This window comes from Danio rerio, chromosome 19 (genome assembly GCF_049306965.1).
Source record: "Danio rerio strain Tuebingen ecotype United States chromosome 19, GRCz12tu, whole genome shotgun sequence".
In the NCBI taxonomy this organism is placed as follows: Eukaryota; Metazoa; Chordata; class Actinopteri; order Cypriniformes; family Danionidae; genus Danio; species Danio rerio.
This window is the reverse complement of record NC_133194.1, coordinates 50531029-50675207: the sequence shown is the minus strand read 5'-3', so window position 1 is coordinate 50675207 and position 144179 is coordinate 50531029. Positions and strand designations below refer to the sequence as shown.

Genomic DNA, 144179 nt, shown 5'->3' with positions numbered 1-144179 from the left:
GCACCTCTACAGCGGAGGCGAGCCGACAGATATTAAACATACAGCAGCCATTAATAGGGTAATAACAGCAGGGCTTTTGTTTGAAGTGGTCATTACTGAATCACAAAGAAGGACAGAACAGAGGATAAACACCTGGGAACACACACACACACACACACACGTAAACACATCATATTGACGCAGAGACACTTTGCCCACAACTCTCATTAAAAACGCATTAAGATCCGTCTCAGGAGCCGGAAAAGATCCTCTCATAAGCCAATGCTGGGAAAAGTTACTTTTAAAAGTAATGCATTACACGACTGGATTACTTCTTTAAAAATATCTGATGTGTTACTTTGGGAGATTTTTAAGGACATAATGCAGTACAATATAGAGGTCTTATCATCCAGGTTAAAATAGTTTGGGATTTTTCACTATTTTTAGTTTCTATTTCGTTGTGACTTTTTGTTTTCAAATTCAGTCAGTTTTAATTAGTTTCTAGAGGCAGATTTACTAGAGTTTATTAGTTTATATATTTTTAGTTTAATTATTTAGTGCAGTGGGTAGTGCTGTCGCCTCACAGCAAGAAGGTCGCTGGTTCGAACCTCGGCTCAGTTGACGTTTCTGTGTGGTGTTTGCATGTTCTCCCTGCCTTCGCATGGGTTTCCTCCGGGTGCTTTGGTTTCCCCCACAGACCAGAGACATGCGGTACAGGTGAATTGGGTAGGCTAAATTGTTCGTAGTGTATGAGTGTGTGTGTGAATGTGTGTGTGAATGTTTCCCAGAGATGGGTTGTGGCTGTAAGGGCATCCACTGTGTAAAAAATTGCTGGATAAGTTGGCGGTTCATTCCACTGTAGCGACCCCGGATCAATAAAGGGACTAAGCCGACAAGAAAATAAATGAATGAGTTTTAGTTTAGCAGGTTTAACGCTAAGGATTTTTTCCACTGGGCCAATCAGGATTTTGAGATTTTTATTTGCCCTGCCAAAATTTTCTCTGGCCACACCAAAAAAAAAAAAAAAAAAAAAAGAGAATAGCTATTTCTTAGCCACATATTTTAAATAATGTCTGAGAATCTAGAATTTAAACATTTTAAAAGTGTTAATAAATGTAAAATGAGCACAATTCAAGATTTTATGCAAACGAAAGAGCAGTCTGGAAAATGTGCTGCTATTTCATTGCAATTCTAAATTATTTTTATAAAAACGGCTTGCCAAACTGACGACTCTTTATTTATTTATTTATTTTTTTTTTTTTCAGTTTCTTAATCTTGTATGCATGTAATTGTCTGCTTCCAAAACTTTAGAAACAGACATTTGCTTTTAGCCTCATAGTTTGATGTTGCCAGCATATTGCCATCTTTTCGCTGTACCAGTTGTTACCAGGTCATGAAAAAAATAATGTGCTCATCGTTACTGGCCGATAGGGGCCAGTAACAATCCTGTCTACTGTCTCGAGCGTCTTTCACGCTGGCCCCGAGCCACCAGCAGTCCTTATTGTTGAGCCCGGTTTAGTTTTTGTTAGTTTCAGTATTAGATTATTTTTTTTTTTACATAAGGACAGATAAACAACATCAGAGGAAACACAGAGGAGAAAAGTGGTCAGTCGCCACATTTTCCTCCCACCAGACCTGAGATCTCTCTCGTACCCACACATTCCTCTGAATGCTGGAGGACATCATACAGCATATAAACCATAAGCGCAAGCTGCGATGACGGCCCTTTCCCTCCTCAATATAATTTTAAAGTTGGGGGAACTTCGTGTTGTAACTTTTGCTTTTTGTCGCTATTAACACACGCCCTGCGGGCGACACATAGAATAACGTTATTCTCTCCAACACCAGTGCGCACACAGGCAAAGGCTACAACTTCTAATACACACACACACATCAGGGCCATACCATTACATAAACTACGTGGGGCTAAATCCGGACTAAACCATTCACTGCTTATAATACACTTCGCATATTTCACAGAGCTAAAAACAAGACAGTTTCTTGCATCGTGGCTAGTGTGGTACAGATGCTAGAAGCCGCCTTTATGTATGCGCGACATCGTAAATAGTATGGCAAGTGTAAATGCATAAATTGGATAGGGGTCACAATTAAAACAACGTGTAAACAAACAGGCAAACAAATCAGATATAGGCAATAAATCAGAAGTGGACATCAAGACCTGACAGCCCAGCTGAAAAAAATAAATAATTAAATGCAATTAAAATACACTTAAATACCCGCAAATACATTTTAAATACATTGTTATTTTTTTGTGTTAAATAAAAGTTTGATGGTTTTACACTATAAATATACTAATTAAAAGCATGTTTATACTTCAGTGGGGCTTTATTACACTTGACAAAAGTATACTGAATACCAGTAATATTTCAATAAATTTTTAGTGTACAATAAAGTACACTACAGAAAAACATCCAAAAGTGTGCTTTAAATGCTTTAAACATTAGCTGATTTTTAGTACACTGTTTACCAGGCCCGGATTGGCTAATCGGGAGGACCGGGAGAATTCCCGGTGGGCCGGTCCGTTTTTTGGCCGCGAGGGCCGGTGTCCCTAGTTCCAGAATCGGTTGCTCTCAGCAGTCACACTTTTTAAAAATAATTAAATTATTTACTTGACCACAGCCTTCCTATTCATTATTTTACCGCAGCTCTGCTCTTTTTATCTATTTTCTCGTAGCCTCGTGAGCAGGTTGCAGGTTAATGATGATATAACTAGATAAGTCACCATTCAACGTACAGCTGTTGTGGTACAGTGGTTAGAACGTTAGATTATGACGCGGCCAACCTGGGTTCGGTCCTTGTCTGAGTAACAATTTTTTTTTTTCATTTTTATTGTTAAGACATATAATACTGTAAGGGTTGTTGAACATTTGAAGTTCTAAAAGAGCTGTTCTCTCAAAAGAAGACGTGATAGTGTCATTAGAAACTGAATTGGAAATAACCTTATTTTAATATAGTCAGTGGTGAACTGAGGTGGGCCGGTCTGAGGCTTGAAACTCCAGGGCTGAAAAAGAGTCCCACTCCGGCCCTGCTGTTTACATACTAATCCTAAGTTTAAAATAAGTTAATATATAAAAAATCTATTAGTAATGTATTGTAGTAGAAGGACAATTTCCCAAAAGTTGTACTTAAGTTCACTTAACATGAATGAAATTGAATTTGAGTGTGGTAATTTTAAGTTTACATTAAATTGACTTTATTAAAAATCTATTAGTAATGTATTGTAGCAGAAGTACATTTTCCCAAAATACTTTTAATACAGTATTTAGCACACTTTTTTTTTACAATTTGTATGTTCTTTTAATATATTACTATTGTACTTTAAATTAGTCATAAATATATTTAAATGTGTAAAAGTAGTGTTCAAGTGTATTTCGAGTTGTAACTAAACATATATTTTTAAAATACAGATTTAGTATGTTAAAAGCACATTTTAGTTCAATTTCAGGGTGTCTCAAAATAGCACAGTTGAGTACACTTAAATCAGGGGTGCTCAACCCTGTTCCTGGAGATCGACCTTCCTGCAGATTTCAGTTGCAACCCATATCAAACACACCTGCCTGTAATTAACAAGTGGAGTTCAGGTCCTAATTAACAGGTTCAGGTGTGTTTGATATGGGTAGCACCTAAAATCTGCAGGAAGGTCGATCTCCAGGAACAGGGTTGAGCACCCCTGATTTAAGTGTACTCAACTGTGCTATTTTGAGACACCCTGAAATTGAACTAAAATGTGCTTTTAACATACTAAATCTGACTTAGATGGTGTTGAGTTCATCTTAACAAATACTTAATACTATCTTTTAGTACATTAAGTACAAAATTAGTGTGTGAAAATAGAGCACTTTTAGTACATTACTGAAAAGTGTACCAAGTATACTTAAATAAAGTGCATTTTAGTGCACTTTTTTTACCTGACAGTGTAAACGGGGCCTAAAACCTTGCATTGTTATATTAAATAAAAAATACAAAACTGCAAATATGTTTTCCTTTATTGTGTTTTGCATCTAATCACGACGCTACATATTTCATAAAGCAAAAGCAAGGAGCGATCTTCAATGCAAACAGCGCATTAGGAACAGTCTCCTGCCATTTATTAGCAGATTCAATCTTAAATGTCGATTCATTTGAAAAATGTGAATATATAATATTGATTCGGCAGCGAGTGCTCTCCGGGTATTAGACCTGGCCGCTCTCTCCAGCCTTCCTGATGAGTTTTTGCATGAGCTGTTGGTCTTTTTACCGAGCGTTTGTCATCTCCACACCGGGGTTATTTAGATTTCTCCGAGAGTCCCACCGGCTCCTGTTCGTCCTCATATCGGCTTTTCTCTTCTTCTCCGCGGTCTAATGATGCAGAGTAAATGCTTACTCTTCTGTTTCTCTCGGTGTCTCTCCTCTCGGACCCCCCAAGGTTAAACGAGCTGCTTTAATTGCCTGTCATCAATTAGCTGTAGACTCATGAGCTCCGGGGGGTTCAGGGCAGATCTGGATATTCGGCTGAAGATTGAAGACCCTCCTCGGACCCCATTTTAGTGCGTCAAATGAAGCCGTTTGGTTTGAGGATTTGTAACACATATGCTGTGAAACTGAAGAGGATCTTGTCTTAATTTGCTGATGTTTACTGTAATTGTGTGTGTTTTCTTAAATTGCAGCACGTTCAGCTCTCTCGGCCAGTGTCAGTGTCAGTATTAATATCAGTACAGTCCCTGAGTGAATGAGTGAAACAGAGCTGACAGACACTCAAGTAGAGGCAGAGCGAGGCCTTATAACTCTCTCAGCAGTTGTTCAGTGTGTGTGTGTGTGTGTGTGTGTGTGTGTGTGTGTGTGTGTGTGTGTGTGTGTGTTTGTGTGTGTGTTTATCTAATTTGAAGCCTCTGGAGCCCCAGAACCTCCACTTCAGCACTAATGAAAACCTAGATCAGCCCTACACACACACACACACACACACAGGGAGAAAACACACACATCATCCAGAGAAAACATACACCATCAGTGACCATCAGCACATACACACACACACACTCCATCAGCAAAACACACACGCCCCATAATAAAAGACACACATACACACACGCCATCAGCAAACACACACAATCGCACACAGCATCGCGCACACACACTACATCAGCAAACAGGCACTCGTCAGCACACACACACAATAATCCACACACACACCATCATCAGCACACACAGAATCAGCAAACACACACACACACCATCAGCAAACAAACACATAACATCACACACCACACACACACACACACACACCATCAGCAAACAAACACATAACATCATACACCACACACACACACACACCATCAGCAAACAAACACATAACATCACACACCACACACACACACACACCATCAGCAAACACACAGAATAAGCAAACACACACTCACCATCACACACACACACACACCATCAGCAAACACACACACACACACACACACTCGTACACACTTTATCAGCAAACATTCGGACAATCAGCAAAACACACCATCAGCAAACAAACATACATACCATCACACACACACACACACACACACACACACCATCAGCAAACACACCATAAGCAAACACACACACCATCAGCAAACAAACACATACTATCACATACACACACACCATCAGCAAACACACCATCAGCAAACACACACATACCATCACACGTTACCCACTGCTGTCATATAGGCCAAGTCATATCTCTCTGTCCCAGAATCCTCAGTCCCAAATGAGAGGGTTTATTTCTGTTGCAGGGGACATTGTAAATGCCCAGAGATACCAGCTTTTACCAGATTATATTTATATGATAATTTTCCTTTAAACCCATCTCTATCTAAGTGAGTGAGTGATTAAATGTTGAATGTGATGAGTTTTCAAAAATACTAAATTGAAACTTTATTTTTTTACATGGTTTAATAATTTTGGTTATTAAAATTGAAGTTCCTGTTTCAAAGCTTACAGATAGATGGCTAATTTGTATGTCATTGACACTTTTGGCACTTTTTTGGAGTATTTTCATAAGTTTTGTTTTTTCCTGTAAATGATTCAATAAATACCGTACCGTGACATTCATACCGAGGTATTACCGAACCGTGAAATTCTGATACCGTTACATCCCTAGTAATCAGCAATCAATACCTTTTTATTTTGAAGAAACTTGCCTAAACTTGCCTACACCACAGATGTGTGTTTACGCCGCTGACAGAAATGTATACAGTAGCATCACTGATACCGCAAACACACACACACACACACACACACACACACACACACACACACACACACACACACACACACACACACACACACACTACTCTAAGCATATTCAGCTCTCCATGCAGGCAAATATTAGCCTGGGTTAAATGATAAATACATACACAAACACTGGGAACACTGTCTCCTAATGAGGCTGAACTGCTGAGTAGGCAAATGTGTTTATGTCCCAAAGAAATGCAGAAACAATAAAGCTCAATGGTTCGTGTTACGATACACACTGCACTGTATGATGAACACTCACAGTGTGAAAATATGAAGCAATATTATCAGCGCTGCCTCAGCCAAAACCTGCTTTGGTTAAGTATATAATGGAAGCGTGTTCATAACATTTGAAGTTGACTTTTTAAATATGTATCGGTCAGTTCTGAATTCTGAGATGTCGCTGTCTAGACCCTTCCAGCTGGATTTGCAAACTCACAATTAGAAATGTATACGCGATCCTAAAGGGTTACAGAAAACCCTATGAACAATTTCACAACATGAACTCCAAAATTAAGAGGAAAAATATGAATTGCGGGCGACACTGTGGCACAGTGGTTAGCACTCACAGCAAGAAGGTCGCTGGTTCGAGTACCTGCTTGGTCCGTTTGCATTTCTGTGTGGAGTTTGCATGTTCTCCCCCTGTTGGTGTGGGTTTCCTCCTGGTGCTGCGGTTTCCCCCACAGTCCAAACACATGCGCTATAGGGGAATGGATTATCTAAATTGGCCGTAGTGTATGAGTGTGAATGAGTGTGTTTCCCAGTACTAGGTTGCAGCTGAAATGGCCTCCGCTGTGTAAAACATATACTAGAATAGTTGGTGGTTCATTCCACTGTGGTGACACTTGATGAATAAAGCCGAAGGAAAGTTAATAAATACATATAAGAACCTTGTTCACATTTAAACTTAGTTACTACAATTCTGTGTGGAGTTTGCATGTTCTCCCCGTGTTGGCAAGGGTTTCCTCCGGGTGCTCCGGTTTCCCCCACAGTCCAAACACATGCGCTATAGGGGAACTGATCAACTATATTGGCCGTAGTGTATAAGTGTGAATGAGTGTGAATGAGTGTCTATGGATGTTTCCCAGTACTGGGTTGCAGCTTGAAGGGCCTCCGCTGTGTAAAACATATGCTGGAATAGTTGGCGGTTCATACCGCTGTGGTAACCCTTGATGAATAAAGGGACTAAGCCGAAGGAAAGTTAATGAATACATATATGAACCTTGTTCACATTTAAACTCAGTCAGTACAGTTCTGTGTGGAGTTTGCATGTTCTCCCCGTGTTGGCGTGGGTTTCCCCCACAGTCCAAACAAATGCGCTTTAGGGGAACTGTTCAACTAAACTGGTCGTAGTGTATGAGTGTGTGAATGGGTGAGCATGGGTGTTTCCCAGTACTGGGTTGCAGCTGGAAGAACATATGCTGGAGTAGTTGGCGGTTCATTCTACTTTAATATATAATTTCATCTTAAATTTGGTGAAATATGGATAAACCTAAATGATGGGTTAAATTTGGAACCATTTCATTTACTAAATAAACAAACCCAGTTGGTTTTACCCAAAATGTAAGGTCAAATAACCCAGCAATTTGTAGTGTGTGTGTGTGTGTAAACAGATTTTTGACTTTTTGATTCTCTGGATTGTGACTTTGTATCTCCGCTTATGTAAATTATTACCATATCATAGTAAAAATGTAGTATTGTTATTGTCTTAATGGTGGTGGTTGGTACCAATCATACTTTAAAAGGACGTTGTGCTGTTTTAACGCAACCTTGGGTCAAATATGGATAGACAAAGCCAAAATTAAGCTAGATTTTTCAATATAATATAGATTATTCCTTTTATTGCATCAGTTTGGTTTGTCTATATTTAGCCCAACATTGGACTACACAACCCAGCTTTTAGAGGTCATTTGTATACTTCCTTTTCACACTTTTACTACAAACAACATTGGTAGTGTCTAAACCGTGTCTAATTTATTAATGGGCGCATTTCTAATTAGTTAATCGTGATTCGTGAGTTTATTTAGGCTAATTAGCTTATCGCAATTATAAAGACAACGTTAAAACCTAAATATATAAACTCAAGTTTAACATGAAACAAGCAACTACTGTGAGATATAACGGACAATATCCATATCTCTGTATTTTGCTTCCGAAACAGGATTCATAATGTTTTGAATCTCTTATGTGTTTAGGCCTTACCTGTAAATAACACAGTCCTTCAGCTTCACGTGTCGGTCAGTAAAGTCCTTCTTCGTCGCTGGAAACTGCAGGACGCGTTTTAAGGTTTTATTTTTCATTTTTCTGAAGGTAAATCCACTTTAGCCGATGATCTGGATGTGATTTGGCAGAGTGAGAACGCCCTCCGTCCGAACGAATCAACTGTTCATTTGAATCAACTGAATCGCGATTTGGTTCGTTTGAGCGAAAACAGGTCATTCCGATTCAAAACAGTCAACATAAAGACAGAAAAGACTTGATTTCAGCAAGATTTTTTTAATTTTCTTTTTTACTTGTTTTATTTTCATTTTGTTCTGCTTTTAATATTGTTTTTGATATTTATTTATTATTTTGTTGGTTTGTTTTGCATTTACTTTTGCTATTGTTATTAACATTGTCACATTATTTATTTATCATTATTCTGTTATTTATTCTTTTTGACTATTTAGCCTTTCCTTGTTTTTGTTACAACTTTTAAATTTAAAGAAAAAGTGAAAAGTCTTTCACTGTGTCTGTCATTTCAAGCATCTATACTTTTCAATCAACCTATATATATAATTCTTCAAAATTTTAGACAGTATTAAAATTTACACTAATTTACAGTAAGATTTGGTGAATATATTGAACTTTCAGGTGAATAGAAATTTCGCTCATCAAAAAAAAGTCATTTATTGTAATAAATACTATAGTAAAGTACTTGAATGATCTGTTGTAATGATTCTACAGTTGCTATGGTAACACAACAACCATAGTAATTAATCTGTTGCGGTGATTCTACAGTTGCTATGGTAACACAACAACTATAGTAATTAATCTTTTGCAGTGATTCTACAGTTGCTATAGTAGCTCAACACTATAGTAATTAATCTGTTGTGGTGATTCTACAGTTGCTATGGTAACACAACTACAGATGTTGATCTGTCTCTGTGATTCTAGAGTTTCTATAGTAATACAACAACGATACCAATTAATTTGTTGCAGTGATTCTACAGTAGCTATGGTAACAACAACTACAGTAATTGATCTGTTGTGGTGATTCTACAGTTGCTATGGTAACACGACAACTAAGAATTAATCGGTTGTGGTGATTTTACAGTTGCTATGGTAACACAACAACTATACTAATTAATCCGTTGTGGTGATTCTACAGTTGCTATAGTAACAACAACTACAGTAATTAATCTGTTGAGGTAATTCTACAGTTGCTATGGTAACACGACAACTAAGAAATTAATCGGTTGTGGTGATTTTACAGTTGCTATGGTAACACAACAACTATAGTAACTGATCTGTTGTGGTGATTCTTTTTACAACCAATATAAACGAATGACTCAATGCTGTAGTTTTCCGCAACTGTAGGGTATATTAGATTACTGCACTAAAAATTGAAGTATACTACAGTATTTATTGCAGTTTTTCAGTTTACTATAGTATGCTGCAGCATTCATTAACAAAGAGTTATAAATATTATAATATAATACACTTTACTATCGTATTTAAAGTACACATTGATGTGGGTTAAAAGGTTTTTTGTTTTGTTTTGTATGAATATTTAAAATAACTCCACAATGAATGCCTGCACACATTTTACATTTCAAAGACTTAAAAATCAGCCAAAACATCTTGTTCTCCGCAGGCGAAGCCACACAACAGGACACAAGTCTGCATAATTTCTCTTCATCATGTGCTCTGACAGAAGTGTTTTCAGTTTCACACCTCAGACCGAGCGCAGCGTTGACCTTTCTCATCCTCAAATGTCTGCGTTTCTTCATTTGCTGGTTGTATTTCAGGTGCACAAACAGCATCTCCGCATCCATCAGCATCCCAGAGAACACGTGCTGAGGCGAGAATCCAGATCCAGCTCCATTTATTTATCTGCCGCAGCTCTGCCAAAACAAACAAAGTCACCTCACATCACCCCAATTTGCCAACATTTCCAATTCCAAATCTCCACACGCATGTCAGAACGGCGAGCGCAGAGCATCTCTCACCGCAAGCTTTAATATTCGTAACGAGCAGGATGCTTGGGTCGTTTTCAGGTCTCTTAATTTTGAGATGCCCGGCCTATCTATAAAACCAGCCAGCCCTATTATTAAAACCCCAGCAGAAAACGGCAACATTACCTCGGCATCCTGACTGATTTAAATGGGCCATTCTAGAAAATAGACCTGCGTGTGCTCACACACACACAGCTGAGGGCAGAGCTGTCAGATACTATTCCTCAGTCATTTTCCTTCGGCTTAGTCCCTTATTTATTAGGGGTCGCCACAGCGGAATGAACCGCCAACAATTCCAGCATGTGTTTTACACAGCGGATGCTTTTTCAGCTGCAACCCAGTACTGGGAAACACCCATAGACACTCATTCACACTTACACACAACAGCCAGTTTAGTTCATCAATTATAGCACATGTGTTTGGACTGTGGGTGAAACTGGAGCACCCAAAGGAAACCCAAGCCAACACGGGGAGAACATGCAAACTCCACACAGAAACGTTAAGTGACCCAAGCCGGGACTCAAACTAGGAACCTTCTTGCTGTGAGGCCGCAGTATTTTTAAACATAGTAGTTGTACTAACTATAGTAGATAACTAATAGGAACTGATTTCTTTTGTCTTCGCCATGATGAGAGTATCATATTCAGTGGTGGATTTAGGCATGAGCAATACTGGCGATCGCCCATCTTTACTGCATGGGGGGACAGTGCAAAATAAATATGCAAACGTATAAATTTAGAGTGGTAATCCCAGATAAGAGACGTTTAGGGCTAGTCACATTTGGCGTCTTTTGCTCGCGCAATTTTGTTTATCTCTGTGTGCAACCGAAACAACGCTGGTGAAAGCAAACCGATGCATGCTCTTGTTTGCACGCCAATATAATCTGTGCCGTTTATGCGCTGTGAAATCAGAAAAGGATTTTTCTGTTACTTTTTGTGACAGGAGGTGTCGACACGCTGCGAGTTTTGCAAGTTGACATAACTGAAGCTCATAATATGACGATGATCTTATTTTGACTGAGCATGGCTATGAAGCGGAGACGCAGTGGCGCAGTAGGTAGTGCTGTCGCCTCACAGCAAGAAGATCACTGGGTCGCTGGTTCGATCCCCTCAGTTGGTGTTTCTGTGTGGAGTTTGCATGTTTTCCCTGCGTACGTGTGGGTTTTCTTCCAGGTGCTCCGGTTTTCCCCACAGTCCAAAGACATGCGGTACAGGTGAATTGGGTAGGCTAAATTGTCCGTAGTGTATGAGTGTGTGTGGATGTTTCCCAGAAATGGGTTGTGGCTGGAAGGGCATCCGCTGCGTAAAAATGTGCTGGATTGGCGGTTCATTCTGCTGTGGCAACCCCGGATTAATAAAGGTACTACGCTGACAAATGAATGAATGAATGGCTATGAAGGCTATGAGGGAGTCAGGGAGGTAAGACTTAATAAGATTAATTCTCGGCCTTGAGTCAGGTGTAAGATGAACAAATAATTCTATAAAACATATATTTTTGTATTTTAGAGAATTGCCAAAATTAATATTCATGCAAAATCTTTCTTAAGTCAGCATATCACTCCAGTTTTGTCTTTACATTGTTAAAATATTTGTTATAAATAAATAATAATTTTATTTATAATAAATATACATTTCCCAGAGATGGGTTGCGGCTGGACGGGCATCCGCTGTGTAAAAACGTGCTGGATAAGTTGGCGGTTCATTCCACTGTGGCGACCCCAGATTAATAAAGGGACTAAGCCGACAAGAAAATGAATGAATGAATATACATTGAATATACTATATACATTAGGCAGCATGGTGGCACAGTGGGTAGCACAATCATCGCACAGCAAGAAGGCCGCTGGTTCGAGCCTCAGCTAGGTCAGTTGGTGTTTCTGTGTGGAGTTTGCATGTTCTCCCCGTGTTGGCGTGGGTTTCCTCCGGTTTCCCCCTCAAGTCCAGAGACACTTGGTAGTGAATTGGGTGGGCTAAATTGTCCGTAGTGTATGTTTGAGTGTGTGTGAATGAGATTATATAGGTGTTTCCCAGTGATGGGTTGCAGCTGGAGGGGCATCCACTGTTTAAAACATATGCTGAATAAGTTGGCGGTTCATTCTGCTGTGGTGACCCCTGATTAATAAAGGGACTAAGCTGAAAAGAAAATAAATGAATGAATGAATGACCTTTTTTATCTTAGCAAACTAAATGAAATAAAACTTTCTCCGGAAGAAATAAAATATATACATATATATCCACAGAATGATTTTAAATACCAGACCCAGTACTATTTAAAACCCCTATAAATCTCAACACACAGACAGAAGAAATTAAACTCTCAATTAATAACCTTTATTATAATCTTTAATACCTTTTAATACATTGTAATAACAAACATAACATCTTTAAAAGCAGAATAACAGAAGTAATAACGAGGATACATGATATGAAGACTTAAAAAAATTCATGCACAAATACAAATATACAATGAATCACACACAATGAATCTTACAAAGTTCTTACAAAATTCAAGCACACAAACAGCGGACAAGACACAGTCAGACGTTTAGCTTTGCACTGTTATTGCACGCATATGTGACAGGAGACAGGTTAATCTCCACTGCTGTATGGATCTGTTAGTGTACAAAACAAACCTGATTTAATGTCCACAAACCAGGATTGAAGCGTCTTCTTTTACAATTGCTCTTACACGCGGCTGTGCTGAGGAAGTAAAGCTGAAGTAAATCACTGTAATTCATTACACACGTGCACTGTTTTAAAAACATGTTAAAACTTGTGAAACTCATTCTTGCCTCACAGTAAGAAGACCACTGGTTTGAGTCCCGGCTGGGTCAGTTGGTGTTTCTGTGTGGAGTTTGCATGTTCTCCCCGTGTTGGTGTGGGTTTTCCTCCCGGTGCTTCGGTTTCCCCCACAGTCCAAACACATGCGCTATAGGGGAACTGATCAACTAAACTGGCCATAGTGTTTGAGTGTGTGTGAATTAAGGTGTATGGGTGTTTCCCAGTATTGGGTTGCAGCTGGAAGCACATCCACTGTGTAAAACATATGCTGGAATAGTTGGCGGTTCATTTCGCTGTGGCGACCCTTGATGAATAAAGGGTCTAAGCTGAAGAAAAATGAATGAATGAATGATCTCTTACAGTTTGTTTACAGTTTATAAGGCAAGTACATCAGACGTAATCGTCATTAAATGACCTACAAGTGAACAGCAATGCCTTTCAGTGCATAATTACAGTAACTAGTAACTCTGCCGCTCATCTTTACACATATGCATCATAATTGTCTAAAATGTGTTGAATCACACAATGAACTTCTCATCCCACATGCCTCATTATGCCAGTTTCCCTGGTTACTGTAACCGAGTGATGCTGGATCTGTTATCTTCCAGCATGTCTGGTACGAGTAAAGAGTTTGGATGCGTGTGAAGTGTGTTTGCAGGAAAAGCGGACTGATGTAAAGCCAGTTTATTGCTTTGATCAGTGGATAAGGCCATCAGAGATTTGAAGAGGGAACATGAAGGGAAGTGTGAGGCAATAGACCTTTAACACTCTTCCGCGCTGGAGAAACGGAAAGCTCCGGCAGCAGACGTCCACTTTATCCTTTATCACCCGCAAAACACACAGCAGAACTGAGACACTTTACAACAACGATACAAAAGTGTTTTGTTTTTGTTATTTTATTGGATGAAAGCATGCCGTTCATAGTTTCAAGGATGAGCAGAGTCTCAAAAGAGTTAATTACGAGAGCATATCCTCATAATAGAGACTTTCTAGTCTTTTTGACAAACAAAACGTTTTCATTCGCGTCAGTATATGGCACGACGCTTGCACTTTACAACTGAAATCTCCATTCATGCTCTTAAAACCCATATAAATACACACTTTAATCATAAACACTGCCATACTATAGTGAAATACTTCAGCTGTTGAGGTGGTTCTACAGTTGCTATGGTAACACAACAACTATTGTAATTAATCGGTTCTAGTCGCTCTATAGTTGCTAATAGAATGACTATAGTCATAGATTCGCTGTGGTGATTCTACAGTTGCTATGGTAACACCACAAATATAGTAGTTGATCTGTTGTGGTGATTCTACAGTTGCTATGGTAACGCAACTATAGTAACTGATCTGTTGTGGTGATTCCACAGTTGCTATGGTAACAACAATTATAGTAACAGATTTGTTGTAGTAATTCTATAGTTGCTATGGTATTTTGACAACTATAGTAATTGATCTGTTGTGGTGATTCTACAGTTGCTATGGTAACACAACAACAAAAGTAATTGATTTGTTGTGTTAATTCTACAGTCGCCATGATAACACAACAACTATAGTAATTGATCCGTTGTGGTGATTCTACAGTTGCTATGGTAACACAACAACTTTAGTAACTGATCCGTTGTGGTGATTCTACAGTTGCTATGGTAACACAACAACTATAGTAATTGATCCGTTGTAGTGATTCTACAGTTGCTATGGTAACACAACAACTATAGTAATTGATCTGTTGTGTTGATTCTACAGTCGCTATGGTAACACAGCTATAGTAATTAATCTATTATGATGATTCTACAGTCGCTATGGTAACACAACTATAGTAATTGATCTGTTGTGTTGATTCTACAGTCGCTATGGTAACACAGCTATAGTAATTAATCTGTTGTGGTGATTCTACAGTCGCTATGGTAACACAACTATAGTAATTGATCTGTTGTGATTCTACAGTTGCTATGGTAACACAACAACTACAAAAACTGATTTGTTGTAGTAATTCTATAGTTGCTATGGTATTTTGACAACTATAGTAATTGATCTGTTCTGGTGATTCTACAGTTGCTATGGTAACACAACAACTATAGTTATTGTTCTGTTGTGGTGATTCTACAGTTGGTAACACCACTGCTTAATTTGTGAATTGCGAGGTCCTGGAACAGATCGGGGTAATTGATCCGGCATGTTAGCTGAGGATGTAGAGGTGTCAAGCACGAAAATTGATGCCGGGGTTGGGGGGGTGTTGTCAATAATGAAAGTGTGTATGTGTATGTGTGTGTGTGTGTGTGCAGGGGTGGTATGGTCGCGGCAGGGCATTGAATGGCAGAGATGTGTCGTCGAAGAATGTGAAGAGGGTTTTGGAGTCGCGGAACAAAGTGAAAGTGAACAGCGAATGGGGAGGAGGGTGTTTGAAGAGAGGGATTGGTAAAATGAGGTGCCAGATCAGATTTCAGAGGTGCCGGATCCAGGCGTGTTCCGGCACAAATTAAGCCCTGGGTAACGTAACAACTCTTGTTGTGGTAATTCTACAGTTGCTATGGTAACACAACAAATATAGTAACTAATCTGTTGTGGTGATTCTACAGTTGCTATGGTAACACAACAAATATAGTAACTAATCTGTTATGGTGGTTCTACAGTTGCTATGGTAATTTAGCAACTATAGTAATCAATTTGTTGTGTTGATTTTATAGTTGCTATGGTAACACAAAAACTATTGTAATCAATCGATTATTAAATGTTATTTTTCACAGCTCTTTGTGATACTATTTATCATCATATTGTGCTATAATTTCATGAAAATCTTCACTGTAAAAAATTAACTTGTTTTAATACGTTAATCAGGATTCAGCTAAAATGTATACAACAAAAGTTATACGAAGTTTAACGTAACATGTTTCATCAGTTAGTTTGATGTAAGTTGAGATGACTCGAAAAGTTCATTTGATTCAACTAATAAATTTAAGACAGCGAGAGTTTTACCCAGTGTTGAGAGGCAGAGCAACATAACGATCAATTATTTTGACAGATTAAACCAAAAAGGTGATCGAGTACGGTGTGTTTCTGCAGCGGCAGCATGGGAGATCCACCCTGACTGGTGTTTTCTTACTGATTGGACTGGTTTCCCTGGTGTGGGGACGGGGAACAGGTTGACAGATGGTGTGAGAGGAGCCGGCTCTCCAGCAAAACCCTTGGGGCCCATTTTAGCGGTCAGAAAGCTCAGGCCAGGGACCTGCAACTCTCTGGACTCCCACTGACCGTCCGTCTGTGTGCTGTAAATGCTGAATATGAGCGCAGGAACTGACCTGCAGCTCGTCTGAAGGTGTGACAGAGAATAATCAGCGGCTCTTCACTTGTCTGCTCTACAGTGGCTCACCGGAGAAACTTAGCACTTTACAATAACAGCACATGAATAATGATCATTCGTTTTAAATAACACCTATCAAAAGCGCTTTACAACAGTTAGAAACGAACAGAACAAAAAAACAGAATAAACAGAAAACAACATCTACAAACCTCAATGATCATAACATTCAGAAAATAAGAAAGTTTTAAGAAAAGACTGAAAATTAGATCACAATGAAGCAATGTTTACTTTAGGTGTTACTGCATCATTACTTTGTGAGAGAGAGTAATGATGTGATAATATGTAAAGTAAACATTGCTTCATTTTGATTAAATTATTGTATTAAATACACTTTCAAGAGTTCTCACTTAGATATGCTTGGCATTTAAGCAGGTTTGGCATGCTGTCCCGGGAGAGAACCCTGAGCTCGGAGATATTTGAGCCCAGGGCTCCCGCCCGGTCGATAAGCATATCAGGAGATCTGAGATCAGGAGGGTCTCGAGAGCTTCCCCTTGTGAAGAAGGGGGAAAGGAGGAGTTAGGGGTGGAAGAGGGGATTCTTCTAAAACGAAGATAGAGCTGTAGGAGAAAAATTATCTATTTATGGAAAACTAAGATCGCTCTGATTGGATTATTACTGATTACGGATGAGCGGCCAGTCGTGCTCAATCATATCACGTGTTTCTCTCAAAATTAGTTTATGAAACTTCACTTAGTTAAATGTAACTTAAAATCAATAATGTTCATGTCTGGTGACTGGGCTGGCCAATCCTGGAGCAGCTTGACCTTCTCTGTTTTCAGGAGTTTTGATGTGGAGGCTGAAGTATGAGCAGGAGCGCTATCCTGCTGGAGAATTGTCCCTCTCCTGTGGTTTGTAATGTAATGGGCAGCACAGATGTCTTGATACCTCAGGCTGTTGATGTTGATCATCCACTCTGCAGATCTCTTACACACCCCCATACTAAATGTACTGAACTGTAGTATTGTTCAAAACACTACAGTATTTAGTAAAGATTAGTATTAGTGTAGTATTTTTATTATGTTAGAATGAATCTAAATAAACCATATAATAACAGCACAAACAATCTAAATAAAAACTGGCACAATGTTTAAAATGTTTATAACGGCAGGCGGAAAAACATCAACATTAAAATAATAATTTGGTGGCTTGACTAGTGGAGGTAATGTGTCTGAATGAAAGTGCACGTTCAGAATAAATGCTTGCTTTGACCATTTTTTGTAGCTTTGGTTTGAGCGACTAACAGTCAAAAACATCCAGCAATAATTGTGCATAATTGGTGTCGGCGCCGCTCTCTTTACCACAGGTGTGCTGCTGAAAATGCCTTTGCTTTGAGCTTTGATTGAAAGGTTTGGTTTGAAGGCAGGTCTTTACTGGCGTTTGCTGTTTTCAGTATGGCAGCTCCACAAAGTCACATGACGGAGCTGTTATTATGAGCGCTTTCATTATCAGCATCATAAACACAGAGCGCAGCAGGACTCAAACACTCAACGGCAAAACACTGACCTGTACTTCAGGACCTCAAAGTTCACAGAAGTATTAACGTAAAGCACATACTTGTGTTGTGTCCCCTTCACTTCTACAGTGCAGCAACCTAAATGCTACAATGCATGTATTTTGTATAGTTTAATGAAAATTCCATTTTATTTATTGCACATTTCAGATTACAAACACACTAGAGGGCGCTGTTTACATTTATGCAAGTATTAATTACATTAATTATATTGCCCTGGGTACGTTTTTTTGCAAGTTTCAAATGACAAATCCACTAGAGTGCGCTGTTTATATTTTTGCTAATCTGACATACAATACTTAGGGTATATTTTGTTTTACGTTTCAGATTACAAATCCACTAGAGGGCGGTATGTATATATTTTTGCAAGTATTAATTACATTAATTAGGGTATGTTTTGTAGTACATTTTAGATTACAAAAAACTGCCACATACATTTTTGCAAAATGTAAAATACAACGCCTGGGGTACGTTTCATTGCACATTTCAGATGAGAAATCCACTGGAGGGCGCTGTCTACATTTTTACAAATCTGAAATGCATTACAAAGAGTAGGTTTTTCAGATTACAAGAACAGTGGAGGGCTCTCTCTGCATTTTTGCAAAACGTAAGATACTTTGCCCTGGGTACGTTTGGTTGCAAGTTTTAGATGACAAATCCAGCAGAGGGCGCTGTCTACATTTTTCCAAATCAGAAATACAATACTTAGGTATATTTTGTTGGACGATTCAGATTACAAACACACTAGAGGGTGCTGTTTACATTTATGCAAGTATTAATTACGTTAATTACATTGCCCTGGGTATGTTTGGTTGCAAGTTTCAAATGACAAATCCACTAGAGGGCGCTGTCTATATTTTTGCAAATCTGACATACAATACTTAGGGTATATTTTGTTGTACGTTTCAGATTACAAATCCACTAGAGGGCGTTATGTATATATTTTTGCAAGTATTAATTACATTAATTAGGGTAGGTTTTGTAGAACATTTTAGATTACAAAAACTGCCTCATACATTTGTGCAAAAAGTAAAATGCATCGCCTTGGGTACGATTGATTGCAGATTTCAGATGACAAATCCACTGGAGGGCGCTGTCTACATTTTTAGAAATCTGAAATGCATTACTAAGAGTAGGTTTTGCAGTACATTTCTGATTACAAAAAAAGTAGAGGGCTCTCTGCATTTTTGCAAAACGTAAGATACATTGCCCTGGGTACATTTGGTTGCAAGTTTCAGATGACAAATCCACTAGAGGGCGATGTCTACATTTTTCCAAATCTGAAATACAATACTTAGGGGATATTTTGTTGGACGATTCAGATTACAAACACACAAGAAGGCGCTGTTTACATTTATGCAAGTATCAATTACGTTAATTACATTGCCCTGGGTACGTTTGGCTGCAAGTTTCAAATGACAAATCCACTAGAGGGCGCTGTCTATATTTTTGCTAATCTGACATACAATACTTAGGGTATATTTTGTTGTACGTTTCAGATTACAAATCCACTAGAGGGCGTTATGTATATATTTTTGCGAGTATTAATTACATTAATTAGTGTATGTTTTGTAGAACATTTTAGATTACAAAAACTGCCACATGCATTTGTGCAAAATGTAATATACATCGCCTTGGGTATGTTTCACTGCAAATTTCAGATGACAAATCCACTAGAGGTTGCTGTCTACATTTTTACAAATCTGAAATACAATACTTAAGGTATATTTTGTTGGATGATTCAGATTACAAACACACTAGAGGGCGCTGTTTACATTTATGCAAGTATCAATTACGTTAATTACATTGCCCTGGGTACATTTGGTTGCAAGTTTCAGATGACAAACACACTAGAGGGCGCTGTTTACATTTATGCAAGTATCAATTACGTTAATTACATTGCCCTGGGTACATTTGGTTGCAAGTTTCAGATGACAAATCCACTGGAGGGCGCTGTCTACATTTTTGCAAATCTGACATTTGTCATTTATGGTACTTTTTTGGACATTTCAGATTCAAGTTGTTGTCGTCACACTGCCACCTTGTGTTTATTTTACCAAGAAACTGCAGTCAATCTTATGTTGAGGTATTTTTTTTCCTGCGGCTTCTCAAAAATGCAAGCAGAAGTATATTCAATTGGTCTGAGTTAATTAGAATAAATGCATTATGTTAAATTTATAATAATGTATGAAAATTATTAGACAATAAAAGTGTGTTTTGACTGTGCATTTATTTTTTTTGGACTCCCAAAACCAAAATATGAACTGTACACAATCTATAAAACTTTAATGTGGCTTTCCTTCCCAGTGTTAACACACCTTCATTTGAGGCAGATATATGACCTGTGGAGGATTTCAGAGATAAGCCTGCAATGTTTTTTATGGACGACGGTGTCTGTGGCTATTTTTCTCCCTGCTCTCCTAATAAATTGGTTTTACCCTGTTTGCTTGCAAATTACCCTTCCCTCCTCTCCTAATTTTCCAATTTGCTGTGTCATTTATATGTAATTTGGGATCGCACTGGGCCATATTACTTTCGCAAATAAGGTGATAGACTTTATTGAGGCACTTTAGAGAAAGAAGGCTGTGAAGCAAAGCGCAATTGCAGACTTACAAGGAGACTCTGCGTTTTCAAAGACAGCCAGCACTTTTTCTTCAAGCTAATTTCATTCTCGGAGTCAAGGTAAGGATACTTGTCTTCCAAAGCCGAGACAGAAGATAAAACCAGCATTAATTTTCTCTCATGCAGCTCACATTTGTCAAATAACAGACAGAGGCTTCAGCTCTGCTGTACGCTGTAAAACCTGATTAGCAAAGGCAACTCAAAACATCTACTAGTGTTTCTGATATATACTATGTAGTTAATCTGTTGTGGCAATTCAATTGCTGCCATGACAACACAACAACTACAGTAATATCAGAGATATATATACACTAGATATCACATACGGACAATGAGAATGTGTCAATATCGCCGCCATATTTGTACAGGACTCCCAGGGCACATGTCATTCAATCGCACTGGTCAAGACAGTGTGCCAACGTGAAGATGCTGGACTCCAGCGCTGTGTACAGGTGTAGTAATGTGCAAAGAAAACGAAGCGCAAAGGCAGGTAAGATTTGGTTTTTTATGTTTTTGTATGTTATGAACTTTCATGCTTAACAAGTATTGATGATAATACAGTCTCTTACTGCACTGACCATAAGGCAAAGCAGCACCAAAATACTAGACTTAAGCTAGTTTTGTTGAATAAAATAAACAATGTAAATTAAATTTGACAACAAGATGCTGCACTGCTTTCCCAGAGATGGGTTGCAGCTGGAAGGGCATCCACTGCGTAAAACATATGCTGGATAAGTTGGTGGTTCATTCCACTGTGGCGACCCCAGATTAATAAAGGGACTAAGCCCACAAGAAAATGAATGAATGAATGAATGAATGAATGAATGAATGAATGATGCTGCACTGCCAGAAACTTGTATTATTGTCGGCTTAGTGAAGGAGTCGTTCATGTCGGAGATTCATTCACAAACGAATCCCTCAGTTAGAATGAGAAGTGAAATCAGGGGGGGGGGGGTGTTTCAGGACACGAATTACACCAAATTAAACAGGGAGCGAGGATAATACATCTCCATGCTCACAAACACACACTCTTTGTCAGGAATACCCGTGCGGTCACTCATCCAACAATATAGAAAAGTATCATAATTTAAATAAATATTTGCATACTGACCAGTGGGGAAACTCCCAATCATAGATATATGTGTATATTTCTCCAGATAGTCAGTCCTCCAATGCACCTTGGTCCCACATTCATTTCAAAGGAGCGCTACCCTGTACTAAAATGGCGGCTATTGACGCATTCCTTCCATATAGACAACATAGGCGACATCTAATGTATATATCAATGCAGTAATATAAACAAATGACCAAATACTGCCGTTTTCTACAACTACATATATATTATACTACAATACACAACAGTTTACTGTAGTAAAAGCTTTAGTATATTACAGTATTTACTGACGTTTATCACATAATGATTAGCACTGTTCTTTACAAGGTCAATACAAATGAGAAGTAAAATGTGTGGTTTTAATGGCAAAAACTAGCTAAATATCAGGCCCGGATGGGTTAATCGGGAGGACTGAGAGAATTCCCGGTGGGCCTGTCTGATTTTTATATATTTTATATATAAACATATATATTTACATATATATATATATATATATATATATATATATATATATAYAYATATATATATATATATATATATATATATATATATATATATATATATATATATATATATATATATATATATGTTAGATGTATGTGCGTGTGTACACTGGGTGGTCAACATCCATTCCTTAAACCCGGTCAGAGGTGAACAGGCAACATTGACGACAGTATGGTCTGCACATTGATTTATTCAATCCCATCTTCAAACAGTTTACACATTTAGGAGTGCATTTAGATTTGCGTATTTGGGTGCATTTGTGTGTGTGTGGTTTCTGAAATAAAACAATACCAGTAGATTAAACAAAGCTCTTAAACAAATATTCTTGAATGACAATAAATAAACATTACTGAATGGGGAATAATCCAAGGTAATTCCGCTAATGGCCACTAGGCACCAGTTATAACAAACAGCAGCCATGTAAACTCGCTACATGTTGTATAATCTAATAATACAATTTGCTATACTTCACATAAACTGATTTCAGTATCTTTGAATACTAATTATAAATGTATAAACACCTTATAGTTTCAATTAGCATTATTTGTATAAGTATATGCTGTAAACATTGATTTTAACAGTCTATTTATACAGATCTGTCAAGCAAACTCTTTTAGCTAAGGCATCTTAAAATACTGAGGTAGAACAAAACAGTATATATTAGAAAGTATACATATACACATTTTTAGCTAACAATAAATAGTAATTTGAACTTACAATCTCATGAACGCACACACATCAACAAACTACCGTCTGTCCCATTGCAGTACTGGAATATTCTGAGAACCGAACATGTCTGGGCACGTCTGTAACTCCACCCACATGTGACGTCACACAGTTATCAAAACGAGAGATCAACAGGGATTTTATACAATATATATATATATATTTATTTATTTATTTATTTATTTATTTATATAGACAGAAAAGTGTGTGTGTAAGAAGAGAGAGAGATGTAAATGGACCTAAAGTTCTTATTTGCCAAACTTTTCTTTGTGTGACACTGATTTAGTGTAATTTTCTGCAGAGCATCATGGGTAATGTAGTTTTCTGTATGAATTGTGCAATTATTCACAGATATGAATTATATTTCTACAAACAGCTTGAATTAATGTGAACAGATGGATTCAGCACACACACATACAGCTGATTTACATTTTACAAGTCTACTAATTAGCCTGCTGATAAAAATCAATTCCCCAATAGAGAAAATCAATGTGTTTTGCACTATATAAAATGAGATGTGGCGTGATGTGTACATATTCACTGGTAAAACTTAAAAACAAGCAAGAGTGGAAAAAATTGTCCAGTTCTGAATCTCTCCCTACACATCTGGTTGTGGGATCCACCCCATCCTCGCTGCACCACAGAGAGAAGCAGTGCTTTAATTATATGCCGGCCCTTTGATGACCCTGTTAATTAGATAATAGATTCTGACGTTCCCATAAAGCTGGAGATGCTGCCAAACGCCTGAGTTTTAATGTTGTCCTGACGAACCCGAGGTGCTGAACAGACCAGGACAGCTGCTGAGAGCGAAAGCAGACTCTGTGGAGCCGTTCTGCGCTCTCGGCACATCCAGAATGTTGTTTTATCTGTCAGCAGCCCTGAATAAACAACACAACATCAAAGAAGCAGAGGAAAACCTCCCGGCGTCTCACACCGTAGCACACAATTTCAACTTTTATATGCAGCGCTGCTCATCAATGTCAGTTCCAAAGCAGTCGACCAATCAGAAGAACGTGGGGGAGGAGCCAGCATTCCGAGCTTCTGTTTACATGTTTATTTCAAGTACACACGTCTGCAGCCTGCAGATCGGGGCGGGGCTGAATATGGGGCGTGGCTGATTGTGCAGCCCTGTCCATAAGTGGGCGGGACTGAACATGTCGCTCCGCCTACAAGTCTTTCATTGGTTTACGGAAACATATTGACGTTGATGTAATGTATGCTTTCCGGTTATCATTTCTGCATGGTGAGTACACATCTTCTGTCATGTAAAAGGTTGAATTATAGTGCAGTAAACTCCGCAAGCTACGTATTATGTGTAATGTATTTAATTAAAGGCCTTTAAGGAGATATGAAGTTTTAAAGCCTTTAAAAAAATGTTTTCTGTGTTAGGGTTGGCGTTTTTCAGGTTGATCGTACAGTTGGTGGTCTTATTCACTTAGAAGAATAATGTAAACTTTAAAGAGTATTGAGCAACACAGTCCATCACATAAAGCTTATTGATATCAAAGATAACACAATATGTTTTCTTTGTGGCATGTTCTCTAATTTATATACTGTGGTAATGTTAATGCTAAATATGTACCATATAAAACTTGATTCTTAACTTACTGATCTACACTACATATAGTGTATACATATAACGGATAATATACATTTATATTCATTGCAACATCAAAGTAAAAATAAATCCATTATATGATGAAATGATCTGATTTAATAAGTGAAAAGGTTACAAGCATATACTTCACTTAATAAATAATAGCTTATCCCTGCTCTTAATAAAACTCAAAGCAGTGCAGTATTGAAAGAGAAACAATTGCACACATGCCCAATATTTTTAATAGCCTTGAATCAAAGTATAATTTTAATATTATCAATAGTACATTTTCCAGAGAACTCTCCTATTCAGAGGGAAGATGTTAAACTGAACTAAAAACACTGCATTTTTATTTATTTATTTTTTCAGACTCCATCTTTATTTGTTGTAAATATGCAATATGCATTTGCATTTTGAAGCAACATAATAAACCATTAAAATATCACTCTAAAGATCAGATAAAGAAAAGATCAGAACTAAAATCACTGCATTTCTGAAGTGACACCATTGTCAAAAAGAGTCTTTTGAGTTTATTGTAATATTTTTTAGCGGGAGAAATACCATTACGAAATTCACATAACTGTTGACATAATTAACATATAAAACACTCAGCAAGAATGTCCACTTCTGTGTATTTTTGTGTTTATTAACAATAAAAACAATATTTAAGAAGTTGTAAATGCATTTCCTGTTTACTGACACCACGTAGTGGGCATTCACGCTATTACGTTTCCACTAACCAATGAAATTACAGGTGGGCGCGGCTGAATGTGCAGCCCCGCCCCACATTCATCCCCGCCCAGATCTGCAGGCTGCAGACAGGGGCTTCTCGTTTATTTGACAACAATACAGACTGAAAATATGATTCATTGATAAATATGTTTAAGGTAAATGGTTGCAAACGATTTATACAGGCTGAATTTAATAAATTAAATGCGGTAATATTCAATGTCAATTGTTGGTTTAAGTTCAGCCCCTAAATTTGCATAAGTTTGTAACCACTCACCTTAAAAATATTAAGTAAATCCATTGAATCATTTTTTCAGTGTGGACGTGGCTTGAGCTGACATCAGATTGTCCGCATGTGTCTGTGTGTGTGTGTGTGATCTGCAGCTGCAGTAAGTGAGAGGGAAGTGCCAGTGTGTGAGACTGAGACGCTGTGAATGAATCGATTAGAGGACTCGGCTGACGGATGGTCTCGTAAGGGGAACAGGGCAGACAGAGGAATTCATTTGGCCACTGAGAGCGAAAGCAAACCCATCCATCTCTACACTAATGTGCCAGTTTCCTCCAAACGCTGCGTAATTAGGCCTCGTCTGGCTCTTAAAGCGACAGAACACTCAAATCTGAAAACTCATTTACTCATCATCAGTCACAAAGCTGCTTGAGTTTCTTTCCTCTGTCGAACACCAATGAATATATTCTGACTAATTCTGCTAAATCTGCACCCACTGACCGCAGTATTGCTTATTTCTACTATGGAAGTCAATGGTTTGTAATAGGTTTTTCAAAATAACTTCAACAGAGGAAAGAAAAGTCAAACAGGTTTGGAGCCACTTGAGGGTGAGTAAATAAATGGTGAGAACATGTTCATTGTTGAGATGAACTATCCCTTTAAAGGGCATCTTCTGAAAGCTGTTTGGACAGAGCTGTGCGTAGTATAGTGTGTCCACAGTCATATTGGGCTGATATAAAGACTTACAAATCCCTCCCATATTGAGGCTGACCACAGCATGATGTAGGAGTGCGGTTTACCCACCCACCGAATTGACTGACAGCCGCGTAGTAAAGCGTTTAGCTTGCTCTTGAAGGGTTCGGTACGCCTTATGGAAACAGCCATTAAAGAGCACTAAACCGTATCGTACCGGGCCATTAGCCTACCCAATTCACCTGTACCGCATGTGTTTGGACTGTGGGGGTAACCGGAGCACCCGGAGGAAACCCACACGAACGCAGGGAGAACATCCAAACTCCACACAGAAACGCCAACTGAGCCAGCCAAACCAGTGACCTTCTTGCTGGGAAGCGACAGCACTACCTACTGCGCCACCGTGTCGCCCACACTCTTAAGGTAAATTATTCATCCATGCCAGTTAATCCACTGGACAATTTGTTTGCTTTAGTGATCCTCAATCAAAGTCTGAGCATTCGCTTCTGCCTGTTGACAAACTTGAGGGCTTAGCAACTGCATATGTGTTTAACCACGCCCATCTTACTGTTACAATAGGTGCGTTCGACATGAAGCTCAGCTGCAGCCGGTGATCAACGAGATTAGCCGAGCGCAGGCGGGGGCGGAGTTAAAAACGGAGCCGTCAAGACGGACAGCTTCGGGACTCAAAGCTGCTGCAGTCATGATGACCGATCACATGGCGTCATCATAATTTTTTTGTTATTTTTATTTATAACAACAAAACATTTACAAATAAAAACGAATACAGTCTCTACAAACTATACAATACGGGAGAATTATGAATAAAATATATAACAAATGCATGAGAGAAATAAGAGGAAATGAGAAGTTAATATAACCATAAAAACGAACAGGTCTATTAAATACAAAGCAATAAGCATAAATTCTAGGAGTTAAACATCAACCTTTGGGCTAATACTTCTTGTTTGAATGTGCTAAAAAAGGGTTTACATATATGTACATTTATAGATATAAAAATTTCCAATGTAAAAAGCAAAACAAGGTGTTTTGATGAGGTCTTAATAAATGAGATTATTTTGGATAATGAATGAATTTTCAAAAAAGCATTTTAATCCAAAAAGATTGTGTTAAAAAGAACAAAAGGTAAAATGAGTGAGCTATGTAGAAGTTTCCCAGAAAGAGCAGGTAGCCTTTAAACTGCTAGACAGGAAATAAAATATATATTTATATTATAATAATAAAACCATTTTATAATTATTTAATAAAATAGTTCTTTAACTTAATTTGTTAAGAGAGCTTTAGGGTGGCAGGATCAATGAGGATGATTATTTGTAAGACTTATTTGAGTTCATATTTAGGTTATTCACTAAAATATTCACTAAAATATATCATTTTAATCGTTCGTGGAGCTGGATGCAGTAAATAGTCTGTTTAAAAAAGTTAAAAATAAACCTGTGCAAACAAGCTAACCTTTATAACCAGATTATTTAACAAAAGATGATACTGCAGTAAAATATTGGTAGTCTTTTAATAAGCAAGATGTGTACAGGATGGAGAGGGTGTGAAAAGTGAATTGTTTGTTTTGAAAGTTTTGAATCGGAGTTTGTCCAATTATAAACCCGAAATACACGTGTTTGTTGTCATGTGGTGAACTCGGCCAATCGTGTAATATCGGTGTCGTCATCAAAGCTCCTGCAGTCGCTCTTCAGAAGCTGCACGGTCTGAGTTTGCCGTCTGATGTGACAGTCACGTGGCGTCGGCGCAGCATCAATCCGGACAAGATTTCTAACCAGCATGCACCGCTTTAAGACAGATTTCGATCGATCTGCGCAGCGCTGCATGAAGTCGAACGCACCTTTTGTTATAAGGACATCACGTGCAAAAAGAACGCCCCGCCCACTACTCAATATTCAGTTACAGTTGGAAGCACATTCATTTTTCTTTGGCTTAGTCTCTACTTCAGAGGTCGCCACAGCGGAATGAACCACCAACTATTCCAGCATATGTTTTAAACAGCGGAAGCCCTTTTAGCTGCAACCCAATACTAGGAAACATCCATACACACTCATTCCCTCATCCACTACAGCCAATTTAGATCATCAGTTCTCCTATAGCGCATGTGTTTGGACTGTGGGGGAAACACCCGGAGGAAACCCACACCAACACAGGGAGAACATGCAAACTCCACACAGAAACACCAACTGACCCAGCCGATGCTTGATCTAGCGATCTTCTTGCTGTGAGGTGATAGTGCTACCCACTGAGCCGCCCATATCTACTCATAATACCTAAAAACACCAGCTGTCCTCCTCATACCGGCTCCTACAACACTTTTTAAACATAACCCCCACAGAGAAAATAACTTCACAATCAGCTCTCCACAAAGAAACGTGTGCAGCAGTAACAGAGCCGATTTATCCAGTGCATTATGTGCCGTATTACTCTGCAAATCACGCCGTGTATCTGGGGAGAGGAATATTTTCCAGCTCAATAAGTGAAGCATAACAGAGGTGTGGATGTGATTCATAAAGCAGGTGTGCTAGTGTGCGTTCCTCCGCTAACAGGGGATCTGAACTCAACGCCTCACTGAACACAGCATCTGTTCGGGCCCCGAAAACATCCAAGTTCTCCATCTGAAAGGCGGTTCTGTGGAGGAACTGAGGAAGTGTGGAGCTCGGGTTGACCTGTAATCTCTCCTGTAATGAGGACGGAGCATTAACGAGCACTAATTAGATGCATTTCCCAATGCTGAAGGTCAGAGAGCGAAGGATGAGGAGATATAGGGGTCAAAAACACACAGAGAGAGAGAGAGAGATAGGGTGCATCTCAATCAGCACTCTGGTTGACTAGTTAGTGCACTGATCAGGGTGTCAGCTGTCTCTTTTTCTACAATATTTTACTTATGAACTCTTTTTATTTTAACTAAAGGTTTTATTTTTGATTTTTAAGTGCACTTGCTTTAGAAGCACTGAGATGTATTAGAAATTCATGGAAGTATATACGAGATGAAATAATGTGAAGCTTTTTGTGTTTGATTTATACAGCGCTTAAATGTGTGTTTTTAACAAAACAAAGAGTGCATCTCAATCAGTAGCCATGATCACTAGTTAGTGCACTGATCAGGGTTTTAGTGCTGTTTTTGTTTTTACAACTGAAGGTTTTATTTTTGCTTCACACACTTAAGAAACAATGACATGTATGAAATATGGTGTCATTACTGTGAAACGTTTTGTGTTTTGATGCATTAAAATGATGCATTTGAGCACTTAAAACTAAACAAAACTAAGGGTGCATCTCAATCGGCACCCTTGTTCACTAGTTAGTGCACTGATCAGGGCGTCAGCTGTTTTTAGTGCTATATCTTTTTCTATGTATTGCATATTAACTCTTTTTCTATGGTTTTCTACACTATTTTGGATATTAATTCATATTTTTTAACTAAAGGTTTTAGTTTTTCTGGCACCTGTAAATGCTTAAGAAACAATGAAATGCAGTGCCATTAATAATGTGAAACGTTTTGTGTTTTGATAGCTTTTAAAATCCAAGTGTTTTTTTTTTCAGCACAGAGCATCAGAAATTCATGCCCAAAAGTATATATGAGATGTGTTAAACTTTTTTTGTTTTGATGCATATAGTGGTTAAAATGTAAGTGTTTTTAAGCAACAGTAAGGGTGCATCTCAATCAACATCCTTGATCACTAGTTAGTGCACTGATTAGGGCATCAGCGGTTTTAGTGCTGTCTCTTTTTGTAGGATATTTTTTATATTAACTTATTTTTTTCAAGTAAATGTTTTATTTTTCACACAACTGCACATGCTTAAACTATGAAATATATTAGAAATGCATGTGTCTATATATATAACATGCGGTGGGAGTATAATACTATGGGGATGTTTCAGTGCATTTGGAACTGGGAATCTTATCAGGATTGAAGGAAACATGAAAAAGGAAGACTACCAGAAGATTTTGAAAAATAACCTCAAACAGTCTGCAACAAAACTTGGTTTGGGTCGATGTTTTGTATTCCAGCATGATAATGACCCAAAGCATACCTCACTTCTGGTAAAGAACTACCTCCAACAGAACAAAGTGAAAGTCTTTGACTGGCCTGCACAAAGCCCAGACTTGAATCCAATAGAAAATCTCTGGGGGACACTGAAGTCTAGAGTTCATGCCAAAAGACCAACAAATCTGGAAGAGCTTGAGAGATTTGCTAAGAAAGAATGGGCTAACACTCCTCAGGAGACATGCTTGAAACTTGAGAGCTACAATAAACGACTGATGGCTGTTATCAAGCAAGAGGGTTACACTATTGACTATTAACATCAGAGGGCTAATAATTTTGACCTCCAAGCTTTTTTTATTTTTGATTATAATTGTGTTTCTGTTTGTATTACAAACACTCGAAGCTTCCTGAATAAACTGTTGTTTAAAAATGATGTGTTAAAAAAATCTTTAATCCATTAAACAGCACTTGGGAGATATTTAAAAAATAATTAAATATTTTATAGGGGGCTAATAATTTTGTCTTCAACTATATATAAATATATATATATATATATATATATATATATATATATATATATATATATATATATATATATATATATATATATATATATATATATATATATATAGTTAAAGTCAGAATTATTAGCCCCCCTTTAAATTTTTAAATCTGGCAACACTGTTAGCAGGTCTGCCTCGCCTTCGAAAAGCACGCACTCTCATGAACAAATAAGAAGCAGGCTCCTTTCATAGGATAAGAAAACTCAGCTATGAATAATAATGAGAAACCAACACGTCATCCCTCCATTAGCAGATTGGCGATACGTCACTGGCTTTGATCCCTCCCCAATAATGAAATTTAATTAAAATTTAATAATAAAAATTTAATTAAAATTTTATATAAATTTTATATAAATAAATTTTTTATTATAATTAAAATTTTAAACCCGAAAGATGAAATTTGCAGACAAAAACTCAAAATGATCCAGTTTCCCCCACAATAACAGCTGACAGGAGCTAACGGTGTCTTAGCTGATGCTCAAAACACACACACACACACACACATCTGATAACATCTCAAAAAAAGTACTTGAGGGTGTCTCGAGGGTGTCTTAAACCTTTAAAAAACAATGTAATATGTTGTCTATAAAGTGAAGTTTTTTGTGTTCTAATGCATATAGTGCTGAAATAATTTCTCTTTTAAAAGTAAGGGTGCGTTTCAATCAGCATCCTTGTACACTAGTTAGTACACTGATCAAGGCATGATTTAGTGCTGTCTCTTGTCCTAAATTTTCTGTGAAAATTCGATACGCACTACTATATGCACACACTTAATAGAGGCGTAAAATATTAAACATGTGACCCAAATCATTAAATAATTATAACTAACAAGAGACACGTCTTTAAATCTGATATATATTTATAACATGAATGAAGGTAGCTGAGGAAAAATTAGCAAACATTCATAACAGTTTAATGATTGAAATGTTGCTGGCTTTCGAAAAATCTAAATATTGAGCTATGAATAATAAAAACGCAGTAAAATAAATATAATAAAATCGTTAGTTCTGCTTTTGCTTATAAACAGTTTTCATGATGTACAATGTGAACCAAGCTTATTAGTGCCCTTAGTAGTGCTCAACTACTGATGAATACCCTCGGGAGCTGATTGAGACGCAGAAATAATGTTGCTTCTTCATTATTCAGGATACTTTTCCCCTCTTGAACTCTACTAATGACTGAAGTGACCATCATCTGTGGAGCCGGGCTGCTGTCAGCTGTTCTTTGTCCTTGAACACTTTTGAGGGAGTTTACTGTAGTGCTGGTTGGATATGAGCACACCGCCCTCTAGTGTCACAATAATACTCGCATCAAAGCATCCAGTGCTCAGCAGAAATGAGCACACCTCCAGCTTTAGTGAATCAATATTTGTCCAGTGTGTTCTCAGTGAATATAGACAAACTATTTTGGTGCATTTGAACAAAACTGTTTTATTAAACAGATATATTTACTAAAATAAGAGTTTGGTCAATGAACATCTTTAGGAATATTTATTGCAACAACAAATAATTATATATATATATATATATATATATATATATATATATATATATATATATATATATATATATATATATATATATGTGTGTGTGTGTTTATATTTCTCTTAAGTTTTCCTGTTTATTAAATTTTTTAAACAAATTTCCCCCCAACTTATTTAGGTGCATTAATTTCTGTATAGAGTGATCTTCAGTGTTTTTGTTAGATTAGTTCATCAGCTTTGCCACCGACTAATCTAATGTATCCGCACAGATATATTACTGTACAGCATTCAGGAGAAAACATTACTGTAAAAGATCTGTGAGGGCTCAACTCGTTTGGGCTGAACACACTTTATTATAACTAATACAAACAAATACACACACACACACACACCTAAAATATGAGTAACTTGCTAAATTGAATATATAAGATTTTAACAGAAATATGAGCAATTGCCGCGTTATGGATGTGACATTTGCAGTAAAAACAAATTCACAGAGAAAGTATACGCTTACATTATATTGAATCATGTGTTTATATTTTATTGTTATACAACAAACCTTAGATTTATAGGAGAGGAAAATAAACATGCGTTATGGATGTGACCAAAAAAGTATGCAAGTTTACAGCATACAACATGCTTTGTAGAAATTCTGTGTAACAAACTGCACAACCCTCCAAAATCTGAGAGTTGGCTCTCTGTAGAACACACATGATTGATTTTATTTTATTTGATACTTGCTTTGTTATGGATGTGACCGATGTGAAATTGCCACTTGTGTGACTTTGTTAAATGAAATATAATAGTAAAAAAACATTGACAAACATTGAGTATTTCTAAAGTACTGTAAAATATTTGCTTACACAAAGAACGGAGAAAACTTAATTTGTTTAATTGCAAGGTTGACATTTGCATGGAATTGCTCATATGTATGTGTATAATTTTAGAATCTTTTATATTGTAATGTTTAATTTTAATAATCCTGATTTGATTAATCATAAGTAGGCCCACATGGAATCTGCACACGCAGATTTCTAGCTCATCTATGAAAATATCTATTAACTTGAGTAAATGTGTGTAAATTCATATTTATTTAGTTTTTAAATTACTTTCAGTAATATTATTGACTAATATGAAACTATTCATGATTTATTGACAATACAGTGTGTAAAGTAATACTTTGTCTTTTAGTGGATATATTATGACACTTGCTTTATTTTGTATTGTAAACAAAGTATTATTTTTTATTCATTATATTAAGTTTAATTTAGCTATGATACTTCAAAAATCATTCCACATAAATCTGCAGATTTTTAACAAAATTCTCCACAGAATCATAAGACAGGGCCAGTCTCAATTACACATCAACATGATCAACACATTTATAATACAATAAATCAATCATTCTAAATGTGTTTAAAATGCTGATAAAGGTGTGAATCCTGTTTTGAAGGATGATGGTGGAAACAATATTTTAATGACAAACATTGAGTGATTCACGGACTGACTGTGATGCTTAAATTTAGATTTTTTCTTTTTAAATGACATGATTTCTGTTCTGAATATAGCTGAAAATATATGTATATTTTTTATTTAAATGCTTATGTACCTGTACTATTGTCATTTAGTGTCTGTATTCTGATAATCATGCATGATACAAACGGATTAACTTTTTCAGAGCTCGATGACTCTGCATTTGGCATGAAGAATTCTCTAAACTTCAGATATCTGCAATAATTCAGTAGATTTTCTGTCCAACTGGCCTCAAACAGCAGCCAGAAGAACTGGCAGCTTCTCCTTTTCATAATATTAAAGCCAACTTCATTTTCATCTTGACATCCGTCCACATTTAACAGCAGCAGCAGCAGCAGCAGAGCCACCAGAGGGCAAACAACACTGCAGAACAGAACAGAACAGAACAGGTGCTGTCTGGCTCTGTAAGCTCATAACCACAGGAAAAATAATGCATTTTTATGCAATAAAATTGTTCCCAGAAAAAAACATTTGCATGTGTATTTTTATGGTTTCAGCAAGTTTCACCAAGTCAAAATTATTTTAAACTATTTAAAACAATTTGAAGACGATTATGAATAAAACTTCACACTTATGTCAAGACAAATGCTAAAGACTTCTGCCATTTGGCACAAATCACGGATATTCCAGGACAAATGAACTAAAATACCTAAAGTCAATTTCCTGACTTTTACCTGAAACACACTTTAAAATTGCCTGATGTTCCAGAAATGACATGAACAGCAGGAAAACAGCAGCTCATACTGATGTTCTTAGATGAGAAGAAACAGGCGAGAGAAAGCGGAGATGTGGAAATTGTCTATTTACATGAAGGCAGTAAAACACAGATCACGAAGAGGAGCTAAACGTATTTACATGTTCTCCTTTGTAAAAGCTCATGAGCATAAAAATGATAAAAGCCACAGACGGTTACAGCACAAGAATAAAAATGGGATTAACACAATGACTACTGGAAGAGAAAAGACATCGCAGGCCGCTGTACAAAACTGGAGAGAGTTCATTTTGAGCTTCCACAAAGCGTCGTCAGGCGATTCTGCATTAGAAATAAAAATAATTAATTTATGCTAATAATAGACAACATCACAGAAGCTATTCATCATTTAAAATGCAAGTTTATGCAACAATTAAAAATGCAAGTTTATCATATCAATTGAGCTGAAAGTTAAACAGAATAAAGAATTTTTAAAAATTAATAAATATTTAGTATTTATTAATATTTACTAATTTAATAAATAAAATAAATAAAAATGTAAAATACATAAATCTCTTAATTTTAAAAAAAGTTGCACCGAGTGATTTTCTCCAAGTGATCTTGATATTTGAACAGATCAAAACAAACACGCCCCTAACCCAATACTCCGCCCCTTTTTGGTAACCACCACTATCATAACTAGACACGCCCCGTACTGCTGATTGGCTGCATGCTTGTTTTAAGTATCAGCCCAACACCGGTGTCTGTTTCATTTGTCCGACAATAGCACTGTCTATTTATTTGCACCAGATATTTAATACGTACAGTATTTCTAGAAAACCTTTTAATAATCAGGGTACGCAGATAGATGAGCATAATTACAAATTTATAAACTTACCGGCCAATTTATTAGGTACACCTTCATAGATTTAACAAGGGAAATATTCCTCAGAGATTTTGCTCCATATTGTCATGATAGCATCACACAGTTGCTGCAGATTTGTCGGCTGCACATCCATGATGCCAATCTCCCGTTCCACCACATCCCAAAGCTGCTCTATTGGATTGAGCTCTGGGGACTGTGGAGGCCGTTTGAGTACAGTGAACTCATCGTCATGTTCAAGAAAGCAGTCTGAGATGATTGAGCTTTATGACATGCTGCGTTATCCTGCTGGAAGTAGCATTAGAAGATGGAGACACTGTGCTCATAAAGGGATGGACATGGTCAGCAGCAATACTCAGGTAGGCTGTGGCGTTGATGCTCAATTGGTACTAATGGACCCAAAGAAAATCTCCCCCACACCATTACACCACCACCACCAGCCTGAACCGCTGATACAAGGCAGGATGATCCATGCTTTCATGTTGTTAAGGCCAAATTCCGAATGTGTCAGCAGAAATGGAGACTCATCAGAGCAGCAACGTTTCTCCAATCTTCTATTGTCCAGTTTTGGTGAGCCTGTGTGAATTGTAGCCTCAGTTTCCTGTTCTTAGCTGACAGGAGCGGCACCCGGTGTGCTCTTCTGCTGCTGTAGCCCATCCGCCTCAAGGTTGGACGTGTTGTGTGTTCAGAGATGCTCTTCTGCAGAGCTCGGTTGTAGCGAGTGCTTATTTGAGTTACTGTTGCCTTTCTATCAGCTGGAACCAGTCTGGCCATTCTCCTCTGACCTCTGGCATCAACACCCACAGAACTGCCACTCACTGGATATTTCCTCTTTGTCGGAGCATTCTCTGTAAACCCTAGAGATGGTTGTGCGTGAAAATCCCAGTAGATCAGCAGTTTCTGAAATACTCAGAGCAGCCCGTCTGGCAGCAACAACCATGCCACATTTGACAGGTGTACCCAATAAATTGGCCAGTGAGTATGTACAATTCAAGATGAATTTGTGCAATATACTGCAACGGATATGCGCAATTTAAATTGTGCAAATATAAAATAATAAATATCCTCTTTTTTGTGTTCAACAGAAGAACTACTCAGTCAACTGAACGGTGAATAAATGACAATATTGAATATTTGTAAGGGAACGGTCTCTGAGAATGAAGACAGAAACTCATACCTGCAGGTTTCTGATACTGCGAAGAGCTTTCTCGTCCAGCTGACTCAGATCCACAGAGTCCATCTCACTGGCCAGCAGCTGAATACACTGAAAATAACAAAGAAAACACGTCACACACTCGAACACACAAACACTGAGCTGTGCTTAATGAGCATCAGGATCACCATCTACCTCTCCGTTTCCGATCGGGACACTGATGACGATGTCTTCTCCACCGGCAGACAGAGGAGATCCATTCACTGACATGCTGTAAACCTTCTCTCTGTGAAGAGCTGATCTCAATGCTGGAGTCTTGGGCAATCTGACACACACAAACACACAATGTCAAGACCTATAGCAGTTGTTCTCAAACTTATTTCCATCAAGTACCACCTCAGAAATATAAATAGTCTCTCCAAGTACCACCATAATGAGCAGTATTGAAATACAATAGCGCAGTAGGCCCAGTTCAGCAGCTACACCTCAGTTAAAAAAAACGGGGCAGATTACCTCAGAAATATAGGCTATTTTTCCATATATGGCATATTATATAGATCATTTTTGATAAATTTTTAAATGTCTAGCATGTACATTACATATTTAATTTCTCCGCATACCACTAGAAGGAAGCCTGCGTACTAATAGTGGTACACGTACCACAGTTTGAGAACCACTTAGACTATTTTACAACAGTAAACAAGTTCTCTTGATCACTGATGATTTGCTTAGTTTTGCCACATCAGAAATTTACGGATATTTTATGCAATAAAATAACATTACATGATGATAACAACACATCCCCTTCTAGTATTACAAACACATCCCCTTCTAGTATTACAAACACATCCCCTTCTAGTGGCTTCCAATTACAGTAAAAGTTCATTGATAAGCATGTGCAATATTTATACTGTGTGTGTGTGTGTGTGTGTGTGTGTGTGTGTGTGTGTGCCGATACTGCTCTTCTATGCACACAATGAATAAATAAGCAATTGAGTCCAAAAGCATTGTGTTGTGACTGTGTGATACAGCCTACTAGAATTAAGTTTATATTGATGGAGTAACATTTTAGACCAGGGGTCACTAATCTCTGTCCCGGAGGGCCGGTGTCCCTGTAGGGTTTAACTTCAACTTGCCTCAACACACCTGCCTGGGTGTTTCAAGTACACCCAGTAAGAGCTTGATTAGCTTGTTCAGGTGTGTTTAATTAGGGTTGGAGCTAAAATCTGCAGGACACCGGCTCTCCAGGAACGAGATTGGTGACCCCTGCTTTAGAAAATATACTTTTTTCCCCACATTTCACTGATAATAAACAAAGCTGGAACAGAACATATGATTTAGAGCAGGGGTTACCAAACTTGCTCCTGGAGGGCCGGTGTCCTGCAGATTTTAACTCCAACCCAAATCAAACACACCTGAACAAGCTAATCAAGGTCTTACTGGGTATACTTGAATCATCCAGGCAGGTGTGTTGAGGCAAGCTGGAGCTAAACCCTGCAGGGCACTGGACCTCCAGGACCGAGATTGGTGACCCCTGCTTTAGAGCAACAGTGACTTCATTTACATGGACATCAGTAATTGAATTATTTGCTTTAATCTAATTAAGAGAATAATAGGACTAAGGCGTGTACATGAGTTGCTTTTTAAATGTTACTTTCGTGATGGTGTTTTACATATTATAGCACATAATTCGATTAACGTCATTGCGTCACTGTACTATCCGCTTTTCCTCCGAAGTTTCATGTAATTTTGAGTGTTTCATTTGTAATTTGTGCATTTTACCTGCAGTTTGGCACTTTCACTTTCATTCACAAACATTTCCTGCAATGTCTTGTGTCACGGAAGGCATTGATGCAATAATAAACTGCTGGAAGTGTTATTTTAATGAAAGTTCATACCACATGCTGAATGGAAGAAAAAACTAAAGTAAAATTCTGCATTACACGATGCAGGTGTCTGTGGTCTGCACTGACTGGGTTAGGTGCAAAGAGTGTCAAACAGCCGTGTGTGTGTGTGTGTGTGCGTGTGTGTGTGTGTGTACTATCCTGTCGCAAAACGCGGCGAAAAGTCCTACATGACGGTAATAGTTTGATTAAGGTGTTTTCATGTCTGTACTGCACTTCAATAATGGAACTAAAATCAGCATTCTCCACACATCTTAATTCAATTTCTCTTTAGATCGATTATGACCTTAATCTGATTAGATTCATTAGGAGAAATAAGAAAAAAAAACGCTGTTTACATGGTCAACTCCTAATTAGAGCATTGTCTTAATCGCATTAAAATCGAATAACTGGTGTCCATGCAAACCTAGTCACTACGTAGAGGCTTTTCCTTCCTGAATTAATCAGTTTCAGGATTAATCAATTGACTTGCTAATTTTTTAATCAAACAGTTTTCCTGAATGAACAATTCAGTGAATCTCTCTTTAAGACTCGCATGTCTACTGGTGGTTTGTCTAATATGTTTCTATTACAGCCCTTAAAAAGAAAGAAGCACAAAAACATGCAATCAAAAGTTCAATATTGTTATAAAAATAAAATAAGATGACTTGGATTTTCTCAAAAGTGACGAGTGCCTTATTCATTGTAGGAACTTAAACTTTGATTGGTATTAGTGTAGTGCTACACTGAAATATGACCTTGTAATTTAATTAGTTTTTTAATATTCTCAATTCTAATCCAACAATTTACTTGTATAAGTGTGCAGATTTAATCAACAGTGTCATGAAAATGCAGTGTTGTGAATTCACCTGGGGTCAAAGCGCGGCGTGATGAGCGGTGTGGCACCGATGATTGAAGAGTCCAGGAAACTTCTAGCAGGAGTGATCAGAGGCTTCCTTGTAGTCCTGTGGACAAAAGCAGACCTGAACTGACACTTCTGACCACCATCAAGACAGAAACAATGATAATCTTATTAAACAGGGGAGACTGCAGATTCTCTTCACCTTTGGATGGTGCCGCCCTGTTTGCTGATGGACAGAGCTCTGGGCTTCTTGGACGTTGAAGGAGCTTTCTTTGAGGCTTTCTTCTGCACCACAGAAACAGTAAAAAATAAAAGCCTCCCATGACATACAATCACTAAAACAGGAGTTTAATTTCCAACATAGACCTATCAAAATAGACTTGGATGAGCAAAACAATCAGAGCAGAGTTAAAATTTTAAAATGTGTGTGTGTGTGTATATATTTATTATTATATTTATATATACATCTTTATTTATATATCTTTATTTATATCTTTATTTATATCTTTATATATATATATATATATATATATATATATATATATATATATTATTTTCTAAAATTAGATACATATTCTGTAAAAATGACTATGTTTTCTGACTTCTATAACAGGTTAAATGCATATGAAGACTCTGACGGAAAATTAGGACACTTTTAAATTCAATATGACCTGTCCCTTAAATGTAACTGGTCAAAGCACAAAGAAAACGTCTCTAAAAGCATGCATAAACCATCAGTTTGGGATATTGGGAACGCATAAAATAAAACATACTTATCCATTGCATTGCATTTCCAGTGTTTCACAAACACAAATGTCAGCGGAAATTTAGTTCTTACTGAGTTCTAACTGGGACGTTTTGAAAGTCTCAGCTCAGATGCAACATCCATTTACAGATGCAATCTTAAGGAGCTGCATAGGTTACGGTCACTTATTAGGGCTCAAAGTCTTTACGCATACTACTGCATGTTCCTCTAAACAGTCAAAAGCAAATGTTCTACATGAGATGGAAACAGTTTTTTGCTAAATATTTATCCAATTACTCTATTAGTAATAATAATAATAACATTATTATTAATAAAACTTTTGTTGTTTGTTAAATTCAAATTTAGGTGAGAAACTAAGCTTGACATTAAGCAGCTCATACACTCCCACAAACCTTCTTCATTGTAGACTTCAGCGGTGCCATGTTTTCATCTTCTGAGTATGCGCTGCTCTTGGCTTCTGTAAATGAAGTTAAAGAGGAAAACAAATCAGCTGAAAACACCAACCAAAAGCCTTTATACACATTGACAGAGGATGCAAAAATGTACCTTTTGCAGCAACTTTAGGAATAGTATGATTCCCAGCAATCGCAAGCTCTACCTGGGCAGCTTCCTCCCTCACCTGAACAAACAACAACATTGAAATACAATCTCTTCCAACAGTGAGTGATTGGACACACAAAATATTTAAGTTAAATAAACCATATGACCAAAGTAATCCAAGTACCTTTGAATCATCCACCGGTGACTTTGGCTTCTCTAGATCTAAAAAAAGAAATAATAAATTGAGGGAAATAATCAAAATGTTCACGCTACACTACACAGTGCTATTTTGTCTGGTTTTATTTACAGTAAATAAGCAGGATTTAATATCCAACCACATTTTAAGACAAATTGAATTCTATCTTGACAGAAGTGATGAGAATAAATTCTGCATTAAAAAGGAATTTTTTTTATTATTATTTTTATTTTATTAATTCCAATCCACTTTTCCACCCAGATTATTAAAGATATTATATGGAAGGACCACCTTCAGCTGTCAAAATACATCTAGCAAAGGTAAACTATATAATTTCATTACTCAACTTCTGTAAAACTTATCTTCCTTTTGTGCATATTTACGATACATATGAGCCTGGTTTTGTTCATAGATGTAAATATAATCATACAATCTATAGCAGAAATAAAGACTGATTACACAGTTCATTTAAATGTACAGTCATGCAATTAATACATTTTGTTTGTAAAATTTGTGCTAAAAAAACAACTGCAATGTGTGTTTTTCTGGTCTCAGTTTGAATATTTTGTTTGCACAATATCTTTAAACATTTCTAATATTGAAAGACATTGCATCACATGACTTGTGCAATTTCATTCAGTTATTTTCTTTTCGGCTCAGTTTCTTTATCAATCTGCGGTCGCCACAGCGGAATGAACCACCAACTTGTGCAATTTAATATGTAAAATAGTTTCTTACTTTTAGCTAATATAAAAGAGGTTAAACCCGATGAGAACATTCAAATTATTATTAGTTTCTTATTATGAGAGGATGCTGGCAAGATGATTTATGATTTTATGAAAAATGCTGAATTATGACAGTTTTACAAACACAATACAAGAGCTAGTATTGACATATATAACAATAATGATGACTGAAAACCCAGTCTTATTTTATACAGATAATGAATCTCCTAATAACTTTTGTTTGTATAATATGGGCTATATAGTCTCAGTTTGCATGTTTCTATAAACTGTACACAATATCTTTAAACATTTCTAATATCATAAGACATTGGATCACATCACTTGTGCAACGTAATATATAAAAGAATCTCCCCTTTTATCTAATATAAAGGGGTTAAATCCAATAAGAGCATTCAAATATTATTTTCACATTATAAGAAGTTGCTGACATGAGGATTTTATGAAAAATACTGAATTATGACAGTATTAGAGCCTAAGAAAGTGCCAGTATTGACATATACAACAATGAAGATGATGATGACCCATGATCTTATTTTAAACAGACAGATGAAGAATCTCCTTACTGCAGTACTCGATCCAGTTCATCTTCCTCACCGCCATGGGCAGTTTAATGAGAGCAGTTTTATAAAGATTATCTGCATCTTTCAGCAGATTATTAGTCTTCTCCTTCAGCCTTTCCACAATGGTGTGAACTGCAAACAACCAGCAGGCACACAAACACAACACAAACAGGTAAAGACAACACAAACGACATGCTTTCATGCTATAAAGAGTTATAATTAAGGTGAAGTTGGTTTTATATTTGCACATTCTGACTTTCTCCTTATAATAACATCAGTATTCTTTCAGAATACTAAACAGTGAAATCATATTAGCCGTCAATGAATATCAAAGTTCAGCATTGTACACAGTCAGTTAAACAGTGCTAATGTTGTTGAAGTCATACTTAGATGCTATTTCAGACCGATTATAAAGTACATTATAGGCACGGTGTCACGGTTTAAATAATGAACGAATGTGCAAATGCAAAACCAACTTCATCTCAATAGATTTACACGTTAAAGCTTTATAAAGACAAACTCAAGTGACCTTCATCATCAAAATCCAGCAGAAAAGCCTCAAGTTTGGGCGCTTTGGGATTCTTCTTGCTTTTAGCATTCTGAGTGCGCTTTCTGGGAGCCATAATCAACCTGGAAAACAAACACGACACGGTTTATTGACAAAATCTGACATAAATGTCTGAGATTTAAAGAGATTTTAGCATTAATTTAGACACTGTTAGCTTTTATCGTAGCAAACAACAAGCTAATTTTGAGCTTTTACTTTCCTATTTCATCTTACTTTCGTCATATGTCATTACCATTAGCACATTCTAGTACCAGATAATAATATAAATAAATTCAATTTACTAATATAATACAAAATTAACTTACTTTACTCACTCTTTCCACGTCTGAACCGTGTCTCTCAGTCAGCGGTTAGAAGGAAAACCCTTTTCAAATTGAACCCTTCGCATCAGCGAACCAATCAGCATGCAGCATCCGTGAACATGCGCCATGCTCTGACCAATGAAACATCGTCTCTCTTCAAATAAAGAATCTGACCAATGGTTGAGTGCTTTACTGTTCCAGCCAAAGAAACAAACACGCGGATTGGTGTATGACCATAATGTTTACATTTACCCGGAAGAAAAGTCGATCGCTGTGGTCACACGTGCTTTTACTCTATAATGAAAACATGATTGTATTCACTCTCGCTAAACTTAACAATGATTGGTCAGTGTAATAATGAGATCGCAGAGTGTGATTAATGTAATCGCTGTGTTTCCGTCAGTAATGTCCGAATCAGCGTTGTTATCGCTGCAGCAGGAGCTCCGGCGGGGATTCGAGGCTCTAAAGGCCGCCAAAGATGCGTTTGATGGCGGTCATGCGGAGTGTCAGGAGCTCGTCTCCTCTCTGGGGAACCTGGCGCTCCAGCTGAAGGCTCTCAAACAGGTCCAGATATCCGAAACTCCTCTCTCCGGATTCCCATGTTTACAGCAGCGACTCCATTACAAGCTCTCGCTGGCGGTGGACGCACTTCTGGCTAAACTAGCCGAGAAAATGTGAGTTTCATATGAAAGTCATTACTGTTATACTTAATATACTCCAATGGACATGTATTATACAGATGTACAGCATAGGAGCTAACGTTATTATGCAAAAAACACCTTATAAGGGGTTTAATCACAGCTGTGTGGCAACAGTCTGTGAATATATCCAGCATCTAATAGTAAAAATGTATTTATTGTGTTTGTTCTAATCAGATTTGATCAAAACAGTCTGCAAAAACACTTTGATTGACATTCTCCTTTCGTAAGCGTCATCAGAGAGTTAAAGCTCCGCCCACTAGTGCCCATTTTTCCCTCATTAGCATAAACAACAGCCCTGAGTGAGAAGCAGCCGTCTGTCTATTAGCCATTAGAGTGTTTGAAGATAATGTCAGACTAAGAGGATTGTAGATGCAGAGTTTTAGATGAACACAAATGAACAGAGACAGGAGTCTCCATAGACTCACAGAAACATAAAGCACATTTTCAGACAGATAACATTAGTCCTGGTGTGAATTTGTAGCTCCGCCCTCATCTAAAATCAGCACAATCTCATTTGAAGTGTTGTGCATCTGATGCATGAGCGGTAATGCACACATGATCAGTGCATGATCTGACAGTGTGTTGTTGTGCAGGGCTGCTCTTCAGAAGGTGCGATATGCCTTCGCTCAGCAGGTGTTTACTGTCGTGCAGCTCTATGAGAAAAACACAGACGCTCTGGACATCAGCGTGTGCGTCTCCAGATCAGCCGTCTGTCCTTCAGTCTCAGACATGCTGGAGTGGCTTCAGGACGCCGACCGATATTACCGCCTGCAGTATCCTTCACTTCTCCTTCAGCCAAGTGCTGGATAAAGATATTGTCCCTCAAATGAAGGATTGCATTAAAAGGGCATTATGTTTTGAAATCTTTGGTCTTACTTTATATTAGATGGCCTTAACTATGATGTACTTGCATCAAATAAATAAATATAGTGTATTTAGTGTGATGGTAAGCTATCACAGGACATTTGTGGTGCTCTTGAGGTGGGATACAGGTCTGGTTTGGGACAGATTGGGTGGTATTGGTGGGTGTAAGGGTGGGTTAAGGTGTAAAGTATGGTCAACAGTGTATTTTAAATGTAATTACATGCAGCTATTTAATCGTAATGTCAAAAAAACAACATTCAGTGTAAGTGCATATTAGTTAAGGTCACCTAATAGAAGTTTAACCTGCTACTGGTCTACAATAACACAATCAAAACAAGTAATTTGCATAATCCCCGCCTCTTTAATTAATCACCTGTTTTGTGATCAATCCTATATTTTGTATTGGAGGCTCATCTCTGTTCGTGTGTGTGTGTATTCCTGAACTGATGTGTCAGATTAATGCAAAGCCGGCTCCTCCTTCAGACGCTGACCCCCACTGACCTTACATCAATGGAAACAGCACCAAATAGATGGAGATCTCTGCGTTCTGCCCGTCAGGAGGAGAGAATTGCAGGTATATCCCTGTATTACAGCAGCAGATATGGTTACACACTGGCCCCGCGTTCAGCTGGTGTTGAGTTAACGTCTGTGATGGGGATCAAGTTACAAGCATAGGACATTCTGTAATGCCGTCAGTCCCTCTCTCCACAAATGCTCATTTAACCCTTTAACGTTTTGACCACAGACATGAAAAGAACTTAAATGATCGTCAGTGTTCAATGCTTGTAGATTTAGGCTTGGTTTCATTTTTAAAATAGATGTCCATGGAAGCCCATTCCCACCACTGAAAAAAAATTTACTAAAAAAAAATTATAAAGTCAGAATTCTGAGTTATTACAGCAGAATTCAGTTATTAAGTCAGAATTCAGTTATTAAGTCAGAATTCAGTTATTAAGTCAGAATTCAGTTATTAAGTTAGAATTCCGAGTTATTAAGTCAGAATTCAGTTATAAAGTCAGAATTCCGAGTTAAGTCAGAATTTAGCTCTAAAGTAAGAATTACGAGTTAAGTCAGAATTCCAAATTATATATAGTCAGAATTGCGTTATAAAGTCAGAATTTCGAGTTATTAAGTCAGAATTCCAAGTTAAGTCAGAATTCAGTTATAGTCAGATTTCTGAGTTATTAAGTCAGAATTGCGTCAAAGTTAGAATTGCGAGTTATAAAGTCAGAATTGCGTCATAAAGTTAGAATTGCGAGTTATAAAGTCAGAATTGCGTCATAAAGTTAGAATTGCGAGTTATAAAGTCAGAATTCCGAGTTAAGTCAGAATTTAGTTTTAAAGTAAGAATTATGAGTTAAGTCAGAATTTAGTTTTAAAGTCAGAATTTAGTTATAAAGTCAGAATTCCGAGTTATTAAGTCAGAATTTAGTTTTAAAGTCAGAATTGCGAGTTATAAAGTCAGAATTGCGTTATAAAGTCAGAATTTCGAGTTATTAGGTCAGAATTCCAAGTTAAGTCAGAATTCAGTTATAGTCAGAATTCTGAGTTATCAAGTCAGAATTGCGTCATAAAGTTAGAATTGCGAGTTATAAAGTCAGAATTCCGAGTTAAGTCAGAATTTAGTTTTAAAGTAAGAATTATGAGTTAAGTCAGAATTTAGTTTTAAAGTCAGAATTTAGTTATAAAGTCAGAATTCCGAGTTATTAAGTCAGAATTTAGTTATAAAGTCAGAATTCCGAGTTATTAAGTCAGAATTTAGTTTTAAAGTCAGAATTGCGAGTTATAAAGTCAGAATTGCGTTATAAAGTCAGAATTTCGAGTTATTAGGTCAGAATTCCAAGTTAAGTCAGAATTCAGTTATAGTCAGAATTCTGAGTTATCAAGTCAGAATTGCGTCATAAAGTTAGAATTGCGAGTTATAAAGTCAGAATTCCGAGTTAAGTCAGAATTTAGTTTTAAAGTAAGAATTATGAGTTAAGTCAGAATTTAGTTTTAAAGTCAGAATTTAGTTATAAAGTCAGAATTCCGAGTTATTAAGTCAGAATTTAGTTATAAAGTCAGAATTCCGAGTTATTAAGTCAGAATTTAGTTATAAAGTCAGAATTCCGAGTTATTAAGTCAGAATTTAGTTTTAAAGTCAGAATTCCGAGTTATTAAGTCAGAATTTAGTTTTAAAGTCAGAATTTCGAGTTAAGTCAGAATTTAGTTTTAAAGTCAGAATTCCGAGTTAGTAAGTCAGAATTTAGTTATAAAGTCAGAATTTAGTTATAGTCAGAATTCAGAGTTAAGTAAGAATTTAGTTATAAAGTCAGAATTTGATTATAAAGTCAGAATTTCGAGTTAAGTCAGAATTTAGTTTTAAAGTCAGAATTCCGAGTTAGTAAGTCAGAATTTAGTTATAAAGTCAGAATTTAGTTATAGTCAGAATTCGAGTTAAGTCAAAATTCCGAGTTATAAAGTCAGAATTCAGTTATAGTCAGAATTCAGAGTTAAGTAAGAATTTAGTTATAAAGTCAGAATTTGATTATAAAGTCAGAATTGCGAGTTAAGTCAGAATTCCAAGTTAAGTCAGAATTGCGAGTTATAAAGTTAATAAAAACAAAAGTTATTTGCCTTTGTTTATGAAAATAGGAAAACAATAAATGTGTATTACACAAATATGTACTTTACATATCTTGTTTTATCTTAATAGTGGCACAAAAAAAAAATCAAAGGTACATCTCTGAACAGATTCTATACTACATTTGAAGTTGGTTATCTTAAAAACTGAGCTTTCAGAAAGATTAGGTTTGGCCGCAGTACCAGACATGACCACCAGGTGAGATACAGTTTCCATCGGTGACCGTATTTAATCGGGGGTTTTTTTCTTACAAATATTAGTTATAAATTGTTAAGGTATTATGAGAATTTGCTTGTATTTGTTTTGAATTTAGCCTCTGAAAGCATCTTAAACATGTTTACATGTGGATTGCTGTAGCAAAGTAATGCTTAACGAATCTGATGAATATCCTTGTCACAAATTAATAACTAATTGTTGTTCTGTAATGGTATGTTTCTGTGTTTTAGATGCATTGTGTCAAGTGTCGATCTTCTTGGAGACTGAATGAATGAAGGATCCTTAAAAAGAGACAGACTGAACTCTGTCTCCTGGATTAATGTAGTTTTATGGTGCGAGTTAGCATTATAAGGACTGTGCATCAGCATCATTGTAAGAGCAATGCTCTACTGTAATAAATGCAATTCATGCTTTTTATATTTATAAAGACTCCACTGTTGTTGCTCAATGTGAAGGCACACATCTTTTACATTTATTCTTCCCATAAATGGTTCAAATACACACATTTCCAATAAATAAATAAATACAGATTAATCACAATGAACACGGCAATCAGATATATACTGAGTGTAAGTGTACTGTGTCTAAGGCAAGGGTGTCCAAACTCAGTCGTGGAGGGCCGGTGTCCTGCAACTTCATTCAACACACCTGCCTGGAGGTTTCTAGTACACCCAGTAAGAGCTTGATCAGCTGGTTCAGGTGTGGTTAATTGGGGTTGGAACTAAAATTTGCAGGACACCGGCCCTCCACGACCAAGTTTGGACACCCCTGGTCTAAGGACAACAGCGCGGCTACAAAAAAATACCAATTACAAAACAAAACACTGCAAAAGGGGAACTAGTGGTCAAAGTTAATACTATTAGAATAAAAAACTAAATCAAACATGATGAAACTAATCAGCATTCATAAATATTAAAGTACCTCGCATAAGAATGTACAGTAATACAGAGGAAAACATGACAATGAAGAAAAGAAATGTTTCAGTAAATCTTGGACTCTTTCCATTCAAGCATTGTTAGCCTAGCTGCTAAACTGGCTTTAAAAGTGCACTTTTTTTTTCTTGCGTTAAATAAATAACATTGCTAATAATTAACAAATACTTTCTAATGAAACTAGTGATGCAGAAAATATACTCAATACAAATGTACACAATGAAAAGCAAATCAAACTACATAAGAATAAATGCAATATACATATTAAAGACAACAAGACAGAACAGCAGCACAGACATGGGTCAAAGAGGAAATCATGCATCAAAACAAAGTAAAAGTACAATAAATAAAATAAAAGCCCTCCTGGGTTAAACAGCATGTGGGAAATTGATGAAAAAATAGTCATTTTTCCAAGATGTATTCAGTTTAAAGTGCATTTTAAAGCTGTATTTGGGTTAAAAAGGCATGTCATTGGACAACAGTGGTTGTGTAGACAATTGAAAAAATGCTATTATTTTATTATTATTCCAGCTAAACTCTTTCCAGAGAAAAATAACAGGAAATACTGTACAAAATGTGCTTGCTTTGGGAAAAATTGGAAAATATGCTAATAATTTTGTCTTCAACTGTATGTGTATACACAGTATAGAGTCTGTTTTGATGCTGACAACAAAATAAAACCTCTCGTCTTTGACCCACATGAATGCGATCTACCAATCCAAACACAAGCAGCACGAATACAAACACAACCAAACAGATTAGGACTTCAAATAGCAAATATGGGCATGATCTCAACACTGACCACACCACACAGTGCCTCAGTCCACTGACACACAAAACTACCATGTGCACCTTTAAAAGTCCCGTGAAGTGCTTTGAAATGTGTGGGTTTTTTTTTATTTGATGTTTGAGGTCATCTGAAACTGATATTAGAATTGAGGGTGGGGCATCATATTAGCCCCTCCCCTTTTTTGGAAAAACAGCCAATAGTGTTTTGTTTTTATCACAGCTCTGCCAGTGAGAGTGATTGAGCTGAAGCTTAAAGCAAATGAGAAGGGGCGGAGCATGTCACATACTAGAGAGCATTTGATTGGTCAGAAGATTTGATGAGAAACTGAAGTATGACGTGAAATAAAAAAGGTCTTCTAATCCACTGTTTCTCAACCATGTTACTGGAGAAGCACCAACACTGCACATTTTCCAGGTCTCAACCAAACACACCTGATTCAGATCGACAGCTCATTAGCAGAGATTGAGAAGACCTGTATGGGAGTAACAGACAAAGGAGACATCCAAAACAAGCCAGTCCTCCAGAAACGTGGTTGAGAAACACTGCTGTAAATGCAAATATTTGGTACACACTAGTTTATAGGCATCCTTGAAACTAACATACTGATTCGAACAACTAAAAAAACTTCACAGGACCTTTAAATATGATCTCAAGCTGGTTTTTAATCATACATACTCCTTAAGAGGCAAGGTGCTGTTGGTAATCGGCTTGGGAGGATCAGGAGCAGAAGGCCTGGAGTTAGCAAAACTGCGGCCTATGTACCCGCGCCTGTACCCGCCGCGCTCTATATGTGGGCAGGTGCTGCTTAAAACGGCACCACTGATCATGAGGATCACCGCCGCCGCCCAGCCCAGGTAAATAGCCTGTCCGAGCTCCCGTTTATGCTGGAGCGGGACATTGGGGTTGTAGAAGTCCTGCACCACAGTGTTTGCTGTCCAGGAAACTGGCACCAGGACGCAAAGTCCCGTCAGGATGAAAAGCACCCCGCCGGATAACGCTATGCCAGCCTTAGCATGGCGATCATCCCCGGCACAGGTGGTGCACTTCATTCCACAGCAAGAAACTGTGCAGGACAACCAGCCCAAGAAAATTGCAATGCACATCAGCGCCCGTGCAGCTTGTATATCAGGCGGTAGAGCCAACATGGAGTCGTAGGTTTTACATTGCATGTGCCCGGTGGTCTGGTAGATGCAGTTCATCCAGATCCCCTGCCAGACGATCTCCGAGGTTAGGATATTGCTGCCGATGAAAGCAGTGACCTTCCATTGGGGTAACGCGGTCACCGCTATAGCCATAATCCAGCCAGTTACAGCACAGGTGAAGCTGATCAACTGCATGCCCGTGTTTACCATCTCGCCTCCCTCTGAGTACCACGCCTCCTCGGGCCACAACCTCGAAGACACCTTTACGTTTGCAACAGGTCCAGTCGGGGATAATCGGATCAGATGGTTTTGCCCACAGAGATCGGAGGGCCAATGCTCTGCAGGACGACACTTGAAGGATCCTTGGTGTTGAATTTGTTTTCTGGTCGACACCTTTGTCAATTCTCAGAGTTTAGTTGGGTTATGCAAGTGGTTCAGTTGTGGATTATTGAATCAGATGGTTTTGCCCACAGAGATCGGAGGGCCAATGCTCGAACGTCACTCAAAAGATTCTTGATTTCTTGAATTTGTTTGTTGTCAGCACGTTAGCCAATCCTCCAGGAAAAGTTTCTTGAAAATTCCTTGCAAGACCAAGGTGTTCAATTTAAAATGCCTTTGAGGAGAGCTTTGTCAAGGTTTAATCTTCTGGTCGGCACATTTGCCAATTCTCATGAACAGATCTTGGTCTGTACTTGAAGATAACTTTTGTTTGCTTTAAATTGTATTGTCTGTCCTTCGGTCTCGGCACGTTAGCCAATTCTCAGAAGGAAGTTTATTGAAAGTTACTTGCAAGATCTTGAATTTCAAATGTAGGAGAGTTTTTAGTCGTGTTTTTCACTCGCTTGCCAATTCTCAGGAAGAGTTCTTGGTCAGTCCTTGAAAATGCCTCTTGATCAGTTAAATTTTCTGTTCTTTGGTCTCGGCATGTTAGCCAATTCTCTGCAAGACGTTTCTTCAAAGTTTCTTACAAGATCTTGAATTTCAAATGTCTTGGAGGAGAGTTTTGTTTAGTTCTTCTGTTAGACACATATGCCAATCCTCCACAAGAAGGTTCAGTCACTCAAAGATTCCTTGCAAGATTTTGATGAATTTAAAATTTTAGGGAAAGTTGTTAGTCGTATTTTTATGATTGACACGTTTGCCAATTATTAGAAAGTGTTCTTGTTTGTCCTTTGGTGTCAGCACATTAGCCAATCCTCCACATGAAGTTTCTTAAAAATTCCCTGCAAGACCTTGGTGTTCAATTTAAAATGTCTTTGAGGGCCGCTTTGTCCAGGTATAATCGTTTAGTTGACACGTTTGCCAATTCTCAGGAAGAGTACTTGGTCAGACCTTGAAAATCCCTCTTGCTTGCTTTAAATGTACTTGTCTGTCCTTCGGTCACGTTAGCCAGTTCTCTGCAAGAAGTTAATTGCGTAGAAGAAGAGTTCTTGGTCAGTCTTTATGAGTTACTCTTGATTAGTTTAAAAGTTCTTGTATTTTGTCTTGGCACGTTCACAAACCCTCCACATGAAGTCGCTTGAAAGTTCCTTGTCAGACCTTGGTGTTGAATTTCTAATGTCTTGAAGGAGTGTTTTGTTTAGTTGTATTGTTCTTGTCGACACATTTGCCAGTCCTCTGTAGGTAGTCTCGGTCAGCCCTTCTTAAAAGATGCTCACAAGACCTTGCGTTGGTCTGTGAATAATCCCAGTGCAAAGTTTTGCTCAAGTCTGTCTAGTTTTCTTGTCACAATTTCAGCAAGGTCAGTCCGTAAAAGTGACTTTTATTACGATTTTTTAATGTCCCGCAGCCTCGATAAAGTCTTATTCACTTCTCCTCAAAAATACCTCAGAGTTTCTTTTAGTTTTCAATTCTGTCCTTCGTTCTTGTTGCGTTTGCCAATCCTCAGACATAGGTCTCAGTCGGTCCCTTAAGAAAGTTCCTCTCGGTTTTGTCTTTCAAATTTCTTGGAACAAAGTCCTGTTCACCCTCATTCTAGTCCGTCTTTTGGTCTTTCAGACAGTTGTGCTCACTTTCTCCTGGTCTTTGTTTGAGGAGATGAATAATTGAAGATCTCTGAGCACGGCTGCCAGTTCTCTCAACTCACCCTGCATGGGGATTGACTGAACTTCAATGCAAAACTCCACCAACACCACATCCGAAGTTAGTCTGGCAGTGCTGTAAAGTGTGATGGACTTGTTGTATTGACGGTAAAGAAAGATCTATCCTTATCACCGGTTGCAACCCAGTCTGGTGTTGTCTTACTCAAACAGGTCATTGAATCTGACACCGTGACGTGAATTCGGCAGCCGTCAATGATCCATTACTTCCAACGTCAAACAACAACCCACACTAGAGTCTGGCGAGGCTTCATGCATTGGAATAAAAAAAAGAAAAGTCATCAGACCCTGGTGAAGCCAAAAGAAGTGAAGATGCAGTCCTTTTTCAATCATCGAGAGGAAATAAAATGAATGCTGTGCTGCAGACCACTTGCATAAAGACAAAAGCAATGCAACAAAACCTTCACAGATTGGTTGGCTTTTATCAGATTGGTGATCCCCTATTGGGCGTCCTGATAACCCTTACAGGTGTTCAGCCTGATCCAGCTTCTCATCCTGAAAGGAAAACAGCGGATGGTTGGATATAAAGGGAGACGGAGAGAGAGAGGGGAGGAGGGAGGGCTGGAGAGGATCAATTAACACAAAGGCCATCAGAAATACAGCTGCTTTTGAAGGGCCGCTGCTGAAGAGTGCTCGCCCCGTTGTGTTTAAGACAAAGAAAGGATGCTGTGGGCATGTCTAAGGATGAATCATGCCAAAATGCACACTCTTTTGCAACAATATGCCAATTCACAACCAATTTTGGTGAAGAATTTAGCACTTGCAATCAAAAAACAAACAAATAAATAGAGCATAAATGATTTTTAGGCAGAATAATGCAAAAATAAATGCAATATGATGCCAATCCAGTCCATTTTTGGTGGAGAATTGAGTAATTTCTCACTCTCAAAAAATTGTAAATAAACAATAAAACAGTACAATAGCATTTTAGGCAGAATAACGTCAAAATATGCACAATTTTGCAACAAAATGCCAATTTTACATCCACTTTTGGTGAAGTTAGCACTTTTGGTCTAAAAACTAAGAAAAAAAAAAACAGTGTATTACAGATTGTTGGGCAGAATGATGCAATAATACGCACACTTCAGCAACATAATGCCAATCCAGTCCATTTTGGTGGCAAATTCAGAACCTTCTCTTTGTCTCAAATAATAAATTAACAGTATAATAACATTTTAGACTGAATAAATGTCAAAATACACACACTTCTGCAACAATATGTCAATTCCCATGCATCTTTGGTGGAGATTTGATCACTTTTTCTCGAAGAAAGAAAACAAAAACACAGTACAACAGCAATTAAGGTAGAATAATGGCAAAACACACAATTTTGCAATAATGTCAAATTCCCATGCATCTTTGGTGAAGATTTGACCACTTTAAAAAAAATAAAATAAAAAAGGGGGTTTACCAGCAATTTAGGTGGAATAATGGCAAAATACACACACTTCTACAACACTATTCTAATTCCCATGCACTTTTGGTGGAGATTTGATCACTTTTTCTAAAAAAAAAAAAAAAAAAACAAACAAACAACAGGGTATAACAGTATAATGGCAACATACACACATTTCTGCAACAATATGCCAATTTCCATCATTTTCGATCAAGAATTCAGCACTTTGTATAAAAAAAACAACAACAAAAACAGTATAATACACATTTATACAACAATATGCCAACTCCCATTCATTTTTGTAGGAGAATCGAATACGTTCTCTCTCTCAAAAAATAAATTATAAACAGTACAATATCATTTTAGACTGAATTATGTCAAAATACACACACTTCTGCAACAATCTGTCAATTCCCATCCATCTTTGGTGAAGATTTGATCACTTTTTCTCAAAAAAAAAACCAAACAAACAACAGGTTATAACAGCTATTTAGGTGGAATAATGGCAAAATATGGGCACTTCTACAACACTTTTCTAATTGCCTTGCACTTTTGTGGGAAATTTGAACACTTTTCCTCGAAACAAACAAAAGACAGAATATACAGCATTTTCCACACAATATTTCCAAAATAGGCATATTTTTGTAGGAGAATTGAATACGTTCTCTCTCTCAAAAAATAAATTATAAACAGTACAATAGTATTTTAGACTGAATAATGTCAAAATAAACACACTTTTACAACAATATGTCAATTCCCATGCATCTTTGGTGGAGAGTTGATCACTTTTTCTCGAAAAAACAAACAAAAAAAACACAGTATAACAGCATGTTTTGGCACAGTTGTTTAAAAATGTGCACATTTATGCAATAATATGCCAATTCCCTTTCATTTTTGATCAAGAATTCAATGTTTTGTATAAAAAAAAACAAAAACAAAAATAGAGTATAATAGCATTTCAGGCGTAATAATACCAAAATACGCACATTTATACAACAATATGTCATTTCCCATTCATTTTTGGAGGAGAATTTAGTACTTTCTCTCTCTCAAAAAACAAATAATAGAGTATAATGGTATTTTAGGCATAATAATACCAAAATACGCACATTTATAGAACAATATGCCAATTCCCTTTCATTTTTAACTTCCAAATTTAGCCCTCTCTCTCAAAAACAAAATAAACAAACAGAAAAGGAGGATTGCAGCTTTTTAGGGCGAGGTGTGAACTTACATGGCTGTGGAGTTGTAAAGAGATATTTACAAAGGTCTGATTACGGCAATATACGGTTACTTTGCAAAGTGTTTAATGATAAATTGAGTGTGTTTTGTTTGCGTGTGTTTATTTAAGAGTGGTGGAGGAGGGAATGGCAGTTTAGGAATCCACAATATGCATAATAGCTGAAGGAACTGCGAGTAATCGTCAGGTTTTTGTGTCTTTCCTTTTGTTTGGGCCCGCTCTGTAACCTGCAGACATCGGTGTCTGTGCTGATGAATTAAATATTATGGGATACAAGATCTCTGGTTTAAGTTTCCTTTCTCTCGTGGCTGCCTCTCCTTGGCAACTGTGGCCATGGTAACAGCAGACACAGGAAATGAGAGAGGGAAACAAAGGAAAGAGTGACGGCTCACAGAGCAGCTCAATCATTGAAGAAACCCGAGAGCAGAAATATCAACCGTTGATCTGTACGTTTCAGTGTTTCTTAAAGGACTGTGAAAACAAATATATTAATCCATAAATAAATAAATAAATGTTGCTTTCTTCAGTGGAATAGAAACGGATTTAGGCCTATAACATAAGACCAAAGTTATCAATAATAGCAGAATACACACATTTATGCAATAATACGCCAATTCCCATTCATTTTTGGTGGGGAATTCAGCACTTTGTATTAAAAAAAACTTAACAAAAACATAATAAACAGCATTTTAGGCAGAATAACTGCAGAATACACACATTTGTACAACAATATGCCAATTCCCATCCATTTTTGATTGAGAATTCAGCACTTTGTATAAAAAAAACCCTACAAAAACAGAGTATAATAGCATTTTAGACAGAATAATAGCAGAATATACACATTTTTGCATTAATACGCCAATTCCCATTCATTTTTGGTGGAGAATTTAGCACTCTGTATCAAAAAACCCCAACAAAAACATAATAAAACAGCATTTTAGGCAGAATAATTCCAAAATACGCATATTTATGCAATAATATGCCAATTCCCATGCATTTTTGGTGGAGAATTTAGTACTTTTTTTAACGAAACAATAACAAAAACAGGGTATAATAACATTTGAGGCAGAATAATGCAAAAAATACACACACTTCTGCAACAAAATTACAATTTCCATCCATTTTTGGTGGAGAATTCAGTTCTTTCTCTCTCAAATTAAATAAATAAATAAATAAATAAATAACAGAGTATATAATAGCATCTCATTTGTCATTAAGAATTGTTATTATAAATTAGATGATTAGATATTCTTGTACATAAACACAGCTTAGAATATGCATTGCGTTTGCACATAAATATATGATCTGCACTGAGTCACAAACATAATCAACCGTATTTCAAAAAAAAAAAAATTTTCTTTGCAAAAGTTATTTAAAACAAAGTAGAAACTTAACTTGAATTAAATGACATTTTTGCATTCACTTTTGTAAATGAAATGGGGCACAATCATCAAATTCACTGAAATAACACTGAAAGAGGGAAGAAGAAGAAAAAAAGAGCCTAATTTCAGAGGTTTCTCTGTGGCATTTACTGCAGGGGTGGGCGAACGTGGTCCTGGAGGGTCGGTGTCCTGCAGATTTTAGCTCCAACTTGCCTCATCACACCTGCATGGATGTTTCTAGAAAACCTATTAAGAGCTGTATTAGCTAGCCCAGGTGTGTCTGATTGAGGTTGGAACTAAACTCTGCAGAACACCGGCCCTCCAGGACTGAGTGTGGACACCCCTGATTTAAAGCAATCAGAGAGCAAAGCTTAAAGCAGGGGAGCCCGATGCTCAGTCCTGGAGAGTTCAGCTCCATTCCTAATCAAACACACCTGAATCAGTTAATCAAGCTCTGACTAGATATACAACAAACTTCCAGCTAGGTGTGTTGAAGCTAAACTCAGCAGGACAGCGGCCCTCAAGGGCCAAGTTTGGACACCCCTGGCTTAAGTGTAATCTTTACAGCCACAAAGTAAAGCTATCACAGTGCCATCTAGTGGCTTTTTCTGAAAATAAAAAAAAAACATCCCTATTATTCAAACTATACCAAGTTAGACTAACAAAAAAAAAGATTATACACTCACCGGCCATTTTATTAGGTACACTTTACTAGTACCCGGTTGGACCCCCCCCCTTTGTCTTCAGAACTGCCTTAATCCTCATGCCATAGATTCAACAAGCTACTGGAAATATTTCTACTAATGAACCCAAAGTGTGCCAAGAAAATATCCATCCCCACACACCATTACACCACCACCACCACCAGCCTGAACCGCTGATACAAGGCAGGATGATCCATGCTTTCATGTTGTTGAGGCCAAATTGTGAGCCGAGCATCCGAATGTGTCAGCAGAAATGGAGACTCATCAGAGCAGCAACGTTTCTCCAATCTTCTATTGTCCAGTTTTGGTGAGTCTGTGTGAATTGTAGCCTCAGTTTCCTGTTCTTAGCTGACAGGAGCGGCACCCGGTGTGCTCTTCTGCTGCTGTAGCCCATCCGCCTCAAGGTTGGACGTGTTGTGTGTTCAGAGATGCTCTTCTGCAGAGCTCGGTTGTAGCGAGTGCTTATTTGAGTTACTGTTGCCTTTCTATCAGCTGGAACCAGTCTGGCCATTCTCCTCTGACCATCAACAAGGCATTTGCGCCCACAGAACTGCCGCTCACTGGATATCTCCTCTTTGTCTGAGCATTCTCTGTAAACCCTAGAGATGGTTGTGCGTGAAACCATCAACCATGCCACGTTCAAAGTCTCTTAAATCCCCTTTCTTCCACATTCTGATGCTCGCTTTGAACTCCAGCAGATCGTCTTGACCATGTCTACATGCCGAAATGCATTGAGCTTCTGTCATGTGATTGGCTGATTACAAATTCGCTTTAACCAGCAGTTGGACAAGTGTACCTAATAAAGTGGCCGGTTAGTGTATGAACATACTATGGGTCGTTTTGTCAGCTTGATTGGCTGATAAGCATTTTCAGGTGCATGCCAAAGTAGTTCCGGCAGGTTTTGAGTGCATTACAGCTCCATATCACTCCGCTGAGTGATGAGTTATTTTACAGCAATCAAAAATCACATCAAAATAGGTTAGAAACTAGTGCCACACTGTAAAAATATCAGTAAATTAAGAGTTTTTTCCTTTAGGTCTGCTTTTTAATTGCAGTATGGGATCTACAGTAAATCTTGCTTCCAACAACTATTAACCTTGAAAAGTGTGTAAAAAGTGACTTTTCTGCACATGTGTAATGGTCTGCAGTGCTGTTTTGTGTGTTTTGGTGTTTTATTTTACTCTACAAAACCTTGTAACAAACTCCAGCACATTTTCTGTTATTTTACACACTATATTTCTTATATATTATATTTTCAATCTACTAAAAATGTCACTGACAGCCACTTTAAACACCAGAAATCAACAAAACAAAGATCCCATAATGCAAATGAACAGAAAATACCGAAACGGTTCACTAACAGATATTATGCACAGCGCACACACTGAAGCAGTCGGAGAACAATAACCTGACACTGTCTGAAATACAAGTTGCTGTGCAAACCCACTGTATCAGCCGAATAACGCTGCTGAATTAATATAGAAAGCAAAGCACAACCGGACGGCACTTCAATTAATCCTCACGTCAATAATGACAGGACACAAGGATGTGTGTTATAGGCATAAAATACCAATTTATTACTTTGCACAATAACACAAATATTCCCTCCAGGCTAAAAAAAAAAAGAAAAGAAAGGGGGGGAGGGGGATTTATAATTTTATTTTTTAAAATGTCACAAAGCATTACAGCAACAGACAGGGCACGGGGACTGGAGGAGCTCCAGGAGCCTCCATAAAGCAGGTCAAAGGGAGTGCCCACTATTGCTATCGGACGAAAAAAAAAAAAGTCACACAGCTCAGAACACGAGAATAAAACAGCACAAAAATAAACGAAACAAAAAGCTACACACCAGTAAGAGAAACGAAAAATTAAATTACACATCTTTCCAAATAACAACGCCAAAGATATCAAATAGGATTTAAAAAAAAAAATAATAATAATAATAATAAACTCATGCTCTCGAAATCGAATGGTTTACAAATAAAGAGGTAATCCTAGTGCAGGGACCCCCGGGGGCCGACACACGCCAGCAGAAATGCATGTGTACGGAGGAGCCAGCAGGGGGCGCCACTGCACTGGAGAGCATAGAGGGGAAAACGAAAACACAGAGGCTCCTAATTGGACACAAACCGGCGGACAGGTCAGTCTCAGCGACCCAGTGATTGAAGAAACTACCTCGTTTAGGTTGGAGCTCACTGAGACTGACATCTCCATCCAGCTCAGCCTCTGATAAGAACTCTTAAAATCCTGTAAAAGAGGAGACCGGACAACATCGCTACTCAAAACAGTCTCACTGAATTGATTTACGCAGAGTAAAAATAAAAATAACCGCGCCATAATAAATAGAGAGAGAGATAGAGAGAGACAATACTCTGGCATGCAGGCGAGCACATTTAAATCCTCCGAATTAAATTAAATTCACGTAGCGTAAATGAACGAAAGGAAAAGAGCTAGTCCACCATATGCACATTCCCACTGATTGATACAAGCAAAGTAAGTACATGAACAAGAGGAATCCAACCAACATCCACAAAGACTGAAAACTTGCAGCGTTATCATCTTCTCGGGTTAATAATATTGCTTCGCAGTGATGCTCATGATAGAAACTGGAATTAAATGTCATGTATCTGCCTAAAAAGGACACACGATAGCCAGGACTCGCCGTGACAGTTCGCTAATACAATTATTGCATGTTGCTCGTTTCCTTTTTCTTCTACGATCTCGGATCCAGCGTCCACGCCAGCGACAGGCTGGTGCTCAAACTCATTCATAGCAAACCTGCTGCTTTACGGATGGTTTATTACAAAAGTGTTTCCGCGAGCGTCCGCCTGACGAGGCGTGTGCGCTGGAGACCCTCGGCAGTGCTTTCTGCAAGTGTGTGTTCTGTGTCCTATGTTTAATACGCGAGAGAAAGTTCATCAAGAGATTCATAAACAAACACACACACACATAGAGAGAGAAAGTAGTAATAAACACACTTTTAAGTGTAAAATTCATATAACTGCTGCTGCTAATATCCGAAAACAAACAAACCATGTGTCATTTTAATGCTAAAATTTGATCGCAATATGAAAAAGTGGACGAAGCCAAGCATTTTGGGCCCTCGATACCAAACGCCAAGAGAAAACAAGCCGTATAAAAACAAACCAAACTTAAAAATCTCCATTTACAAGCACAAACGACTCCTGGATCGATGAGTTGCGCGATTGATTTGCCGACGACTGATCGATAAACATTAAAACGACAAGAACGACGATCATCTACTCTAACAAACTGTTAAAGTTTACCACAAAAAACCATTTATATTAAACTCTTACAAATCTGATTTGACTCTTATGTATAAATGCATAAAAGGAAGGGAGAGTGCTGTATGTCGCAAACCTAGCCAATCAGACGCCTGTGCAATGGCCACACATCCGTTGAGCGATCAATAACACATGCGCCGCTTCTGGACCAACACAAGCCTGCTTTTAAAAACAACCCCAGCGGCCTGTGGAGGGACCATGGGTAATGCTACTGCTACACAAAAACCATCAGCTTATCATCAGAGCCAAGAGGAATATGCTTATAGAGTTGTAAATATTTATACATATTTTTTTTTCCATATATCTATGTGTGTGTTAATATAAAAAAAGAAGAGGCATTTACAGCAGTTTGCTCCTAGATTTCCCTTTACAATTCAGTGGCCTGCACATTCACACATTCACACACACACTCAAACACACACACACACTAAATGGGAGCAGGGTAATGGGTATGTACAACCCAGGTCACCTCGTTTGTAAAAGACCATGAGGAGAGTCAACAAAAACAAAACCCCGCCCCCTTCGTTAACATGCAAGCCCCGCCCTCCCCTCCCTCCCTCCCACACAAAAAGACAAGATTCAGCCGATGGCGGCTTGAGGTAAAAGTAGACAGAGTCCAGCTTAGCCGAGAGAGCCAGAGCTGCCCTGACCGGTGGCGCAGGTTTTGCTCACACTCAGTGTATATTACAAATCAAAAAGACATTCAAAAAATCAAAACTAGAAAGAAAGGATAAAAATAAACGGTTAAAAATGGCTCAATTTGATTTTGTTTTTTTGTTTTGTTTTTCTGTGTGCATTGGAGGTCAGTGGCCCCTCAGTGCAGGACTGCTGGTAGAGGCTGGTTCTTCTGAGGCCGAACATTGTGGACTGGACTGACTGACAGACGGCCCCCGCTTCAAGAGAGAGAGATAACAGAGAGAAATACAGCATGAGAGAGAGAGAGCGAGATAATAGAGAGAGAGAGAGAGAGAGAGAGAGAGAGAGAGAGAGAGAGAGAGAGAGAGAGAGAGAGAGAGATAATAGATATAGCTGGAAGGAGTGTAGAAGTGCGCCTCCTGCTGGCTGTGGTCAGGCGAAGTACATGGTGTGCTGTGTGTCGTAGTGAATCTGCACAGCTTTCGCCAGCGCCTGCGGGTCTCGACCGTTGCTCTGTCCTGATACGTGACTGCCTTCAGCACTGAGACACAAAGCACACACACACACACACACACACACACACACACACACATCAATATACACTGTCCGGGATGTGTGTGTTACAGAAACTCTAAGGGGACCCATTATGCACTTTGACATTCCTTTTTTGCACATGGCAACTTTTTCAGTAATGTTAGTTTGTGTTTTTTAATTTAAATTGCAATGTAATAAGTTTATTAGTGTATGTGGGATATTCAGTGTATTCAGACCTACAGTATGGTCTGATTAGCTATTTCATACATTACTGTAGTTCAAACCATGCATTTTATTTGGCTAATTTTAGGCGATACGGAAAAACAAACAGCCTTTGCACACTTACCGTGTCGGTCGAAGACTGTTGAATGTATGTTCTCATTGACTGATTGGCACAGTTATGCATTCACAATGGTATGAACCGTTATAGGGGTGGTCAAATGTATATTTATATTACCTATTATTTCTATTATTGACATTATTATTTAAAATACAGTCCAGAGTGAACTACTTCTCTGTATTAAAGGGCTGACCCCCCCTATGCATTTTGTGTTTATCTCCTTCAGGCAGTGTTGCCAGATTGGGCGGTTTTGAATTTGATTGTGGGTAAAAAAATGGCAGGCGGGTTGACAAAATTTAGGCGGTTTTGAAACATGATTTTTATTTTATATATGCAACTTATTTAACAAAACATATGTGCTCCTACTCCATTCAGTTAGTACTTACCAGTGCATAGTGCAAACCGCCGGGTTCTACCCGCAAGAGTTGAAGAAAAGTTATCAATATCTGACTCCACTTCACGAGAAGTTAAACGCACAGCGGTTTATCATGACACTTTTATCAATCGTTTTTTCCGCAAGTAACAGCAAGAACAAGCATAGAAGCATTTTCTGATTGACAAGCAGCACCTAATTATATAAGAATTTAAAATGGGACAAATTTATATCCCAATTCAAAAGTAAAACACTCAAATAGGTAAGTGCAGTATGTGGGTGAGAGGGAGGGCAGGGTTTCGATGTGATCCAGTTATGTTGTGGTCCTGTGATGCTGGTGTTGGTTGCTGTATGGTTTATATATATATATACACACACACACACACACATATATATATATATATATATATGTATATATATACATACATATATACATACACATATATATATATATATATATATATATATATATATATATATATATATATATATATATATATATATACATACACATATATATATATATATATATATATATATATACATACACATATATATATATATATATATATATATATATATATATATACATATACATATATATATACACACACACACACACACACACACACACACACACACACACACACACACACACACACACACATACATACATACATATATATATATATATATATATATATATATATATATATATATATATATATATATATATATATATATATATATATATATATATATATATATATATACACATACATACATACATACATACATACATACACACACACACAGTTAAAGTAGGTAGATTAATTAAATATCAATAAAATATTAATATAATATTATATGGGCGGGTTTTGGACAACTTTTCGGCTAGAAAAAGTCTGCTATATCTGGCAACACTGCCATCAGGAGGTGTTATTTAGGGGGATCAGACACCTCCAAACCCCCCTGTAATTTGCACACTGATTACACAGTGTGAAAAATTTAAAACGGGACAAATTTATACCCCATTTCAAAAGTAAATACTCAAATAGGTAAGTGCAGTATGTGGGTGAGAGGGAGGGCAGGGTTTTGATGGGATCCGGTTTTGCTGTGGTTCTGTGAGTGCTGGTGTTGTGTGCTGTATGGTTTAAAATATATAACAGTTAAACTAGGTTAATTAAGTAAAATATTGATCTAATATTTTGGGTGTTTTTTTGTGTGCGTTTGGGCGGGTTTTGGGCTGGAAAAAGTATGCTATATCTGGCAACACTGCCGTCAGGGGGTGTAATTAGGGGGATCAGACACCACCAAACCCCCTTGTAATTTGCACACCGATTACACAGTAGAAGAACTGGAAAAAAGTACAGATGGATACCAGTGCCGCATTACAAGTACAATACCAGTAAAAACCTGAACAGTACCCAACCCTACTAATTTCAAACCTTTCCATTGAACATAAGATATTTTGAATAAAGCTGGAAAACTAAGTACTAATGTCTACAATATGTGTTTTTCCTACAACAGAAGTCAATGGGTTACCGGCTTTAAGCTTTAATCAAAATATCTTCTTTTGTGTGCAGCAGAACTCAGAAACTCAAAAGGTTTGAAACCATTTCGAGTATGAATAAATAATAAATAAAAAAACTTTTAAAAAGAGATATTTCACCCAAAACTTTCAATTCATTCAGCGTTTATTCACTATTCGCTTGTTTTAAACCTGTTTAAATGTTCTCTTTTGTTGAATGCAAAAGTAGATATTTTGAAAAATGCTGAAAACTTCAAACCACTGACTTCCATAGCATTTGATTTTCTACTATAGAAGTCAATGGTTACCGGTTTTCAACATTTTTCAAAATATCTTCTCTTGTTTTTAGTAAACACAAAAGCTGACATTTTGAAGAAAGCTGAAAACCTGTAACCATTGACTTCCATAGCATTTAATCTTCTACCATGAAAGTCAATGGTGACAGGTTTTTCTAACATACCTTCGTCTGTGTTCAACAGAAGAAATAAACTCAAAAGGTTTAGAATGATAATTTTAGGATGAGCGCTCCATTTAACACCACATTTTCTTTTGTGTGACGAGCTCAACACGTATTTATGGTCACTTTACACAGGCTCTTAATACTGAAGTGTTACTAACCTGTCATGGTCTTTGTCCACTAAATGATAGCGTGCGCGGAAGGCCACTAGCCGGGCGTAGTAAGCTGGCGCGGGGATGGAGACGGAGCGGGTGCAGCGCACATAAGTGTGGCAGAGCTGGTAGGTCAAAAGCTGGAGCTCGTCAGCGGTGAAACAGTTGTCGTCCCACAACACGTGATAGTGAGAGGGACGGCTGGTGCCCTGCGGGAGAACACGGGGAAACAAATGAGTGAAAAAAAGTTCCACTATATACTGGGAACATATGCAATACACAATATTGCAATATGATTCTAGTGTTGCAATAACGATATTTTGGTCACACATAAACAAGTATGAACAATACTTGTACAGCATTTATTAATGCTAATTCAACATTTACTATTGCATTATTAACAAACAAATTCATGCTCGATAACATTAGTTAATAAACCGTGAGTAAACATGAACCACTGTATTTTTATTTGTTCATATTAGTAAACGCATTAACTACAATAAGGTTGCATTAGTTAATGCATTTACTAACATGAACAAACAATGAACAATACATTAACTAGTATTGTCAGTTCATGTTAACTCGCGTTGCATTAACTAATGTTCATAAGCATGAATTTGGATTTTAATAAAGCATTAGTAAATGTTAAACTATGATTAATAAATGCTTTTACATGTATTGTTCATTATCAGCTGATGTTAGTAAATACATTAAACCTTTTTGTAAAGTGTGACCGATATTTCGTGCTATAACTATAATTTTTATTGATGCTATTTCTTGTGATATATCTAACTAGTGCATTTCATCAGCAATTAAACAAATATACAGTCAAGCATGCCAAATTCTGACTTGTGGTCGGTTCTTCGTACACGGATTACTCAGTTAGCTGGATTTGGATATTGACGATTTGACATGATCCAGGATCGTTTCGTTCTTCAAAGCTGATCTGAGAGTTGTTGTCATGGCAACAGTTCTGCTAGCTCAAACCTGATCGGGAGCAGGTTCAATTCACGTAAACAGGATTAGATCGGCTCAGTTTAAGCAAAGGTAATACAAAAGTAGCCTACCGAATTCTGATATTTTCTTACAGTAGTAGTTATATACACTTGGGAAAATAGTAAATATTTTTAACTAATATATATATATATATATATATATATATATATATATATATATATATATATATATATATATATATATATATATATATATATATATATATATATATATATATATATATATATATTAATGAAATAAAGTTATACACATTAATACAATTATGCAATCTGCACCCTCGAAATGAAAGTATAAAGACTGCCACCTGGTGGTGCAAAGAGAAAACTTACTTATATGAACTTTTTAGATCGCTTTAGTACAAATTGTGTATAATAGAAATGAACAATGTGATTTTTTTTTAAAGGAAATAATACATTTATGCAGTCATAAACATGTTTTTATAGTTCACAAAAGTTGCAGACTCCTATACCAATATCAAAATGCTTTTGTAAACATCCAGTTATTCTTTACACCGATTAAAAAAACGGCTACTATAATAAATAAAATATTTTCTAAATGTAGAACTAAATGCATTGAAATACATGATGAATACTCTCCACACATGAAAGTGTAAAGCCTGCAGCTCACAACAAATGTGGAAGGTTATTGCTTGTCATATATAACAAACGGTTTACAGCTAATTTGATGTAATTTAGCTCATAATAATATAATAATTGAATATTAATTAGATGACGTCATTACGCTGTTGTGCTGTCAGCCAATCGTTGCATTGTTGATCATGATTGAGGATGGATAGATCTGTCCTTCACAACACATGCAGCGATCTCAGATCAGTTCATCCAGACATTCTAATCTGATTCACAAACTTGTTTGAAGAACTAAATTAGCCAGAGATCAGTTATCAAGATTAACAGATCCAGGATCTGCCAAATCATCTTAGATCATTTAAGCGAGGTACGAAGAACAGACCTCCGGTTTCCACAATGATGCCTCTTGTACATATTATTTTTATTATCGTTTGGGAGGAGGTGATGTCATTTCCGGTCAAAAACAAACTTGCTGGCCGTATGAGTAATTTTGGACTTCACTGTATAGAAATTAAATCCATGTAAAATGAATCTAATTTATTGCACTTCTCAGTGATGTGGATATTGCATATACTATTTCTGCAATAATTTTTCGCAATATTGTGCGGCCCCAATGTGAACAGTAACATCAAATGGATCAATGATGATATAAATGAAGGCTCACCTGGATGCCAGCATGGCTGCACAGGTAGAAGTCAAACTCTGAGGGGTGTGTGATGGTGCTGTCCACCGTAGTGCCTGCTGGGACGTTGCCACTCTTCCCAACCTGAGCCAAAGCAAAATAAGGTTCAGATGTCAGATTTAAGAGAGAACGCTGTGATGAACTGGCCATGATTTTGTTAGAGCTCGACTTATATGGCAGGAGTGTTGCCTTGACTGCATTCTGCTCCAAATCTGTTGGTGTTTTAAACATTGAGCTAACAGGCAATTGTTTGGCTCTGTGTCCGCAGCACAGCTCATTCTGACTATTACCGCCCACTCACACAGCTAGATAAACAAACTACAGTTGATTGTGTTTTTAACCAAACATGGGGTGCTTTAGGTGTTGGAGAACAAGCCAAAAAAGAAGAAAAACAAAACAAAAACAAAGCAGTTTTCACGAACAGATTAACACACATACTTTCTCACACACATAATTAAGACACACACACACATACACATTCAAATGCACACACGGGTAAAACATGCACATGTTTAAGTACACACACTCAAACACACACACATACTTTATGCGCTTTTGAAGTACATATGTGTTTGCTTTTACACACACACTTAAACTCAGACACACAAACACTCACGTCCTCATAAACCACCTCAGCATTGTAATACTAAGTTCATACCGATGCCATTATACAAATTTCTGTCCTTGTAAACCACCAAAACCAGGACACACACACACACACTCACCCTCTCGGCTTTGTCGGAGCAGAAGAGTCGAGTGTGGTGGCGTTTCTGCACTACGATGTATGTGATTCCCGGCCTGTAATCCTCTTCTAGACTGATGCAGGCTTTCCTGATGGCGATCAGCTCTGGCCACGCCACCTGACAAACACACATTAATAATCAATTAACACATTTATTGAACACTGGTTGATAATTACATGATTAAAATTGCATTTAAATGACAACAAAAATGATTTAAATTGCTAATATCTATATAAAGATGGAAGACACTGGATGTTTTTTGGTTGTTCTCCTCTGTTGTGCTCAGCAAATAACCAAATGCTGTATGCGTTTTTGTTTATTTCTATTACTGATGCTCATAAGTATCATCAAAGACTACAGAATATTATATATAGACTAAAGAATATTATAGAATAAAGTGACTTTGGTATTATTCATGATTATTATTGTGATAATTGAGATCAGCTGTGTGTACCAGCAATGAACAGTTGTATTGTTTGATTAGTATGGTGTATGAACCGTTATTGGTGCCGCCTCATGTTGATAAGCATCACAGGGTCTCACTTGCTTAAACACAAACAACCAAACTAAAATATTTCTGGTATGCTGAAACATTTTACATACCAATAATAATTTGGGGCATACTAAAACAGATGCACACCACATTATAAATAAAATAAATCCTGCTTTCAAATAGTATCAATGCATTTTTGGTGTGCTGCATTTGTGGATGCATTGACGAGATCATAAATCTTGCTTTCTAATATTATTAATGCATTTTTAATATAACGAAACATTTTATATACTAATAACCAATGGCATATTAAAACAATTGCATACGCCAGATTAAAATAAAATAAATAAATCCTGCTTTCAAATAGTATCAATGCATTTTGTAGTATGATGAAACATGGTACATGCTAATCATTTGGTGCATACTAAAACAGACAGAAATATTAAAATACAACAGATGCTGATTTCTAATACTATCAATGCATTTTTGGTATGCTGAAACATTTTACAAACTAATAATTAAAGGCATAACAAAAAACAGATGCACACACCACATTATAAATAAAATAAATTCTGCTTTCAAATAGAGTCAATGCATTTTTTAGTATGGCGAAACATTTTATATACTAATAACTTGGAGCATACTAAAACAGATGCTCACACTAGATTGAAATAAAATAAATATATCCTGCTTTATAATAGTATCAATGCATTTATGGTGTGCTTAATTTGGGGCATACTAGAACCGATGCATACACCAGATGATAAATGCTATGGTGCAGTGGTGAATTAAATACATGCATGTCCTGCGCTGGACTCGCCTGCTTCATTTGGCACTCATACTAAAACATTTTTAATATGTCGAAACAATTTACATGCTAATAATAATAATAATAATAATAATAATAATTTGGGGCATACTGAAACAGTTGCATACACCAGATTATAAATCCCGCTTTAAAATACTACCTTTGCCTTCTTGCTATGCTGCAACATTTTACATAATAATAATAATAATAATAATAATAATAATAATAATATGGGCCATACTAAAAGAGATGCATACATCAGATTAAAATAAAACAAATGCATGGTATGCTGAATTTCTGGCATACTGAAACAGATGCATACTCCATATTATAAATCCTGCTTTCAAACACTATCATTGCATTTTTGGCATGCTGAATTCGGGTCATACTAAAAAGATGCAGACACTAGATTACAAATCCTGCTTGCAAATAATTTAAATGCATTTTTTGCAATGCTAAAACATTTTATATACACTAATAATTTGGGGCATCATAAAACAGATGCATGCATTAGATTATAATTACTATTCATGCATCATCATCATCAGCAGTGTTGGATTAATTGCATGCATCTCCTGCGCTAAACTCACCTGCTTCATCTGGCCCTCAGAAACTCCTCCGCGGTAGTAGATAATGCGTGTGGGCTTGAATCGGGTGGATTTGTAGAACTGAATAAGCAGCTCGCGCACCATGTTGGTGAGATCCTGGATGACCTCCTGGCTGAAGAGCTGCTCCTGGGACAGATCCTGGCGGGACGTTTGCACACGTACGGTGGCGCAGTATCGGCTCGGGTGTCCGTCCATGCTTCCTACCACTGCAGCTATGGACGGCTTCTTCCCATCGCCCGCTGGAGGGTGAGTGACGTCCGCACCCAAGAAGATCACCGGCTGCTGGAACACAGAAGGCCTGCAGGGGGAAAAAAAGACAGGGGTAAAATGAACTAAATGAAAACATTACTTAATAAAAATAAATTATATAAAATAAATTCAATTAAAATATAAAAAAAAATTCAATACAATTTTTTTTATTATATTAAATAAATAAAAATAAATATTTTAAAGTTTTAAAGATAAAATTTATTAGAAATAAAAAAATTTAATCTTTAAAATAAAATAAAATTACATAATTAAAAAAAAAGTTTTATGAAAATAAATTAAAATTAAGAATAAGATTTAAATAAAATATAAAAATTGTATTAAAATAATATAAAATACAATGTATTAAAATAAAATATATAAAATTAAAATTTAATAAATATAATTTTATATAAAGTTTTATTAAAATAAATTTATATAAAAACAATTAAAGTGAAATATAAAAACTAAATTAATAAAATAAAACAATAAATTCCAAATTATAAAGTTAATAAAATAAAAAATTATAATGTATTAATTTATTAAAATACAAAAAATAAAAAATATATTAATAAAATTATTAAAATAAAATTAAAATAAAACAAAAAATAAAATAAAATATGGAAAAAAAATTAAGTAAAATATAATGAATAAAAAAATAAAAATGATAGAAAACCAAAACAAAATAAAAAGTAACATTTAAAAAGTAAACAAAACTGATCAGCATACAGTGATCAGATTCATATCAGATTCATAGCCCTTTTAGCACAGATAGATTTCACTTAACTGGAAACAAAAGAACTCTCCACACTGCTCAGCACTTACATTAAACAAAATAATGTTATCACCTTAAAATGTTAGACTTCACAATGCACATGCACAAAGACACAATGTCAATCAAAGTGTCTCTGCAGACGGTTTTTATCAAGTCTGATTACACCAAATGAAAATTTTATTTTTCATTAGAAGCTTGTTATATTCACACACTGCTGACACACAACGATGTTCAAACCCTTATAAAAGCGATTTCTGCATAATAGATCCCCCTTTAAAAACCTCCCATGATTGGCAGTCCTGTTGCTAGGTGACAGGATTATTTTTATTTAAGTGGACTAAAAATGGAGATTTCATGCATTAAGCATTGTTTGAGGGCCACTCTGCATTTACATGTGATGGTTACAATCTAAAGCCACAATAGAAGGAAAAAAACTCCTTTTAAATTAGATACGATGACATGAACGTTTTCTTTTGTATGCAACAGTTAAAAAAAAAAAAAAAAAAAAAAAAAAGCACAAAAACGCACCTCTGATGTGGCACCAGCACATTGTTGATGCCTCCTAGTTTGGCGTTGATCTTCAGACAGAGGTTGGAGAGTGTCTGAGGAGACGTTTTTACCACGTTCTTCACCTGAACACACTGAGTGGCCATTCCCAGGAGAGTGTCTCCCACACGCTTCACCTCCGCTACACACACACACACACACACACACACACACACACACACACACACACACACACACACACACACACACACACACACACACACACACACACACACACACACACACACACACACACACACACACAATTCAGTATGACAGCAGCTGCGTTAACTTTACCATTTATATTGTGCAAAATAAAACTGCAAATTAAAAAAATATGCCTGATTTAGCGGAAACACCCATATAAAAATCACTTGCAAAACAACTTGCACGAGGCGGTTTTTCAGCAAATCGATGTAATGTATATAAACTAGGGCTGTCAAAATTAGCGACCTCCGCAAAAAAACCTCCGCATTTCGGGACTCGTGTGGTCCTTTAAGTTAATCAAAAAAAAAAAAAACTCTAAATCAGTATTATCTTAATCATAAAAGTGGAGTATTGGTGTCCATGTAAATGTACTGTAGTGAAAGTGGCAGATGAAGTCGCAAGCCGTCCAAGACAGCCCCATTCTCTGCCTTTAAAGGGTCACGAAACACCAAAACACATGTTTTGAGCTGTTGACAGTCGTATGTGTCCCACACGGCTAAAAACACTATTAGGACACCTATATTTCACTAAAAAGTGTAAATTGGTTGTTTTTGCGTTATTTCAAGCAAATTCGTACTTCCGGTTTGAAACTAATTTTTGAAGCTGCGTCACGGTCATGAGATAATAGCGTGTATTCCAGCGTGCAGACTGGACGTCTGTGCCAGAGTGTGTCTTATTACGTCTTACAGTGTGCTGCATTAATGCATGAGTAAAGCTTGGTTCAAACCAATCAGCGCGCTCTATTGTGCAACTTCATTAATATTCATTACTGTCATAGTGTTTAGACGACAGAGACGCCACGTTGTGTTGGCAAAACAAGCGTGAAGTGTTGCTTTTATAGTTTGCTGCAGTGAAGTTTTGTTTTCATTTTCTCTCTGTGAGAGCTCAGCTGGAGTCACGTGAGGATTAACAGTGTACGCGACGCGCGACAACAATAACTTGCGTGTCTATGGAGGATTATTGTTTACCTGAGAGCTGTTCTCATCTGCAAACGCTGAGATCCGGATTCACTTGTAGTCTCCTCTTAATAAAGACACGGCTCTAGTTGCTGGTGATTGTCCTGTCTCTACAGATTTGGTAAGTGAGCGACCAGTGCTCTTTGTTTATTTAGTTCGTATTTTATTCGTATCAAACAAACTATTGCACCGAGTGTAAACAAGTTAGCACTAACAGTTACAACCAAACTATAACCTCGTGTTGGATTTTGTGACCGGAATAACACACGCGGCTTCCTGACACTACCTGCCGTGTGCATCTAAGTTTCCGGGAAATGCAGAGTTTTTTTTCTCTCATTCGCCGTGCGGTACCAAACATTGCATGAAAAATACACGCTTAGAGCAGTTCCTCGAATCAAATATCACGTTGTCGCAAGGGACAAGAATGAATTTCCTGAATAAAACAGCCAAACTGCAGTTAAAGTCCACCATTTAATAATTTGGCAAATAATTTGACTACAGATGTCCATGTAGGTTAAACATCACTTTCTACTGTGTGTGTGATTTTTGACACTGAAACTCGCGTGTGCCCAAATGGACACTCCCACACCCTCCCACTTTTCTTCCTCCGACACTCCCCCCTAAACAGAGCTGGACACGCCCACTTTTCTGGCTTTTTCCAAAGTAGAGGTGTGAAAACACCCTGCTGAAACGAGGGGGTTTCATGGCCTTTTAAGCTACATCCATGAGCCCTGCTTCTCGTTGCTGTGTCAGAATCCTTGCTTGTGAAATACAGCCAGACTTTAGAACGCTTAGTTTAAGCAAATTTGATGAACGATTCATCAACATGCATGATTGCGTTTGTGTTGATGAATCACTGGGTCCGCTGTACTGCACGAGTTGTCTGTCTGTCTGTCTGTCTGTCGTCCACTTAAGGCTGATTTATACTTCTGCGTCAAACAGCGGCATATGCTACGGCGTTGACGCATAGCCCAAGCTCTATAATTGGTCGGCTTGGTATCGCTGACGAGTCTGGGCGGGACCGAGAGCCGCGTGAATGGCGCGAACCCAATGTAGCGATTGTTTACAAGTGTGGAGTCCTGCGAAGGAGCTCCGGATGGAAAGTTTTGTTCTGTGTTTACCTCATAGTTAAAGTTGTTGCACATCCGCCGGTTCCTGCCTCAAAATGAGCGAGTTTGAGCCGCTTGTTCATCCAGGAAGTGTTCAGGAAAAGTAAAACAGCAGTGAAGAAACTCAACACAAGGAACATTTACATCTCACTGCCCACTAGCGTTTCGGAAGTGTTAATGCAGACCAACAGAGACAGCAGCAGAAGTATAAATGCACAGCTACACACGTTGCATGCACTGTGGGTTACGCCGGTCACTTGATGCAGCAGTATAAACCAGGCTTTAGAATCCAACATGGAAATCATTTTTGTTTGTTATTGCCATTGATTGTTTTGAAATTTAAATGGCACTTAAATGCCTTTGTTTTTATTACTGTAATAAATACGCCGTTTTGTGATAAATCATAATTAATTGCATAAAAAGTGTGATTAATAACGTACATTTTTTTAAATCATTTGACAGCCCTAATTTTATATTTTGTTTTTAAAATATTTCTGAAATGTTGTTTAAGAGAGCAAAGAAATTTTCACAGTATGTCCTATAATATTGTTTCTTCTAGGGAAAGTTTGTTGAGCTGGAACTCATAGCATTTTAAAAACAATATTGAAACCAAATATATTTTTTCAATTGTCTTTTTCAGAGGCTCAGTGGTTAGCACTGTGGCCTCACAGCAAGAAGGTCTCTTGTTCGAGTCTCGGCTGGGTCAGTTGGTGCTTGTGTGGAGTTTGCATGATCTCCTCATGTTGGCGTGGGTTTCCTCCGGGTGCTCCGGTTTCCCCCCCAGTCCAAACACATGCGTTATAGAGGAATTTAAGAACTGTGTTTGAGTGTTTCCCAGTACTGGGTTGCGGCTGAGAGGACAGGTTGTAGTCGTATAACATTTACGTAATTAATGTTATTACTTCAGAATAGTTTTGTGCAGATTTGTAATGGAAGAGCAGCTAATGTCAAAATCCCGGGTGTTTGCTGTGCTTTCAGTGATCTCTCTTTACCATAGACAGGTGTTTTTCCGGGCAGGATGACCACGATGAGCTGCAGGCCCACGTAAGACATCTTGAGATGCTTGAACATGGGCTCCACACTGTCTGCACCCTGGGCGTATTTGCAGAAGCACGGCTGGCCTTGGATCGGCATCCCAGCATCCTTGGAAATCTTGCGCAGCTGGTCAGTGAAACTCCTTTAAAAAAAGACAAGAATCAATAACCAGGTGCATCTCGACATGTTTATAGCATAACCACACCTTAGAAATGATGTGAACTAATGATTTTGTTGTGTTGCTGGGTTTCAGAGGAAGTGGGCACATGATTCATAATGCATTGCATGATTTGATGATACCACCCATCTAATAAAGTGTCATTAAATGTAGTCCTGTTAACACATTTCAGCTTGAAAATGTAAAAATAAGACGAGAGTTAAAATGTAATCAATGTTTTTATAAAAAAAAATATATATGGAGAAAAAGTAAAAATTTATGAACTAAATAAAAAAAAAAAAAAAATATATATATATATATATATATATATATATATATATATATATATATATATATATATATATATATATATATATATATATATATATATATACACACATTTATTATTATTAAACACATTAAACTGGATAATCTAATCAAATGGCTATTTGTGTGTGTGTGTGTGTGTGTGTGTGTGTGTGTGTGTGTGTGTGTGTGTGTGTGTGTGTGTGTGTGTGTGTGTGTGTGTGTGTGTGTGTGATACATTCATAAATTTACTTAAAAGAGGAAAATGATCCAATATTTTCAGAATGCATAAACATTCAATTGACAAACAGATTTAAAACTGGAAAATGACTTTTTTTATCAAAATAACTTAACACTTAATTGTTAACAGTTATGAATAACATTTATGAGCATAAATATATAATAAAACATTAAAAGCATTATTCATTTAAGTTAAACACTGTTCACACAGATTAAAGTGCAATTAATTATTAGCAGAGACAACTTTAATTTATTTGAATAATGTATTAAGAACTTTGTTGGTTCGTGTAGTTAACTAACAAATAAAACACTTTATTAAATATCATCATCCTAACAATAATCCTAATACACAACAGTAATATCAACTATAATACACCTAACAAACAATACTACACTAAAGAATATAAAAATTCAAAAATCATCATAATTCATCATCATCATCATCATCATCATCATCACAATAATCCTAATATGCATAACAGTAATATTAACCATAATAATAATAATATACCTAATGTACACAATACACAAACGTTCACACATCATTATAATAATTTAAATCATCATCATCATCATAATAGCCCCTAATAATATACATTATTGTAATATTAACCACAATACAACTAATAAACAATACACCAAAAATATACAAAAATTCCAACACAACAAGAATAATAATAATAAATAAATAATAGTAATAATAATAATAATAATAATAATAATAACAACAACAACAATAAAAACAACAACAAAATTATTATTATTATTACTACTATTATTATTATTATTATTATTATCATCATCATTGTTGTTGTTGTTATTATTATAAAAGAAAGCAATATATAAATAATAAATAGCTTCAATAAATATAAGAGTGATTCTTACTTGAGCAGGTCCTCTCTGCATTGTTTCTGAGGGGCGAAGCAGGCCACGGCCCAAACCTTGATCTCTATTCCGGCATAAAACTGCTTCCCCCTCATGTCCCAGACGCCCTGGTTGGGTGTGGCCACCGTCTTATTCTGGGGAGAGAGTCCCTACACTCTTAGTGAACCCCTCGGCCTGACCAGCAGATGCACACTTTACTCAACATCCTCCCCTGTAACTAGGGCTGCACAACATATCATTTCAGCATCGATATGCAAGAGGATGAAGCCTTTTCACGAGACTGTTATGATGCACTTATTGGTCATCAGCTTCTTAAATTCTTTAAAGTTCTTAATATTTAGTTTATTTTTAACCTATAAACATTTATATGTATTTATGTGTGTATTAAATCATCTTTGCATGAAATTATAACAATTACAGTGCATGTAATGATGCGTATATGGGAGCAGGACAGTAATTCTGACATTATTCCCTCTTCTGCCTGTCGTTATCAGTCTCACACTATTGTTTTCCTCTTTCTGAAAGACTTGAGAACACCATCCTGGACTTTTTCTTGTATTATTTCAGCAAATAGGATTGTAAAATAATGATTTGTTGTACCAACTATGATAACTTCTGCTGTTCAGAAACACGCAGATGTGCACATAAACCCGTTGCACATGTTGTGATGTGACTTGCAAATGTGAAATGTTGAGTCTGAATTAAAGTTGAGCTACAGAACATTTGTAAAGTCACAGCTCAGTTCAGTCATAATGGAGTGAAGGTTTATCATTTGCATGTGTTTTAATGCCTGTGACTGAGCATTGCAAGAGAGCCATTTGAGCACGAAGAACTATAGTGTTTGGATGTGTAACAGATTTATTGTATGCATTTATCTCTACACAATTTGTTTTGTTTCTAGTCCAAACATCCACATTTCAATGTGAAAACAAGATTATTTTATCCCATTGGCAGATAATTAAGCTTGTTTTGAGGAAAAACTATTCATCTAGACTTATTTCTTCTGAAAGTGAACACAAAACAACTTGATTTAAACTTTAGATATTTGGACAAGAAATGAGACAAAGCATGTATGAGAAGTTTCTTTGCATTGTTGTTATCCAATTTTTGTACTTAAATTGTTCGACTCCCTAGAAACTGCCAAATAGAGCTACTCAAACCATCTTGTGAAGTTGTATTCATTCATTTTCATTTCTCTTCATTCGGCTTAGTCCCATTATTATTAATCTGGGGTCGCCACCGCGGAATGAACCACCAACTTATCCAGCAAGTTTTTATGCAGCGGATGCCCTTCCGGCCGAAACCCATCTCTGAGTTGTATTCATATCGCAATGAATAAAATATCGAAAAATCTGATTTTCCAGTATTGTGCAGCCCTAGTGCTACCCCTAAACCAACCCAACCTGTGTCTGGCAGGCCTGGCCAATAGCAGAGAGTGCAGAAAAGCCCCAATGATTAGAAACAGATTATTATATAACCCCTTAACTGAACACAGATATAAAAACGACATGTTCAACTTAATGTCAATCTTCAATGCTTCAGTGATTTAAGCTTGGTCTCATTTTAAAGACAGACAGACGTCACGTCAGATTGTAGCTGAAGTAAAAAAAATTAAAAGTTAAATATAAGTTATGTGCCTTAATGTTTATGTATACAAAATAAATGAATATTTTAATATACTGCATGAAATGTCAATTTTAGGCTAAAACTGTTTTTTTTTTTTTTTTTTAAGGTGGCGAAAATCAAAACTAAATATCTGAACAAATTATATTCCAAATTTGAAGTTGATCCCACAAAAACTGAGCTTTAATTATGATTGTTTGTGTGCAGCACAATATAAAACAGTGAGCGAATATGTATTCAGAAGTCTTAGACCTTTCCAATGAGGTTAACATTAGGGTTTAATAAAAAAGAAAATTGATGTAAACGTTAGCGAGTATCAGTTAAGGGGTCAATATTGCAAAAGGGCATTAAAGAACTAGCTGTAAAGCATAAAAGTCAATTAATGCATTAATAAATCATTCACTGAAGGAAGAAATGCATGTTAAAGTTAATACAGAACAGAAACGCTCCAGTGTTCAGGGATATGAATAAATATTATAGGTACAACTCTTACTTCAACATTAACTTTTTCATGAAACCTACCTGCATTTAAGTGTGTTCAAAACATGAGCACATTATTGAAGATAATAATGCTGTTGTTTCTTGTTTGAAAGGAGAGGATTGGCACTTTAATTTGATAAATAATATGGTCATATATTCATGGCCAAAAATATTCTGAGGGCCGTCAAATTTAGATGAAAATCATAAAAAAAAAAAGCTGGCAGTAGCTGGCAACTAAAAAAATGCTGGCAGGGAAGGGGTTAATATGATAAGTTGAAATGTATTGTAAAAACAATATAATTACAAACAAATCTATACAGAATGAGATATAATAAATTGTAAAATAAACAAAATCCCTGAAGACTGAAGCATTTGAAAATACAATCATTCAAAAGCACTTACAACAAGCACACACACACACACACACACACACACACACACACACACACACACACACACACACACACACACACACAAAGCAAAATGTTAAATACGGACACAGAATTAAGACTCTGGGTTAATTGTAAAAATAATAATAATAATAATAATAATAATAATAAAGCTCCCAATGTTATTGCAAAGTATAAATTAGAGACAGTAATTAAATACAATTGAGCAGAAGAGATACGAGTTTGCAGATCTCTTGCAGTTACATGCAACAGCTTTCCCATCTGAACCAACAGCGGCACAGTTTGCAAAAGGGAGGGCAATTTAATCAAGAGGTTATTATTATTATCATCATTTCACAGGAATGAAGACAAGACTCCACTGGTACTGTAGGGTCAATTATAAAACAAGGAAAAACTCATTCCGATTCAGACAGAAAATGATGCACATTTCATATCAATTCGTTTACATACAGTTATATTAAGTATAGTGATGCAACAGCAAAAAATAAGAAAACAACATTAATATTAGAGCTATTGCAGTATTCACATTAGGGCTGTGCAATTAATCAAAATCGAATCAATTTGAAACGACGCAATTAGCAAACTTTCAAAGGGCTGCGATATGAAAGCGATATTAATATATAAATATAACACAAATATGCATCCAAAAGCAAGTGTCTGACTGTGTGACAGGCTTGCTAGCCAATTGAATGAGAGCACACTTATTCTGCCCAATCACCACGGCTCAAAACAAAAGCATGTACCGCCCACCATTAATTAATACATAGAGAGTGCGGCGGTGCAGTAATGTGATGCATATAAAATATAGAATGCCTACACAGTGTGTGTATATAGGCTATGATTATACAGAAAGTTTTTAAAAAATTTATAAACAATCATATACATATATAAACAGTTAAAACATGCTGTGTTCCTTCTATTTAAAGTGTGTGCTGCATATTATTGAGAATACTATTATTATTGAATATTATTAATTTTGAGAATATTAAATTGCAAATAAAAATCGAAATTGCTCCCATTAATAAAGTGCAAAAAAAAATTAGCAATTCATCCCCCCCCCAAATTGCACAGCCCTAAATCACATCGACTGCATGAGACTTGAGCTGCTCTGAGATATTAAAGGGGACCGATTAGTTTGAGCTCAAAATAGCACACGTTTTCTAGCTCTCTGAAACTGACCCATTTAGGCTTCGATGCTAATTGTGGTGTTTTGGTGACTGTGGCTTTAAATGCAAACGTGATTGTGCTCTTTTCAAAAGAGGGCGGAGCTACAAACCCCTGTGCATCAGCATAGCGGCAGATTGACAACAGGACTAGCGTTATCACTCAAGTCTGCATGTGTGCTACAGTGTGTGCTTCTGTCAGTCTATGCCAGGGGTCACAAAACTTGTTGCTGGAGGGCCGGTGTCCAGCAGATTTCACCTCCAACCCTAATCAAACAAACCAGGATAAGCTAATCAAGGTCTTACTAGGTACACTTGAAACATTCAGGCAAGTTGAAGCTAAACCCTGCAGGGACACCAGCATCCTCCAGGACTGAGATTGGTGACCCCTGGTCTATGGAGACTCCTGTTGTCTGCTGTTCATTTATGCTACATCTAAAACTCCACATCTTTAATCCTCTTAGTCTTCAGCAGCTCAAACACTCTAATGGCTAATAGACAATGGAAAGGCTGGCTATATTCACACATTGATGCCACACAACGGTGTTTAAAAGAGATTTTTGCATAATAGGTCCCCTTTTAAAAGTAGTTTCAGAATAGCTTATTCTAAAGAAACACATCAGTGGAGTCTGATCCGTATTCCTCTGGTTAGTACATTCAGTCCACACACACACTCAGACAGACAGGCATGCGTTTGCTCTGGCCCACCCGTACTCACCCTGCACCCGAGCCCCAGTACTCACCCTGCTACAGTCCCTGCCAGTGTCTGTACTCACCCGGCCCCCATACTGCAGCATGGGCGCTGGGAGGACCCGCCCTGTCACCTCGGTCATGTCATTGTGCACCACAATGCCAAACTCTTTCAGATAAGGGTCGGGCCCGCCAACCATACTGTTGCTTTTGACCTGAAAGAGTTTACAGGAGCTTCATCAGTCATACTACATTATATTATAATGACAGCATGTATAATGATAGCATGTGAAGAGTTTGCATGCTAACATCTCTAAATGCCGTCTGAAATGTCCTGAAATTAGTCATTTATCTCAGCCTCGTACATTTATGTTGAGTTATTTGACTTTAAAAGATGAAAATAAATGTACCACCACTATGAAAGTTAAATTACTGAGTACACAGAGGAGTCAGAGAAAATGCTAATTTCAGGAGAAAATACCAAACAGCATTGCGCTTTATGCATCTAAACTAGTGTATTTATGCATGTATGCTTGACTTTGAATTGTTATATTTGGATTTAATGTACTTGTAATTCTGGCTTGGGTTGCATTATTATTTGTTGTTGTATAACTTGTAGCACTTTGAGTTTAAGTGCATCAAATAAAATTATTATTATTATTATTATTATTATTATTATTGCATGCATCTTTTACTTCTGTACTTTTTTTATGTTTGTAATTCACTTTTAGATGCCATTTTTAAAAGGTGTTATATAAAATAAAGTTTTTTTTTATTTAGTGCTGGGCAATAGTTAATCAATATGATATGGGTGTTTATAATACAAATCATGTATAAATTTAAATCAGTGTGACAAAATTGTTTTGAATATTTTTGTTTCCATGCATGCACGTGTGTGTATTACATGTGAATAATTTGTATGTGTGTGTTACATATTTTTTTCAAAACATTTAGAATGCAATTATTTGTGAATTAAGACAATACATGCGAATTGCTATGAAAGCATTTATAAATAACTAACATTAAATATAATTAAAGCTGCAAGCAGCGATGATAGGGACCTCGCACCCAGGCTCACCGCCGCCCGGTAGCCTCAGGATAACAGAGAACAGCGAACAATATTAATTTCAGCCGATATATATAAAGAACCTGAGAAAAAATCACAGATTTATGCAAAACTTCCTCCTGTCAGCAGGTGGCGCTATAACTGTGACTCAAGATCGGCATGTAGATGTCTTTAGGAGAGGCATCTCATCTAACCTGTGAATTTTCAGGCAGATCGGACATTGTTTGGCTGAGTTATAAGCCAAACTACCTTCTGCTATCAGGTGGCGCTATGACTGTGACTCAATATTGTTATGTGAATGTGTTCAGGGGAGGACTTTTATCAACCATGTGAAGTTTCAGGCTGATCGGACTTTGTGTGGTTGAGTTATGAGGACTTCCTGTTCCATGGCGAAGCGTTGAGGTTTGTCATGCTGCCACAGACACGCCCTTCTGTGAAAATTTCAGACCCTAACAAAATGTAATTGCTAGAACTTTCAGATAACAACCAACCAAACTTGGAGCTGATACGAAAAATTTTGTGGGAGGAGTTTATTACTCTGTAAATCATGACATTTCTTGTGGCCAGCAGGTGGCGCTGTAACTGTATCTGGATATTGGCATGTAAATGTGTTCAGGTCAGGACTCTTATTAAACATGTGAATTTTGAGGCAGATTAGATAATGCATGCCTGAGTTATAATGACTTCCGATTTTGTGGCGAATCGTCAAAGTTTGCGAGGCCGCCACGGACACGCCCATTGACAAAAACTCTAAAGCTTCACAATTTAACATCGCCAAGGCCTTTAGATGACAAAACCTAATTTTGGTGTCGATCAGATAAAATCCCTAGAAGGAGTTCGTTAAAATACAACGCCTGGAAATGGCAAAAATGCCACTTATTTGCCGCAGGAAGTTAAAAATATCCGACTTCTTGTTGGGTTTGAGATATGGCTCCAAGAGACTTTTTCGTATGTTTTGGCGTGGTTGAGGTGTGTGCCAATTTTCGTGCATGTGCGTGATTCGTAGATCAGGGGCTCGTCCGTTTAATTTTTATAGGTGGCGCTGTCGAGTCATTTTGCCACGCCCACTTTACTATTGTTATGGGGATGTGTTCGGGAAAGGACTTTTATCAAGCATGTGAAGTTTTAGGCTGATCGGACTTGGTGTGGTTGAGTTATAAGGACTTCCTGTTCCATGGCGAAGCGTTGAGGTTTGTCATGCCGCCACAGACACGCCCCTCTGCGAAAACTCTAGATCTTCACAATATATCATCGCTAGAGCTTTCAGATAACACCACTCAAATTTGGTGCTGGTACAATAAAGTTTGTGGGAGGAGTTTGTCACACTGTAAAACATGTCATTTCCTGTGGCCAGCAGGTGGCGCTATAACTGTATCTGGATAGTGGCATGTAAACGTGTTCAGGTCAGGACGCTTATCAAGCGTGTGAATTTTGAGGCAGATCGGATAATGTATCACTGAGTTATAATGACTTCCTGTTTTGTGGCGAATCGTCAAAGTTTGCGAAGCCGCCACGGACACACCCATCGACGAAAACTCTAAAGCTTCGCAATTTAACATCGCCAAGGCCTTTATATGACAAAACCTAATTTTGGTGTTGATCGGATAAAATCCCTAGGAGGAGTTCGTTAAAATACAACGCCTGGAAATGGCAAAAATGCCACTTTTTCGCTGCAGGAAGTTAAAAATATCTGACTTCCTGTTGGATTTGAGATATGGCTCCAAGAGACTTTTTCGTATGTTTTGGCATGTTTGAGGTGTGTGCCAATTTTCGTGCATGTGCGTGATTCATGGATCGGGGGCTCGTCCGTTTAATTTTTCTAGGTGGCGCTGTAGAGTCATTTTGCCACGCCCACTTCCGAGACCCATAATAAACGTAAATTTTCGCCACTTCTGAGGCGTGTGCAAAGTTCCGTGAGTTTTCGGGCATGTTTAGCCCCTCAAAATCGCGATTCATTCCGGAAAAGAATAATAATAATAATAATAATAATAATAATAATAAACGGAGCAATTCCAATAGGGCCTTGCACCGTTCGGTGCTCGGTCCCTAAAAATTCTAATAAAAAAATATATATAAAAATATTTTTATAATTAAAAAAATAGAAAAGTATTTAATTAAATAAACCAAATGAAATAATAAAATAAAAAACAGAAATTTAATTAAACCCAATAAAATAATAAAATAAAAAACAGAAATGTATTTAATTAAACCCAATAAAATAATAAAATAAAAAACAGAAATGTATTTAATTAAACCCAATAAAATAATAAAATAAAAAACAGAAATGTATTTAATTAAATAAACCCAATAAAAAAATAGGACAGAAATTAATAAACCAAATAAAAAAAAAAATAAAATAATTTAAAAAAAACCAAGCCAATCAGAACCAGTAAAAAGGTTGTTTATTCACACGTTTAAGATATTTTTGGATTAAAAATAAAAATAAAAAATCCTACTACATTATTAAAGCAACAATGATATAATAATAATCTATAAATATTGTTATCTACATTATTTATTTATTCATTTTCTTTTTGGCTTAGTCCCTTTATTAATCTTGGGTCGCCGCAGCGGAATGAACCGCCAACTTACCCAGCATATGTTTTATGCAGCGGAAGCCCTTCCAGCTGCAACCCAATACTGGGAAACACCCATAAAAACTCTAGCCTACCCAATTCACCTGTGCCACGTCCTTGGACAGTGTGGGAAACCAGAGCACCTGGAGAAAACCCACGCGAACACAGGGAGAACATGCAAACTCCACACAGAAATGCTAACTGACCCAGCCAAGGCTTGAACCAGCGACCTTCTTGCTGTGAGATATTATTATTATGCACAACAATAACCACATTACTATTATAAGAATGCATTTGGAGTTGAAATATTGCAGTTTAAGCATTGCATATTAAGACTTGCAGTCAAATTGAGCACATTATCGTCTCTCACCAGTCGGCTGATCTCCTCCTGTCTGTCTGGGGCTGAGCGGGCCGTAGCTTTGATCATGGTGGAGGTCTGATTATCTGTTAGTTTCTTTATGCAGCGCTGTCCTGCCACTATATTACAAACCTGCATGACAAACACAAAACAGTCGAGTGTCAAGTCAATTATTTCCGTATAGGAGCACGTTCCACCATTATGCATGAGACATCTGCAGTAAAAATTCTAAACATAAATGCACAGAGAAAGTATACAGGTTATTATTAACCAAAACTACTAACCAGAGAGTTATGGGATCAGAAAAATATCAATCTGTACACGTTTTAGATTTTAAATGAGGGAAATAAACATGCATTATGGATGTGACCAAAAAAAGTATGCAGGTTTACAGTATACACCATCCTTTGTAGAAATAAAGCCAATTAAAAGGATAAGAGTTGGCTTTGATCTCAACATGGAAACATTGATTTTATTTTTGTATTTATGAGGAAAAAGCCTAATTATATATGCGACATCTCTCTAGTATTGATGTGGCAGATGTGAAATTGGCACTTGTATGACTTTGTCAACTATTATATTTGATTAACCAAAGTTATTTTTAAAGTACTGTAAAACACAAGCCTAAAGCAAATGTAGAAAGGGTTTCACCATTTCCATGGCAAGGTTGCCATTTGCATGGAGTTGCTCATATGCCAAAGCCTGGAAATCACTTTATATGACTGCGGTGGTTCTCACCTCCAGGGGAAGGTACGTGTGCTTCTGCTCCTGTCCCACCTGGAGGCAGGGCAGGTGGGGGTATTTGAGCTGCAGGCTGTACTTTTGTTTGAAATACTGGGCAACGGTGCACTCCATAGCTTGTCCATTCTCAAGCTGCAAAGGAAACCTGCAGGAACGTGTGGAATATAATAATGAGTCCTGTGAGCATTAAACCGCTTACAAAATAAAAATTTGCTTTGACAATTCAAGTGTGTGTACTGTGCATATTTATTATGCATTGATAAATACACACATGCATGGATATATTTGAGAACATAAATTAAATATATTTAGATATTACACAAATTACATACAGTTGAAGTCAAAATGATTAGCCCTCCTGTTAAATAGTAATTCTTTTATATCAATTTCTATGCTATACTCAGTTGTTTGCATGTTTTTAATATTTTCAAAAAGGTATACACATCTTATTTTTTAATGCAATATTTTATAACATGCATAAAGCCGATGGAAACATGGCTATGGGTTCCCAACATTCTTCAAAATATCTCAATTTGTTTGGAATAATTGTAATTAATTACACTTACTAATATCTTAAAGAACAAGCTGAGAGCGTGTCAACAATGGCAGTTTTCTAGTGTGAAATGTGCCTTTAAGAACATTTTGTACAGTCATTTTTGCGCTAATGTAATGTTAAGACACTAACGTCTGATGGCTGGCTGGGCGGCGCGTGACATTACACACACGGTACTTCCTCTTCATCTGGCCGCAGTGTGTGACCTCCACTTTCAGTCCTAAATACACAAATGACAATGACAATAAATTAGCAATGCAAGCAAAAGTGAGCCAAACGTAGCTGTGGTAATGTTTCCAAAATAACATTTCTACATTAATAGGAAACACTTAATGAGCAAAAAAAACAAAACAATGTTTTTAATTTTTATTTACATTTCTGAAACATCATGTGATACTGGAGAGAGAAGCAATGATACAGAACATTCAGATTTTTAATTCCATCACATGGATAAATTACAGTTCAACTAATACTAAAAGGGTTTGTTCAGTCAGATAAAGGCACAGCTAAAGTAGTTCCGACAGGTTTCGAGAGCATTACAGCTCCATATCACTCCGCTGAATGATTAGAGTTATTTCACAGCTACAACATTCAAAAATCACATCAGAACACGACTGAAGGTATTGGAGGAGATGTGTAAGAAACTAGTGCTACACACAGGAGCAGTTTAAGGACAAATGTCTGAATAATTAGAATAAATAATATTAATAGAATGGAAGAATGTTAAATAATCAGAATGAATTACCATAAGCCTCTCTCCATCTCTCACCTCGGATCTCCTTGGTGAACTTGACACGTTGTGAATCTGTGAGGGGTTTGGTCTGCTCGTTGATGTTCTGAATGTCCAAAACCTCACACATGAATTCGATGACAGGCTGGGCTCTGTAAAACGCTGTTGCTGACACTGTATGAGAGGAGGGATGATAATAGTTAGCCATCTTCCCAAAATACATAGAAACACAAAACAAGAAAGAGAATCCACATGATTGATTATTATTATTATTTTTAAATGTATTCGCATCCTAAATTAATGTTTGTTTTGACCTACACATGCATAAAAGCAGACATTTAAAATTTATATTCAAGCTGCATCACATATAAAAATATTTGTATCTAAAAATAAACACTCAAATATATGCATGCATGCGTGCGTGCAATAACAATAAACTTCATTTTATATAGAGCCTTTAAAATATAGCATCTCAAAGCGCTTTTCAAACATAATCACAGAAGTTAAAAGACACATGCATTAAAGAAAATAAAACAAAGCGCTTTTATAATAATTACAATAAAAACAAATAACATTTATAACAATTGTATTTACAAAAATAAAATATTTTAAAAATATTGTATTTATTTAAAGATACAGTACAACATATGCATGTTTATATAGCATTTAATAAACATGCATAACCTTCATCGTTGTATTCATTTACAATGCATTCATATATACGCATAATAAATGTACACAATATGCACACATGCATGATGTCAAAACCAACTTCCTTTTTGGATGAGATTAATCTTTGCATAAAAATAAATAAATAAAATAAAAGGCACACCATCTATGTTGAGCATCATGTTCCACATGGCAGGACGGACAGACTGATGGAAACCGAACCACACCTCCCTCCCTCCTCCCAGTGGATGATAGTAGCCCTCTGGTGGAGAGAAGAAGGACCGGCCTACTGGAGTGTACCTGCATCAAAACACATGCAGATCTCAGGTCAAACAACATCTGAATTATCAATTACATGAACAACTCAGAGGCAAGGGAACAGTGCAATTTTGGGCCCCCCCCCCCATGTAAGAATATATGGTTGGCCCCAGCAGCAGAAATTTATATTATTTTAAATTAATGCATTACTTTAATTGTATGAATTAAATACATCATTTTAATCTAATGCATTAAATCAATATTTAAATTAAATGTGTAAATGCAAATACAGTAATCCATTCACCAGAGAGCTGGTGGACTACTCTGATGTGGCAACCGCTGATGAAGACAGAAAGTGAATATGCATTTAAATGACTGTATTTTGTAATTTTGTTAAGAAGCCATATATATTTAATAATACATTATTCTTTCACAACTGGCCAGACTCAAGCATGAGCAGTCAGCAGTTTAGGATTAGAGGCTTAAAATATGTTTTTACATTATTAAAATAGTTTTCATGCAACTACAGTGGTGTTACACATGGTGTCATGTTCAAAACTGATCAAATGTATAGACAACCTGCACGAGCCTATTTAAATAGACATATATTGTCCTTAATTCTCTAAATGATGCTGTATCATGCAGTTAAAGTGTGTGTTGCTCGTGAGAACTTGAGAAAAAGCTATTGTGCTTTTTTAAAAAAAAAGCTATTTATAGGACAGAACAGTGTTATTTTACTTCTCTCAGAAATAAGCTGCAATTTTATTTGCAGCTCTTTGGTAGATGCATTCATAATTCCCATTGCATTATGACTAATAAAACATATATCAGGGCCCGAAAAAAGCATGCAGGCCCATAAGGTTGAGTTTAGACATTAAAAACGGTTCGCTCTGCTGCTTGATGATGCAAACTGATATGTTCTTATTACATTATTCCACTTTTTAGGTAGTCAGGAAGACGTTTGTTTCTAGAGCAAGCAGAAGTTATTCCTAGTCATTTCTCCCAAGTTCTAAGGCAATTCGCAAAAATGAGCACACTTCCGCATTGAAGAATAATTAGGTTAATAATCCTCCTCCTGCATGCAGGCAGTGTTTTAATCTTACCGCATGGAAGGCAGGTGACGAGTGATGACGTCCAGAGCCTGAACTGAATCCTCCGGCACCTCGTTCAGGTGACCAGACAGAGCTTCCAGTAGCATCTGCAGACTGACCACCGACACCCACTGCAGAGACACCTTAAAAGTCTGATCCTTCCCTTCACCCGGCAGCGTCACCTCCAGATCCACCTGCAGCAAACAGAAAGAGAGCTCACTGTAAAAGCAGCTTTAACACCAGCAGCGGGTGAAAAAACAACAACAACAACAACAACAACTCTAATGCTTTCTCAGATCTCCAGATTCACTGAAGAATTACCCATTATGCAATAGATTCATTTCTTTTTCTTCAAGCCATATTTAAGGGACAGTTCAACCAAAAACAAAATGTCATTGATATCTATAGAAGAAACATAAAATGCTAACAGAAATAGCATCTTTCAAGATATCTTTGTGCTCAACAGAATCTGAAAACGGGTTTGTAACAAGGGGAAAAATTAGTAGATGACAATTGACATTTTTGGATGAATTATCTCTTTAAAATGGGGGGAAAAGAAAAAAAACTAATGAAAACGACTTTAGAATTACTTTTATTATTCAACATTTGTGGAAAACAATAAATAAATAAAGCTGTATTAGTTCATGCTTTACCCTGTCCCTCCCGATGGGTAGCGGATGTGCCGTGTACATGTTCCTCTTTCCATCATATCCAGGCTGCCGGTCCCCAAAGATCTGCATCTTAAAATGTCTAACCATTGTGTCCACCACCTCTCTGAGGAATAAAACAGGTCACAAATTTAAAAATCACAATTGACGCTAATGTTTACCTAGTCTAGATTTAGACTTTAAGTGCAATGCATGCTTATATTCTGCACAGATGCATTGCACTAATCAAAAGCGACAAAAACATTTGTTTATTAAAAAAATACTTTCTACAAGGAATCCTTAATTTTTTTTCTAAAAAAAAAAGAAAAACAAACTAGTGCTGTCAAAAGAATGATCAAATAAAACCTTGCATTTAACATTATACATGTGCATGTACTCTGCACACAAAAAAATAAATAAATAATATTAATAAAAATAAAAATAAATACACACTGTAAGCTGTATGATATTATAGATGTAAAAAACAAATTAAATGAATTATATATATATATATATATATATATATATATATATATATATATATATATATATATATATATATATATATATATATATATATATATATATATGTGTGTGTGTGTATGTATGTACACACGGTGGTACTGGTAAATGGTACTAGTAAATATAACACTGTAAATGTACAACTTCTAGCATTAATATGGAGCAAACTTAAACATGAACCAGAATGTACAAATAGAAATTAAAGTGATTGATCAAGCCCAAATATAAAAAAATAAAAATAAAAAACACCTCACAAGTGGTCCTAAACTTTTGAGTTTCTTTTTTTCTGTTTAACACAAATTACGACATCTAAAAATAATTAGTAAATTGTTAATTAGTGATGCTCATTTCGGTTAATTTTGCCAATCGCTGCTCGTTAACTGTTCAGATTAATATTAAATTATTTAATTTTTAAAAAATAGTTGATGTGTTTATTTTGTGTAACACATTAAATACTGCATTTTTAAATACTAATTTATTTTAACATGTGAACAGCCGACACAGAACATAACAGCAATCATGCATATGCAGTGTTCCCAACAGCGTAGCAAAACAGAATACATAAAAAGAATAAAATAAATAGGCCTGCCCTAAATATTTTCCACCTAAATTAAAAATTTAGATTGCAAAATGAAAACACTGAATCCATCAAATAAAAATATCAGGCTATTAAATGGATCGCTCCATGGAAAATATGCATTAAATTAATGCTTAATATTATATCACAAAACCTCAACATTTTTACATAAAAGTCATTAGTTTAAAGATTATGTCTTATGATTATGACTTATTTCCTCCATCTCACTCATGGTTCATGTGTGCTGTGTGTGATAAAAGACATTGAACATTAAGGCTAATGTGTTGACTTTGTAAAGTATAGGCTACTACATAACATATAACAATGTTGTTGTTGTTTACATATCAGGGCTCAACAATAAGGACTGCCCGATGGCCCAGGGTGAGAGATTTTTAATAAATAATAATTATATATATATATATAATATTTAATAATTAAATTTAATAATTTTTTATTTTTTAACATTTTAATAATTATAAACATTATTTTTGACACATTATTTAATATATTGGGGCCAGTGAAAATTTTGGCAGGCCAAGTAAAAAACTAAACCATTAGCCCGATCGGACCAATAAAAAAAATCCTTAGCGTTGAACCCTGCATTTGATATTGCATTAATTTGCAAACATGTTTTATAAGCTGTTAAATGAAAGCCTCAGCTTAACATCATCATTAAAAGTTCTCCGTTGTCGTCTTGACAACAAACACTGCTGTCTCCTCAACGGAAACCCTGCCTCTGCTTTCATTCGATTGAAGAATGAAAACGACGCGACTGACGTGACACGCTTTTTCGCTCAAAGTTGTCCAAAACGCTCACAGCCGTTAGTAAACTATTCAAAAGATACCCCTCAACGCAAAAAGCACATTTGGTGATCGGCCCTTATGCAGCCAAATCTCAAAATACATAAAATAATAGATTTTCATTGCTTAACTGATACCATTAATAGGTTACAAATGCATCCTTTCAGTTAACGGTTAATCGATTATTTTGAGCATCCCTATTAACCATTGATACACATGGTACAAAAATAAATTAAAAAAAAGTATATACTATTGAAGTCAATGGTTACTGGTTTACATCTTTCAAAATATCTTCCTTTGTGCTTAACAGAAAAAAGACAATGAAAGGTTTGGCCAGAAAAACCAAATGAAAAGAAAAAAGAAAAAAGGACAGAATTTTTTTAATATTGCTGAACTATCCCTTTCATATGAATTGCTTATTAGCTTGTTCTCACCTGTTGACCCTGCGGGGCCGTTTTTCAGGTTTGATGTCGATGTCATAATGGTAGACGTCGATCTTGGGGATCTGCACCTGGAAGTGATTGGCCAGCAGGCGAATCGGCTTCCCCACCGTACCCAAGCCGGGCCGGCGCGGTGGCTGGAAGAGGGAGGTAGGGGCAGGCGGGCCTGGAAGAAGAAACAACATATTAGTTTAAAGACAAAGGGGAAGTTCAGAAAATTTACAATTGACTCACTCTTAAGTGCTTGAAAACTATCATGAGTGTCTTTTTTTAGTAGTTAACTGTAGTTATTTTGAAGGTGTTGGAAACCTCTAACCATTGACATCCAAAATAGAGAAAAGAAAGATACTATGGAAGTCAATGGCTACCGGTTTTTTACTTTTTAGTAAAATATGTGTCCTAATAGTGCTTTTAGCAGTGTCTGACACATATACGACTGTCAACAGCTCAAAAAATGTGTTTGTGTTTCGTGAGTCTTTAATAATGTATAGAAAAGGAGATTTGACTTGAACCATACACTGACATTAGATATAATCCTGATAAACACTCAATATTGATATCATTAGCATTACAGTGAATTAATATTTAAACAATGTTTTATTGGTGGTGGTGTTCATGACAGCGTCAAATAATGAAGATTTATTAGGCAATTTATTTTTAAAACTGATCATTTTTCACAATGTTATTCAAGCCTATGACATTAATAATTCTGTGACACTTTAACGGCCATTAGTTGGTTAATTCTGTATGGTGAAGGCTCATTTTTTAACATCAGTTCATTTAAGTGAATGTAAAGACCACCACAAAATGTATTTATTAATAATTGTAGCTGATGTTAATTTCTACCATGTTATGATGTTAATTTTAATTATTATAGAAACTAAATGTCTAACGAAATCAAAAGTCACAATCATTTAAATGGAGCGACCCTATTGAAAAAAACAGCTTAAACCAGCCTAGGCTGGTTGGCTGGATTAAGCTGGTCAACCAGGCTGGTTTTAGAGGGGTTTTGGCCACTTCCAGCTTGGTCTTAGCTGATAAGGCTGGGAAATGACCAGCCAAAACCAGCTATGTCCAGCTTAAACCAGGCTGGTTTTACCTGGTCATTTTCCAGCCTGACCAGCTAAGACCAAGCTGGAAAGGGCTGGAAACCAGCCTGAAAGTGGCCAAAACCTCTAAAACCAGGCAGGTCAACCAGCTAAAACCAGTCAACCAGCTTAGGCTGGTTTAAGCTGTTTTTTTCAGCAGGGGAATAACTAATAAATTTAGTTTTTTAATTAATATAAATGTTTTAAATGAACAAAATACTGCTATTTCTTATTGTTGATTTATATGCATTAAACATTTACTAATGAGTCTTTATTGTAAAGTGTGAGCAACTGTTCTTCATCGTCTTATTCCAATTTAATTTGTTCAATGCATTTATTGACTCTGAACTTGCACAACAAATACATTTTTTGGATACTACTACATCTGTTAAAGTAGTCTTTTTAGCAGCTTAGGTCAATTTGGTGAAATCACAGTAAAGGCTCCAGTAATTAAAAATAAATAAATAAAAAAAGTAAATAAATAAAAATATTGATACCGACAAACGTCTGATCAAAACCGCTTTCTCTTTCATGAAAAACACCATACGGAGCATGTCCGGTTTTCAGATTGATCAACAAGGGAACACCGCGGACACAAACAACCTAACAAGGCGACATGACACCCACCGTGACCTTTAACCCAACAAAATAAGGAACAATAAAAGGCGATCATTAATGTCCCGCCTCCAGGCTGCCGCACACAAGCCATCAGACAAAAGAGTGTGTGTCCAATGCAGACAGACGACAGCAGGGTCATACAGGGGGGCGAGATCTGGATGACTCACAGCCATGTTATATCTCAACATATAGGATAGGCTGAAGAGGTGTGTGTGCAATAATTTATCCGTCTTTTTTTCCCTACTTGCATCATATTGACCATTATACCAGACGACTAATAGACAATGCATGATTTGTTTTCTTTTAAAAGATTGAATTAATGTTTTCCAGAACACTTTATACAGTTTATGTCCAGCGTCAAGTGAAATCTATATGAAAATAAGTGTGTTTATGTTATAATAATACACACTACTCTACTCACTCCATTCAACTCAATGAAAAGCAGCACTGGCATCAATCTACACTGTAAAAAAACATCCATAAATCAGACGTTTCATTTATTTTGCAATTCTTATTTCATGCTTTTGAATTGCAGTATTTAAACTTTTTGATGTTGAAAAGTTTGGTGGAAAAAAAAGTGAAAAAAATACTTTTCTATATAATATTTCTTAATAACACATTGCAATGCAATTTGACCATAAATAAAATGGAAAACATCAGTGGATCACCAAATACGAAAAATTATTAACGCTATATTAGTTAATGCTAATTTACAAATATTTCTTGTACAGGTGTTATAGTAAATTACAGTACAAAAACCATGTAATAGAGTCGCTTGTCTTAATTCTTTATTTCTTGCAATCTGTTTTCAGATGACCAAAGTCAATAAGTCCTTTTGTTAAACTGCAGAGTTAAATTTTCACCATTAAAAGTGAACAGAGCAGATCAAAATCAAATAATTCAATTCACAACCGTAAATAAATAAATAAATAATAAATAAAAAAAACACAAAATATGGAAAATGTTAATTAACAGATATTAAACTCACTCATTTCTGAATGCACCATGTTTTTTGGGGGTAATGCATGGCTCTTGGGGACAATCAGAGTAATATGATGCACCCTTTTGTCAAAGCGCTGAGGTTTGCAGGGGTCTAAGCCCCTCACAGACCTACATGCTCCAGTTAGCAATCAAAGCAGCACCAAGAACAATTGAAATCCTCCAAACGGCTCTTTCGTCCCCTGCACATACAGTCCGTCTGCCTATGGCTCCCCCTCCTCTTAATGCCAACAAAATACTCTGAACTCTAAGGATGGCCAATTGTTTTCTTTCCGATCCAATGCCAAGTATTTCACATATAATCGATACTTCAATTAAATACTTTATAGTGGGTAATTATACTATTGTGTCTACATATGCGTGTATATTGTGTTATGTATTTATCGTCAACATTGTTAACAGTATATCGTTTTGTTTAGGAGTTTGTCATTGTATTGAACACTGCTTTTTACTCCTCATAGCACATGTGCTGCTGATGATGATGTGACAATAAAAGTGATTTGAAAAAGTGTGAGTCTGTGAACAAACACTGACCCAATTAGCATAAATACAGTGGAGGAACATTAGAATTTTAATTTTCTATAGACCATTTCAATGTGGTGATGTAATTGGCCCAAGAACATTTTCTGCTTGTTGTCAAACCATTTCATAATTGTAACAAGAGGCAATTCAATCATAACTTAATGTTAAAACAGCTATCATAACATTATTTATCAATATGCTGCTCTTTTTGGATTCTCGGAAACTATAGAAATTAAAATGTAAAACAGAAAATACATTAGGACCATTGTCATTGTTTGCATCCCTCAAAATGGTCTATTCAAGTAAATATTCAATTACTCTGCAGCACTATTATTATTATTATTATTCAATTATTAATATTCACTGACAGTTTAAAAAATATAGATACTTCTAAGATCAACTAGCTACCCCTACTGAACTCAGCAACACAGCTGGAGTGGCGATGGGGAAAACCAGCATTCATCAAAAACCAAGAGCACTCTAAATATAGGCCACTCAGCTGTTACACTTCACACCAAGATGGGATGTGAGACTGCATCGCTAGAGAAGTGGGCAGATACTGCCTTCAGACTGTCTCACGACCGACACATTATCAAGGCTGAGCTTTCAGTGCTATCCTAATGCTTTCAATTGAATTACGAGTAAAGTAAGCAGCGAACAAAAAGGCATTGGGTTGCTCATTTGATCCAGAACATCAATCAATTGTCTAAAAATCATTAGATATGTAAAAGCATAAAGGATTGAAAGCCATCTTAGCATTTGCTGTTAAGTATACACATATTATTCTTTACAAATATTAATAAATACTCCACAATAAAGACTGCAAATATCAATTCATAATCCTGTAAAATGTTGTGTATAATGCCATAAGACTGGCTAATCAAAGCAAATAATGAACGCATTATTATTTCGAAACATATGACCCGTTTATTTATCACAGTAGAATAATCAATCATGCATTGCACACTTGTTTTTTCCCTCACATATTTAACTAAAACAAAAATAATAATAAAATATAGCCATAGCACAGCTCCCAAAAAATTTATTATGTTTATATTATTTTTAAAATCATTTGTTGTATATAATATGTGACACTGGACCACAAAGCTAGTCAGAAGGATCTTAGAAAGGTTTATACATCCAAGAGGCATTTAAATATGCTTTCCATTGATGTATGCTTTGCTTGGATAGGACAATATCTGCCTGAGATACAATTATACAATGAAAATATGAGGGTTAAAAATAAATAATTGCTTTTAGAAAGTCTAAATTAAGTTGTCAGCAATGCAAATTAATAATCGAAAAATAAGTTGATATATTTATTTACATCAAACAATTTGCTCAATGTCTTCATGAATTTCACTTCTAATGATTTTTGGCTTAAAAATAACCTAATTTTGATCCATATCATTTGTTGTTGGCTATTCCTGCACAACTTAAGACTGATTTTGAGGTCCAGGGTCACGAATATAATCAAGTTGTCACCACAGGTGACGTTTCGAGCTTCAGAAAGAAAACAAAAGGCTTTGAAGGCATTTCATCAATAAAGAATATCTGAATGTTAGACAAAAATAATAGCATGCATATCTTGATCAAACAATATAGAATAATAAATCACCAATTCATGAAGACGACACTGTAGGTTGATTAGCACATGATAAAAGCATTAATGAATTAAGCGTGAACTGTTTTCTGCATGCTTTACATCTTAACCGGTGGGCAACAGGCTAAAAGTGTCACACACCGTGACATTGGCGAGCTAAATGGCATGATTGGCTTAAAGTGAGGGGCAGCTGATGACTCAGTAGTGACACTGAGCCACACAACACAGGCAGATCACCTGGATTACAGGCAGACATGACAAAGATATGCAAGATCCACATTACTGGCACACTGAATCACACCATCAATGCCACAATCAATAAATCCACTATCAGAGCAGCTGATCCTTCATGCCGTCCATCTTAACTCCATGACTTTAAAATGAAATATAATTTCATAATGCAACAAAATCTAAACTAACCGCAGTTTTTAATGCATTTAATTTCTAATACAGAATTTTTTTTAATCAGGAACTGAATTGATAGTGAAAAAATAAATTATATTGCATAATGGGAATTTGCTAAAGGGTCAGAGATGAGATGTCCTACATCAAATCATAACACAAAACTGATTAATAAAGTATATTAAATGCAAATTTAATGCTTTAATGTTTGATATAACCTCTGTGAATCTAAAAAAATGTCCAAATATGGGTGATATCTTTTATTATTGTAAAGTTTAACTGATATATTTATGAAAAGACACATGCAGAAATATTCTACATCAGATGATTACAGGACCAATTATGAATTATAGAAAAGTATATAATTGCTTAATGATGCTAAATAATTATATTACTACATTATAATCTAATAAGACTAGAGATCGAGTTCAATAAGGGTAAATTTATTACTCATGCTAACAAGCTTAATCTGTAAATCATTAAAAAAAAAAAACTCTTAGCTGATGTTGGTTAGCCGGACCACAAGATGCTTGCAGCCAAAGTGTGCTGGAGAAAATTAATCCATTTTAAATAAAGCAAATGCAAACATGATTGTCATTTTTGCAAAACCCGCCAATGCCAATTATCACTGCTATAAAGCAAATACTGCCAAAAAAATCTGAATTGGTTATAGTTTTCACTCAGATCAATTTAAACAAAGCCACACCACACATCCTATTATTCTCCTTATGAAGTGTGCTCTGTATCAAAGCACTAATTAAGAGGCATTCATGAGGCTGCCTCAACTGTGCAATAAACAGAAGTGTTTACAGACAGCAGAAGTGATTCTAGACAGCACTGAGTGAAAATTAAGATAACGAGAGTGAGGAGGGCAACTTTTCTGAAGCATGGATGCCTTACGTGCAGCAAAGAAAACATAGGCTTCTAATAAAAGATAGTATGAGCTGTTGAGCTCTCAGAAACGATGATGATGTACAGGCATGGCTTAATTAGCATGCATATCACTATGGGAGATCATCATTTGTCAAAGGTCAGAGAGTTCATTAACAGTGGAGCGGCTGGTTTTTTGGCTGTGCGTGGAGTCATGTACTTGACAGAGGCGCTTAAAGTCCTGTCAACCATTATCCTCTGGCATGAAGAGCATTTGGGAATAAACAAACGCACATGGGCATCACACAAAGCGCCAACAATAAAAACCAACATCCGCGCGCGTTTGTTCTCCAGCGCACGCACGCACGCACGCGCGTTCTATTAGCGTCTCGAGCTCGCGCAGCAAATCAATAACGATATTTATAAACGTCCAACGAACAAACAGTCGAACAAAATGGTTAGCTTGAAAAGAAAGGTGGTGTTTTTATCACGCAGGCTTGTTGAGGGCAGACGCGGAAGGAAGATGCGTGTGGTTAAATCCCCACACAATGCCGTCCTGTCTTCCGCACTGAGCTCGCTCATTCACTGATAAACAAACACTTGTTGGCGTCTCACACACTCGTTCTTGAGGATATAACACGATTACCGACAGCTTTGTGACGTTATGACGGTTTTGACAAGCGTGTGCGGCGTGATAGAGGGCTTGTTTTCGTTTTTTTCCGTCGAGGCCTAAACAGCGCTCGACCGCGGGCCCTAGTGAGCGGCGCAACGGCCCGCGCTGCGCTGTCACTCGGCTTATTTTCAGCACTTACCGGGTCCGAGCGCTTCCATGGCCGAGGGCTCTCTCTCCGTCTCTGTCCCGGCCTGGCGGCTCCGTACCGACACTGAAATTGGGGGCGGTATCTCGAAGCTTAAGGTGGCTAATTTAAGAAATGGAAGGGATGCGTAGATGTGCAGCTCTGCCTGCGTTGTCTTCTGAGTGATTTAAAGCAGATCCATGGGATTTGTAAGGGCGCATGCGCGGGGACGCGACATTCGGTTGGTGGACGCGCACGGGGAAAATGATAAAGGTTTGGGCGGTGAGCGCGCTGCGCGGATCCTCATCAAGCTGCGTTACATAATTTAACTTCAGGAGCGGCTTATGGCCGTGAAATTAGTGCTTGTTCGGTTGATCATCTAAATCCGGGAAAAATCTGCTGCTCGCCTGCTAATTTGAGTTGTAAGTGACATTTAGCACGTGTGTTGGATTGTGGATTGACAAACATTCGGATCGGTGTGGGTGGCTTTTTCCTTGTATTCTATGTGCAACTGTTCACAATAAGCACACTGAAAGTTGCTGATATTTTATTGTGGGAATATATGGGATTACTATGTATATTCATTCAGAAACATGGCCTTTAATATCAGTTCTATGCTGATGAATTGAATATTACGGGACAATCTAAAACGCTTAAGGTGATAAAAGCTTAACGTGTCTTAATGCAATGTTTGCCTGAGACCCCCTATTGTAAGACCCCTTTCACATTTATATCAAACACAAATGTCAAAAAACTGTTTATTAGATATGTTTATGCACAAATAATATGTAAAATATAAAAGCAAAACATCAATAGGCCATTTTTATAATTGGATACATCTTGCTGAATTGAGGATCAGTCGTCAGTAAATATCTTATTAATTTGGATGGCTTCATCAGGGGCAGACTAGGACGAAAAAATCAGCCCTGGCACTGTAGCCAAACCAGCCCACATTACCACACCGACACAGCTCCACACACGGACATTCACCACTTATATTAGTGTGCAGATGGTGGAATAATACAAACAATATCATAATATATATTTAAACATTTAATATATGTTACTGGAACAAAAACAACCCATTTATGACAATTTAATACATGCATTCATTTTCTTTTCTGCTTAGTCTCTTTATTAATCAGGGGTCGCCACAACGGAATGAACCACCAACTTATCCAGCACATATTTTATGCAGTGGATGCCCTTTCAGCTGCAACCCATCACTGGGAAACACCCATACACATAAAATATTTCAGTTAATTGAATGCATTATGCTACGGTCACACTAGAGTTTGTGAGTGCGAAATTCTGTCATGCAGCGCTGCGAAAAGGGGCGGGATTAAACAAGATTATTAGACATTAAAAAGCGGGTGATTGCTCCATGTTTTAAATTTCTGTCCAGAGAGGTCATGTTTTAATCCTCAATGGGTCTCACGCAGTCAATTAATTTGATTTTGCAGGTCAGAGTTCACCAAGCTTGAACTTTGCACCGCAGCAACCTGCGAAACTTGACGCATGACCCCGCGTCTCCGGTCTGACGCATTCGCGTGCGTATGAATGGAAGTCTATGGGAAGAAAAGTCAAGTGTGACCGCAGCTTTAGTTTGATTTCAGAACCAATTTTTTGCTTTTAATGAGCTTTTCGGCACCGCCTCTCCGTTTTTACGGTCCATCTCTGACAATTATAGCTTGTGTTGCACTTACTGTTTGTTTGACATTCTTGCCAGATTTTGATTATGTCCTCTGATTGGGTCGGCCCATCTCGAAACCAGCCGGCCGTTGCCGATTGGGCAAAATGGTCCGGCCCTTCTGGCATTAGGCAGTATTGCCAGATGGCCAATCCGCCCCTGGGCCTCATGCATATGTTAGCAAGAACTTTTGCGCAGTTTCTGCCCTGTGGCTGGGTCAGGGACTCTTTGCTTTGAGAAAATGAAATAAAACCATAGTTCAAGTAACTATCTTGGTGTTTATAGTATTGCATGCGCTGTGACCCGAAATGTTTGAGAGGGGTCTGGATGCAGACCTGGTGCAGTGCAATCTGAGCTGCATCCAATGCTTTTAATGTGCTCACCTAATCCCACCCCTAACCCTACCCCACACAGTGACGTCACTCACTTCATTTGAGTGCACTGTGTCTGACATTGCATTGCTGAGTGATGCAGTCTCAGCTTGCATCATAAAGGCTGCATCCGGATACTGTTGAAATGTTTGGAGCTTCAACACCTGGGTCCAGTATGCTTGGGTCATTAGTATTAGCTGCTGAAGGCGAATCAGTAAGACTCTACAGTCTTTATTTGTGGAGTGCATATGACAAATTTGTCCATTTTTGGTCAGCCAAGGGATAAAATGAACTAAGGCAACATGATTGTTCTCCTAATTTTCCACTGCTAAAATTTGTAAAACAAATATGACAAGAGCCCCACAGAGCTTGCTGAGGCCCCCTAGTGCAACAGTATCTGAATGCAGCCTTTATGATGCAAGCTGAGACTGCATCACTCAGCGATGCAATGTCAGACACAACGCACTCAAATGGAGTGAGTGACGTCACTGTGACGGGTAGGGTTAGGGGTGGGGTTAGGTGAGCCCATTAAAAAGCATTGGATGCAGCCCAGATTGTACTGCACCAGGTCTGCAGCCAGACCCCTCTCCCCTAGTGGGCCAGGCCCCCCCTGTTGGGACCCGCTGGCTTAATGTACCTAAACAAATCAGAGAAACCCAAATTTCCTTCAAATTGTACTTGTGATTAACCTCAACTACTGTGAAAAGGATGAGTCCTAATTCCATAGATAATGTGAAAAGCATCTTGTTAAGCGTTTTCTCCCCCATTGATGTCAAGGAAAAAGCTAAAGTTGGCTTTAATGTAGCCTACCTTAACAACAAGCGGGGAAAATCACATTTCTATCTTATTTTACTTGTGATTAACACTAGCTTTGGTTTTATGAAGAGCCTTTTTAACATTTGGTTTCCCTCGGTTGTTGCAAAGTTATTATACGATTTTCCTTTGAGGTAAAGGTAGTTTTATATTCGCACATTTATTCGGTGACCGCTTGTGACGGGCTCCCTATATTATTTACTTTGGTACTTTTAATATTCGCCTTGAAACCACGTAAGAATGACTTTTAAGACAACATTAGCAGCATTTATTTGACTGTGAACAATAATTTAATAGTCATTGGCTGCTAATATAATTTCACTATTTCTGGAATGCAAAAAAAAATGCACTTCTGAAAGCGAAATTATTAATATTATTAATTATTAACAGCAAGGAGGAAGTCTGAATATTAAACTAACTTTACCTCAGTCTTTATTATAGACTTCAATGGGGAGAAAATGCTTACCCTGATATTGTTCACTTTATCTATGGAATTAGGCAGGGCTCAACAATAACGACTGCCCGATGGCCCGGGGCCAGTGTGAGAGACCCTTGGGACAGTAGACGGGATCATTACTGGCCCGATTTGAGCCACCTTTTGTTAAATAATTTCGAACATAAATAAAATACTTTCACATTTTCCATACTGCTCTTTTTGTTTGGTTAACACATAATTTTGCTCATTATACATATATTATACATTTTAAAAATATTATTTAAATATTTTTTAGCATTTTAATAATTATAAACATTATTTTTGACACATTATTTAATATATGGGGAAAGTGAAAATTTTGGCCGGGCAAGTAAAAAAATTAAACCATTAAACCAACCTGTTAGGGCCTGTTCGTTTGACAGTAGTTAGTGTTAATCACAAGTAAAGTTTTACTGAAATGTGGGTTTCCCTGTTCTGTGTTGTAGTACGCTAAGCTGTTTCCATATAATGGACTTAAAACGCATAACGTCAACATTTTCACTCACTAAAATTAAAGCTCAATCTTTTGACATCAGAAAGAGTTTGTCCAGAGTAAAATTTGATAGAAATTTGATTTTCCCTGCTTGTTGTTAAGGTGCATTAAGCCACATTAAGCTTTTTTTCTTATGATAGACTTCAATGGGGAGAAAACAAGTAATGTTTTTCACTTTATTTATGCAATTGGGACTCTTGGTTCTTTTTACAGTAGCTGGGGTAAATTACAAGTACATTTAGACAGAAATTTGTATTTCTCTGGTTTATGTTTAGGTAAGCCACGTTAAGCTTTTCTGACTTGCGTTTCTATTCTTCAGTTTACACATTTCAGTTTAGCCTTACAAAGAATGAATTTCTTGGCGATTTCCACCCACCCACTGCATCATCGTCACAGGCGAATTAAACATATGGGCAAACTGGCAAGCGCCCAGGGCCACAGAGATGACCACAGACAAAAATGCTTATTAGGACTAACATTTCTGTGCTAAGTGGGCATGATGCACAATGGTTTTGAGGCAACGTTGGTTTTATATTTGTGCATTCAGACTTTCTCCCTAATAATACAATTTCAGAAAAAATATTGTTTGCAAATACTAATCAGTGAAATCATATTAGCAGCGAATGACTATTAAAGTACAACACTGTTTACAGTCAACTAAATAGTGATCGTGTTGATTTGAAGTCATATTTACATGCAATTTCGAACCCAATATTTAAAGTATTGTGATTAATTATAGTGACCATTTCACAAGTTGTCACTGAACGTATGTGCAAATATAAAACCAACTTCACCTCAATCACAGGGTTTCAGGTTGAAAACTTGCAGTGTAGCAAACAGAAATGCAAACAAAATATGAAGGAAAAATACATTTAGATAATTTACAAAAAAACTGAAGGCATGCTTGTGCACAGTGAGGTATTGATTTGCATATGTTCTTCACAACCTATCCGTTTTGATTAGGTGAATTAAAGCAGGAACGTTGGGGTTGTGTTTAATGCTCTGTTGAATTTCACATACTTGTTAGAACAGCCCTATAGGGTATATGCCGATCTAGTGCTGTTCACATACTGATAAACTTCCGGTTACCTTGTTATCCGGTTATTTGTTTTTCCTATTATTGCATGCAATGTTTTTTCCTATTTCTTAAAAAATATAATCTTTTATGTTCAACAGAAGGTATCATATATGGCAGTGGTTCTCAAAGTGGGGGTCGGGACCCCTTGAGGGGTCGTGGAACAATGAAGGGGGGTCACCTGGTGATTTCCAAAAATCTACTTATTATTATTAAACCATAAGAATTACCATATTTTATCCATAACCAACTGAAGAGAAAAAAAATCTGTCGTTTATAGTTACTATAGTAGCTTATTTACTTGTTCTATTGGATTGCGACCCATGGGGTAAATACATTATATTAAAGACACAGCAATAGCGTCAGATGCAGCAGATTGATTTTATAACACCAGGTTAAACTTCTGGCCCATTTACAGCACTGAAATACATTTAAAAAATTAAACGAAGAATAGACTTTGGTCTATTGGTGTGTGTGTGCGCCATTGCATGCAAGTTTTCTGTATTTATAATCACCTCAGGGGATATTGGGGGTCGCGAGTCACTGGTATTGTTATTTTAGGGGTCGCGTGCTGAAAAGTTTGGGAACCCCTGATATATGGCATAAAGGTTTGGAACCACTCAAAGGTGAGTAAACAGTGAGTAAATAAAATCTTTTTGATGAACTATCCCTTGACTTTGATAGATTTTTATATTCTTCAGAGTCTTTACTCATTGTGAAGTATCGGTTATATTTTTGGTAACACTTAGTTTTCTTTTCTACTCTATCTATTAAAATGGATTGGTCCTCTCACTTTCTATATACTGCTTTTATTCATTAGGCTTTCTCTTTTATTGGAAATAAATCACTTTCTAATCAGTTTTCTGTTTCATTCATTGTTTATTTTGTTGTCGTGTGTGTTACTTTTGAATAAAAGCATCTGATAAATTGTGAAATGTAAATTATTTTCTCTCTCTCTTTATATGTAACCTACATTAGGCATAGTGAAAGTTGCTGGTATATTTAAAGGGATAGTTCGCCCAAATATATTAATTGTCATTTATCACTTGTTCCAAATCTGTGTGACTTTCTGTCCTCTGTTAAACACAAAAGAATATATATTTTAAAAGCTGAAATCCTGTAATCATTGACTTGTACAGTATTTGTTTTTCCTACTATAGGACTCAATGTTTTTTTTCCGATTTATTGAAACATATTTTCTCTTAAGTTCAACAGAAGGCATCATATATGGCATAAGGGTTTGAAACTGCTCGAAGGTAAGTAAATAGTGAGTAAATTTTATTTTTTGGTGAACTGTCCCTTTAAAATATCCTGCCCTCTGTTGTTGTCAATATACAGTCAGCGTTGACCAATCGGATGCTGTATTGGCGTTCCAGCGCTGACTGTTTCATCCAATCAGCGCAGCGCAAGAGCGCACAACAACCGTCCATCCAATAGCGAGGCTCGAAAAGAATGACATAGGCAGTTAAAGAAAAGCGCTCGAGCTCGGCGCGCGAAGGCTGACGTTCAATTCAGTTAGCACCATCGGGCGGGAGATGGATGTGTACGTGTTTGGCACTGTAAAAATAACATTATCAGATTAATTTAATGAGGTTTTGAATATTAAGCTTGAGTTATTTACTTTATACGTCGTGTCTCGAACGATTGATGCGGTTTTGTTTCGATTAAAAGCGCAAGACTCGACCCACAAAGATGAGCTCAGTCCTTTCAGAGCGGGTAATGTAACGTTATTCCACTTCCTAATATTCAGACATTATTTACAAAATACATAGGAATGACTACATGTGGTGGACAAGAACAAGTTTACCACTAGTTTAAACAGCAGTTTTAGTCAATTTTGAATTAATTTAACTGGTTATTTGTGTTTAGCTAGCTAGCCTGCTTGCATTAGCTATTCATCCTGTTCTTTGTCAAGAAAGGCCAAACGAGGAGTTTGACGGAGTTTTGTATAGCCATATTTGGGATTTGTTGAATTTATATTTATTATATGGGATTATATTGTGTGTATTTGCTGTAGAAATAAGCAATTAGCGATGTACATGTGTGTGTTATTCTGAATTCTGAATGTGGTAACGTTACTCGAAATAGACATGAAGTGCCCAATGTAATATTAAAGTGACAGTTCACCCATTTCCTTACTATTTACTTACTTAAATACTTAAGTGGTTGTTAAATTTAAGCGTTTCTTTCTTCTGTCAAACACAAAACAAGATATTTTGAAGAATGTTGGGGGGAAAATAGCCATTGACATCTATAGTAGGAACAAAAATGCTATGGAAGTCATTTGTCGTTTTTTATTAACATTATTTATTATAGCATTCTTTGTGTTAAACAGAATAAAGAAACTCAAACTGGTTATAAACAAGTGAAGGATGAGAAAACAATTACAAATTTTACAGTTTTGTCTTTTTAAATATGTTCCTTTTTTCAGAAATTTGTGTTTTATTAGATGTAACCAAGCTGTGTGTTTATGATAGGTGTATATTTATGATGCAGTATAATTTTACTCATTTCCAATGTATGTACTTTTTTTCTTTCCTTTCTAGCCTGTGGATGTGGTTGAGGGAGGAACAGCTGAGAGCGATTCAGACAGTGGTGTGGGTTCACCAATGGAGGAGCCTGTGATTGACAACAACAAGCGCACTGAGGACCAGCAAGGTAAGATGATACTATAGGTCCAAATCTGAATTTATTAATGTCAAAGACCTAGAATAATAGTTTATAACAAAGTCATTATTATACATTCACATATATAAAACATTAAATGCACAAAAAGTGCATTTAAATTGCATTTTAAAATTTATTAATAATAAGTGCGAATTTGATCATTTAAATGTTATGTTTAAAAGTCATTTTTATGAATAAAACATAACCAGAGGTAGAGTGTAACACTTAACTATATACAAAAATTGTAGTTTCTAAACAACCTTATTTTATGTCCCAATTAAATCAGAATTATTCTGTCTGTGTTCCAGATTCAGATGATGATATCGCCGTCAGTCGGAAGGGACGCTCTCGGAAAGCACTGCAGGACAGTGACAGCGACGGAGAGAAGGAAGAGGCAGGAATGACGAACACTTTGGTCCTGTCAGAGTCCAGCGATGAGGAGACGAAAACCAGTGAGATTGAGAGTGTCATAAAGAAGAGAGGAAAACGAGTGTCCCGCATCTCAATGGATAGCGATGAGGATGAGCAAGAAAAAGCGAAGGATGCTCAAGTCAAGCCAAAAGAAGCAAAGAAAAAAAGAGAGAAGTCACAAAGACGCAAAGAGAAAGAGAAGCGCAACGTTGCTCTGGTGAAACGGCTAAAGGAAAAATCTGAGGTGGGTGTTTAGGATGTTTAACAGGAGTGTGTGACTCAAGATTGATGTTTTAATAACTTTTAGGGCTGCTCGATTATTAAAGAAAAATCTTAACGTAGGTTATTTTGGTCTTTATTAATATTGTGTTTAATAAACGTAATAAATTGCATTCCTTAAAACTGAATTCTCCTTAAAACAATTAACACAATGCATTCAAATGCATAGATAAAAATAAACACATAGCATAAGCAAGGTAGTGCTCTTCTACAATCTCGAAAAAAAAGTTAGAAATAAAATAGAACTATCAAATAAATTATTATTTTGTAAAATAAATTTGCTTGTGTATATGTCGTAACAAACTTAAGAAGTCCAAAACGAATAAATATGCAACCACATTGGTTGTATTTTTTTTTTTTTTCCTGTGCCTGTTACAAACCCCTGATGTTAGTCTAGGGTAGGGGTGGGCAAACTCGGTCCTGGAGGGCCTGTGTCCTGCACAGTTTAGCTCTAACTCTGATCAAACATACCTGCTTATAGATTTCTAGTGATCTTGAAGACACTGATTGGCTTGTTCAGGTGTGTTTGATTAGAGATGGAGCTAAACTATGCAGGACACTGGCCCTCTAGGACCGAGTTTGCCCACCCCTGGTCTAGGGAATGGGGTTTGACATTTAATATACAATTAAAAGTAAATGTGCATATATATATATATACACACACACACACACACACATATATATATATACACATATATATATATATATATATATATATATATATATATATATATATATATATATATATATATATATATATATATATATATATATATATATATATATATGTATATTTATGGTGAATGAAGTGCAAAAGACAACCAAAGCAGATATACCAAACTGACTTTTATAAGGTGAACAAAAACAATGAACTAATCAAAGTGACCTTGCTGGATGAATTAAAAAGTGTGTTTTAAAGTGTTGTTAAAAGGATACTTCACTCAGAAATGAACATGTACTCATTTTTCCTAAACCTTTATGCTTTTGTTTTTCTGTTGAAGTCAAAAGAAGATATTCTGAAGAAAGCTGAAAACCTGTAACCATTGACCTGCATAGTATGTATTACTAATATGGAAATCAAATGATACAGGTTTCCAGCTTTATTAAAGTATCTTTAGTGTTGAACTAAAGAAAGAAATTAAGTGGGCTTGACCAACCACCTATAAAACAGACTTGACTCTTCTCCAAAAAAAAAAAATCTCTCCCGGACTCTAGCACCTAATTATCTGAGCACAATTCTCTTAGCACTGCCTCATGTAGATTTGCTGAATGTCTCCTCACTTGTAAGGCAATTTGGAAATAAGTATCTGTCAAATGACTAAATGTAGATTTTGAAAGGGTTTGGAACAAGTAAAGGGAGAGAAAATAATGACACACTTTTCACTTTTGGGTGAACTGCCCCTTTAATTGCACAGCCCTAATAATTTTCATTTTGACTTTTTCCTATTTAAAGGATGCTCCCCCAGTCAAAGCTCTGAATGACAGCGGCTGTTTGCTGGGAGACTCTGACCTGTTTGATGCTCAGTTAGAGGAAGACTCTGAACATCAGCTTGAAGAAGAAGAGGAAGAGTCTCTGGATGCCATCCGATCAGCTGTGAAAAAGAAGGCCAAGTATAAAGTAAGAAAACTTTTTCTTGGTTTGACTTTTTGTGTGAAAACAAAGTACCAAGACAGAACTGCAAGTAGTTTTTTATGCATATATTTTATATGCATATTTTAACTGCAATAATTAGGACTGGAACTCAAAATGTATATTGTGAATTTACTCATTATTTATGAGTAGTAAAATTCTGATTTCATGAGTGTAAATGGTCAGTAAGCAAAACTAGTTTTGCTCATTTTAACATAGAAATCGGTCACTACTTTAAATTTTTTTAAAAGTTACAATTTGCAAAAAATAGACAAAGTTAGCACAGAATTTTAGTTGTCCTTGTTTAAACGGGTTAAACAAATCAGCTTTACTGAAGGTTATGTTTTATAATTGAATATTTACAGCCTCATCTGTCTGAGTGCAGTGGAGACGAGGAACAAGAAAACAAGCCACAACGCAAGGTGAGATTATTGTAATGATGCTTTCCTCATTGATCGTGTTCATTGTGTGATGTAGCTGAATCATTTATTAGTTTTTCCTAATGATGTTTTTAGGAGCGGAAAGCAGCGAAAGCCAGTAAGGAGGCGATGAAGCAGCTTCACAGTGAGAGTCAGAGACTGGTGCGAGGTCAGTCAGCGGTCACATCTGATCTGCATGCAATTTTAATGTTTGATTTCTGTTTAAAATAATTTAGATTTACACATCTAGTTTTAATATTGCCCTTTAAAATGTTATAAATGCAGTTGAACCAGTCAAATCTTGCACTACTGTTCAAAAGCTTGGGTCAGTAAGATAGTTATGTCCATTTGTTTCAACAAAAAGAAAAATAAATGAACATATTCAGCACAAACACATTTGATTTATCTAGAACTTAAAGTTAAAATTCTGTTATTTTATATTTACCACATTATATGGAAATAAGTATAACTTTTCATACAAGTATGAAGCACCTTAAATGTTAAAAACTGTAAAAAAAAAAAAAAAAAAAAAAACACAAAAACTGTAGTCTATTATTATTTATTAGGCAAATAACAAACTGACAAGCACATTCAACTTCTCAGTGTGAATTTGGCCATTTAAATAATAAAAAATTAAACAATGATAATAATAAAAATAATTATGTTAGGCTCCCCAATTTTTCTAGTCTCTCTTGTACATTTGAAAATTCATAGATGACAACAATAGCCTAATTACTATTAAAATTAACTTAACATGCTTCAGAATGACCTTTTTATTGGACATTTTTTATTAAAGATTAAGAATAGAAGTTACTTGCAAACTTTATATAGTAAAGTATGATAAGCATAACATATTTCAGCATTGTTAATGATATTATAAAATGTTTAATAAGCAACATGGTAATATTATAATAATGTCTAATGACTCGTGTGATGGCTGAAAGAATCATTGCTAAATGTTTAGGAATAATTAACTTGGTGTAAATCCTTTTAAAATGTATATTTATTGTGATATTGGACTTAAGGGTCTGCTAAATCAGTGTTTCTGTTGGAGGACCAACACTGCATGGTTTGGATGTCTCCGTTGTCGCAGTCATTACAGGTCTGTCAGTCTCTGCTAATGAGCTGATGATCTGAATCAGGTGTGATTTGTTTAAAGAGACATGGAAAATGTGCAGAGTTGGTGCTCCTCCAGAAACATGGTTGAGAAACACTGTGCTAAAGGAATTAATTATTAGAAAAATTCTTCACTTTGTCTGTGCTTGCACATTTGCATAGGCTCTTTGTGAGTGTGTTGTTTCTTAGTTTTCTTAGTCTTTCATAGGTTTTTTAGTTCATGTATGTCTGTAAATTTGTTGTATGGAGCATCTTGGTCCCGGAGGCACATTGATTCGTTTTACTGTGTACTAACTGTATATAGTTGAAATGACAATTAAAGCCTACTTCACTAATGTTTCTCCAAATTCTGTGTTAATCTGGTAAATATCATCAGGATATTTACGACCAGTGTTCTGACGATCTGTGCTACCTTCTCAGAATTTGCCACCGGTAGCTTAATCTGTCATGTTTCATCTACCAAAACAGGTTTAGCACATCTTGTCAGCTTCAAATATCTATCAAAACTACTACTCTATTGAACAATGTAGAAAAAGGCATAGCAGCTTTAATTGTCCATCAGAGTGAACTACTGCCTTCATTTCATTAGTTTTATATTTAATTTGTTTATTAGAGTGGTAGTTCGTTCCGATTGACATTTGAAGCTGACAAAATGCGCTACCCCTGTTTTTACACCTTTCTTTAAGGAGGTAGTTCATTCTGATAGACATGATGTGCTAACCCTGTTTTTTTAGATGAAATATGACAGATTGAGCTACCGGTAGCACATTCTGATGAGGTAGCACAGATCGTCAGAGCACTGTGTACATGAGCAGCCAGACACAAGAACCATTTTCCCCCATGCTATTTCCCCTCTGAACCATCTCTATTTTCCTAATATGCACCTTAAACTGTATAAAGCAAAAAAAAAATGTATTGCTTGTTATTAAAGGGCCATGAAACCCCCTCGTTTCAGCAGGGTATTTTTTACACCTCTACTTTGGAAAAAGTCAGAAAAGTGGGCGTGTCCAGCTCTGTTTAGGGGGGAGTGTCGGAGGAAGAAAAGTGGGAGGGTGTGGGAGTGTCTATTTGGGCACGCGCGAGTTTCAGTCAAAATACTCACACACAGGAGAAAGTGATGGTGTTTAACCTACATGGACATCTGTAGTCGAATTATTTGCCAAATGATTAAATGGTGGACTTTAACTGCAGTTTGGCTCTTTCATTCAGGGAATTCATTCATGTCCCTCACAACAAACGAGATATTTGATTCGAGGATCTGCTCTAAGCGTGTATTTTTCATGCAATGTTTGATACCGCACGGCGAATGAGAGAAAAAAAAACCTCAGCATTTCCCGGAAACTTAGATGCACACGGCAGGTAGCGTCAGAAAGCCGCGTGTGTTATTCCGGTCACTAAATGCGGTTAAAAACCCTACACGAGGTTAAAGTTTGGTTGTGGTCCTAACATGTTACGGTGCAATAATTAACTTAGTTTGATACGAACAAACTGAAAAAACAAAGAGCACTGGTCGCTCACTTACCAAATCTGTAGAGACAGAACAATCCACAGCATCTAGAGCCGCGTCTTTATGAAGAGAATACTACAAGCGAATCCGATCTCAGCGTTTGCAGATGAGAACAGCTCTCAGGTAAACAATAATCCTCCTTAGAGACGTAAGCTATTGTTGTCGAGCGTCGCGTACACTGTTAATCCACACGTGAGTCCAGCTGCGCTCTCACAGAGAGAAAAAGAAAACGAAACTTAACAGCAGCAAACTATAAAAGCAACACTTCACGCTTGTTTTGCCAACACAACGTGGCGTCTATGTCGTGTAAACACAGTAATGAATATTAATGAAGTTGCACAATAGAGCGCGCTGATTGGTTTGAACCAAGCTTTACTCATGCATTAATGCATCACACTGTAAGATGTAATAAGACACACTCTGGCACAGACGTCCAGTCTGCACGCTGGAATACACGCTATTATCTCATGACCGTGACGCAGCTTCAAAAATTCGTTTCTAACAGGAAGTACGAATTTGCTTGAAATAACGCAAAAACAACCAATTTACACTTTTTAGTGAAATATAGGTGTCCTAATAGTGTTTTTAGCAGTGTGGGACACATACGACTGTCAACAGCTCAAAAAATGTGTTTTGGTGTTTCGTGACCCTTTAATGTGCTTTTATTTAAGTTTCCACTGTGTTTGAACTTTTTGTACTGCCTCTACTGGAAGCTCCTATCACTGACAAAGTACTTGTGTGTTCCTAACACACTTGGCAATATAGCGCTTTCATTCTGATTCTCCTTCATGATGGTCTCTCTCTTAAACATTTGCAGAGTCCTTGCTCAATCTGCCGTATCACATGTCTGAACCCAAAAGTATTGATCAGTTCTTCAAGAGAAGACCACGTCCAGAAGGTCGTGGGATGGCTTTGCTCAAGTATGGCATTGAAATATCATCTCTATTACCAATGAATCCCCCCCCTTATGCATTCATATGAAGAAATGTATTGTTTACTTTTTCACCTGTCCTCAAGGTCTGCCAAGTACCAGGCTTGTATTTTAGAATCCACTACTCCTCCAGATCAAACCACAGCACCCCAGCAGGACACAAACCCTCCACCAGAATCATCTCTGGAGAACCAGACCTCCATCACACCAGACCCAGCCTCCAGCACACACCAAGATGGTCCTGCTAATGATGGAGAAGCTCAGGTACATGGTGAAATAATCACTGACAAACCCAATCCTGAGGATGAAGAGAAGAACAGTCCCATTGAGGAGAAAACAACTGAGGGACATCCAGAGCAAGAAGAGCAGCAGGTCTCGGTGGATGCAGCCCAGACTGAACCTCAGGTGCTCAAACCTCGGAAGGATAAACTGGCCAGATTGAGGGAGCTTGGTCTGGATCCTCCTCCTGTGGTGAAGTTGTCTGCAGATGAAGGGGCTTTTGTCCAGTTGGAGGCGCCTCAGGAAAACCAAGGTACGATTTTACATAGGGAATATCATTATCTGTTGTTCTGCAATATGGAAGAGCGCTCGTTTTTGTGATTGATTTAGAACTCTAAAAACAACTGTTTATGACCGTACACAAAAAGTAGAATAAGATAATAACAGGGTTCATACGGTCCTGGAAAAGTCATGGAATTTTGGCAAGGCATTTTCCAGGCCTGGAAAAGATTTGGAAAAATAAATAAACCCAAAATAACTCTATCAAACCTCTTCAACTGCTCCAGAACGCAGCAGCACGAGTGGTCTTTAATGAACCTAAAAGAGCACATGTCACTCCGCTGCTCATCCGTTTGCACTGGCTGCCAGTTGCTGCCTGCTTCAAATTCAAAGCTCTGATGTTTGCTTAAAAAGCAACTTCTGGCTTTGCTCCTTCTTATCTGGTCTCTAGAATCTATGTGCCCTTTAGAAACTTGCGTTCTGTGAATGAACGTCGCCTCGTGGTTCCATCCCAAAGAGGGAAGAAATCACTTTCCCGAACTCTCGCATTCAATCTGCCCAGTTGGTGGAATGAACTCCCTAACTGCATCAGAACGGCAGAGTCACTCGCTGTCTTCAAGAAACCACTAAAAACTCAACTGTTTAGTCTCCACTTTCCTTCCTAATCTGCAATTGCCTCTCTGACTCCACCGCTAACTGTGCTACAAATTTTTTTTTTTTTTTTTTAAATTACTAATGTTTTTTTCCAAGAGTTCAGTCACAGCAGGGTGAATTAGCCTTCAGCTACTAATAGCGCCCCCCGCTGCTGGAATCAGCTTCCAGAAATGATCAGATGTGCTCCAACATTAGGCACATTCACATCAAGACTGAACACACGTCTGTTTAGCTGTGCCTTTGCTGAATGAACACCGACAGGTCGCACTATATGTCTTTCTTTTCTTTTTCATTGATTTATAACCTGTTTTAACACATTTTAATCTGTTCTTATATTATTTATTTTTATTACACTTGTCTCTTTTATTCCTTTCCATGTAAAGCACTTTGAATTGCCACTGTGGGTGAAATGTCAACATTATCTCCAGCAGAAAATATATCTAAAGATGCCATTTTAAATTGCAAAAAATCTGTTTTTGAAACAAATTACAACAGCAGAAGTCAATAATTAATTTAGCCTGACATGTTTACTCTTCCAAAATATTTAAATGTTTCTCAAAATGAAATATAATGTGTTCAAAAGTGAAATTTTTTTAGTTTTTAACCCAAACATTTAAAAAGAACCAATATCAGAGCAGTAACCACAATACAGTAAAACAGTGATATTTTTCCCAAGGTTATCATACCGTCAGAATCTCATACTGGCTCATGCCTAGCTAGGACTGGCTGTTAGACTTTTTAAATTTCTTTAAAATCTGAGCTAAATTATCCATTATTGCTCTTATAATGGCTATTAAATCATGAAAATTTATATTCAAACTATTTTAGTTTTATGCAAAGCACATCAGTGTCTAGTCTTTTCTTTCATTAAAAAATTGAATGGAAATGCCATGGAAATTCAGCTTTTTGTCATTGAATGTCAGGGAAATTGGCTTCAAATGAAAATTTTTAATGTTTTAATTTTCTTTTGCACTTTTCAACAATTTATGATGGTTGATTGTGTGTCTGTTTCAGCTCTGAAAGCACTACAGGAGCGCTTCATGAAGCACTTCCAGCCCGCACCTCGTCCTAAACGCGAGCGCACATTACAGCTTAATGTGGTGAGGAAAGACAGCAGTTCATCAGGACAGGAGGAGCTGCACTCTGAATCCATCACAATCACTGTCAAGGAGGGAGAAGATGAGCCAGCCAATGTCAAACCAGGTACAGTCAATGCATTTACTCACCCGCAGGTAGGCATGGGACGATAACCGGTTTCAAGGTTTACCATGTTAACTGTTTTAAAAAGATTAGTTGTTTCTGTGGTATATGTAATTTAAAAAAAATATGTGTTGTCAAAGAAAAGCACGCTCCACATTAAAGTCCACTGGTCTCCGGTATTTGTTTTATTTGAAAATGACTTGTATTAGAGCAGTGATCACAATACTGTCAAATAATTTTCTTGAAGGTTATCATTACCTCTGGCCATTCAAGGTGTAGGTCACTTTATTTATTTATTTTTTGTGCATTATATTTTTAGCCTAAATTGTTGTTCTTTGAGATGCTTATAATAGAAGTCAGCAGGTGGCAGCACTGAGATAATAATTAATACCCTCTAGGGCTGGGTGATAAATAGTAGGAGATTAATATGTTGTTTTTCATGTGCAGTTTGTCAGTAAAGCCATTTGTATTAAACGTTCTGCATGTTTTTAGATGGAGCAGGATTGGCTACTATACTAGAGCCGGGTGATATAGATATGGCGTCCCTGATTTATTTTTTCCACAAAGTATTTACAATTTAAAATAATTTTTTTTCCCCACTAAGAAAAATTAATTATTAATATTAGATTATATAATTATAGGAAATTAAAATGCTAAAGAAAAAAAATCCCTCATCATTTAAAGATCAAGTTTAACAAACTCTGTTTACAATTGCTTACAAGACTTTGATGATGATGATGATGATGATAATAATGTCAATTAAATCAGCAGGATCAAATTAAATTAAATTATCAAGTTAAATTTAATAAAGTTACGATGATTGTAAACTCATAATAATTGTTAAAGGGACTTTTTAAAGATGTTATTGTGAGCTGTTTTAGTGTGTGTTCATTACTCTGTGTCTTTTGTAGGTGAGAAACTGGTGCTGTTGAAGTCTCGTTTGCAGCAAGCCATGGCCTTCCGTAGGAAAGAGGAGCGAGAGAGAAGAGCTGCTCTTCATCGCCTCGATAATGAAGACTGTGAGGAAGAGGAGGAAGAAGAGATGACCGAGTCAGAGGATGAAGAGGTATTGAGATTAGCCGTTTATTTTTAACATGAATTTTTGCTGTGGCTGTCTTGCTTTTAACGCATGTGGAAAATAATTTAGAATAAGGTTGTATTAGTTGATGTGAATGTACTTGAACAAACAATGAACAAAACATTTATTACAGTATTTGTTCATGTTGGTTAACGTTAGGTAATGGAAATAATGTTGTTCATTGCAAGTTCAAGTTAACTCATCATGCATTAACGAATAAGGATGAATTTATATAATAATGAGATATTAGTTAATGTTAAACTATGATAAATAAATGCTGTACATGGATTGTTCATTATTAGTTCATGTTTGTAAACAAATTAACTAACAATAACTAATGAAACCTTATAGTAAAGTGTGGCCCAAAACTCTCTTAAATGAATTCCCTTTGAGTTTAGTTTTGCCAGAAAGGTTTTGACATTTTTATAATGTTAATCTAAAATATCTTACATAGTGTTTCTGCTTTTAATATTTGTTATACTTGCATTTTTAATTGTTTTACCATTTCAAATCATTCAAAATGCTGACATGGCATTAAATAAAAATATACTAAACCTTTTACACATCCACAACAATAAATGACATCCCACAGAGACTGTTTAATTCCTGCAAACTGAGGTTTGATCAAGTGGACGGACACAAGATTGTCTTAAATTATTTTATTATTATTTAAATAAGAACAAAAACATGAAGACACACTACTTGTGTGCATTTGGCAGGGCCAGATCAGATTATTTGTTTTCATTTTAAGTAGAAAGCATTTTAATGCAATGCACTCAATTGAGGAATTGTTTAATATAGTTTAACCAGAAAAGATTTTCCGTAAACCTTGTTTAATTGTTACTGCTTTTATAGAGTTATTTATAAGAAGAAATAGCCAATAATAACTGTACCATTTGGGTAGTATTTGACTCTGGTATAAATGAAGCACCATTCGCTGAATTACAAAATACTTTTAGCATGAAACGAATATTTATCTTTCATCTGATAGTGGATGTTTATGCATTTAAATTTATTTATTTCAATCTTTAAAAAGTGCCCACTTTGTGTAATTGCGTTGTCTGCTTATTTGGTTTCTGTGTGGCATTTATAATTGACTTCAGTTCATTGCTGTTGTAAAGAGAGCCCTTGAGGCTGCATGACATTAAAGTAAACTTTTAATATCAATATACATGAAGCATTCGTTCACTCTTCATGTTACCTCTCAGAACTCAACTTCACCTTTTTAAACTTGAATCCAATTCCTTTTCAGGGTGTTGATGAATTGCTGGGAGATGGTAATGGTGATGATGAGGAGGAAGAGGAAGCGATAGATAAAGAGGAAGCAGAAGATGAAGTTTCTGTGAAAACCTGCCCATCTCCAGGCTTCAAGAGTCCGTCTCCGACTCCAGCAGACACTGACGGCACATTGATGCTGTTTGCTGGAAGCTCCTGTTCCCGCACAGGGTGTGTTTTCATAGTCTCATTAGTCCACAGCACATTCTCTGTAGTGCACACTGACTGAACGTCTCTTTCGTTCCAGGGATGGTGTGAGAAGAATAGGAGCAGCTGGCCATGAAGCTGACAATAAAATGGGTGAGATTTTGCTCCTTTTGGTGGATGTCTCGACTCTCGAAGTTTCTGTGCAGCTTCATAAACTAAATGAGAAACAATTAATCCTTTTCTTTGCAAGAAAATGAATGTGCTCTTTTACACACAAACCTTTATTTATTTACAATTAAACATGAAAGAACTTAGATTATTTGATTTTATGATTGATTGTCGAATGCATATGAAATCAGACTGAACTGTGGTTGTGTTCACAGAGGAGGACGACACGCTTTCGTTGGCTAAGGACAGCAGTCATAACAGTAGTTTTGAGCTGATGGGCTCCATGATCACCTCGTATCAGCCGAACAGAGCTGCAAGTCGAGGCCTGTCCAGCAGTGCTTTCCGCTCCCCGTCTCCCTGCCTCTTTAGATCCAGCTTTCTGGGCTCGGCCTCAAAGGTGACACACTTCTGCTTCTCTCATGCACCTTTAATGCATGCATGGAGACCCCAAAGACATGTACAAAAAAACAAGTGGAATCATTTTAAAGTAATGAAGCAAGACAAGCTAATGTCTTGACTATAATACACATACATGGGGGAAATAATTAAATGAGTGTCTTTTTAAAATGTTCATATTTTATTATGACGTTTTCTATAATTAGTGTATTTATTTTATTTTATATATTTTTTGCTTTATTAGGTTTGTCCTAGGTCAGAAAATAACAGAACCACGTAATATAAATAACATACACTAGTTCACTTCACCAATAATAATTATAAGTTATTATTTTTTAAAGGGGAATTTGACTTTTTTGGGTAGTTTTTGGCTTGAAGCAGCATTAGTTGTCTAAAATCTTTTACTTGCACATTACTCGAACACCAATACAATACAAAATTAAATACTACACATTAGCAACACACAAAAAATGTTAAATGCAATTTCTAAAAATAAAAAAAAATCTTGTAAATAAAAAATTAAATGTAATTAATGGTAATTAATGGAAATATTAACCTATTAATGAGATGTGTTACGACTTAAGTTTTTGCTCTAGGGGTTAAAAGGTAACATTTAAGGTGATGGCAAGTAAGTTAGTGGCAAAATATCAAAACGACAACCAAAATACTGCAAAAATAATTGAATTTATTTACAATAGTGAAGGGAAGTCAAACAGCAATAAATTATTATTTACAAGATCTCACAAATAAATCAATCAATGAAGATTTAGGATAGGGGGAAACCAGAATTAAGTGACGCCAAATAAAAGCAATATAACAAAAACCCCAAACCTAGCTAATATTTACCCTCTAAACTGTCTAATACAAAATAAACAAACAAAACATCTTCAGCGTTTTTACGCTTGATCTAAAATACTCTTCTAACCAAAAAATATGGAGAAAACTTACAGTGGGTGGCGCTCTCTTCTAAACTAGTGTGTTTAGACCAGGGGTGCTCAATCCTGTTCCTGGAGATCTAGCTTCCTGCAGATTTCAGTTGCTACCCATATAAAACACACCTGCCTGTATTAAAGTGGTGTTCAGGTCCTAATTAATAGGTTCAGGTGTGTTTGATATGGAACATAGGTGTGTGAGGTGTGTTCCTCTGTGTCGAGTTTCATCGCTGCTGTTTTGCTTTTCCTGAACACTTCCTGGATGTACAAGTGACTCAAACTCGCTCATTTTGAGGCAGGAACCGTCAGACGTGCAACAACTTTGACCATGAGGTAAACACAAAACAAAACTTTCCATCCGGAGCTCCTTCGCAGGACTCCACACTTGTAAACTATCGCTCCATCAGGCTCGTGCGGCTCTCGGCCCCGCCCAGACTCGTCAGCACTACCAAGCCAACCTATCACAGAGCTTGCGCTACGCATTGTTGCACTGTGTAGTTACATTTTTTGAGAGGTGCACGTCAGTGACGGCCACGGCGAAGGGCTATGCGTCAGCGCCGTAGTATACGCCGGCGTTTGACGCAGAAGTATAAATCAGCCTTAAGGGAGATTGTGGTGAGGGGGCGTGGCCGAGAGCCGTGGGAACGGGGTGAGGCCACCGCGTGAGTGGATGCACGTGCGGTGCGCACCTGCCTCGGATCCCACGGAAGGAGCTCTGGACCATAAAAGGAGGACCGATGGCAGAGGAAGCCGAGAGAGGACCGGGCCCGGGCATGTTATTTTACTTTTGCTTTCAGTTTGACGGCAGTCTCCGCGAGGAGCTGCCGTCCGTTTGTTTTGATTTAAATGGCAGTCTCCGTGAGGAGCTGCCGCCATTATTATTAATAAATCATTTTAAAGCTCCGTCGGTTCTCCTTTTATGGTCCAGAGCTCCTTCCGTGGGATCCGAGGCAGGTGCGCACCGCACGTGCATCCACTCACGCGGTAGCCTCACCCCGTTCCCACGGCTCTCGGCCACGCCCCCTCGCCACAGAGATGTTAAGTACATTAAGGATTTTCATGGTGCTACACATGCTGAGGCTGTAAATAAGCAATGGTGTTTGATTTAAAAAAAAGAAAAGGTAATTGAAAGTCTTTAGGTTTGCTGTTGATGAAAGAGTGGGGACCCTGATGTAAATTAGCTGTTAGATTACTAGCTCTAAATGTTGATAAACATTAATCCTCATGATCATCTCCTCCTGCAGAGCTCTGGTAAGATGTCCGAGCCGTCCCTGTCTCTGCCTGTGGAGGATTCCCAGGACCTCTATGCTCCGTCATCCCCCAGTGAATCTGCTCTCCCTCCGGCTGGAGACTCTCAGGGACGCTTCTCCCTGGAGGACGACACTCAATCACAACTACTGGACGCAGACGGATTCCTGAATGTGGGTCCTCGTGGCGGTCCCTCACGCTCGCACAAACGCCAGCTCATACTCGACAGCCTGGATGAAAACGCTATGGATGCTAACATGGGCGAGCTTCTGGGGCTTTGCTCGGGGGGCTTCGGCACGGGGCAGACCCAGCCCGGAGACTCTCAGCCTGGGGCAGAGGATGAGCTGCTGGGGTTGTGCTCTGGAGCTTTTACCACACAGCCTGGAGAGCCTGCTGCTGGTGCTGTTGTTGATCTCAGGGAGAAAAACAACACTTCAGAGGCAGAAGAGCAGAGAGAGGAGAGCCGTGGAGGATCTGAGGCGGATATGGACCAGCTGCTGGCGCTCTGCTCCGGAAAGTTCACAGGAAGCCCATGTAAGTCTTGCTTTTGGTGTTTATGGAGCCTTTTCACAAGACTGTTATGACTTGATGAAAAAAAATGCACATTTATATGTATTTATGTTATTATATCAGCTTTCGATATTATAAAAAACCCACTTGTAATAATTTTATTAAATGCAGATGATAACTTTTGTTTTGTTTTTCCTCATTGTAGATTTTAATGCATTAATGTTCACTAATGAGACTATTGAATAGTGTTGCTTGTACTTTTATAGTACTTTGGCAATTTAATTTGGTTGAAATTATCGTTTCAGCATCAATATCGCAATGTTCACATCTGCAATAGTCAGATCACAGTGTTCAGCCTGAATTACAGTTGAGCGGGAGCTACATTACACAGGATTTATAGAGTCACTACAAAGTTAAACCATATTAGAGTGCACGTTTATCATTTGCATGTGTTTTTAAAGCCTGTGCCTGAGCCTTTCAAGAGAGCTTAAAGCATTCAGGCACAAGAAATTATGACTTTTGGAGACGTAACAAAGATGCTTGTATTTAATTGTCTTTATTTATATAATGAAGATACTTAAAATCATGGATCTCAAACTTCCTGGAGGACCACAGCTCTGCACAGTTTTGCACCAACCCTAATCAGCTTATGCAACTAATCAAGACTCTTTGAACACTTTGATTATTTGGATCAGCTGTGTTTGATTAGGGTTGGAGCAAAACTGTGCAGATATCTGGCCCTCCAGGAAGTTTGAGACCCATGCTCAAAATAAAGGAACAAAACGTGTCACTGGGACGGTACCTTTTTTAATTTTATTTATTTATTTTTTACTTTTATTAGAGAATACAACATTGCATGAAGTACAATATAGTGTAACAGGTTTTTATTTTTGCATGTTTGACCATCAATTTATAGCTATCAAAATGGATGTAAATGCATGTACAGAACAAAAAGCATTCTTAGGACATATAAAAGAGAGAGAACATTTTTTATAATTAATAATAATAAATAAGAATAAAAAAATAAATAATTAAAAAAGATAAAGTGAAGAAAGGAAGCAAAAAGTGGCCTTGTTCTTAGATACTTCACAGTGTTCAGTATGGCTCATTATTGAAGAATTACAGGCATGACAGGAGACCATCTCTTTAAAGAAATTGTTTTTTGAAGTCGTAATGCATATGTTACTTGTTCCATTTGATACAGTTCCCACACTTTTTGGAGGTCATGGAGGTTTAGAATTTTGGCACTGTACCTTTAAGGTCAGATTGTGGACTTGATGAATACAAAAGTGTACCATTTGAAAAGGTAGACACCCCAGTGACCTGTTTCTTGTCCAAATATATACATTTCAAACCTAAAACACAATTATTCTTACCCAATTGGCAGATTATTTTTCTTGTTTTATGGAAAACACACTTTATTTTGACATATTTCTGCAAGTGAAAATAAATCTATATTCTTAGTTATTTGCATTGTGATTGCTTAATTTCTGTACACGATTACTGTTGGACTTTCCAGAAAAATTAAAATAGAGCTGTTTAAGCCATTTGATGAAACTATTAATATCGCAATATTTACTACAGAAATTAAATATTGCAATGTCAGATTTTTCCATCATCATGCAGCCCCAGTTGAAGTATTTGTTTACTCTGCATATTGCATTGTTGTATACATGTTCAAAGTATTCAGCTCACAATAATATCATATTGTGATTAAAGCTTCAGCAATTTAACTGCAACAAGAAAATCTGAAATAGTCATAAGCTTAGTGTTTATGCTGAGGGTAAAAGTATGTTTAGCTTTTAAAGATTTGATAACAATTGTTGACTTTTTCTTTTTAGCTGCTTCGTCACTGAGATCAGTCTCCAGTCCTGCCTTTGAAAAGACGTCTGAAACAAACAGGTACTAAACTAAATTCATCAACTTGTAAATGCGATTTCTTAGTGTGTTATTGGATTTGTCTAAACAAAAAAAATGTTGGTACAGTTTTTGATACAGTAGTGCAGATTACTCAGTTGAGTCCCAAACTGTAGTATGTTGAAAAGAATATGCCTAAGGATCCTGGATGCTCTACTTCAGCGGTGTCCAAACTTGGTCCAGAAGAGACGGTGTCCTGCTGAGTTTAGCTCCAACATGCTTCAACACACCTGCAAGGACGTTTCTAGTACATCTCGTAAGAGCTTGATTAGCTGACTCAGGTGTGTTTGATTTGGGTTGGAGCTAAACTCTCCAGGACACCGGCCCTCCAGAACGGAGTTTGGACACCCCTGCTCTACTATTTCTGGTGGAAATTCAAAGTGTGGAACAGTCCATACTCAAACCACTAATATTACCAACAATGCATTGGATCTGATTTCGATGAGAACTACAAAGTGTAAACAAACTACAAACATGGCGGAAACATGAGACCAACCAGCAAGTAGAGAGACTTCGGTAAAGTTGTTTGAATGACTTAATTAATATCTAGCCTGCTGGAAAACATTCAAATCACATCTTCTTTAATCTAAATCACATGTTTGATTTAATCTACGACACAATGTGAACTATGAAGATGTGTTTGGACATTAATTTCTGAATACATAATTATCAAAAACTTGAGGAGATTTCTCTAGATGGACGACATAGATAATGTTGTTATTCCACAATTAATATAAAGGTTGTAAATGCTAATTGCATTATACTCCCGTTATTTGATGATAGGAAGAAGAACATAATTGAAGAACAAGAAGAAGAAGAGGAGGAGGAGGAAGAGGCGGACTGTGAGTTCCGGCTGCTGTCAGATGCAGACAGCCTCAGTGAAAAGGTATTAAACAAATACAGGAAAATCTGCAAATATTCCTGCTTTATTTAGTTTAGCAGTATTGGAGAGAGGAGTACCTGTTTGCTCTGAAATTGTAAACTGCTATCAGAAATTACACTCTATTTTGCTGTTTTTTTTTTAAAATACTTTATTGATAGGACTTAAATAAATGTGCACAAAACAGTAAAACAAATAGTCAAAAACAAGCAAATTTGTTGCTTTTGTTGTCCCTTTGTGACTTTAACAGATGGAGCATGTACCTAAAAGTCTGCAAACATCAAGGTGTCCCAAGTGTCATACAAATGCACAGCAATATATATATATATATATATATATATATATATATATATATATATATATATAGGGTGCTTGCACGCCACCCTTATAGTAGTAATAAATACATCAAAATGTGAAAAGGAAAATACAAAGATAATACTCTGTGTACAATCGCAGAAAGTTGCTGTGTTTACCTGTAACTGTTATGTCTTTTAGTGCCATTAACTATTTGTTTTTTATTTCCAATAGGAAAATGAGGATAAATCTGATGCTGAAGAAGAGGAAACTGAGAATGAAGAAGAGGAAGAGGAACGGGAAGCGGTGTTTGGGCCACGCCCGGGCAAAAAGAAAATGTAGGTCTATTTTTGTTCCCCAGAGAGATTTGTGAACAATGTCACTTTTTTAGGTTGCAAATCAGTGCATTTAATGTTGTGTTTGCTTGTAAATGTCAATATATGCATGAAATTCAGATGTGTTTGTTAAAATGATGCATCGTAATTATTGTAAAGATTTTAAATATTATTATATTTAAAATATATCCGAGTAGTCATACTATAATGTAATCCTGTCTGTACTGACGAGTGTGTGAAAGCTAGTTATTTAAAGGGTAGTGGCAAAGAATAATGATTTTAGATGACAATTATTCAGTATTTTAGTGCAAAACTATGATTCTTGAGTGGTCTTTTAATACTCATCTTCATCTAAATATGTCAGACTTTTTTTTTTTGACAAATTATTGTTTCACTGTTATTATAGTTTTTTTATTAGATTTTTTATTAGTTATTATATGAGTACTACATGAGTTATTGATCATATGAACTAAGCTAAATAAAGGTTTCCCCATTATATTTTATGGTAGGATAATGTTTAACATAGTTATTTAAAAATCTAAATTCTGTGGTTTCAAAACATCTAAATTTTAAGAAAGTTAAATTTTAAAGCTGTTCAAATGAAATTAATTCTGTACAATACTAATACAGTTGAGTTTTTATATATTTACAGTGGTAAAATTACAAATATCTTCATAAAAAAAACGTGATCTTAATATTGTACTGATTTATTTGCTTAATTAAAAGATTGGACTCTTTCTTTATTGTGACTGTACTGAGTAAATATTGCACAGTATAAAATATTGCACAGTGCTTGACTTGAGTTTTTATTTGCACAAGAATAATATAACAGCAATATGAATGGAGTATTGATACAGTACTACACAGTGATTTGAGTGTGAAGAGAAAGCGTTGAATACAGTATTGCACAAAAGATGGATTGCTCAAAGAAGTGTTGCTCTGCACAGTTTAGTTCTGACCCTGCTCCAACACGCTTACCTGTAGGTTTCAAACAAGCCTGAAGGACTCAATTAGTTTGAGGTGTGCTTAATAAGGGTTGTAACTAAGTTCGACAGCTGTGTGTAATGCTGTTACCTCGTAATCACGCCTCCACAAAAGTAAGCGCCTGATTGGTTAACACGGCGCACATGTCCGCTGAAGTTCAGATTTTCAAACTCGAGCATTTCGCGTGTCAATCGTGCAAAATGCTCAACTCGCGCTGCTTCATTTATGCGAATCGTATTATTCACTCCATCTGATTTGCCCGTTTCACACCGCAGAAGGTCTATTCGTGTCTTAACATGTAAATCACTTGCGCTTGATGCTTCTTCAGGGGTTTGGTGTGAATGCAGTGTCATGGGATGTGAATGTTTTACTATATGATGTAATATGATATAAAGTGCAGTGAAATGTTAACACAAATGCCAAAGCTATACCTGTGCAACTTCAGATTTTAGAGTTTATGTTGTCCAGGGTCACATATAGTCAAAAACTGAATGTAAAGGTTTATTGCAGTTTTCTTTTCTTTTGTGTCCTATAAAGCCTAACATCTGTTTTATTCTTCCTGCAGACGTCTGGCTCAGTTTGTGGAGTCTGAGGCGGAGCTGTCGGGCAGCGATGTGGGCAGTGAAGACGAGGATGAGGACGGTGGTGATGAATACGAGGAAGAGGAGATGATGGAAGATTTGCCTTCAGACGAGGAACTCATGGACCAAGTGAACAAAATTCACATGTAAGAAACGTTTGTTTTTGCTAATCCCCACTTTTGATTCGCTTTGTAATTAGCAGGTGAGCACTTAATTTTCAGAACTGTTGAAATGCTGGTTTCCTTTTTAGTCTTGCACTATAATCTTACAACCACTAACAAACATTCTCACAGTATTATTATTATTATTATTATTATTATTATTATTACATTGACAAAGTTATAATTATTTCCTGTGATAATTAACAGAAAAACAGTTTAAACTAAGTTTGGCTAGAATAAAATCTCAGGTGAATATTATTAGCCTATGCCTTTTTGTGTTTTATAATATTAACTTCCCTAATTAACCTAGTGAAGCCTTTAAATGTCACTTTAAGCTGAATACTAGTAGAATATCTAGCTAAATATTATGTGCTGTCATCATGGCAAAGAGAAAAGAAATCAGTTATTAGAGATGAGTTATGACTAGGGCCAGACAGAATCTGCAGGTGTTTTTTGCTATTTCTGTGGAGAATTTTGGTAAAAGTCTGCAGAATTATTGTGGGAGTATCAGAACTCAAACCCTAATATATGAAATAAAAAGTAATATCGTTTTAACTTTTATTTAATGTTTAAAATGCAAATCTAACTAGATTCACTTTATTTGGTAAACAAAGCAAGTTTGTCATATAATATATCTAGCAAAAGACAGAAAATATGACTGTACAAACTGCATTATACATAAATCAGATGAACATTTTCACATTAGTCAATAATAATACTGAAATTAATTAAAACACTGAAAAAATATAGATTTACACGCATTTACTCAAGTAAATAAAGAGTATTAATGATGGGCTGGAAATCTGCTGAATTCTGCTCACGCAGATTCCAGGTGTTGATAAAGCGTTGATTAAAAAATCTGTTAAACAGCATATTTAACAAACACCACACATTTGTTATTATTGCATTGTATTAATTGCTGTGAAAATAGTCTTACATTACATGCACTTAAATGTGGGAATAATGGCTGCTGCTAGAGACTGTTACATCATTACACCACATGGGGGCCAAACTGTTCATCTCCCTACATTAGAGAAACTCCCATCATTTACTCTCCATCCTTTTGTCCCAAACCTGTTTGAGTTTGTTCTGCTGAATGCTAAAGAAGGTCTATTTTTTTCTTTCTTTTTTTTATTATAACATTTTAACAGTACAAAAAAAATGACAGGGGGTAAGTATAAATCAAATATACATATGTAACAATATGTAATAAATAATATACACACAGTTAAAGTCAGAATTATTACCGCCCCTGTTTATTTTTTCCCCATTTTCTGTTTAATGGAGGGAAGATTGTTTCAGCACATTTCTAAGCATAATAGTTTTAAAAACTTATTTCTAATAACTGATTTATTTTCTCTTTGTCATGATGACAGTAAATAATATTTTACTTGATATTCTTCAAGACACTTCTATGCACCTTAAAGTGACATTTAAAGGCTTCACTAGGTTAATTAGGTGAACCACACAGGTTAGGGTAATTAGGCAAGTTATTGTATAACGATGGTTTGTTCTGTAGACTATCGAGAAAAAAAAATTAGCTTAAAGGAGCTAATAATATTGTCCCAAAAATGTTTTTAAAAAAATTAATAACTGCTTTTATTCTAGCTAAAGTAAAACAAATAAGACTTTCTCCAGAAGAAAAAACATTATCAGACATACTGTGAAAATTTCCTTACTCTGTTAAAAAATCATTTAGGAAATATTTAAAAAAGAAGAAAAAACTCAAAAGGGGCGAATAATTCTGACTTCAACTGTATGTAATAATCAAATAAATACATTGTAGAGTTCACAAAGTTTTAAAGTGTGTAGGGCTTTCTTATTTAGAGAGTCTCTGATACTACTAATATATAAGCATAATTCAAGAAGGTATTTTACAGAAGGTTAGAAACCAGTAGCCATTGACTTCAATAGTATTTGACATTCCGACCATGGATATATCAATGGCTACTGGTTACTAAATGTTTTTTTTTAATAGAACAAAAAAGAAACTTATAAAGGTTTGAAACCACTTCAGTGTGAGTAAATGGAGATTTTCATTTCCGGGTGGGATGTCAGTGCACTTATGTTGACGGTAGGCCAGTCAAGATATCTATGTTTTGTTGTACAATATATTGCATAAAGATATACTGCGAGTAAACCATGTCATTGTCATTTTAAACCATTTCATGCCACTCATTACATAATGCGAATTCTTCTCATCACAATGCATGTACACTCTTTCAAAGCACACATCATATTTTATTCTTCAGAATATTTAATTAAATTATACTCATTTAACAGTTTAATAATGAGGCATTAGAATCAGAATGTGAAAGCATATACTAAAAAAATGATAAATGTTCAAAAAGGTAAAAAGCATATGCTGCGATATCTGCTGCCAGATGCATACCTGATTGTTTTCTCTCTACAGGAAGCAGATCTTGGATGACGACAAGCGCAAACTGCGGCTTTATCAGGAGCGGTACCTTGCAGATGGAGATCTGCATTCGGATGGTCCGGGACGAGCTCGCAGATTCCGCTGGAAAAACATCGGTGCGTCTCTGCTCATCTAGAGAAAAACTGACATTTTGTTATTGAGGCTATGAGCACATGTGCACGGGTATTTTTATAAACCGAGTTTTTCCTGCGTTCATAAAAAATAAACTAAAAAGATGCATGTTAAAGGCATGGCTAACCAACAGGGGGGTAATGACACTTATGTAGAGTTCACACCAAACAGGGAGTTAAGTAGGTTTAAATTGCATAGAAGTCAATACAAACGCGAGAACAGAGGTGGATTACTGTCCAACGAATGTGCAGAATTCACTTCAGTCACGTTTTTTTGTGTTTGGCCTTAACTCAACCGTATTGGCCACTCAGAAAAGAGAAAGACGTCGTAAGGTGAAAACTACGGTTGTAGTGTCCACACGGGTACGCACTACCCAGAGTATTAGAAAATTTCCCTCCTGGCCAACGTTCCCAACAGGGAAATCCAGCAACAATCAAGAATGCATGATTATATGCTGTCATGGTTTTCTAATCTAATGGAAGTCAATGAGGCAAAAACCAACAATAACAAATATGAGCATGCATGTACACAAGGGTTCAACCAAAGGGTTACCAAAGACAACTGTGGGAAAGAAAAACTGCTACGAGTGTAATATTGTGTTTATACAACAGCTCGATGGCACAGTCGTCTATATAAATAAGAAAATCAAACGGAGAGTCTAAAACCCCTTTTTATTAGGAACTACTTTCTTCCGCCATTCATTCACATCTGCAGCTGAGGTCAGAACAGCAGAAGCCGTTACTAATTCACCAACGTCACTTTAGAGCTAGTATTTGAATGATTCTCTAGCGTAATGTCTAAAGTGATGACAAAACTGCTGATTTTGCTCACACTTTAAGATTATAAGGCTGAACATGACATGGAGTGCCATCAGTCTATAGAGATATCTTCTTACAGTGTTACAGTCTACAGCAGGGGTGTCCAAACTTTTTTGGCCGAGGGGCAGATGCAAAAAAAAACAAAAAAAAAAACGTCCCGGGCCAAATTTTACATACATCACACAGACACGCATATATATATATATATGTGTGTGTGTGTGTGTTAATTATTTCAACTGTGTTTCTAGAAAGACTTACGTTTTTAAAATCTTGAATCTTCTCTAGGCAAATTACAGTTGCAACACTCATCAGACACTCCTATATAAACTCCTTCAGTGAAGGCTTTCCTGTGCATAACTACCCAGCATAGAATTTTCTTGCACTTTATTAGCATTAAAAAACTGCTGTTGAGCTGAAGGGGCAGCTGCTAACTGTTTTACTTTTTGATCTTGTTCGGCACCAGTGTAAAAGCTGAAGGCCTGATGCTTTGTTTCATAATGTCTTTTAATATTATATTCCTTCATTACTGCAACTGATTCCTGGCAAATTAAACAGATACATTTCCCGCTGACCTCTGTGAAGAAATATTCTTTGCCCCAACGTGACTAAAATGTCCTGCTTTCACTGTTGATTTTCCTTTTTCTTGGTTGTATTATGGCTCGCCAGAACGTGACTATCAATTATGTTTCCTTCAGTTTGTTCGGTTTCTTTTGCTTCATTACGGGAACTGCTGCCTAATTGAAGGCGTGTCATAGCGACACCCGGTGGTTATTTATTGAATTATGTTCATTTTTGTATATCGAGCCAGATTCTATTAATATTTATAAAAAGCCTCGCGGGCCGCCACAAAACTGATTGCGGGCCGCAGATGGCCCACGGGCCATAGTTTGGACACCCCTGGTCTACAGTATTTCTCTGTTGCAATTGGAATATTGCAGTAGTTAACCCTGAAAAAAGCAACGCAATCACTCCCAGACTGCTGCTGTGAGGAAAAGGCTTTGCTTATTTCAATCTGCCAACACAACACACATTCCTGATATGCGAGCAAATCAGTATAAATACAGCGCTACAGCATATAAAAGAGAGAGATCGACCAACATACCTGCTAACATGACTGAAAATCCGGGGGTAGGGGGTGTTCGGGGGTCATGTCTCTGACAAAAATCGGGTATGTTTGTGGGAGACTGGTCTGAAATACGGGACACTGGCAGGTGTGCTTACCAGTTTAATATTGATTTTGATCTGCTGTAGTTAAAAATCAGACTGTTATAATCTTATAAGTGTAAGGGCTTATTATGTGGTTCTGTCGCCATCTTGTGGATAGAAAATGTCAACCGTGTTTGGTCTACTCTATGGCAGGCTAATGGCTGCCGACGAGCTCTCTCAGAAATTGTAAATATCTTAAAATAGGCACTATTCTTACAAATAAACTGCATAGTTGCAATCTAAACAAGGTGAAGGATGAAGAGGTCTGTGAGTGATGTTACTGGCAAAATATCGCACTGCTATCAGCCAATCAAATTTATAAAAAGAAAATTATATATATATATATATATATATATATATATATATATATATATATATATATATATATATATATATATATATATACAGGGCTCGAAATTAACTTTTTTACTTGGTAGCACCGGTGCTCCCAACTTCAAATATTTAGGAGCACCAAAAATTTTTTAGGAGCACCAGAAAAAAATTTAGGAGCATCCACCAAAAATGAATGAGCACAGCTGCAAATTGTTTTTTAAGGGATTTATTGTATTTTAAAACAATATTAATAGGACTAACAAAAACCAGAAACAACTATCTAACTAAAGCTGCGAAGACATTGATATTTGTGTGCAATAATTCCAAAATGAATGTCTAATAATTAGGCCATAGAATATTAATGATGATGAAAATGACAATAATAGTAACAATGAATTCCATTTCTCATTATGATGCTGCCTTGAATGTGCATGAATGTAGGTTATCTGCTATTAAAAGTCTGTTACTTTATGAAAAATAATTGTATAGTTTGCATCAAACAAAAATGAAGCATTGCAGTAAGAAATATTTATTTTGTACTGCTGTTTTTATATGCATGTCAATTTAATAAATAATATTTCTGATACAAAACAAACAAAAGATTATAATAAATCATTCAATTCAATGATGAAAGCTGTAAAGCAGTCATCAGTAAATAAATAAAAAAATAATATACAACTCAAAAAAGAATAGACAAAAGAAAGTAAGTAAAGTCTCACTTCTATCACTCTTTAAAAGTTTTGGTTTCAGTTTGTGTCAATTTAAAGGTTCAGTCTGAGCTGATCTTCATTTTTCTGTGTTTGTGGAAAGCTGGCGAGTCAGCCGACCCAATTAATAAGTAGGCAGCGCAAGATTATTGCGCTAACCATCGGCGCAAATCCGGTCTTTGTTATGAGCCGCAGTTTCAGTGTAAACTTAGTAAAGGCGAGCTTCTTTGGCGATGATATGTGCAGTATTAGATTTGACTTTTAGCGGACATTTGCGCTGAACACGCAGTGAATGCGACGCATGGAGATTCGGGCGCCTTCTCCAAGAAGCGCGTACTCGATTGATCTCAGCTGGCGGATCATTATTCACCACGTGACGTGTCATGATCGCTTTCATCTGCGCCTCAACTTTAGGTGGGGTTTTCAAACTTGTGTGCTTTAAGTTTTTACTCTTCAGCCGTTTGCATTTCCTGTGGTCATAAAAGCTCCTTCCCTGTCATCTGACAGCGGAATACCTTGAGTGAATGACAGCTAATATGAACCAATATAGCGGCAGGGAAGAGCGATTCAGCACGTTTTTAGAAAGAACCAAAACAGGTCGCACTACAACCATTATCTGCAGTCGCACTAATGCTCCCAGATATATTATGAGGTCGCATAGATTAATTTTCGGGCGCATATGCGACCAAAATGGTCGCAATTTCGAGCCCTGTATATATATATATATATATATATATATATATATATATATATATATATATATATATGTGTGTGTGTGTGTGTGTGTGTGTGTGTGTGTGTGTGTGTGTGTGTGTGTGTGTGTATATATATATATATATGTGTGTGTGTGTGTGTGTGTGTGTGTGTGTGTATATATATATATATATATATATAATTATATAATGTAATTATGTAATATAATTTAGATTTTATATATAAATATATTAAGAATAAATATATAATATATATTTAAATACCTTCAACAAATAAATCTCTTTTGGTTATTTTGGTCACAGTCTGCTTGTGTTTTGAGCAGATGAAAACTTTGACTTCGGTGGATTGGGTCCTGATGGAGACGAGGAGGAGGATGATGAAGAAGTAGATCAGATCGAGTTACAGAGACGGAAAGAGCGTCTGGAGAGGGAGCAGTGGATTAGAGAACAGGTGTGTGTTTGTGTGCGTTTTAATGCTGTCTTTTGTGTTTGTGATTGTGTGTATCTTGTCTGACATGATGCTATTCTGTAGACTGAAGCTCGCGGCAAAAAGGGAGAAGAAGCAGAGGATGAAGAAAAGATTGGAGAAGAGGACAGTCAGTTCATGAAGCTAGCCATGAAGCTAACAGCTAAGACCCTTCAGAAGAAAGGTACAGGCATACATTTCTGCTGAAAGAGTAAATAAAACATTTCAGAATCAGTTTTTGTTCAAGCAAGAGTAATTATTAAAAGTTATTTTAGATGCTTTAGTAGGTATGAAGCAACTGTAGGTGTCAAAAATACTAATAATAAAATTATTTATGAAGTTATATTAGTAAAGATCTTTTGTTGAAATAAATAAATGCAAACTAATTCAACTTCATGTGTATATTTGTATTTTTAGGTGCTGTTTAACTTTATTTTATACAATACATGCTATTATATTTATGTAAAGTAAGTATAAGTAAAACTTGCTGAGGTCAATATTATTAGACTTTATATTGAAGCTTTATTGTATTTATTTATTTAACTGAACAACCCCTTCCCCAACAGTTTAACCACTTACAGATGAAGGAATAAAAGCATAATATAAAAATCAAAAATAAAACTATAAAATATTGTCATGATCATCATTTCTGTAATTGTTTTCTTTATTTTTATCATGTATCTCCAGAAAGATTATCAACAATGTTACAGAAAAATCATAATTAGAAATCATAAAAAATCATATCATTTATTTGTTGTATCTTAATGAAACATGACGTTGTTTTTAGAGTTATGTAATATTTTTATTTACACTACCTGATAAAAGTCTTGTCTTGATCTCAGTTGTAAGAGGAACACATAATATCTTGACTTCTAGTTGATGATGTGTGAAAGTGTCAGAAGGTGGATTTCTCTGCTGAATCATCTGATCTGCATCCCGCTCATCACCAATACTGCTGAAGACCTACTGGAACCAGCATGGACCAAGATTCTCATAGAAATCAGTCAAGTTTGGTGAAGGAGAAATCATGGTTTGGGGTTCATTCAGTATGTGGACATGTGAGAGATCTGCAACATCAACAGCCTGAGGTATCAAGACATCTGTGCTGCCCATTACATTACAAACCACAGGAGAGGGACAATTCTCCAGCAGGATAGCGCTCCTGCTCATACTTCAGCCTCCACATCAAAGATCCTGAAAGCAGAGAAGGTCAAGCTGCTCCAGGATTGGCCAGCCCAGTCACCAGAAATGAACATTATTGAGCATATCTAGGGTAAGATGAAGGATGTGTTGAAGATGGATCTTGATGAACTCTGGGATCCTGCTGAACGCTTTCTTCACCATTCCAGATGACTTTATTAATCAGTGATGTGAGTCATGTCAGAGATGTATGGATGCAGTCCTCCAAGCTCATGATGGAGTCAGACACAATATTCATTCTGTCTCCACTGCAGCAGGACTTTATATTCTATACTGGACATTATTTCTGTTCAGTGATGAGACTTTAGTCTGAGCAGAGTCAGACCGCACTGTCCTCATCAAATCAGTCAACATCAAGACATGATCAGATTTATTGAGCTCAAATCAGCAAAATCTAGAGGCCTTCACCTTTCATAGAGACACTTCTGACACCAAATCATCAACTAGAAGTCAAGGTATTATCTGCTGTTCCTAAAACTTGGATATGCCACAAGATTTGTCATGTAGTGTATATTTATCTTGTCTTGGAAAAGCCATCAGTCGCTGATGTGCCAATAAATAATCAAACAAACAAAACAAAGCTGTATTTTCCACCTGTTTACAGACCCTCCAGCTGTACCTGCGATAGAGAAAGCATCTTCCAGCACCAGCCAGTTCAGAAAGCCCTTCCAGCCCGCTGTGGTCAGTATCCCTCCTGTGTGTTTTATAGCACTTCTTCCAGCTGTCAGACACTTCAGATTGCTTTTCAGAGGAAATACGTTCTCATACCTGCGATGTTTGTTTGTGTCTGCAGGTGAAGAGAGGATCATTGCTCAGTCAGCCGCGGGCCGTGCTGCAGAAATTAGCCGGTATTTCTGACAGCAATCCTTTGGCTCCTCGTAACTCGCGCGGGTTCCTCTTCCAGACGCTGTCGCCAGAGAAAGAGACGTCTGCTTCTCAGAAACCCAAAACACAGGTAGCTCATTTCACACTCGGCTATTTACACCTGTATTCAAATGTTTTAGAAAGCACATTTATTCATTATTAGGACACACTGTTAGCTTGTGCAATTTCTTAATTCCTAAAAGCACGTTAAAATTGCAATTAAGATTCAAGGTGTTATGATTCAGTCATAGCGAATAAATCATATTTTCTCTTACATGTTCACTTTTAAATTAAGCAGAGTTTATTTTTATTAGTAAATGCATTCGTTTATTAACACTATTGGCTGATTAGTTTATTAAGTGGAGTTAATGACTAATCATAAAATTAAGTATGTGTTGGAAAAACATGAGGGTGAATTAATGACAGTCTTCGTTTTTGGGTGATCTATTACTGTAAGTGTAATTTTACATCTATATCCATGTATGTGGATAGACAGATAGATAGATAGATAGATAGATAGATAGATAGATAGATAGATAGATAGATAGATAGATAGATGGAGGGATAGACGGATGGAGGGATAGACAGATAGAAAGATGGATGGACAGACAGACAGACGGATAGATAGACAGATGGATAGACGGATGGATGGATGGATAGATAGATAGATAGATGGATATATAGATAGATAGATGGATGGAGGGATAGACGGATGGATGGAGGAAGGAGTGGATGGATGGGAGGGACAGACGGATAGACAGACAGATGGATAGACGGATCGATAGATAGATAGACGGATGGAGGAAGGGAGGGAGTGAGGGGCGGACGGATAGACATAGAAAGATGGATGGATAGATAGATGAAGAGATGGATAGATAGATAGATAGACGGACGGATGGATGGATAGATAGATGGAGGGATGGATTGAGGGAGGGAGGGACGGACAGATGGACAGATAGAAAGATGGATGGACGGATAGACAGACAGATAGATGGATGGACGGATGGATAGATAGAGGGATAGACAGATGGATGGATGGAGGGAAGGACGGACTGACAGATAGACAGATAGAAAGATGTATAGATAGATAGACGGACAGATGGATAGATAGAAAGATAGATAGATGGAGGGATGGAGGGAGGGAGGGACAGACGGATAGACAGATAGAAAGATGGATGGATAGACAGACGGATAGATAGATAGATAGACGGAGGGAGGGACGGACGGACGGACGGATAGACATAGAAAGATGGATGGATAGATAGATAGATGGAGAGATGGATGGATAGATAGATAGACGGACAGACAGATGGATAGATAGACAGATAGAAAGATGGATGGACGGATAGACAGACAGATAGATGGATGGACGGATGGATAGATAGATAGATAGATAGATAGATAGATAGATAGATAGATAGATAGATAGATAGATAGATAGATAGATAGATAGATAGAGGGATAGACGGATGGATGGAGGGAGGGACGGACGGATAGACAGATAGAAAGATAGATGGATGGATGAAGGGAGGGAGGGACGGACGGATGGATAGACAGAAAGATGGATGGATAGATAGATAGATAGATAGATAGATGGATAGATAGATAGATAGATGGATAGATAGATAGATAGATAGATAGAAAGAAATACATATTTATGAATCGATGGATGGATAGACACATAAATGGAGATAGATAAGATATAGATGAATGTATAACTATAGATAGATAGTTAGATATATAAATATACATTGATGGATATAAATAGATGAGATATAGATGGATAGATACATAGAGATACATTTTGGTAGATATGAAGAGATAAATAGATAAATACAAGATATAAAAAGATAAGATATGGATAGATAAATACAGATGGATGATGTAGCTCTCGTTTCCACCAGCAGATGGAGCTGCAGTCTCATAATGATTGTTGGTATTTCTAGAGTCCGTGTTTCACCGTTTCAGCCTCTGAGATGACTGTTCTTCTGTCTGCAGGTGTTCTGATGGTGTTGTGTCAATAAAACTGAATGTTTTTCAGGTTAAGAAAAGAGGCCAGCTGGAGTCGGTCAGTCCTGCAGCGAAGCGTCCGTGTCTCAGCAGCGTCCGCAGACCCGCAGCACCAGCGCGCAGTATATTCAGCTTTCTGGAGAACTGAAGACTCTCTGCATTCAGTGTTATTAATGTTAATTAAACGTGTCCATACGAAATGCTCTAATGATGCGGGAGGGGTGAAGCTTTGGCTCGGCTTCTTTTACACTGCTTGTATCATGTAAATATTGTGATTTTTCTCCCTAAGTGCTGTATTTTTATTTGTTTTTATGAAATTGTAAATTAAAGTGTATTTTAAATCATCAGCGCTTCCTTCAGTCGTCATTAAATTCAGCGCTCGACTTCACTGATGTTAACCACACTGATGACCTGGAGCCTGTGGTGAGTATCTGATTTACTTAAATATTCTAGTTTTTTCACTCATTTTGTTTCGGCTTTGCCTCTCATTTATCTGGGGTCGCCACAGCGGAATGAACCGCCAACTAGTCCAGCATAAATTTACACAGCGGATGCCCTTCCAACCACAACTCAATACTGGGAAACACCCATACACACTCACACACACTCATGCACTACAGTTTAGTTGATCAGTTCCCCTATAGCGCATGTGTTTGGACTGTGGGAAACCGGAGCACCCAACACAGGGAGAACATGCAAACTCCACACAGAAACACCAACTGACCTAGTCAAGGCTCGAACCAGCAACCTTCTTGCTGTGAGGACACAGTGCTAACCACTAAGTTACCGTGTCACTAAGATGTAAACATTTATTCTTTAAAACGTTACATTCCAAAAAATGTTGGGTCAAATATGAATGGGTTAAAACGTAATTTAATTTTAATTGAATATATATATATAATTGACCCAACATTTTCATAGTGTAGAAGTGTGATGATTTTTATTAGCTACTTCTATACATCATTAATTTTCGTTATGATCATAATAAATTTAATAGTTAATAATTTTAATGGGTTGTAGATTTAATTAAATATGTCAAGGTGCAAACATTGAGATTTTAAAACACTACATTCTGAAAAAGATGCTGGGTTGTTGTAACCCAATGTTGGGTCAAATATGGACAAACCCAATTGCTGGGTTAAAAAGTTTAAGAAACATTTAACTAAAAAAAATAATTAGTAATTAGTAATAATTAGTCTCTATTAATCAGAGGTCACCACAGCGGAATGAACCACCAACCATTCCAGCGTATGTTTTACACAGCGGATGCCCTTCCAGCTGCAACCCAGTACTGGGAAACACCCATACACACTTATTCACACACACTCATACACTATGGTCAGTGTAGTTGATCAGTTCCCCTATAGCGCATGTGTTTGGACTGTGGGGGAAACCGGAGCACCCGGAGGAAACCCACGCCAACACGGGGAGAACATGCAAACTCCATACAGAAACACCAACTGACCCAGCCGGGACTCAAACCAGGCCACAGTGCTAATCACTGAGCCATCGTGTCACCCCAATTATTCTGTTAAATACATGTTCAAACTGACTCTAATAATTTACATCAGCAACAAACAAAATAATTTGGTTTGGTCGTTTATATGGATATACCTTAATAAACTTATTGGTAATTTCACAAGAAAAACAATGTTGTGCTTGGTTTGTGCCACAAACAGGACGTTAATATCACCAACCATTCCCATTTTATTAAGGTGCATCCATATAAATGACCCGCCCTGCAGATTACAATATTACACAAACTGGACACAAGCTTGATTTAATAATGCACTTCTTTTGCATCCAAAGTTTCCCGCAAACTACTTTTTTGGTTGTATGGGTGAACATTAAATTATGAAGAGTTTTAAAGCATTAACAAAGTTGCACTAAATTTATTTTTAAGCATGCACTACCTGACAAGTGTTGTGATCTATCCAAGTTTTAGGATCAGCAGATAATATCTTGACTTCTAGTTGTTGATTTGGTGTCAGAAGTGTCTCTATGAAAGGTGAAGGCCTCTAGATTTTGCTGATTTGAGCTCAATAAATCTGATCATGTCTTGATGTTGACTGATTTGATGAGGACAGTGCGGTCTGACTCTGCTCAGACTAAAGTCTCATCACTGAACAGAAATAATGTCCAGTATAGAATATAAAGTCCTGCTGCAGTGGAGACAGAATGAATATTGTGTCTGACTCCATCATGAGCTTGGAGGACTGCATCCATACATCTCTGACATGACTCACATCACTGATTAATAAAGTCATCTGGAATGAAGAAGAAAGCGTTCAGCAGGACTCCCAGAGTTCATCAAGATTCATCTTCAACACCTCCATCATCTTACCCTAGATATGCTCAATAATGTTCATATCTGGTGACTGGGCTGGCCAATCCTTGTCTTAATACCTCAGGCTGTTGATGTTGCAGATCTCTCACATGTCCACATACTGAATGAACCCCAAACCATGATTTCTCCTTCACCAAACTTGACTGATTTCTATGAGAATCTTGGTCCATGCTGGTTCCAGTAGGTCTTCAGCAGTATTGGTGATGATCGGGATGCAGATCAGATGATTCAGCAGAGAAATCCACCTTCTGACACTTTCACACATCATCAACTAGAAGTCAAGATATTATGTGTTCCTCTTACAACTGAGATCAAGACAAGACTTTCGTCAGGTTGTGTAGCTATATCTATCTATCTATATCTAGATATTATCTATATACAGTGCCCAGCATAAACGAGTTTACCCCTCACAGATCCCTTTTAAATTCATGTTTTGTTGTGTTTCTGTGTGGAGTTTGCATGTTCTCCACGTGTTGGTGTGGGTTTCCTCTAGGTCCTCCGGTTTCGCCCACAGTCCAAACACATGCGCTATAGGGGAACTGAACTAAATTGGCTGTAGTGTATGAGTGTGTATGGATGTTTCCCAGTACTGGGTTGCAGGTGAAAGGGCATCCGCTGCATTAAACATATGCTGGAATAGTTGGCGGTTCCTTCCGCTGTGGTACTCCAGTTGAATAAAGGTTTCAGAAGCGTGTGCACTCCTTTATTTTGAGCACTCTATGATCCTCATTTGTTAAATGTGTCTCTCTTCAGGATCAAATGGGGCAGGAATGCATGATGAAGGTTAAGTGAGCTTGTTGTTGAGCTATTTATTACACGTTTTATTTTAACCCATGATCTGTGGAAAACAGAACATGCTCTTGAAGATAATCGACCTTGTCGAAGTAGAAAAATACATCCATGTTGCCTGCCAACCCATGCTCTCTCTCTCTCTCCTTCTCCCTATGTGTGTGTGGCTCTCTCCCTCTCTCTGTGTAGGGCTGCTGGCTGGTTGTTTGAGCGTCTGCCACACTGGATCTGTGCGCTGTGTGTGACGGCAGTGCCAGAGGTTTGTCCCTGTGGGTTCTGTCACTGCTCAAACCACTGCGACTGGAGACGAGTAACCCAACTGAGGGAAATGGGTCATTTCTGCAGGCAGCGGCGTCCAAACAAGTGCTGCGCTTCTGGCTGCGGCAGGCAACTTACCAAGTACACTGCTGGAAATATTGGCATGATGTAGCGCTGTGTATGAATGCTTATACGCTGCAGAAATGCTCTTGTTACTATATCTGAACATCCTCAAATCAAGAAGCGTTTTCTAGAGCAGTAAATGTGTTTTGCTTTTTCAGAAATGAGTCAGAATTAAGTTTTTGTGCAAGTCAAACACCCCAATGTTGAGGTAATATTTCATTGACTTCTCTCAGTATTGTTTACACTCCTTCATGGTAAACACGGTGAAGTGATGCAGTAAACTCTATTCATCCACATTAGATGAAAACTAAAACTCATGTGCATAAATGAAAATGAACATGCGATCTAAAACCCTGAGTTGATTTAACTCAACGTTGGGTTGAAAAGTGTCATTTAAATTAAATTTTTTAATTTTTTTTAAATTTTTTTTTTCGGGGTTTTCACCTTTATTTTTGATAGGACAGTAGACAGAATTGACAGGAAAGTATGGGTAGCAGAGAGAGGGGAAGGATCGGCATAGGACCACGAGGCGGAGTCGAAGGATCGGCATAGGACCACGAGGCGGAGTCGAACCTGGGTTAGCGCGAGCACCGGAGTGCATGTGTCGACGCACTAAGCACTACACCATTGGCGCTGATTTAAATTAAATTTTTAAATTTACCCAGTGTTGGGCATGTGCATATTTGACCCAACATTTTCATTCAGACCTCAGTATTGTAAATGAAGCATAAGAACATAAGCGGCATGCAGGGAATTTTCACAGTCAATTTACAGTAATGTACTGTATTTAACTGTTTTTGATTAAATCTAAATGACCTTTTTTAAAAACCCAATTGCCAGGTTTTTCCATACTTGACCCAATGTTGGACTTTTTAAGTGTATTTTATCTTTTAAGTTTACCGTATTTCATTCATTTCTCTCAGTATTGTTCACACTGCAGTTCACACTCAGTATTGTTGAACATGCACTCTAAAAACCCTGAGTTGATTTAACTCAACGTTGGGTCGAAAAGTGTCATTTAAATTTGACCCAACATATTGACCCAACCTTGGGTTAAAACAACCCAACATTTTCATTTAGAGCAAAGTAATGTAAATAACACAAGATAAGTCTCATGCAGGGAATGTTTAGTAATATACTGTAATTTACTGTATATAACTGTTTTCAATGAAATCTAAATGTTTAAAACCCATTACCAGGTTTATCCATATTTGACCCAGTGTTGGGGTAATACAACCCAGCATTTATGTATTTTATTTTTTAAGTTTACCGTATTTCATTTATTTCTGTCGTGGTAAACACGGTACAGTGATGCAGTAAACTTAATCTATCAACATTAGATGAAGAGTAAAACTCTCATGTGCATGCATGAACAGAAACGTGCACTCTAAAACATGTTGCAACTCAATGCTGGGTCAAATATAGACAAACAACTGTTGGGGCAAAAAATTTAACTTTAAAAAAAATTACCAGTGTTTGGCTTGTGCATATTTGACCCAACTTTAGATTTAAACAATCCAAAGTTTTCATGTAGAGTAATGTAAATAAAACATAAGAAGTTAAGCGGCATGCAGAAAATATCCACAATGTCAGTTTACAGTAACTTACTGTATATACTACAGAAACTTTAAGGAGGTGACAGGTTTTAGAGAGGATCTATTATGCAGAAATCCCTTTTATAAGAGGTTTAAACTCAGCAGTGTGTGAATATCTCCAGCCTCTAACAGTAAATTTGAATTAATTGTATTTGTTCTAATCAAACTGGATAAAAACACATGCAGAAACACTTTGATTGACATTCTCCCTTTGTCTGATGTCATCAGAGAGGGAAAGCCCCGCCCACTAGTGTCCATCTCTCCCTCATTAGCATTAACAGCAGCCCTGAGTGAGAAGCAGCTCTTCAGTAAATCAAATCATATGACTAACATGCATGAATATGTGTTTCAGACATGCTGTTTAGCATCAGATCAACTCAAGTTAAACATCCACTGCTTAAAACATATGCCAGAGAAATTGGTGGTTCATTCCACGGTGGCGGCCCCTGATAAAACAGGGACTAAGCCGAAAAGGTATGAATGAATGAACAGTTAGTAACATTGCAGTATGGTACATTACCAATAGATGTTGACTGTGAATTCTACATTTAACTCATTCCAGTTGAAGGAAAAGTGTTAGCGCTCATTTCACAAAGCTTCCAGCATCTCTTGTCTGTGCGTCTCATCTTCATTTGCGTTTGTTTGCTTGATGTAGATGATTTTGCATGTGACGCGGCCGCGGGCAGCCTCTTTATTTGATGTATTTTTCATGTGCTCAGGCTATTATTGAGGGATGGAAGGGGGAGCGACTGCAGACGCCTGCAGGAGCGACTCTTCAATGGGGATTTTGTTGGACAGCGAGGAGGAGAAAAGCACAGCTCTTTCTGCCGCCACCGACTGCTTGTCATGGGACGGGGAGGGAATGTACTTACTGAGTCTGTGTGAAGTACAGCAGGAACAAAACACGCACACACACACACACACACACAGCGCCTCATGATACGCCATCCTCAACAACAACAACAACAACACTGCGCGATCATTAATATATCAGCTGAATTAGTACCTGAAGTGTGTTATTAGTCACTAAAAAGGCTTTTGAACTCGCAGATTCAGTCTGGCCCTGCATATTAGTCTAATACTGTTAAAATCACAGCTATTTTGTTTATTAATATAGCTAATATATACAGTTGAAGTCAACATTGTTCACCCTTCTGTAAATTCCTTTCTTAAATATTTCCATAATGATGTTTAATAAAGCCTGGATTTTTTTATCTAGGGTTTACAGAGAATGCTCCGATAAAGAGGAGATATCCAGTGAGCGGCAGTTCTGTGGGCGCAAATGCCTTGATGGTCAGAGGAGAATGGCCAGACTGGTTCCAGCTGATAGAAAGGCAACAGTAACTCAAATAAGCACTCGATACAACCGAGCTCTGCAGAAGAGCATCTCTGAACACACAACACGTCCAACCTTGAGGCGGATGGGCTACAGCAGCAGAAGAGCACACCGGGTGCCGCTCCTGTCAGCTAAGAACAGGAAACTGAGGCTACAATTCACACAGACTCACCAAAACTGGACAATAGAAGATTGGAGAAACGTTGCTGCTCTGATGAGTCTCCATTTCTGCTGACACATTCGGATGCTCGGCTCAGACAACATGAAAGCATGGATCATCCTGCCTTGTATCAGCGGTTCAGGCTGGTGGTGGTGGTGTAATGGTGTGGGGGAGATTCTCTTTGGGTCCATTAGTACCAATTGAGCATCAACGCCACAGCCTACCTGAGTATTGCTGCTGACCATGTCCATCCCTTTATGAGCACAGTGTCTCCATCTTCTGATGGCTACTTCCAGCAGGATAACGCAGCATGTCATAAAGCTCAATCATCTCAGACTGGTTTCTTGAACATGACGATGAGTTCACTGTACTCAAATGGCCTCCACAGTCACCAGAGCTCAATCCAATAGAGCAGGTTTGGGATGTGGTGGAACGGGAGATCGGCATCATGGATGTGCAGCCGACAAATCTGCAGCAACTGTGTGATGCTATCATGACAATATGGAGCAAAATCTCTGAGGAATATTTCCCTTGTTGAATCTCTGAAGGATTAAGGCAGTTCTGAAGGCAAAAGGGGGTCTAACCTGGTACTAGAAAGGTATGTGAGCTGTCACTGGGGTGGTTCCTTTTCAAAAGGTACTAATTTATTCCCTAAAGGTCCATATTAAAACCTCAAGGGTATATTAGTACCTAAAAAGTACAAAAGTGTTCACTTAAAATTTGTAGGTACTAATATTTACTTTTAAAGTACCAATATGGACCCTTTAAGTACAAATGTGTACCTTTTAAAAAGGTTCCACCCCAGTGACAGCTCTCATACCTTTGTTTCTGAGAGTGTATGAAATAGGAACTCTAAAATAACATTAGAAATAATTAAAGCTTAGTTGAATTATTTGCCCTCCTGTACATTTATATTCATTATTTTTCAAATATTTCTCAACAAAAAATTTCAACATTGCAGTTTTGTTTTGTTCTTATAGACACCCTCCTGGAAAAACAGTTTAAATCAGCCTAAGCTGGTTCGCTGGTTTTAGTTGGTCGTCCAACCTGGCTTTAGTCGGGTTTTGGATATTTCCAGGCTGGTTTTAACCATTTCCTGCCTGCTCTTAGCTGGTCAGGCTGGGAAATGATCAGTTTGACCAGCCTGGTTTAAGCTGCTGGTTTTGGCTGGGTTCCAAGCCTGACCAATCATCATCGAGCTAACACCAGGCAGAAAACAGCCAAAACCCCTCTAAAACTAGGTCCATATTAAAACCTCAAGGGTAGATATTAACACCTAAAAAGTAACAGTGTTCCTCAAAATATTAAGGTACTAATATTTACTTTTAGGTACCAATATGGACCCTTTAAGTACAAATGTGTACCTTTTAAATAGGTTCCACCC

At 37.0% G+C, this 144179-nt stretch overlaps 5 protein-coding genes across 13 annotated transcripts; 2 read left to right on the top strand and 3 right to left on the bottom strand.

Annotated features, from left to right (window-relative positions):
* Nucleotides 1–33930: 33930 nt before the first annotated feature.
* On the bottom strand, nt 33931–43123 carry cdca8 (cell division cycle associated 8). 4 transcript variants are annotated; one of them, NM_001007456.1, is given in 11 exon segments: nt 33931–34956; nt 36675–36761; nt 36846–36975; nt 39403–39498; nt 39598–39680; nt 40554–40618; nt 40708–40780; nt 40886–40923; nt 42207–42335; nt 42733–42833; nt 43086–43123. In NM_001007456.1, coding segments are annotated over 10 exon segments (831 nt in total). In that variant the 5' UTR covers nt 42827–42833; nt 43086–43123; the 3' UTR covers nt 33931–34920.
* Nucleotides 43124–43383: 260 nt separating this feature from the next.
* On the top strand, nt 43384–47898 carry airim (AFG2 interacting ribosome maturation factor). Its single transcript, NM_173269.1, is given in 4 exon segments — nt 43384–43747; nt 44368–44547; nt 45094–45212; nt 47708–47898. Coding segments are annotated over 4 exon segments (657 nt in total). The 5' UTR covers nt 43384–43430; the 3' UTR covers nt 47749–47898.
* An 18-nt stretch (nt 47899–47916) lies between these two features.
* cldn35 (claudin 35) lies at nt 47917–52937 on the bottom strand. Its single transcript, XM_073931950.1, has 2 exons — nt 48244–52937; nt 47917–48104 (listed from the first exon to the last, which is right to left on the bottom strand). The coding sequence occupies exon 1, from the start codon at nt 50549–50551 to the stop codon at nt 49865–49867; it is 687 nt and encodes a 228-aa protein (XP_073788051.1). The 5' UTR covers nt 50552–52937; the 3' UTR covers nt 47917–48104; nt 48244–49864.
* Nucleotides 52938–61521: 8584 nt separating this feature from the next.
* ago4 (argonaute RISC component 4) lies at nt 61522–98341 on the bottom strand. Its single transcript, NM_001252559.2, is given in 18 exon segments — nt 61522–61644; nt 64500–64699; nt 66759–66860; nt 67502–67636; nt 69411–69726; nt 70978–71137; nt 74260–74444; nt 75891–76024; nt 80343–80471; nt 84269–84388; nt 84995–85142; nt 85683–85770; nt 86320–86454; nt 87113–87249; nt 88311–88492; nt 88952–89072; nt 91280–91451; nt 98200–98341. Coding segments are annotated over 18 exon segments (2592 nt in total). The 5' UTR covers nt 98219–98341; the 3' UTR covers nt 61522–61535.
* Nucleotides 98342–98479: 138 nt separating this feature from the next.
* On the top strand, nt 98480–136531 carry clspn (claspin). 6 transcript variants are annotated; one of them, XM_073931945.1, is made up of 26 exons: nt 98480–98606; nt 103663–103727; nt 104317–104357; nt 105648–105759; nt 106077–106423; nt 107912–108076; nt 108454–108510; nt 108604–108676; nt 111948–112050; nt 112148–112593; nt 114228–114416; nt 115325–115479; nt 116744–116937; nt 117014–117066; nt 117297–117478; nt 119654–120191; nt 122009–122069; nt 122868–122970; nt 123493–123596; nt 125143–125304; nt 127733–127854; nt 131971–132098; nt 132180–132297; nt 133918–133994; nt 134107–134268; nt 136219–136531. In XM_073931945.1, the coding sequence occupies exons 4-26, from the start codon at nt 105711–105713 to the stop codon at nt 136333–136335; spliced, it is 3705 nt and encodes a 1234-aa protein (XP_073788046.1). In that variant the 5' UTR covers nt 98480–98606; nt 103663–103727; nt 104317–104357; nt 105648–105710; the 3' UTR covers nt 136336–136531. The 6 variants fall into 6 exon arrangements, with proteins under 6 accessions (XP_073788046.1, XP_073788050.1, XP_073788047.1 ...); XM_073931949.1 differs by having other exon boundaries at nt 104309–104357; XM_073931946.1 differs by lacking the exon at nt 103663–103727.
* The last annotated feature ends 7648 nt before the right edge of the window (nt 136532–144179 follow it).

Excerpts from the sequence above, each read along its gene's own strand:
- cldn35 (XM_073931950.1), bottom strand. The coding sequence starts at position 50,551 with ATGGTAAACACGGGCATGCAGTTGATCAGCTTCACCTGTGCTGTAACT.
- cdca8 (XM_005173787.6), bottom strand. The coding sequence starts at position 42,826 with ATGGCTCCCAGAAAGCGCACTCAGAATGCTAAAAGCAAGAAGAATCCC. Across the intron at positions 40,619-40,707 it reads TCCTAAAGTTGCTGCAAAAG|AAGCCAAGAGCAGCGCATAC; the intron begins GTACATTTTTGC and ends CTTCATTTACAG. Across the intron at positions 39,499-39,597 it reads CAGGGCGGCACCATCCAAAG|GACTACAAGGAAGCCTCTGA; the intron begins GTGAAGAGAATC and ends TTTTGTCCACAG.
- clspn (XM_073931944.1), top strand. The coding sequence starts at position 104,794 with ATGAGCTCAGTCCTTTCAGAGCGG. Across the intron at positions 106,424-107,911 it reads GGCTAAAGGAAAAATCTGAG|GATGCTCCCCCAGTCAAAGC; the intron begins GTGGGTGTTTAG and ends TCCTATTTAAAG. Across the intron at positions 134,269-136,218 it reads CTCAGAAACCCAAAACACAG|GTTAAGAAAAGAGGCCAGCT; the intron begins GTAGCTCATTTC and ends AATGTTTTTCAG.